The sequence below is a fragment of the Pleurodeles waltl genome, chromosome 3_1 (assembly GCF_031143425.1).
Source record: "Pleurodeles waltl isolate 20211129_DDA chromosome 3_1, aPleWal1.hap1.20221129, whole genome shotgun sequence".
Taxonomy (NCBI): domain Eukaryota; kingdom Metazoa; phylum Chordata; class Amphibia; order Caudata; family Salamandridae; genus Pleurodeles; species Pleurodeles waltl.
The window spans coordinates 1,050,376,933-1,050,521,111 of record NC_090440.1 but is presented as its reverse complement, the minus strand read 5'-3'; the positions used below and the strand labels follow the sequence as shown (position 1 = coordinate 1,050,521,111).

The following is a 144,179-nucleotide window of genomic DNA, read 5'->3' as shown; positions in this document are numbered from 1 at the left end:
GACACAGGGAAGGGGGGAGGGAAAAAACAGGGACATACACACGCAATACGCAACACCCCCACCCCCTACAACTCACACACACTAATGCGTATTAATACATCACAGTTACACCCCCCCAACCCCCCTGGAAGAATGCAAAGACAATAGAAAATGAGTGTAACCATTGTAATATATTAAAATCAAGTAGGCAAAAATATATATATACACCATTTACAAAATATATACCAAGCATAGTAGTCCAGGTAGTGCTCCAATTAAGTCAGTGGAACACTGGGCCCACACGGTATGGGCGAGGCCCACACAAGATCCCCGACCATGACGGAGAGAACACTGCAGGGGCATCAGACAGCAACTAAACAGGCACCTCAGGGGGAGGGAAAGGGGAGGCACCTCAGCCGGTTGAGTGCACGACGCCAAATCCACGAGGGGGCCACATGCCCACTGTTACATCCTGGGGAGTGCAAAGCCACAGTCTCTCAAGTCTCTACAGTGGGTGGCTTGCCCACTGTTCCATCTTGGGGAGTGCAAAGCCACAGTCTCTCAAGTCTATACAGTGGGTGGGTTGCCCACTGTTCCATCCTAGGGAGTGCAAAGCCACAGTCTCTCAAGTCTATACAGTGGGTGGGTTGCCCACTGCTTTATCCAGGGGAGTGCAAAGCCACAGTCTCTCAAGTCTCTACAGTGGGTGGCTTGCCCACTGTTCCATCTTGGGGAGTGCAAAGCCACAGTCTCTCAAGTGGATAACAGTCTCCACTGGTTCTGGAGGAGGCCTTGTGCCCAGAGTGCTTCATCCTGCTAAGGACAGAGGCAGTGGATTGATCTCTCAACTGGTTCTGGAGGGGGCCTTGTGCCCAGAGTGCTTCATCCTGCTAAGGACAGAGGTAGTGGATGGATCTCTCCACTGGTTCTGGAGGGGGCCTTGTGCCCAGAGTGCTTCATCCTGCTAAGGACAGAGGTAGTGGATTGATCTCTCCACTGGTTCTGGAGAGGGCCTTGTGCCCAGAGTGCTTCATCCTGCTAAGGACAGAGGTAGTGGATGTATCTCTCCACTGGTTCTGGAGGGGGCCTTGTGCCCAGAGTGCTTTATCCTGCTAAGCACAGAGGTAGTGGATGGATCTCTCTACTGGTTCTGGAGGGGGCATGGTGCCCAGAGTGCTTCATCCTGCTAAGGACAGAGGTAGTGGATGGATCTCTCCACTGGTTCTGGAGGGGGCATGGTGCCCAGAGTGCTTCATCCTGCTAAGGACAGAGGTAGTGGATGGATCTCTCCACTGGTTCTGGAGGGGGCCTTGTGCCCAGAGTGCTTCATTCTGCCCGTGACGGACTCAGTAGCATCCGTGCCCTTGGCGCTCATGGGCCTGCGGTGCTTGAGGCGGCGGTGCCCTGTTCAACGGTGCTTGAGACGGTGGTGCCTTGTTCAGCGGTGCTTGAGGCGGCGGTGCCCTGTTCAGCGGCGCTTGAGACGGCGGTGCCCTGTTCAGCGGCGCTTGAGGCAGCGGTGCCCTGTTCAGTGGTGCTTGAGACGGCGGTGCCCTCTTTAGCGGTGCCCTGTTCAGGGGTGCTTGAGACGGCAGTCTCCATTGCAGGGACTCAGCTGCTGGCGGTCCTTCATGGCCCAGCGGGGCTTGTGCTGGCGGTCCTTCATGGCCCAGCGGGGCTTTTGCTGGCGGTCTTTCATGGCCCAGCGGGGCTTGTGCTGGCGGTCCTTCATGGCCCAGCGGGACTTGTGCTGGCGGTCGCCTCCTGGGCAGCTGGGCTTGTGCTGGCGGTGGTTTCCTGGGCAGCTGGGCTGGTGCTGGCGGTGGCCTCCTGGGCAGCTGGGCTGGTGCTGGCGGTGGCCTCCTGGGCAGCTGGGCTTGTGCTGGCAGTGGCCTCCTGGGCAGCTGGGCTGGTGCTGGCGGTGGCCTCCTGGGCAGCTGGGCTTGTGCTGGCGGTGGCCTCCTGTGCAGCTGGGCTTGTGCTGGCGGTGGCCTCCTGGGCAGCTGGGCTGGTGCTGGCCTCCTGTGCAGCTGGGCTGGTGCTGGCGGTGGCCTCCTGGGCAGCTGGGCTGGTGCTGACGGTGGCCTTCTGGGCAGCGGGGATGATGGCGGTCTTCTCCGCCGTGCTGCTCTTCCCAGACTTGCCGGGTGTCTTGTGGCCCTTCCCGACCTTGGTAGGTGTCACAGCTGACTCCACACTCCCACCGGGACCCCTGGGAGCGGCTTTGGTGGCTGGAGTCTTCCCCCTCTCCCGCCGGGCACTGGCCAACTGCTGATGCTTCACAGGTGGGGGACTGTCTGTGATGTGGCTCCGTGCCACACTGGCTGCCCTGGTGGCCGGTGCTCTCCAGATTCCGTTGACTACAGGCACTACTGGTCCCGGAGATGTTGTGGCTGAGGTGCTAGTTCGGGACCTATGAGACAGATGGTGTGGGGGAGGTGTGGGAAAGAGGTCAAGGTTGGACAGGAAAAGTTTTTTTGACACACTGGGATGGGTAGCTGGAGGGGGTTTGGGAGTGGAGGAAGAGGTTGTGGTTGTAGGAGGTGTTTGTTTGCTGACTTTGGGTGAAGGTGCATGCGCTGGAGGCTGTCGTAAGGTGGATGGCTGTTGGGTGGGTGTGTGACTGCGTTTGTGTATCTTCGGAGGGGGCGTCACAGACACACTGGGAGAGGACACAGGGGACGTGTGAATGGTAGTGGGGGTGGTGACTGCATGTGAGCGGGGTGTGGTGGTGGGCGTGCTGGAGAGGGACGTAGTGGCTGTAGAGGTAGTGCATGCAGGTGTGAGTGTAGACGAGACAGGGAGGGAGAAGGGAGATGAGGAGGAGGGGGATGTTGGTGTGTCTGCATGTGTGTGATGCTTGCGTGAGTGCCTGTGGGATGTGTGGTGCTTATGTTTGCCTGAGCTTCCCTTGTGTGTTGAGGTGTGTGCATGCTGGTCTGTAGGTGTGCTTGGGATAGGCTGAGGTACAGGGGATTGGGTCGGGGTGGAGGAAGTTGGGGGGGGAGGCTAGACACAGGGACAATGGCTGCCATCAGTGCTGAGGCCAGAGTCTGAAAAGCTTGCTGAAGGGACGCCTGACCAGAATGAATGCCCTCCAGGAATGCATTTGTTTGTTGCAACTGCCTTTCTACACCCTGGATGGCATTCAAAACGGTAGACTGCCCAACAGTGAGGGACCTCAGGAGGTCAATGGCCTCCTCACTGAAGGCAGCAGGGGTGACTGGGGCAGGGCCTGAGGTGCCTGGGGCGAAGGTGATGTCCACCCTCCCGGGTGAGCGGGCACGGGACGAAGGCTGAGGGGCTGCTGGGAGGGTGGTGCTGGAAGGGGAGGGTGGCCGCTGTACTTGTAGATGGGGGGGGCAAAGATGTTACCGCCACCACAATTGAGCTCCCATCGGAGGACGAGTCTGTGTCACTGGTCTCAGCTCTTGTCCCCGCAGTGCAGCTCCCCTCGCCCTCCGTCCCACTGGTGAACTCCAAGTCCGTAGTGTGGCCCTCCATGGCCATGTGGGATGCAGCTCCCTCCTGCTCCGGTGCCACTGCTCCTCTGCCTGGTGATGCTAATGCACACAAGAACAGGGAGATCACAAAAAGGGGGGGACGACAGAAGAAAGACATGTTGAGTGCATTCATTACCGCTACTATTGGCGGACACAACAGACACAGAAGCCCCCTGCATTACGCCGCGCTCTTGGGCTCCACTGTTCAATTCCTGGGAGATGGCCTACAAGGCTATGGATGACATCTGCACACATAGATGACACAGGGGCATATATAGGTGTAGTTGTCACTCTACAGAGGTGGGGTGGGGTGCCACATGGCCTGCCTTACAGAGGGACCTTGCCTACGAAAATTTGCCCTGGCCTAGGGAAACCCACAGCCCACCTCCCCCACCCAGACCCCTCCACTGCACGCAAAGTCAGAAGAATGCGAGTGTACTCAGCCCCTTGTGGCTGCTGTGATGCCCTCAAGCACCCATCCAACTCCGGGTACGCCACCGCCAGGATCCTGAACATCAGGGGGGTCATGGTGCGACAGGCACCCCTCCCACGTTGGGAGGCTATCCCCACCTGATCCTCCGCCGTCTTCTTGCTCCAGCGGCGAATGTCCTCCCATCTTTTCCGGCAGGGGGTGCTCCGTCTGTGGTAGACCCCCAGGGTCCGGACGTCCTTGGTGATGGCACGCCAAATATGTTTTTTCTGGTGGGCGCTGACCTACATGATTTGTACAGGGGGAAGAGAAAGTTATTACCAACTGCACCGTCAAAGTGATTGTGGCACATGTACTCACTGTTGTTTCATGCACGCCGCACTCTCCCCCCTTCCTTCTTACATCCACCCCTCTCCACACAGGCATAGCCCATACATCATGCTCCCAGTGTACTTACCTGTTTGTCTAGAGGACCGTAGAGTAGCGTGTACTGGGGGAGGACCCCATCCACGAGTTTCTCCAACTCCTCCGATGTGAAGGCAGGGGCCCTTTCCCAGGACACTCGAGCCATTGTCTCTTCCAGACCGAGGTCCAGCAGCACTTGCAGTGTAGGTCCTCTCCTGTCGAAGGTCAGGTATCGAGTGATTCAACAGATAGAAAATGGTGGTCACATCCGCGGCGGTGCGTACCGTCACCACCAGCGTACATCGTCACTGGCTCCTGGGACCCATAGGGTCCAATGTTAACCAATGCAGCATTGCCCCGCGGTCTTAGACCGCCTACCGCGTCGGTGTACAACGCCAGCGCAGTTACTTCACATCCCATTGTCCCACTTTAGAGGTCAGGCAGCCGCCATTTCAGGGGCCCACATGGCTTTATTTTCAACTGCGTCACACATACCTAGGCCTAGACTCAACACACATACAGGCCACTTTTTGAGTATGAATGGTGTTCTGTGTAAGCTGTGGGTACGTACCTCTGAGTTGTTTGACTCAGTGCTCGCTGTTGTCCTTCATAGGCACCGTCCGCTGGGACATGTGAGGAGATGGCGGCATCCTCCGGTGTACAGACCGCTGGTGGACCTGTCGACAATGGTAGAAAGACATCCATGAACCGTGTACCGTGAACCGTGTACCCAGTTGGAGCCAGACTTGATGTTAGACATCCGCCATCCCACAGGAATCCGCCCTCTAGTGCAGGTGCTGTCAGTACTCCATTTCCTTGCAAGTGGGTAATTTCAAACAACAGTGGCCATAACATCAGGGATGTCCCAGCCTATGTTTCCAACGTGTTGTCCAGAGTGTTGTCTGCCCTGCTGGAACACATGCAGAGTTACATCGTTTTCCCTCAGGTGGAGTATTTGCCTACAGTGAAAGGTGATTTCTATGCCCTGGGACATATCCCCAACATCATAGGGGCCATTGATGGGACACATGTGGCTTTGGTACCCCCCCACAGGAGTGAACAGGTGTACAGAAACCGGAAGAGTTATCATTCGATGAATGTACAGATGGTATGTTTGGCAGACCAGTACATCTCCCATGTGAATGCCATGTTCCCTGGCTCAGTGCATGACGCTTACATCCTGCAGAATAGCAGCATCCCTTATGTGATGGGGCAACTCCAGAGGCACTGTGTGTGGCTATTAGGTGAGCACCTGGAAGCTAGTCAGTCGGAATGGTTGTCTCAGTCTGGGGATATCCCTACAGGTTTGTGTGTGTCTAACAGTTGTCCCTCGCCATGTGCAGGTGACTCTGGCCACCCCAACCTGTCATGGCTACTGACCCCAGTTAGGAATCCCAGGACAAGGGCAGAGGAACGCTACAATGAGGCACATGGGCGAACTAGGAGGGTGATCGAAAGCACCTTCGGCCTCCTGAAGGCGAGGTTCAGGTGCCTCCATATGACAGGTGGATCTCTATTCTACTCACCAAAGAAGGTGTGCCAGATCATCGTGGCCTGGTGTATGCTTCACAACTTGGCTTTGCGACAACAGGTGCCCTTTCTGCAGGAGGATGGTCCAGATGGCGGTGTTGTTGCAGCTGTGGAGCCTGTGGACAGTGAAGACGAGGAAGCAGAGGAAGAAGACATGGACAACAGGGACTCAGTGATCCAGCAATATTTCCAGGGAAACACAGGTAAGAATACAAACCTGCCTATTACTTGTACTTATACACTACTCCCTCTCTACTGTCTGTCTTTTTCACCCAGTGTATGGTCACTGAGTTGTCACTTTCCCTTACGATTTCACAGATCTGGGTCCCACAGTGTGACATCTGCTTTGATTCCTCATGGACTAGAGCTGTGTGACATAGGTATGTTGACATTACAAATGAAAGAGTTTTTTGCCACAGTTATTGCTAATACAGTATTCCGAAATCACAGACAGACTCTAGATTGTTTTGTGCTTTAAGGGTGCTTATTTTAGTGCTCAAAATTGGAGGGGGTAGCAAAATGGTAAGGGGTGATGGCGGAGGAATGTCCATGGCAGAGTCCGGTCTATTAGTCTCACAGGTGCATTGCCCAAATGGGCATAGGAAGTGGAGCCGGGGCAGTTTAAGGATGGACAGGGTGACAAAGTGGGACAGTAGGATGACAATCAGGTTAGTCTCATTTCTTGGCGGGGGTCTTGGCATCGTTCTCTGTCTTGTTCCTGGATCTCAGGGACCGTTTGCGAGGTGGTTCTCCCTCTGCTGGGGGTGGGGTGCTGGTGTGGTGGTCCTGTGGCGGTGCCTCCTGTCCACTAGCGCTGGCGGAGGTGGTGGGCAGTTCATCGTCCAGGCTAGTGTCAGGGGCCCCTTGTAGTGCCACAGTGTCCCTCCTGGTGTTGATTACTTCCTTCAGCACCCCTACGATGGTGCCGAGGGTGGAATTGATGGTTCTGAGTTCCTCCCTGAAGCCCATATACTGTTCCTCCTGCAGGCGCTGGGTCTCCTGAAACTTGGCCAGTACTGTTGCCATTGTCTCCTGGGAGTGGTGGTAGGCTCCCATGATGGAGGAGAGGGCCTCGTGGAGAGTGTGTTCCCTGGGCCTGTCCGCCCCCTGTCGCACAGCAGCCCTCCCAGTTCCCCTGTATTCCTGGGCCTCCGTCCCCTGGACTGTGTGCCCACTACCACTGCCCTCAGGTCCCTGTTGTTGTTGGGGTGGTGGGTTAGCCTGGGTTCTTTGTAGTGGTGGACACACTGCTGATTGACGTGTCCTGGGGACAGAGGTATTGGCCCGCTGGGTGGGTGCTGTGCTGGTGTTTCCAGAGGGGGGAAGCTCTGTAGTGGCCTGTGACTGGGTGTGGGGAACCGACTGTCCCGAGGTCGCCGATGGGCCGGGCTGGTCATCTAGATCCAGTTGGACAGAGGTGCTGTCATCACTGTGGGCCTCTTCTGTTGGTGGTGTGGACATGTGTGGACCCTCCTGTCCGGTGACGTTGGGTGGGGGTCCTGCAGGGGTATAAAGGCATGATTATTGCATCTGTGTGTGTCAAAGAGTGCAATGGGTGGGTGACTGTGTACCCCAGTGCTAGCATTCTTGTGTGGGACCTTGTGTGATGATGGTTTAGGGTGGTGTATGGGTATGTGCAGTGGGCATGCTTTAGTGATGGGTGTCCATGCTTTGGTGTTGCATGCAGGGCTTGGTGTTGGGATGTGTGGTTTGTGATAGTGGGACATTTGTGAGAAGTAGGAGTGATGGGGGTGAGGGTGGGGGTATGTGCTCGCATGCAGGTAGGGTGGGGGATGTAATAGTAAAGCTTTGACTTACCAGAGTCCATTCCTCCACCTAATCCTGCGCGGCCATCAGGATGCAGAATCGCCAAGACCTGCTCCTCCCATGTTGTTAGTTATGGGGGAGGAGGTGGGGGTCCGCCGCCAGTCCGCTGAACCGCCAGGTGGTGTCTGGAGACCACGGAACGCACCTTCCCCTGTAGGTCGTTCCACCTCTTCCTGATGTCATCCAGATTTCTTGGGTGTTGTCCGACTGCGTTTACCCTGTCCACTATCCTTCGCCATAGCTCCATCTTCCTTGCAATGGAGGTGTGCTGCACCTGTGGTCCGAAAAGCTGTGGTTCTACCCAGACGATTTCCTCCACCATGACCCTGAGCTCCTCCTCCGAGAACCTGGGGTGTCTTTGCCGTGCCATGGGGTGGTGTAGGTGATGTGTGGGGTGGTGTGTGGGGTGATAAGTGTGCTGATATGTAGTGGGGTGTTGTGTGAGGTGCGTGGAAGTTATGTGGGTGATGGTGTTGTGTGCCTGTGGATGCTAGTGTTGTTGATGGTGGTGTCTCTCTCTGGCTTTCGTTCGTGATTTGTAGTCGTAAGGGTTTGTGGGTGATGTGGGTGTGTGTTTTATAGTGTATTGAGTGTGTGGAAGTGGTGTGTGTATGTGTATCAGGTGTGTGTATTTGGAATTTGTCCAATGTGGCTGTGTTTTGTAAGAGTGTGTGTATTTTGAGCACGGCGGTGTGTACCGCCAATCGAATACCGCGTCTATCACTATCTAGCTCGGTGTGGATAGCACTGTGCTGATCAAATGCTTAAAATCTTTGCTAGATAAACAGACATTTGAGGTGAGCAAATCTAGAGTGTCGCTGGTGTTGCAGAGTGCTCCTTACTAGAGCTGCTTTCCACCTAAACTTGGGAATTACCCAGAGTTCTCTATTCTTTTTTTGCATATATATATATATATATATATATATTTATATAAAATTCATTGCAAAAACCAAAAAGTTACAGAGACGTTAAAGTTAGGTTCTGAATTTACACATACAAAACCACAGAAATTCAGCTGCTATAATTAGAGTAATAGAAGATGTCATGAATTATGTCATATGTGAAGTAATTAGCTGTGAATGGCAAGGGCGCGAGTTATAATTACCTTAGGGCACAAGTTATATTTACTTGAAATAACTCTAACTATAATAGTGGAATTTCTATGGTAATGTGCATGTAAATTCAGAACCTAGCTGTAACATCCCTGTAACCTTTATTTTTTTCAGTTAATTTCTATGTTTTTAAATGCTGATTCCTAACCATAATGTCCCTGTGACCTTTGTTTTTTTCAGTGAATTTCTATTTTTTAAAAATTAGCTGTGGGTTAGCCAGCAGCCAGGCCCTGCGCCCAACCCCCTATGTGCTGCTACACCCTGCTTGCATCCAGCCCCATGCCAAGCGCAGCCTATGGCTGTGCGCAGAAGGGGTTGCCTGCAGAGCCTGGCCATAGGCCAAGCCCTGTGGCCAGTTCCCCGTAGGCATCCAACCCTGTGTCATACAAGGCCTTTAGCCAAACATAAGGGACTTCTAGGTCATTTCACACATTTGCATACTCATAGTAGTTAAAAGGGAGACTGACATACTCTGTTCTCAACAGGAGATGACAAGAAGAAACCCACTCATGAGTGCCAGGGGTTGGCCAAAGGTCCTGGCCTGTTGCCAGACCCTGCAGCCAGCCCCCCAAAAGCATCCAACCCTGCTCCACGCAGGGCCTTTGGCCAAACAGACAAGGCTTTAAGGTCATTTTGCACATTTGCCTACTCGTAGTAGTTAAAAAGGAGTCCAACGTTCTCTATTCTCAATAGGAGAAGACAAGAAAAAACCCACTCGTCACAGGCACTACAGAAGATATTGTGCTCTGAAAGAGCAACAATGCATTCACCTCGATCAAGGATTTCAGATAATTTTTCAAGGTGGAAGAAGGCACACTTGCTTGCTTTGTCCAAGAGCAAGAAGTTAGGATGATTTCTACTTTATGGAAGGGAGCTTCAACCAGGGCACCTGCTTTGGTTTTTTTTATAAGTGCTTTCCGTTGTAAATTAATTTCTGTGGCATGAGCATCGGTGCCAAACTGCACCCTTATTTATGCAAGAAGAGGGCACTGTTTTGCGCAAAATATACACTCAACTGGAGTACTTTCTACTGGCTAATTAGTAAGTGCTACCTCGTTGGGTAAATGTATAGTGCATATTCCACACTACAGCTGGTAATGGACCCCAAGGTAGTGTCTCCAGTGACCTAGTGTGTCTGTAATTTTGACAATTTGATTGTTCCTCAAGCCTTTTCATACAGAAGTCTGCAATAATGAATCCTTGTGTGGAGAAGACTAATAGTAGACCACAAAAAGTTGGGTCTCCACCAAACAACGGTACTTCCACTTAATTATATGTAGCAAGTACTTTGTTGTTTGGTGGAGATGTGCTTAAATTGCCTGTTCTCCTGGGGACTGTAAGAGGAGCCTTTGTACCCGGCAGTCCCTGCCTGCTCCCGCCTCCAGCAGGACCCAGCATAGCTCCTACATGTGGGGAGCAGCTACAAATGCTGCTCCCTGCTTGCAGGAGCAATCCTTTCATCTGTTTTCAGGCCACTTGACAGCGGACAAGAGAACAGATTAAAAGTCTACTCCCAGCAAGTGGCAGCAGTTTTCCTGCTCTCACCTGCTGGGAATTGACCTACAGCTTGCTCCTGCTTCATGGGAACTGTCACAACTTTGGGCAAGGGAAAGGAAACTGCTATCTCCTAAGGGTGGGTACTTGGGGAGATAAGAATCCAGCCCTGGGGGATACCGTCTCCAGGGCAATTAATGGCTCCAGGAGGGGTGCCATGTGCCCCCCTTCTTTCTGTTTGCACGGACTGGTCTGGAGAAGGTGGTGGTCTTCAGGGCCAAAAACTGCCCAGGTGGGGGGCTAAAAACAGACCCGGAGGGGTGCACTTTTGATGTGGCCATGGCCCTGGGAGGTGGTGTCCCTGGGGTGAATATGGCCAGGGAGGAGAGACACATGGCCCGCCACCTTTTTTGCAATCCCATGCCATGGGGAGGTGTTGTCTCATCAGCAATTTAACATACAGGAAGGTGGTCAGCGCGACTCCCTATGCAAGATATAGTTACTTTAGGGCACCAATTATAAGGCAAGCTGTAGGAAGCTTAGTGTTTGTGATTACCAAATTGTACATTTTTGCAATTCGCTATTTGATAATCACAAACACTAATGTACGAGAGTATGTTTCATACTTTCTGCAATTGCCAGCAGGTAGCAGATAGACCTTCCTCTTCAATATTAGCAAGGTAGGCCTCAGTTTGCGACCAATTGGGAATCGCAAAAATCACAGGGATGGTGATCTGCTGGGGTCATGATTGCTTTTAAATAAAGTAATCCTTTTTTTAATGCAGCCCATTTTCCTTAAAGGAAAACGAGATGTGTTTAGAAAAAAAAAAAAAAGTTTTCTGTTTTCTTTTGTGAAGGGCTTACCACCAATTTCAAGGAGATAAAATGTGAAGGTTTGCGCCCCAAACCATTTGTATATAGCAATACAAATCGGTATTTGGAAAGCATGCCATAAACACGCCCTTTCCAAATACCAATTCGCAATCCCAAATTGCGATTGGTAACAGGTTACCAAATTGCAATTTGGGCTTTGTACATTTGAAAATGCCTTTTTGCCTTCAAAAACGGCCTGATTCCACAAATACCTGGCCCAAAGTTACTTGGGATAACTATATCTAGTAAATGTCAGTAGTTTTGTTAGCTTAAAACTGTATATTTTAACTGATATTTTCACTATCTATAACATCCCTTTAACCTTTGGGTTTTTCCAGTGAATTCCTAAGTTTTTTTTAATGAGTATCAAGATATTTTTACACTTTCTAACTATAACAATACTTTAACCTTTTGTTTTTTCAGTGAATCTCTATGTTTTTTTAATGTAAACTAACGTGTTGATTGCAGTGCACGACTTGTGGGTCGGTGTCCAACCCTGATGTAACAATATAAATGGTCTCATTTTAGGTAAGGCAGACCTACTGGCTTTGTGAAAGGGTCAAAACATCAAAGTATCAAAAGAAGGGAGACAATTGGCTTTATCAAGGGCTCAGCAGATCAACATATATAAAGCAGAACTATTGGCTTCGTCAAAAAGTCACCAATAACCATAATCAAATGTATATTTTATAAATTCACTCACTGCAGTTGTTAATGACTCGAGCACTAAGGGTGAAGGTCTCCTACTTAGCACCCTTCTGCTGAGGACAAGACCATCTCATACTTAGCACTTAAGTGGTTAATACTAAAGACTGTCATAACATCTTTGCAATAAAGCATTATTAAAGAGAATCTTTAAAAATGTATTTGAGTCTTTTTTAACATATTTCAGCAATAAAGTGCAGCCACAGAATAACCCACAACGTATCCCTGTACCCCAGCTGAAGAGCACACAGCTCCAGCTTTGAGTCCTTTAAAAAATATTGTAAGCTGTCTTGGGGAAATAGCTTTAATGACCAAGGCAACTTAGTGTGTTTTTAATGCTGCTGGGGGCCTATCAGGAGCACTCCAAAACATTAAGAAAATGCTTGGTTGTACCACCCCCCTTCTAGGGGCACCACCAGGGTCAGACAATATCAGAAAAAAAGCACTTGCAGGGCAATATGGTGTGCTCCCTGCCAGAACAGTGATTAATAAATGAGCACTGGTATGCACCTAGAAAGAGTGGCCTGGATGAGGCTTCCAGAAATGTAGGCGCCCATTATGAACACGGCAGGATAGCCCGTTGCAGACCATGCTGATGGTCGATGGAAGACCGCCAGTGGTGGCGGCAGGCATCCCACCATATTCTGACGCATGGAGCCTCACACCATGTGCCATGCTGGCGGTCGGTGGTGGAGGTGGATGCTGCTCCACCCTCACCGCCATGTCAGTCCAGACACTGCCACGTCTATAATGATGCATTCATAGGCGTGGCGGTGTATGGAAGTGTGGCGATGCCGGCGGAGCAGCATCCAAGGAGCCGGTTCCCTCCCGGAGCAGTGCCACAGAACAGGTAAGTGCTGTCCGAGAGGGAAGTGGGACAGGGGTGTGTGTGTGTGAATGCATGGGGGTGTGTGTGTGATTGTGAAGGGGGATGTGTGTCTGCATGTATGAATGCCTGTGTGCATGTAGGAATATGGGTGCATGTTGATGTAGGGGGTTGGGGTTTGGGGGATCTGTATGGAGGGGGGTGTGTGGGATTAGTAGCGGGGGCAATGTGTCACATACAGGCGACAGGAAAGAGAATTCCTGTCACCTGTGTGCTTTCCGCCAGGGATTATCTGGCGGGGTACCCCGCCAGGAAATCCCTGGTGGAAATGGGATTATTATCCCACCACCGGTCTGGCCTCCACTGCCAGGTCGAAACAGCCTACCGTCAGCGCGGCGGTCGATTCTGGCCTGGCGGCAGGTAGTAGTGAACTGGCTGCTTTGCAGCCAGTTCACTATAGTGTTCAGAATATGTCTGTCTGAACCGCCATGCTGTTTGCGGTAATGACCGCCACCACCGGCGTGGCGGTCATTACCACCATGCTCATAATGAGGGCCTTAGATTTATCTTCAGTTGCTGAGATGACTGCTCTGATAAGACGTCTATGCTCTTGACTTGACAATAGCTGTGCTTCTGAAGACTTAGGGCCCGATTACGAGTTAGGCGGCCCGAGGACTGCCAAACTCTCTGTGGTGGTCGGATCACCACACTCCTGGCGGTCCGACTGCCAGATTATGATCCTCGTTGTCAGACTGTCAGGAGACCGTTGCCTCCGACGGGATCAGGGACCTGACGGGTTGGCGGCAGTCAAAGTTGTGGTCAGTCACGGCAATGTCAAGTTCAGCACCACCTTGCTGATCATGACTTGCCTTTCTGCCAGCCTTTCCATGGCGGTTGCACCATTGGCGTAAAGGCCTTGCTCGAGGCCGCAGAGTAGCCCCTGTCAGCACCCTCGGAATGCGCACTGTCTGCTATGCAGATGGCATTGGCCTTGGCTTGACAATACTTGACAACAGCTGTGCCCGATTACGAGTTTAGTGGTCCGAGGACTACCAAACTTGCAGTTGAGGTCGGACCGCCGCACTCCTGGCAGTCCAACCGCCAGATTATGATCCTGGCAGTTGGACTGCCAGGAGACCGCTGCTCTGCCGCGATCAGGTATCCAGACAAGCTGGTGGTGGTCAAAGTCTTGGTCAGCCACTGCGGTGTCGAGTTTGACACCGCTGTGCTGATCAGAACTTCCCTTTCCTCCAGCCTTTCCATGATGGTTGCACCGCAATGGAAAAGCTGGTGGGAAGGCAATGCTGGAGGCCAGGCGGGGCCCCTGTACTGCCCACAACCATGTTGTGGGCAGTGCAGGGTTCCTCCAGCCAGCATCCCTAGAATGCGCACTGTCTGCTATGCAGACAGTGCGCATTCCGAGGGTGCTGTGTGCAATGGCATTGGCCTCGGCTCCCAACTATACAGACAGTGCGCATTCTGAGGGTGCTGTGTGCAATGACATTGGCCTCGGATCCCAGCTATGCAGATAGTGCACATTCCGAGGGTGCTGTGTGCAATGGCATTGGCCTCGGCCGCTTTCACTGGGTGAACGGAAGAAACATCATAATATGATGGTTTCTGACAGTCAGCTCTTGGGAAACATCGTAATACAATGATATTGAGGCCGCTGGATTGACACTTGCCTCACCACTGCCGTATTGGAGTTCTGGAGGTCCGACCACCTAACTCCTATTCGGCTCATTACGCTTCTGTGCCAAGGAAGGATGGATGGTGCTGAACACCTCCCTCCTTTACTCTAGGATTTTAAAGCTACACCCTTTGGGACAAGGTGGTGCAAGCACTGGCTCTATGAAATAGTATAAGTCTGATAGTTTTTTATGGTGATGCTGAAGACATGGATCTGTTAGATGGTTTATCAGTGCACGGCTTGTGGGAGAGTGGACAAGCATACTCTGTATGCATTCTTACCACAGTGTGATTATGCCATATTGAAGGTAAAGGGTTCTCAGTTTATATTGCTACATGCAGCTTGAAAGTGTGTTCATGCAGAAAAGATGCCAGTGCAGTTCTTTGCCACTGAAAAGCAGGTATTCTGAGTCAATGAGCTCCCTGATGTGGTGCGGGTTGGTAGGCCAAAGAGCAAAGCCTCAGAGGTTCCCATTAGAATGTGGCCATCTTTGGCCCAAGCTGGCCCCTTTCAGTATTTAACCACTAGAGCTTCCTTACATGTTTGTGCCTTTCAGAATCTTTAGGGAAAGTGCATTTTCAGGGTTCTTGCTGAAGTGTTGTTAAGCAGGGAGACTAAAATAAAGGGTTATTACCAGGCAAGCACACATTGGTGCTAAATGACTGGTTGCTTCCACATACAGAATATCATCTAGAGAATCTGTGGCTAAGAACTATGCACTTATGCTAGCGCAGGTGTTCTAATAAAAATTATTAACGAGTGTTTATGTATTCTGAATAATGGGTTTGTGTAGAAAATATAATAACTTAGAAAAATAATGCACACATTTGAAAATGTGATTACGATGACTGGACGCCAATGTTCACAACGTGTACTTATTAATATTCTAGTACTGTGAAATGATGAATATATGTTTGACTAATGTAGTAATATGACATATTAAAGGTTATGCATTATGTATTAACTTTATTAATTGTAGGCCTTAACTTAGTGAAGGTCTTGGCCTAGTTGCCAGGCCTCATGTCAAAGCTGTATTTCTTAACGTTTGATAAATGGCTGTCGTAGAGAGTTAAGCTGTGATTTTCCATTTGCATTGTATAAAAGTGCTCATAACTGAAAGTTTCTCATGCAAAACGAATGCTAGAAGATGCTGTTCTTGCTAATGTAACATTTTGGGTGTAAACTGTGAGACTGACTTTCTCAGGAGGAGAGCAATGGAGATAGTGACTAGAGTAGAAGCTGCAACAATATTGTTACCTGTTGAGCCGAATGATGAAGACATTGCAGGACAACCAATCAACAACATGTGAACGGAGTAATAGTAGAATTCATAGATTTGGAGTTTTAGTTTTATTGGACAAAGTGTGAACATGAGATGAATTGACCAATAGGGATTTGGGAAATAGTTTTACTGGTTTTGATTTAACGAAACTGTACTGAGAGATGACACCGTCTTTGTCCATTTTCTTACTGGTCGAAAGGTCAATATTTTCTTGTGCGTCTTGACAAAAGACATGTTTAACTTTAATGCTTAAAAACTTAGGCCCGTATTTATACTCCGTTTGCGCCGAATTAGGGTCGTTTTTTTCGACGCAAATTCAGCGCAAAACTAACGCCATATTTATACTTTGGCGTTAGACGCGTCTAGCGCCAAAGTATGGGCAAATAGCGTCATTTTTTGGCGTGAACGCCTTCCTTACGTTAATGAGATGCAAGGAAGGCGTTCCCGTCTAAAAAAATTACGGCGACGCAAATGCGTCGTATTTATACTCCCGGGCAAAAATCACGCCCGGGAGTGGTCGGGTCAAAAAACCCCGCATTTGCGCCACTTTTTAACGCCTGGGTCAGGGTAGGCGTTAAGGGGCCTGTGGGCTCAAAATGAGCCCACAGGTGCCCTCCCCTGCCCCCAGGGACCCCCCCTGCCACCCTTGCCCACCCCAGGAGGACACCCAAGGATGGAGGGACCCATCCCAGGGACATTCAGGTAAGTATAATTTTTTATATTTTTTATTTTTTTGGGTGGCATAGGGGGGCCTTATTTGTGCCCCCCTACATGCCACTATGCCCAATGACCATGCCCAGGGGACATAAGTCCCCTGGGCATGGCCATTGGGCAAGGGGGCATGACTCCTGTCTTTACTAAGACAGGAGTCATTTAAATGGCGTCTGGGCGTCGAAAAAAATGGCGCAAATCGGGTTGAGGCGATTTTTTTGCCTCAACCTGACTTGCCCCATTTTAAGACGCCCTAACGCCATTTTCCCCCTACGCCGGCGCTGCCTGGTCTACGTGTTTTTTTTCCACGCACACCAGGCAGCGCCGGTCTGCTAGCGCCGGCTAACGCCATTCCATAAATACGGCGCCCGCATGGCGCTTCAGAATGGCGTTAGACGGCGCTACATTTTTTGACGCTAAACTGCGTTAGCGCAGTTTAGCGTCAAAAAGTATAAATATGGGCCTTAGCGTTTTCTGAACTTTGATGCTGAATCCTGATGCCTTGCTGATCGACTGATGTCCTTAAGACGAAGACTGACTCTGCTTGCTGATCCACACTGAGGATAGGTATTATGAATTAGACTATTGATTTTCATGCATAGTTGCTTTTCCTTTCTTGGTACCAACTGCACTGTTTTGATAGAGCCGTAGATAGATGTTTTTCCAAATTCGTGTTACTAAATTGTTTTGCATGAAGCCCAACATGCTGATGCTAATCTGATGTTAGTTAAAGATCCTCACTAATGAAATTGTGCCAATAAGGAAAAATGCTTGATGAACTTCTCTGCTGAACTCGAATGTATGTAATCACTTTGTCGCAGTTGACTTTGTTATTAATTTGCACCATAACCTTAAAATGTGTCGTAGTTCAAGCTTTGATTAGATTACGTTTCTTCCACCACTTTGGACATCCAGTATTGTTTCTGTATGTGTTTCATTTGATATTGAGATTAAGCTACATGACTTTAGTATTGTTAATATAGGGAACTAAATATTCTAGCTTTTACTAAAAGGTGTGGATATTCAAGAATGAAAGTTCATGTTGCGGCACAATTACTGACTCTGTTGATTATTACTGTTATTGATTGTTGTTGATTATTTATATGTTGTATTGATTATTGATCTGCATGTACTGGAGGTATGGTAGGAACATCTTGTGAGTCAAAAGATTCATCAACCTATTCACGTCCCCTTGTAAGTTTACTTATTAAGGTCAGAGGCGCTAACACTTATAGCCTACCAAACTAGTAGAGTCCCTCTTGATGCCACAAGCTCAGCAGTGCCCACTTTTCTGCTTGCTGTTGCTGTAGCAGCGCAGCCCGATGCCGATAAAGCTGGCATCCACCAACAGTTTTGTTTTCAGACTAAGGTCAAAGTATCTCATTCCCTTGTTTCACAAAATAGGGCTATGGGACATTTGGAGACCAGCAGAGGTTACTTCCCCCAACAATCAATCACTATTTATCACTATAAAACCCCCAGTTCTATAGCAAGGACAATCTAAGGCAAAGAGAGAAAAGAAACCGAAAAGAAGGAAGAAAATAAAAGGGCAGAACAAGTGACGCGGTCTAGCTACAGTAAAAGCAACCTTTTTAAAGGATAAATTCCCTCACCCACCCAAAGGTGGCATGCTTCATCATAGGGAACCCCCTCGTACCGTGATAACTAATCACAGTGTGGGCGACAACCCTCTCCTCTGAGAGGGGGGAGATCTTGTGGATGTTTTTTAGAGGTAGAGTCATTCTACAGTGATAAGCATAGTGTGGTGAGAGGGCAGAGTGTAAATTAATGTAAAAATGAGAAAAATGTAATGTGAGTTAAAACTAACTTCAGAGTATGCTTCTAGTTTTATTGGTGCAAGTCTGTGTTAGTATTAAAAACCAAGAGAGAACAGATGTAATCTAGGCCTGTCAGTTCACATTTCAAAAGAAGGTAGACATGTTTCTGCCTATAACCCTCAACAGAGATGTTGCGGCTTTCTTCAGGACCTAACGTGAAACTTCTACCTTCATCAGTGATCAAAACCCAAATGAGTAAAAAGAGAAGTGCAAAATATATACAACACCATCCAGTGGTTTTCAACAGGCAGCAAATAGGTTGGAGCGATATAAGCGGTCCACTGGCAGACCTGTAAAAGACAATGTAGGAAGCTTTTAATAGCGTAGCATAGCTCAGCCACATCATGCATGAATAAAAAAACATCCAGCTCTGGGGTACTTTGATACCAGCCCCTGGTCAATGGTGTACTCACCTTGGATATTTAATGTTATAAAACTATGATAATGCCAAATAGCTAAAAATGATCAATTGAAACAAACTCAAAGTCGCTTACCCACAGCAAGTTGAGTTAAACGCCTCACCTCAGGCCCTTTCTAGAAGTTCAGGGATATGTTGCGCAGAATGAGATGTTGTCCACCCCCTCTGTCCTGACCTCTCCACTGCCAGCCTCGTTGTTGTGAGAGAGCCTACCCATATACAAGGGACAACTATGCAAATTCCGTATTCAACCAAAAGGGCAGACCGTATGGCTCCAACTATTCTACATCTGAGGAAGAACAGGAATCTGACTGTGATTCTGGAATTAATGGATCACAACAGCAAGGCCTACACTGGAGAGGTTAAGACAGAGGGCGTGTACAACTTCCCAGACTGCTGCAACAGCAGTGGTGGCCTCCATCACCTTAGGGTTACCAGATGGCAAACTTTCAGCCACATTTCCAGCCACCCATTCCACCTTTTCATCCCCCCTGCCTCCATTCTATAACCCAACTTTTTTAGAGCAAGGCCGTGGGAGATTCAGGGGCAGAAGAAGAAACCAACGGTCCCAAGTACATTGAAACCTGCCTCCATCACCACTTCACACGAGGAGCATGTCAAAGACACCCTCTCAACCCAGCATGAGCAAAGCAGCGACCTTGTTGTTTACCTCAGTAGATGGAGCTTGAATGCTGTAGAAAGGAAGGTATTAAACAAAGGATTTGGTTTGGTCCCCCACCTACAAGGGTGGTGCATGTCAGATACAGAAAGAACTAGCCAAGTTCTTTTGCAAGATGAGATTGCATGTCTTTTTTTGCTGAGAACACTGATGCTGAAGGAAGACATCCCCAGCTATCACTAAATTTGTGTAAGAAGTCAACTTTCAATCCCACACTGCACATTGTTCCACCAAAGCTATTGGCTTTTCAGAAAGCGGTCCTCGAGTACCTAGAAACCAAAAGAAGCAGGTCAAAGGAGCCCTTCTTTGATCTCTCGAAGGAGGAAAAGCTAGCCCTTAGTAACCTCTGCAAGGATACTTCCATCACTATCAAACCGGCTGACAAGGGTGGGGCAGCGGCCATACTGGACACAGTCCCATATAGAGCTACATTTCTGAGACAACAAGAAGTCAGGAGTGCCTATCACCCAATGAAGTATGATCCTACCAAGAAGCTAATGTCTGCAATAAAAGAAATGGTAGAGGAAGCTAAAGATAATGATTGGATAACAGCCAAAGAAGGTCTGTAGAGTCTCTCCTTCTTAGCAGAAACATGGATGCCTATACTTTGGTCTCATTCATTTTGAAATGTGCACAGCTAGCCATGACAGAAAATGTGTTTGAGTTTGAGTATTGTCTGTATCTCCAGAGGTTCAGAACATCGATGGGCAGTACCTTCGCCCCCAGTCTAGCGAACCTCTATATACACACCTCTGGGACAGAGAGTGTGTTTGTGCCTACTAATCCATATCACTCCAACATAATTAAGTGGAAGCATTATATAGATGGCATTTTGGTCATCTGGAGGGGTGACACAGCATCCATCACTGTTTTTCACCTTTGGCACAACTGTTCTCAAGTACAATAGTACAAAACACATGCAAGAGCCTTGTCTTCTAAACTACAAGAGAGACATTATCCAGTTTTGATCATGCAGAAATCAGGTTGTGACTGTGAGGGGGGAGTTCATAGCTCTACAATGCTTCATCCTATTGATTCTTGATGATGCTAAATGTGTAAGCTGAGCATTTGTTTAATGAAAAAATATATATATATATATATTTTCTCCTGTCTCCTCCTCCTTCTCTGCCTCACTGCCAAAATACTAATCCGCCTTGCTAGAACGTACAATGCTGCCATTGTGAAAAAGCCAGATGCATTTTGGGTGCCATCTTGTAGTTTGCACCTGGTTACCACCAGAGCTGAATCAATGGTAACTGTATTTCCTAAATGCCCATTTTGCGACTGGTCACAATTAGGGAATCCTTTGTACATGCGGTTAGCGACTCGCAATTAGGAAATCTCTTGTTGTGATTTCATATTTTGCCTTTTCCAAAATGCGCTTTCTACTAGATAGAAATCTTATTTTGCACAACCGCAAATGCCTTTCGTGCGTACCAAAATGCCATTTTGCATTTCCAAGCAACACAAAATAGCAATTTGCACTGTTAAGAAATGCAAAATGACTTAGTACATAAGGGCCTTAGATTCGGTCCACTTAAAGCCCTGACCCTGGGCTACTTTGTGAGTAGGGTTGCCACCATTCCAATAGAAAAATACTGGCCATTTGCTGTTGTTTTAGGAGTCTGTAAAGGCCTGGACATGAATCTAAATAGAACTTTAAACAAAATGCTATGTATGCAGTTGTAATATTACTTTTCTGCCATTGTTTTTTTTAATTACTGGTCAAGGATCATGAATGCTGCCGTAGAACACATTTAAATGTGTTTTCGATTTATATTTGGTGAAGTATGTACCGATAAGGGCTAAAAGAACGGGCTTTAGGTGGTTTTGCTTAATTTGGTAGCGGCCAGGATATTAAATTACCGGTGGTGCCAGTAGTAAACCAGTGTTGGAGTGTGACCTTTAAAATTAATATTAACACGAAGAGCTTGCAATATAATGTGTAGTGAAACTGCATAGAAAAATGTTAACATAGAAAATAATATACGCGTTTGAAATGTGCCCATGGGAAGTGGCCACCAATGTATACGATGATTAATGAAACTGATTAATGATGAATTAATAGTGTACTAATGTATGACTTTGTATTAGCATTAAGAGTTATGTATTCGGTTTTTGCTAAATTAATTACTAGGCCTTAGTTAGCGAGGGTCTGGGCCTAGCTGCCTGGTCTCATATTAACTGTGGTTTTCTAACGTGCAATGTGCTGTTTTCCTGAAGGACACTAAGCTGTACTTTTCCAGTAGCTGGGATGTGTGTGTAGCCGTAGTAAATTCTTTCTCATGGGACCCGACTTGCTCAAGGAGACATTCTTGCCAAATGCAACAGTGTAATTCGCAACAGGAGCAAGGCCGCCTGGACTAGGAGAAGACAATGGAACTACTGACTGGAGCATAAAGTGTAACTTTTCTTACCTGACATTCTACCCGATGAAGACGTCAGTCACGGGAGCCAATCTACTGCATGAGAACTGTGTTTTGTGGAAAATTCTAGTAAGGTGCGAGGAGAATTATTGGACAGAGATAAAGATGCACCAAAATTGAGACAATGGGAAATTAAGGACTAGTCCGACTGTTTTGATATAATCGCTTGACCGGAGGAGAAATTAGGCATTCTTCAACATTTTTTCTTCACCATTCCTTGCCATTCAACCGAGAAACTATTAGCTGCACTTTGAGACTTTGCTGGCCTAATACTTAAAACCATCCTCTGTTCGTTCTTGCCTGATACTTACTTCTCCTCTTTATGAGGGAAGAGCCTTATTCTTAGCTATGCCATACTGAGACTTTGCCCTATCCTATACTTGCTGATGGTAAATCGACTGATGTCCTGAGGACGAAGACTGACGCTGTTTGCTGATTCATTTGGATGGGTAACTAGCTAATGAAATTGTAATTGTCTGTGTGCCTTTTCTTTCTAGGTGACAACTACTCTTTTGATAGAGGCCATAGTTAGATGTTTTTCCAAATTTGTGTTTGCCAAATTGTTTTGCATGAAGCCAAACATGCTGATGCTAATTCGAAGTTAGTTAAGGAATTCACTAATATTGGATGCAAATAGACAAATGACTAAATTCTTGCTTTGTTGAATAATGTACTAAGGATACTCTGCTAAAGTTGATTCATATTAACGTCGTGCTTCGTTCTAAATGCTCATGATCTATGCATTGATAATGTTTTGCGCTGATTGCCAAGTTATAGTGGTTTTGACGTGCTTGTTGATGTTGAAACTAATAAATATAATATTAGATTGTAACTAATAGGGAATAAATATCCTAACACATAACTAGGTTTGTGTGGTTATTCATGGCTGAAAGGTCATGGTGCGTTCGCTTTATTGATCTACATTAAATGTTATTGATTAGCTTAAACGATATGTTATTGTGAATATTGAAGGAGTTATTGATATATTGATTGTGATGCTAAAAGGATAGCTCGTTCTGGGAAGTCTCCAAACGTGGTCAAAAGGTTCATTGGCCTAGACGTGTCTCCTTGTAAGTTTACTTATCAAGGTTCTGACGTGTTATCACCAGGCAGGTGGCAAACCTATTTGAGAGTCAAAACTGTGACTAGCCAAAACAGCTGCCTCCAGCAAGTGCATTAACAACAGTGCTTAATTTGTGCTTGTTGTTTGCGATGCTGAGCACCGGCACTTATTTCTGAGGGCCGGTGCTTAGTTTTCTGTCTCAAGCATTTACTGGGAGGAAAAGACACGTGGGAAAGACGGAGGAAAAGAAAAACGAAAAAGCGTCAGAAAGGGTAAAAGCAGGAAGCTACAAGAGTGAGCTGAAGGGGCAGGGAGTGACTATGAATGGACTGAAGAGGCCAGAGGTGGCTTCAGGATTACACCGCCTCAGTATTATGTGCTCGCACTTTTAATTGCAGCTGCCGCGTGTTTAAGAGGAGAGCTTTGAGCACCGGCACCTTTTTATTTACAAATTAAGCACTGATTAACAACCAGAATTATCATACCATTATTATTATTCCCTTAAAGTTGCTGGAAATACAAAGATCTCTGCACCAGATGCCATTACCCTGTGAGATATTTTAAAATGCAATGTATGCGTGTCCAAATAAGTAAGCCAGAACAAAAGAGTTATTGACACGTTCGCCCTTGTTATCAATTAATTTGTAATAAGTAGATTTAAAAAATAAAATAAACGTATAGGTTTAAACCCAGGCTCCTCTATTCATCAATCCTCCCGAGTTACTTCCCCTATTCCAGCGCTTTAAATGTGCATGTACTGTCCGGTACTCAGCACATGCACTTCTTAAATTTGAAAGAGAGAGTATCTGCCCTTTTCAGCACTACTGCAGCGAGTACCTGCACTTTTATATTTCCATTTAAAGCACCGCCGTAATCGTCCTGCTTTCACCAGTTTACGGATTTCTAAAGTTCTGTATTTTCAGTTTCAGTACTTCTAAACAACTATGGCAGTGTGCGAGATCAATGACGGTTCGTTCTGATGATGTTCTCGGGTATCTAGACTTTAGATATCTGGAGCTCGTCTCCTCTAGCATCCTCTCTGGCGCCATCTGTTGCCAAGAGCCACCCGGGTTGTACTTGTGTCACTAGAACGTCACCTCCTGTGCCTCCGCTGCCCACCTAAGCCCCTCCTTGTTTGCTGATCATTATTTACTCTCCGGGCCTAGGGACCATCCCGTGCGGCTGGTGACCGGTGTACCGGGTGAATTCCACCGCAGGGACCCCCTCTTGTTGATCCAGTAACTACGCCGCCGCTTGGGGGGTCTCTGTTCAGTGTTCGTGGTAGGTACAACTTACGTGACTTACCTGCCCAGAGGTGTTGCCTACTGCGCTGCTTTAACAAGCACCCATCTGGCTCCAGGGTTCGGACTCTACCCTACACACACATCCTCCTAAATCCACCATCCTTGCTTCGCCCCCAACCATTAGAATACGTAATAACGTGTTATTTCTACCCGCACACGCATTGTCAAATCCACCTGTTTACGTTCTTTCTTTTTGTGTGCTATTTCTATACGTTTTATATTTTACTCTAAAAGAAGAACCTTGCCTGTTCTTTATTATATAGGGTGTGTCTTTGTGTAAATGGTGTGGTCACTGCATTGTCACGTCATCGGTTTTGTTCGCTTCATATTGTCTAGTGCTGTTTAGCAGCTGCTGCTCTTCTGCCTTTTCTATATAGTTTTCGCATAACTAGATTTGCAACTTGTGTTGATTATTCAGTGTTTGAATGTTTGTGGTTTTCATCGCAAACTATCTAAAGTAGAGAGTCGCCTCGTTGCTATGTTTTGGGTACCTTTGATATGAAACTGGTTTCATTCTTCTGTAAAGCACACGTGGCTTTGCTTGCAGATACTGTCTTCCCCAGGTTTCCCCATGTCTAGTTTAGGTGCGGGGTCGTCACACTGCTTTATTTCACCCTGATTCATGAAGAGTGCTTACAGGTGCTTGGCGTGGCCCTAAAAGCCAAGGCCCCAGCCTTGCCTTACCAAGATTTGCACGTAAATCACGCAAGTAGGGTCAAGATAAAATGTTGATTTAAAAAAATAAAATACATATAGTACGCAAAATATATATTTCTTAGACATATGTGGGTGTTTCAGATTAATGCATTAGATTGTATCGGATCTTTGAGTTACATTTATTGGAAATACTAGTTTTGAGGAGATGTATTGTGGCTACATTTCCATCATCACTTTCCAGAACACATTGGGCTCGCTTCAGAAAATGTTTGTTGGTGAGCGGAGTACTCGTTTTAGGATTTCATTCGATCACTCCCTCTCTAAATCAGGCCAACTTAAATGCTAAGGAGCTTATCGGGTGTCGTTACTATGTCATACCTTGCTGGATTCCAGTCTTCTTACCGTTTCCTGGACAAAGCATTGGCAGCTCGCTCTCATCATTTTGAAGTGGCAAGTTTGCAAAATGAATACCTCTGTTACACGAGTGGAATTAAATAGTATTTAGTGCAGAAACATTTGCATAAATATCAGCAAACCACCAGAGATATTGCCCAGCAAGCAGCGCCTTCCACATGACACAAAGAAAACGTCTCACAATCTAGTTAGGATGTTTTTCTGTTACATTAATGTGAGCGGTCACGACCGGATTCAGTACAGGAAGCAAATAAGTCTAGGCAAACCTGGCGCACGAAGGGCATCAGCTGCAATATATAGCATATAGCTGGGTCCAGACTGAGGTGCCATGTTGTACAAAGCAATAATGGATTTGGATGCAGCTCAAGTGGATACTAGTGGCTGAGATTAATTCAAGTGTTCCATCAAACACTGGATACTTATTGTGTCACCCTAAAGGGGACAGGTATGCCTAGATTTGGGTCCCATGCACACTGTGTCAATAGAACCAAGCTGTACCCAGCTGATGAGCCCATAAGTACAGTGAAACTGGTCCTGTGTTGCTTGTGTTCTGGTTCAGGGAGGATTTGGCTTGGCAGTTGAGACTGGACTGTTCCTATTGTAGCATGGTCAAGACTGATTTGCATATAGCTAGGTCCAAACCGAGGTGGCATGATGGGCAAAATAAAGACGGATTGGGATGTGGCCAGAGTGATTACCAGTGGCTGAGATTGATTCAAGCATTCCTTCCATCACTGGATTGTATACTTGTTATACTGTATGTAAATCAACATTATTGCCTAATAAGCCATACTGCAGTGGTGTTTTTGTATTGTGAACTGAACTACTTCATAGTATTTTCAGATTGCTTGATCAAAGAAAATGAGGCTCTGTGAAGTAAGGGATATGCCCAGGGTCATGTAATTTGATCAAGTGAAGAAGCAGGATTTTGAGCTGAGGTTTCTTGGTTACAGCATGTGCAGATCAACCTGGATGGAATTCTCTTTCAACCTCCTATTTAACAACAAAGTGCACAGTCCTTTCATGATGTAAATGAGTACATTATGTTCAGTAGACTCAAATATCTTGTTAAATCAGTCTGACAGAATGTTAGCCTTTTTAGGAAAAAGTACAAAGCTCAGCAAAAAGAAAGACAATGTACGTTTGTTTTTGCATCAGTTTTACTGGCGGCCTCTTTCTTAAGAAAACAAGCATTGGGAAAGCCAGTAGGTCTCGCCTATGAAAAATCTTTTGGCTATGTCTATTATGTTTTTTAAACTCAACTAAGGAGGGTTAGCTTACATCTGTGATTATTTCCTATCCTCTGGTGTGGATTAAAATTGCCTTCTGGGTCCCAACTCTGTTTTGAAATTAGGTTCTTTTGGCAAAGTTAAAAACAAAAAGATGTGATGGGGTGTAATCCCTCCTTCTTAGAGTAAGAGCTCCGCTTACAAACTGCATCGATGATGAAGCATATCACAGGTGGCTCTTGTGGGTGACGATCATACTAATATGTTTAAAGATATGTCAGGCTCCCACTAATTTACCTGTGTGTGTGTGTAGACCCTACATTAATCTGACAGTTAGAAATTGGATCTCTACTTAGTAGAGGTTTGCTCTTTGTCCAAGTAGGGACCACAATCCTGGTCAGGGTAAGTAAGATACACACTATAAGTTTACCTGTGCTCACCCTCTGGTAGCTTGGCACAGAGCAGTCATGCAATGTGTAAAGTATCTGTGCACACACACACAGTAATACAGAGTAGACACCACAGAAGGACTCCACACCAGTTTAGAAAAATATCCAATATTTATTTGAGACAAACAAGGCCAAAACAAATCCAACATACACAAGGCAAGTTATGAATTTTCAAAGATTAAATCGAGATACAGTGCTTAGAATACAATAGTTCTAACTGGAACTATCTGGTCGCACTGGAGTGGGGCAAATTCAAAAGTGCAGTCCGACCGTGTTAGAGCGCATACCCGGGTACAGGAATCATGCAGACCCACTGACAGTACTTTTGATGCTCAGTGACGATGCGCTGATCCAGAGAAGGGGATGAGTTGCGCTTGCAGGCGATGCTTTGTTTTTTGATCGGGCAACACCAGTGATGCTTCAATGTCTAGAAGCAATAAGTACTGGTTCAAATGCGTCAGCCAAGCAGGGGCTGCGTTGTAAGTTGGGAGTAATTACATTGCGCAGTAGGCGAGCGGTGTCTGCGGCTTCAGTGCAGGCAGCTGCACAGTGGTGTTTCAACAGCCGTATGCGTCGGTTCCAAGTGACATGCCTGTGTTGTTGCATCAGTTCTTGTTTTGTAGCACCACCTCCACAGGCCCAGGACTGGATTTGGCTCCACTTGGTGGAGTAGGACTTACAGCAGAAGCGCGCAAGTGCTGGTATCAAGATGGAGGTTAAGTCTTTGATGTCCGTGAGACTTCAGAAACAGGAGGCAAGCTTAGTCAGCACCTTGGAAAAACTTTAGATTGCAGGATGTAGAGCGCTGTATCCAGTCCTCTCATTCCAGGCAAGAAATAGCAGGCAGCAAGACAACACAGCAGAACAGACAGCAAAATTGTAGTCCCTCCTGACAGCCAGCAGTCCTTCTTCCTAATAGAATGTCCTCAATCCAGATGTTTTCTGAGTATATGATGTCAGAGGCCCATTACCTATACTCAAATGTGCCTTTGAAGTGGGGAAGACTTCAAAGAGTGGTTTTGAAGTGTCGTAGTTCCCTTTCTCCCCAGTCCTGTCTGCTAGGAGGTTTGTGGAGGGTTATCAGTCCTTTCGGTGGGGTCAGCCCAATAACCTTTGAAGTGTGAGAGCCCCTCCACTCTTCCTGCCCAGGAAGACCCATCAGTATGCAGCTGGAATGCAGGGGCAGTTGAGTGCCCTGTATTTATGACTGTCTGGATGGAATGCACAAAGGTAGCTGTCACCTAACCTTACACAGACCATATGTGGATTGGAGGCAGGCTGATGTCCAGGATGGTTAAAGTAAGAAAGTGCAAACTTTCTAAAAGTGGCATTTTCAGACCAGCATTTTGAAATTTTTTTTACCACAAGATGTGCTTTTACATTGTGAGTCCAGAGACACAAAAATCATTTTTTTCTATCTTTTCCCAATCTGAATTTACAAAAGATGTTTTAAGGCAACCCTCACACTAACTTATTGGAGAGAGAGTCCTTACAATAATGAAAAACTAATTTATGAGTTTTTCACTGCCTGGGCATGTTAGACTTAAAAGTACATGTCCACCTTTTTAAATACATTTCACACTGTCCTTGGGGCTGTGCAGGGCCTACTTTAGGGGTGTCTTACAGGTAATAAAATAGGTTTGTGGGTATACTTGCCAGTTCGAATTGGCAGTTTAAATTGCACACACACGCTCTGCAATACCAGGTTGGAGGCATGTTTGAAAGGCTACCGTAACGGGTGGCACACCAGTGTAGTGACTCGGGCCCACTAGTAGCCTTTGACTTTACTAGGGACTTAATAGTAAATCAAATATGCCCATCATGGAGAAGCCAATGTTACCATGTTTTAGATACAGAGCACATGCACTTTAGCACCGGAGTGCAGCGATGAAGTGCTCAGAGTCCTAAAGCCAACAAAAACAGAGTGAGAAAAAGAGGAGGAGGAAGACAAAACGTCTGGGGATGACTCTGCAGAGTGGGCCATTTCCAACACTGACAATATGTTAGGACTCCACAAAATGATCTTTCTGAGGATAGGAATTGTTACGGTGTGGGCTAACCTTTCTTAGTTGAGTTTAATTATTTTAGTTGGGAGGCTGAGGGTTCCCCTTTCTAGGCTTCCCTCTCCCTCTTAATTGAGATATTATTTTTGTTGCTATGTCGCACAGGCAACCGTCAAAAGGAAGCAGGCTCAAGAGGTTTATGTGGAACATGCCTGCCAAGTAGCCATAGAAAAATGGTGTATCAGGGCAATCCCTGCCGTTCTTATTCAAAAACAAATATTGGCAAAAATAAAAAGCTCTTGTGTATGCAAGAACTATTTGGATATGTCAATATTTTTTATTTTTTTGGTGCAGGCGAGAGGGTCAAGCAACGTGGGATGGGGCTGGAGATGACATTGAGCATGGCTACAACATTGACAGTGTTGTGAGACAACACAATGCAGTGAGCATCTGAACCATGGCTCCACAAAACACCACGTGCATCTGTGCACCATTGGCAGTGTGTGCCGTTACATTCACAAAGCACCACAGCATTGAGGGTATGCAACCACAAGTACACAGATTCAGTACATCAGTGTCTTGGTCCACACCATGGCATGACAACCACATGCATCACTTAGCTCGCAGACATGGATTCATACCCGTACACAGCACACAATTTGCATGCAAAGCATTGGTTTGGCATGATCCCAAATGTACAATGCAGCTGAGGGGAACATGCATGTGGACCCAAGTGCGTGCCTTGACAAACACAGACACAGGGGTGGTGTTATGGCCATAGCTGCTGACTTTGGAACTGAGGAACCAGGTTTGATTTTCAGTGTCTGCTCAACTTCGAGTGATTCAGGGCAAATAACTTAATCTCCCCATGCTTTGTGACCTTGTGTAATGTAACTGGTGCTCATGTGAAGTGCTTCTAATATTGTCCGGTTGAGCTAGCGCTTTTTAACACTACAAAAAGAAATAAAAGTTGGATACTGCATTGACCTAAATGTCTCAAGTGAGCACATGTGGTTCTGCTTCCCACGGACACTGCACTCCTCAGTTCATAATCTGTTGACTAGAGTTGTTGCAGATCACTTACATCACTTCCCATGAGTTACAACACAGTTTACACTGACTAGGTGGGTGGCAGGCCACACCTTGTGACCTCTGTCGTCATGAGCATTGTGTTGCTCTTGTGGAGTTACACCACTTTGGGCACCTGCATCTGCTTACTTTGGGAAATTAAGACTGACTCAAGATGCAGTCACTTTTACAGGGCTGGCACTGTAATGGCTTTCTGACAGAACAACAAATTGTTGTGACTAACACGTTTTAGCCCATCACAACTCACAGAGGACAACATTGACTTTAAAAGGACTTAATGTTTTTTTTTTGAGAATGTTTTTTATCCCTGGCACTTTAGTGTGTACCCCACATGTAATTAATGTCTGTACTTCTGTTATGATTTTTGTCACAACTGGAGGCCCACCTCGACATCATGTTAAGCCTTCAGAATGGTGTACGTTTTGGAAATGTTGTGGCTACTCTTTTCCAATTTATGGGTGTTTCTGGCATTAAGGCGGGAATCTTAAGTGTTAGGAGGGTACATTGACACAGAAAGCAAAATCTGCTCATCTGTTCAATTATCTCGTTGTGTACTCGATGTAAAAAAAAAAAAAAGAAAAACAGTTGATGTTTGAGGACAGAATGCATATTTGCTAAAACTTAATTATTTCGAGAAGTGTATAGTGTTTGTTTTTTTAACAAGAAGGCCGTTTGTTTTGGAAACATAATTTATTAAAGACATCTTGCATTTGGTGGCACAGCTTGTATATTTTAAAAAATTGATACAATTATTACTTTGCCAAAATGTGTTTGAGCCTGATATTTTTGTTCAGGAGACTTATTGGTAGTGTCATTTATTTGGTGCAGAGGTCACTTGCTGTCAGTTAAGGGGTTATGGACAAAGTTCATCGTTCAACACTGTTAAGTTTTTTTTTTTTTTTAAATCACCCCACTGCTGCTGTCTGAGAATACCGCATGGAAGATTAGTGTAAAGGATCTGCAACCATCAGGGTGCTCTCACATTCTTCTATTGATGCCTTCGTCCAGTTTATCCACCCATCCAGTTTATCCACCCATGCAGTCACCCAGCAAAGTATGGCTTGTTCTGACATCTACACGTTCACCCGTCCACACAGTCATGCAAACACATACACAAATCAATGAAGAATCACATTAACCTAAAAACGGAACACTTGTCAATGATAGTTTTACAGGTGAGAGCGAGCATACGTCTAACGTCGTATTCTTCTTTTACAGGTGCTCCACTTTCAAAATAAAGAGAAACAAACCCAGCAGGCGTTTATGTGTTTCTAGTGTTAGTCTACATCAAGCTCACTTTAAGGACCCGTTTCACAATGGAAGAGGAGGATGCATCTTCCGTGCCAAGGAGGTATAGGCAAAGCATTTCACACCTAATCAGATGGAAGATGAATCTGGTGGTTCGAGGATGTGTACTTTTTTTGGTTGGCGTTTTCCTGGCATTAGTATTGAACTTACTCCAAATTCAAAGGAACGTAACACTTTTTCCTCCGGACGTTATATCGAGTATCTTTTCGTCTGCGTGGTGGGTACCCCTCTGCTGTGGAACAGCTTCAGGTGCGTGCAAATGTAAGCTATTTCAATGAAAACAAAAGGGCTGAGTTGAGTGATTCTATGCACTATGCCAAATTTCAGTAATAATTGTCAAGCTCTTTGATCAGAAATCAAGTGCATACAATTATTTTAGTTCATTTTATACCATTGATGATAATTATGAACAGTTAATGACAGCCAAGTTAATGGGTGGCCAGTGATAAACGTTCTCCACAACCCCTGCAATAGTATACATTGGTAGATCTTTGGGGTGAAATCAAGCTGCTTTGTCTATCATCAGACAGTGACACAATTGATCACGAAACACAGTTGCATCTCCTTGAGATTTTGGCTAGTTTCTTGCTTCTCAGTAGGCTGGTATTATTAAGATTTGTGTTACTCCAACAGTGCCCAAATGGGTAATTGTCCTGGTCAACGTCGCTCTCTTGAATACCACACAGTTGCCTTCTGATCATATACTTTCATTTAACTTCTTCATACAGTGATTGCATGGTGTATTGCAGAATCACCGAAGGTGAAAGGAAGAGGTTCCCACATATATGCTGATTGAGTCCCAGTTGTCGTTTTCCTTAAATAGTAATTTCCACCTAAATCAGGAGAAGCAATTCAGTTCTCGAATATTCAGTCCTGACTGTGGTAGGACATTTTAGTTTTTTTTGTTTCATAGAAAGGGAGGCTCGATTTTGCAGATACCAGTTACATTGTAGAACACAGTAGTTGTCTAGGCAGTGAACGTTGAGGGTGGTTATTTTGCTGTCAAAGTGGAATCGGGCATTTTGCGTACATACATAGTGACAAGAATCTGGAGGAAATGAGAGGTTGGATGTGGTGTCCTTAAAAAATTTAACATCAACAAAAGTAAATTAGCTCAGTTTTGTATTGGTTGAGTAAGAATTGGCAGCGTGTGATTACACAACTCTCGAGGATGAGAACAGCTGATATGTGGTAGGTGGCCAAGCAGAAGTATTGAAAAGGGCTATAGTTCCAAGTAGTAGCGTTTAATAATTTATTAGATTGGTTGTAGAGATTTAGTGAAAGGGGGGGGGGGGGGGTAATGTCTGTTAATGACCAGCCTTTCAAGGTTTTTAAAAGGAATAGGGCCTGGGCAGTAGAGGGAGAGGAGGAGTGATTGGAAAACCGTTGATAAACATTGCAATTTCTGATGACGTGTCTGTGTCGCAGTTACCACTACAAATGTTGCTGCTTTATAGTGTTGCAAATAATCAATGATACTATCACCCAGCTCCATGGTTATCATGTTATTGACCCAGGAATGAGGAAGGCTTGAACGGTGCTACTAGAAGTTAAACATGTGTGCTGAAGCTTAGAAACCCTTTTAGCTGAGGGCCCGTTAACCACTTGAGCCGTTTTACTGACTATTTATGTCACGTTTTCCCTTGTGGAGTGGTGACGTGATGTCATCACTTGTCGGAAGAACTTATGTGGCTGATTTTACCCAGTGCTATAACACACCTGTCTGTCCCAGCTTTATCCTTGATCCTCACTTTTGTGTAGTTTGAACCTGTCAAAAGTGTAATATTGTATTCACTCACATGCTGCTGGAATTGCGCATGAAAGATAATTTTTCATTAATAGAAAAGGTCTTCAAGAAACAAGTGTTTTTTTTCCATTGGATAATTGACAGTATTCTACGGAATGTACACGGGTTCATAACCGATTTGGATATTGTGCTTAATGATTATTTTACCAAAGTGAGGGATTAAGATCCCTTGGTGGTTTAACCTCCGTGTTGATTTAAACTGTTAGTAGAATAGATTTCCTAAGCACTGCGAACTGCCCCAAGATTAGATTAGGGAAACGTTGATGGGTTTCAGAAAAACTAGTGCTATAACTATGTTTTGCAGACATTTGTTCATAAGTCCTAATGTTTTAAGTGTTCCCCCGGATATATTTTAGTCTTTAGGTGCCTTAGCCATCCCTTTCCTTGAAAACACTCAATAATGTAAAGCAAGCATTTGCACACAATTGTTTAGGTTTTAGCTTCTTCGTGTTATTGAAATGAAAAGCCATGAAGGACAAGGTTATTATTTCCCTTAAATATCCACGCAGGCTTTGGTAAATATATCGATTCACATTGCAATTTGCCAAGGACAGATTCATAACTCTCTTAGGTAAGGTTTTCTGTTGACTTAAATCTTCAGGATTACACAGTACCTCGTATACACACAGTCACAGTAACTATTAGCTCTACATCTCATGGTCCTGATGGCTCTTACGAGCACCTTATTTTTGTAACATAGTGCAAGAGATAACCCAAGCAAGTGCTTCGGTGTTAAGTTTCAGACCTGCTTCGTGTTCATCTAAATGCGAGAAGGAGTTGCTCTGTATCTGTTTCCTAACGTTGCCATTGAAACTGAATGCACGAAAATAACCTCTGACTTCTGCTTAGGAACCGACAACTACCACCTGGAAGCAACTCCAATACCAACCAAGTCATTGAAAGATACCACCGAGCCAATTTCCATGATGCCAGCTTCTTCCTGAATAGGAGTGTTTTTCAAATGTTCTTGCTATGCAGTCGTAGCAAGTTCTGGCGACCTCCTTGAAAAGTAATTGCAGTTATTAGCAGCTAAATAAAAGACTCGTTCGTTGAAGCCACAAAATAGCGAGGAACAATTTTATATTATATGTTAAATTGCTTTAGTATTTTAGTAATTTCATTTTTATGGGCGTAAAATCGTCAGTTAGGTTTTATGGTTTACTGTATCTCATTTATTTGGCTCTGAGTTACTAGTTATTGTTGCATTGCATGTTTTACCAAACTTTAATCCAGTCCATGAAGGGAGTTCCGATGTATAGCAGTTTGCGTTGCAGTTGGGCGGAATATTTCTGCTTTGTGGTTGAAGCCTTCCGAGGTGCTTTTTAAATTATATTTGAAGATTCCATTGTAAAATTCTGTGGTGGATGGCGAAAAGAAAATATACCAATGAGGCTTGGTACCTGCGTTTAGGCGAGATCTTCTATAATTCTTGATTTGGAAAATGCAGGTAACCTTGAAATATTCAGTGATTAAAACAATATTGTGTGTAATGATGGGTTAAATAAAGACCGAAATGGTAAATGTGCACAAGAGGAATTACGTTATATTAGAACTCTTACAAATAGATTATTTGAGTCGCCCTTTCAGGAAGACAGACACCTTACCGAAACCCTAAGCTTGCCTTAAAAAATACATACATTCATATTGGATCCCCTGAAGAAGTAGGTTAGGTCTGTTTTTTTAAAAATAATTGGGAGTAGTACTGCAAGTTAATAAAAAACACGTTACTTTTTGTGTACTTGATTTTGAGCATATAATGTGCTGGGTTTGGGCAGAGTAGATCATAAGCTGGGTGGAATGTTTTGTGGAACAGTCTCCATGTCTGCATGGAATTCATCAACCGCACAGGACATTAACTTATGAATGCACCATTTGAAATACCGGCACAGGGATACTACCAGGTAAAAGTGAAGGATTTCATTTTGAGGCAGTGAGCAGATTTACATTGTAAATTATGATTCATTGCTCTCCCTGGAGTTAAGGTAAGAAATGCTGCCCTACTGGTCTACTAGATAGTGGCAACAACCATTTGCTTATACGTTGGTGCACTTTGGGTGTACCTCCAATCCAGCATGGAACACCTGTTATGGTTTCCAGGTTGTCAATGTCAGTGGGGGGAAGAGACCTAGGCCACAAAATCAACAAGCATTAGCAAAGCCTATAAGTCTTGCCCATGCAAGATCGATTTTGTTTGCCAATGTTTTTCAGCCGTGTTGCAGATGGCTCAAAGTAAAAATAAAAAGCTTTGACACAGCCAGCGTTGACTGCGTTATAGCATTTATTTTTTTATGGGTGAGCGCAAAGCGCTCCGTCCCATGCTTTAATCTCTCTTTGGGCTTCTAACCACACCTATGTCACGTCAGTCACTTTCATTGGTTCGTAGGCTTGCCTTTTGAAATCCGCTTGCTTTCATTTGTGAAAGGCATACATACGTCATGCCATTTCTGGTGTTTAGCCCACCTATGCAGCACCGGTAAACTACTGAAACCATTCGAGGATTGATGTTTTCAGCATGATTTCCGGACTACTTAATTTTTTTAATTTTCAACGCAGCACGATTGTGCTCGGGTTTACATAGCGCAATCATGCTCGGTTTTTCTGTTTTTAATTTCAGTGCGATCGCACTGTTTTTTTTTTTCTCCCTTGTAATTTGTGTGGGAAGAAAAGTCTTCTTAGGAGTTTACAACGCTAATAGCTCTAACTCGAGCAAATGCGAGACCCGTTGCATTGCAAATGCTTGTTTTTCTCGCAGCTCTACTGCTCTGAAACCAGCTTCTGTATAATCTGAACGATACCCTCCCTGCAGATCTATAGTCTGGGGGCCCCAAGCTCACTCCTGACTCAATGTTCAAAACGGGCAAACATTTATTTACAAGTTAATCGACGTGAAAGAATGCAAGTAACAAGGGTGCCCTTCACACTTAACTTTCGGGCCACCTTCATTTGTAAAGCCATTTTGCAAAACATGTTAAAGAGAAAAAAGTCTCTGAAGAAAATGTAATTTTTTAAATTTCATTTACATGCAGAACTGTTTCATCTTAGTAGTACTGATACATCAGACTAAATCTCTGCAAGTTTTTTTGTAAATTCTAGTTTTCAAACAATTTTAGAAACATTAATTCTTCCATCCACCCTTAGAAGGCCAATAGTGAACTTTTATAGTGAAAGACTAGCATATGCGATCGAAGTAATCCTTTGTGAAGGAATATTTAAAAAGGAATCCTCAACTGAAATACATTTTATCAATACTGTTGTGAGGAATAAAGTAACAAGGTGATCGAAAACTTTGAAAAATGACTTTGTGGTACCATATTTATACCTTGCTAAAGCTGAAGATGTGGGTCGGGAATTGCGTGTTGCAATTAGTTTTGATGTAACTAAACCTTTCTGTGGACCAATTAAAAAAGATATAGGAATTCATTCTGATTAATGTTTTTGAGATGGATTTGAAGCAATGTAATAATTCATAATAAACCAACATCATTATTGAACATTGAGTGCCTACTATAGTTATTTATTTGGGTTTGTTTTCTGGCAATTGGGAGGATGGTGAAGCTGTCACCATCCTCCATGTTGTCACTTGTGCTCTGACCCATGTCAATAGATCCCGCTAATAATATTGCACAATATATCCTTGGGCAAATTGTTTAAAATCAATAGTTACGCAACAGACTTCAGAAAGTGTAACAATCCATAATATATATCGTAGGCTCTCAGAAATCAAACAAGTGTAATTCTAATTTACTAGGATAGAAAGAATGATTTTTGGACCTGGCCATTCCATTCCATTTTAATTCAGCCTGTAACTATTGAAGAGGGCTAGCAGGCAATGTTATTAAAGCAGGCTTGAACCCCTTCGCTGCCAGGCCTTTTCCCCCTTAGGTGCCAGGCCTTTTTTTGGCTATTTGGAGCAGTTCGCGCTTAGTCCCTCATAACTTTTTGTCCACGTAAGATACCCACGTCAAATTTGTGTCCTTTTTTCCCAACATCCTAGGGATTCTAGAGGTACCCAGAGTTTGTGCGTTCCCCTGAAGGAGACCAATAAACTAGCCAAAATAGAGCACAAATTTCATTTTTTTTAAAAAGAATTGGAGAAAAGGGCTGCAGAAGAAGGCTTGTGTTTTTTATCCTGAAAATGGGATCTACGAAGGGTTTACAGTGCTAAAATCACCAGCCTCCCAGCTTTCAGGAACAGGTAGACCTGAATCAGAAAACCACATTTTCCAACACAATTTTGGCGTTTTACTGGGATATACCCTATTTTTACCATTTTTGTGTGCTTTTAGCCTCCTTCCAGGTAGTGACAGGAATGGGTGTGAAACCAATGCTGGATCCTGAAAAGCAAAACATTTCTGAAAAGTAGACAAAATTCCGAACTCAGCAAGGAGTCATTTGTGTAGATCCTAGAAGGTTTTACTACAGAAAATAACAGCTGAAATAAAAAAATATTGAAATTGAGGTGAAAAAAACTGCCATTTTCCTCCACGTTTTACTCTGTAACTTTTACCTGCGATGTCAGATTTTTGAAAGCAATATACCGTTACGTCTGCTGGACTCTTCTAGTTGCGGGGATATATAGGGCTTGTAGGTTCATCAAGAACCCTAGGTACCCAGAACCAATAAATGAGCTGCACCTTGTAATGGGTTTTCATTCTAATCAGGGTATACAGCAATTCTTTTGCTGAAATATAAAGAGTGAAAAATAGGTATCAAGAAAACCTTTGTATTTCCAAAATGGGCACAAGATAAGGTGTTAAGAAGCAGTGGTTATTTGCACATCTCTGAATTCCGGGTTGCCCATACTAGCATGTGAATTACAGGGCATTTCTCAAATAGATGTCTTTTTTACACACTGTCTTATATTTGGAAGGAAAACATGTAGAGAAAGACAATGGGCAATAACACTTATTCTGCTATTCCGTGTTCCCCCCACGTCTCCCTATAAAAATGGCACCTCAGTTGCTTGGGTAGGCCTAATGCTCGCGACCGGAAACTCAACATGGACACATCACATTTTTACATTGAAATTTGATGTGTTTTTTTTGCAAAGTGCCTAGCTGTAGATTTTGGCCTCTAGCTCAGCCAGCACCTAGTGAAACCTACTAAACCTGTGTATTTTTGAAAACTAGAGACCTAGGCGAATCCAGAATGGGCTGACTTGTGGGGCTTTCACCAGGTACTGTTACCCAGAATCCTTTGCAAACCTCAAAATTCGGCCAGAAAAACACTTTTTCCTCAGAGTTTGGTGAATCTGAGAGGAGCCACAAGTCTCCCAATAAAAATGATACCTTACATGGGCGGGTAGGCCTAGTGCTTGCGACAGGAAATGCCCTAAAACACAACATGGACACATCACATTTTCCCGAAGAAAACAGAGCTGTTTTTTGCAAGGTGCCAAGCTGTGGATTTTGGCTGGCACCTAGGAAAACCTACCAAACCTGTGCATTTTTAAAAACTGGACACCTAGGGGAATCCAGGATGGGGTGACTTGTGGGGCTCTCACCAAGTTCTGTTCCCAGAATCCTTTGCAAACCTCAAAATATGGCCAAAATATCACTTTTTCCTCACATTTTGGTGACAAAGTTCTGGAACGTGAAAGGAGCCACAAATTATTCTTCCACCCAGCATTCCCCCAAGTCTCCAGATTAAAAAATTGTATCTCACTTGTGTGGGTAGGCCTAGTGCCCTTTTAAAGGAAATGCCCCAAAACACTTTTTGGACACATCCAAATGATCAAATACAAAACTACCTGTTTTTTGCAGGGGGCACTGGCATTTTTGGTCCTGGGCTCAGCAGCCATCTAGGGAAACCTACCAAACCCAGACATTTCAGAAAACTAGACACCAGAGGGAGTCCAGGGAGGGTGTGACTTGAGTGGATCCCTCAATGTTTTCTTACCCAGAATCTGCAGCAAACCTCAAATTTAGCAAAAAGAAACACATTTTCCCACATTTCTGTGTGGGATCACCACACCAGGACAAATTTCCTACCACCCAACGTTCCTCGCAGTCTCCCGGTAAAAATGATTTACCAAAGTGGGTCCAAAAGAGCAGTTGAAAAAAAACATTTTTAGGCTGACAATTGCAGCTGAATTTTCATTGGTATAGATGAGACAATGCTGGGTGGTAGGAATTTTGTGGATTCCTGCAGGTTCCGGAAGGTTCCATCACAAAAATGTGAGAGAAATGTGTGATTTCCAGCAAAGTTGGAGGTTTGCAGGGCATTTTGGGTAAGAAAATGGTGCGGGTGCATGTGTAGCACACCACCCTGGGTTATGTGCAGGTTTGGGGTATATTATATGGTGGGCTGGATAACCCTACTATGCAGTACTCTCACAAATACTATGTTGGGTGCAGTTAGGTTAGTTTAAGCTCAGTCCTGGGTAGCTGTGGGTACGAGCAATAGGGCTTAGCAAAGCAACAATGTGTAAAGCATTTAACACCACCAAACAGTGGAATAAGGAAGTCACACGAAAGAAACAAGACACTACGTTAGGAAAATAGATTAGATTGTTATGTATCTTTAGAAACCATGATCATCAAAATCCACCAGGGGGTTCCACAGATTTAGATTTTAAAAGCACTAAATAACTTTAGCATCAGCCACAAACAAGCGTTGGTCAGCAAAAACTTTGGAAACTTTTGAAAAGTTTAGAAAAGCTAGTTTGGCAACTCCTGGCCTGAGGTGGGTGACCACGTCCGGCAGGACAGAGGTTTAGGGAACCAGAGAGGATACTTTGGACAGTTACCTGGCCACCAGAGTGCTTTTAGAGCAAGATCCACACTGTACAGAATAAACGCCATAGATGATACTTGAGAGGTCCTGATACGGACGGATGCAGGGTCAAAGATGTTCAAGATGCTGTGTGGTCCACAGGAGTGAAGTCTGGTAGAGTCCTTGGTCCACAAGTGAGTGGGGTGACTCTGGCCACGGAGTTCGGGGTCACACAAAGTCCTCTTTGCAGGGTTCCAAGGGCTGCTGATGCAGACCATGTGCTTTTGCAACACAGCGGTCATAGTGCAAATCTTTGGTGGAGACTTGTGTCCCTCTTGGGTGACAAATCCTGTCACAACCAACACTCATGAATCAAGCAAACATGGGTGCACCTTTTAGCTATCTCTATATTGTCCTTGGGGGTGCTCGGCATCTGGTAGCGGCAAGACTTCTGCAGTGGCTGCCAGAAAGGCAAGTTGGACTACTGCAGCTTTAATGTCCCCAGTGCTGTTATTGGTGAGGGTTGGGGAGTTGCGGGGGGGGGGTCTGGGGGTGGAGGGGGCTGCAGCAGCCAGCAACTGACCCTTGGAGTCCCTGCTTCAGTCTGGGGCCGGGGATCAGCATTTGTCAGAGCTAGGTATGCGGAACAGGGTCCAAATTCCACTAGACAAAAGTGCATCAGGTGCAGTGGCTCCCGCTTTGCAGCCTCTCTTTTGCACTTCTAACAGGTGCAGAGTGGTCTTCTTATCATCCTCTTTCAAGATCCAGTGAGTAATGAGTCAGTGTATCAGTCGTCCATACTTATTTCAGGAAAGTGACCTGAGAGGACCACATGGTCATGAGCCGGTGGGCTACTGGGTTCCCTCCTACCTAGTGACAAAGTTCCTGTGATGTGTGGCATCTGGCTATCTCAGAATTCCACATTCTTGCCCCTTCCAAAACGGCATGACCCTTACTTGGCTGCGAGGAGAAAGGTAGTCTGCCCCAGAGGTGTGGCTGCCTGGGGACAACACGCCCACTGTTAAACCAGTTTTGGGGTGAAGTTCCTTCTTCTGGCCTTGTCTCCATACTGTCTGCAAGGACAAAAGGCATCCTTCTCAGAGGTGTTTGGGCATGCGAAGGCTGCTTCCCCTTAGAAGCATGCCTCTGGGCTAATCACCCTGAGTGGTCATCCTGGCAGAGGAGGTGACACCTTGCTGCTCTGGCACTGTCTTTGTCCTTGAGCCTTCGAGTTGTTGACACATCTCCCCAGGTGGTCAGAAAGCTGCGGGTGCGTGTGTGCCTTTGTGAGGCAGCTGGACAAGCAGAGCACAGAGTGGTCACGTTTCTGAAAGCGTCCAACTATTAATAGTGACAGTAATTTTGACCTGGGCATTAGATTGCATTTAATGTAACTATTAATTTGATATCCCACATGACCCAGTTTGGATGTCTCAGTCAAAGGTTAGCTGGATGGGGATACTTCCAACATCACAATTGGTCTACCCAGTGGAAAAGGTATTCCCTTATGTACTTTAGGTAATGTATAAAGACAAAGATATCTAGGATGATCTACCTCCAAATAGAGATATTCGTCCCTACTGAGTAATCCCTGTTGCTGCCAATCAAATAACCTCTTGTTGATCGTGTGCATGAGGTTGGGAATGGGATTACCAATGATATTTTCATAGCATGTCTTATCATTCACTTGCGACAAAATCTCGTTGTCGTAGTCTGTTTTATTCATGATAACCACATTCCCTCCTTTATCTGCTTGCCTAATAATGATATCCTTTTCATGTCTGAGTACTTCCAGTGCGGCTAATTCTTCTGAACTAATGTTTTTTAAAAAATGTCGATATTTGTTCTTAGCCAAGTAATTGTCATAATCCTGACAAACCAGATCGAATAATTTATCGAAAGGATTCATACCTAATGATCTCGGAGTCCAACACGATTTTCTCTTCAAACCACTAGAAATGCTTCTACTAGATACTACATTCAAATCCTGTAGTACTCTTGAAAGAATATCAGGATCTTCATCTCGTTCAGCTATAGATAATAAAAGTGCGGTATCGTGTACTTCTTCAATAGATAATGTGCTCAAAGAAGATTTAAATGAAGATGCATCTAGAGTTGAGCTGTCATTTGGATTCAGTTGAAAATGTTTCTTTAGTTTGAGTTTACAAACAAACTTAAATAGATACATTTTAGATCTACAGGGATCACCAAAAGAGTTAGGAAAAAAGTTAAGTCCTTTAGCCAGAAGACTATTGACCCCTGATGTCAGCTCAACCTTAGAAAGATTAATCACATTGTGTCCTAGCACTCTCAGCTTTGAAAAACCAGCGCCATCAGTCCAAAAATATGGTGGTGCACATGGAAGAAGAGGCATTTCCTTCCTTATCATTTTCCTGTGGAAGTCCCAGGATGCACATCCAAGGGTATTAAGATATCACCCAATTTTTCCCTGAATATATCCATTGATACTGTATGTTTGATGATAGTGTACGGTGAACCGGAGTCATCAACAGTATCCATACAAACGTCCCAGATTATCATAGTATAGGCAGTCTTTTATTTTTTACCACAATCCAGCCCCAGAACATCATATGCAATACATAAAATACACTGTACATCTCCCTGTTCTTATTCTGAGGAACCTGAATCCCCAGAACACTTAACAGAAGATGATGTACTTTTCCTGCGGCACACTTTTGCAAAGTGGTACACTATTACACAGTATGAGCACTGCTGCTTTTTCGCAGGACACTATCTGTTATAGGCCCAATGGTCTTCACATCTGCATCTATAGCATTCTTTATTGTTGTTTTTCCCATTCTTCACCTGTTTCGCAAGCTTTTATTACTTTTATGTTTTCTGCCCTCTATTCTCTTCTCATTAAACTTACTTGATTCTTCGGAGTTGGACCTTGCAGGTTTCACTGTGCTAAAAGTATATTTTGCTTCCACCTTATTAAAGGCTTGTTTTGCACGTCGTTTTGAAAAGTTCTGCCTTTTTTACAGTTGCAATGGCTTCCTTCCATGTCGAATCTCCATTGGCCCATAACTGTTCCTGGACATGAGGATCATTTGAGTGCATAACAATTTGATCCCTAATCAGATCATCACGTTAGTTCCCAAATTTACAAGGGATAGCCAGTTTTCAAAAAACAAATCTGCCATAATATCGTCAGTAGATTCTTGACTATTGAGATGCCATTGAAAAAAGTTACATCGATCCATGGATTTGCATACAGAACGTGAAACATAACTGTTGAGGTCTTCTAAAGCATGAGCCAATACATCCGTATCATCCCCAGCTCTTGCTTTCTTGACAATTTGTTTTTACAGCCTTAACCCTTCTGGAACCAAAGTACGCAACAATATTTTCTTTTTCCTTTCAGATGAAAAGTTCTCCCCATTAACCTCCTCTAATGTAAAAATATAATTAAGGAAATACACTTTCCATAGTGGCCAATTTATTAATGGTTCTCCAGGAGCTCTTAAAAATAGTTGAGGATGGTGAAGTGTAAAGGTTTGTGCACACATTCTACAGTTAAACAGGCCAACAATCTAGCCTGAAATACAGTTGCCTAAGTGTAGATACGTTTACAATAACTCACCAATAACAGAGCTGCAGAGATGCACTCCTAAAATGATAGTGCTCTCAAATAAAAATGAGTCATGAACATTGTAAAAACTACTACCTGGGAGCTCTTGCTCCTGCAAGCACCGTAGGAGCATACTTAAAACTGCACCACTGATTGTGCCGATAAGATTTACAGTGCGGGCATGGCCATGCAGTACCTTCGTACCCCTCCGTGAGGCAGCATTCAAGATGCCGTTACATTGGAGGACGTTGTCTGGGTAGTTACGTTCCCACAATGAACTCCAGTTCTCTGATGGCAGCAGTGACGTGCGCAGAGTTCACATAACTAGAGAATCCTCCTGTTGTGAGCAAGCTATCGTGAGCTGATTGCCATCACAACTTAAAATAATGCCCCTCAGTAATTTATGGCTAAAATGTGCAGCTCTCTGTTGACAATGATTCCGCAGCCGTAGACCTCCTGTGTGATCCGTTGAAGGATTTTTCCACTACTCTGGAATCCGTAAACTGCACAGCTACAGCTCACACGTCGTGTAGTTCGGGGTCTCTCCTCAACGCAACGTGTAAAGATGACACATGGAAGCATGTGAATTAGAAATAACTTTATTTTACTAACTCCCACCAGAGAAGTGTTGAAAAAACATCTTCTTCCTTTCTTGCTTCAGCCCTCTCTGGCTTCTGGAATGTTAAGATAAGATTCCTGGAGGCAATGGCGAGGACAAGCAACACAACAATGATATTTTAAAGTGTACACAATTCTCTCCTAAAACTAGACTTCCTGTCACCAGCAGGTTTCCGCAACGTTCCATTTTCACACATTGTTCCTTTAATATTTACATAGAGCTCTGCTGACCACTTTAAACTTCACAATCTGTCTGTATTCTGACAAAAATGTTAATACCCTCTTGGTGACTTTAACATGAAACATTCACCCTGTCAGGGCATAGTATGTCCAATCCTGGATTTTTGAGACACACTTCTGATTAAACCCTCCACAGAAATAACATTTGTTTTGTTTTTTCATGACTGGCGACCAGATGCAATCTCGCCAATCTAACATGAACTTAGTGTTTTGCCTCTGCCATGACACATTGTGTATACTCTACCTGGTCTACTTTCACTATGACCTTACATGACCAAGAATAAAGACACTGCATCGTGCTAACTGAATCGCCTTGGAAAATAAAACCGTTACTGCCCAGTCAAGTGTTTCATCTGTGCTCCAGGTTCCTATATGTGCAACTACAACGCCATATTGAATATTTTACCAGATGCCACACTTTATAAATGCTCCCCACCTTTCTGCTGCCCGTCTATCCCTCAGCCACAGATAGGATGTCCACATTATCCCCACCTACCCTCATGGGCACTGGCTCCTTCTGACAGCTATATGAAATTGCAAAAATTACCCTTGTCTCCATATAGTTCAGCACCAACACATTGATCGCTAACAAGTTTGGTATCTTAAGTAGTCTAAGACCAACCCAAAGTCCTAGTCTTGCATTTCTGGAAAGAGAAGCTCACCACAGATTTTAAACAGACATTTTGCCTTAAATACACTCCACTCAGTATGTACTTGCCATATATCGACTGCTAGGACTATCCCTACTCCACCTAACATACTTTTTTCAGCAATGTCCTCTCCTTCTACAAACTTATGAAAGTTCCTTTTTGTTGAAGTATATTTATGAAATGTACAATACCAATGCCTTCTGGTCGATCTGTCAATGATCAACTCTCATTAGTCTGCCATGAACACTGATAACGTACAGTAAATTAATTATGTTTCAAATATTTTACATTTTTTTTTCATGGTTGCAGGATTTTTATTCAAGTTGTCATTTGTAAATTCATCAACCGCAGCATAATCATTGGAGTTGTAAACATTTTGAGTAGTCCATGGTTACCTCATTTATTGTCTGCCCCTTTGTCATGTAAATAGCTGGACTACCCTTTGGGCCCTGGTTCACACTAAACAATTGCCCTAAATAAAATGTAGCTTTGAATGCTAGCCAGCACTAAAAGCTTGACCAATTAACAGTGGGTTCTTACCTACTAACATTTAAACCTTACAAGCCTTTTGTATCAATTATCCTGCAGGGATGTGGAATTTAATAAAATATCTACTTGTCTATGGGACAGATTCCTTCTTAAATCTGCTTGTCCTGTAGAAACAAATCTACTTTTCCCTTTGGTGCCATGTAATGTGGCAACAAATTATAGCAGCAATCTCATTATGTAAGAGCTCTAATAGTAGCCTCTCTGATTATGCCAGGGCTACTTCTATAGTAGGGCTTGAATACTTGCAATTTAAATCCCTACTATAGCAATTTGCTTATTTTGCCACCTTTCCGCAGATCTACATACTGGGGCTGGAGGAAGCAGTAAGCAATAGTTCCAGGGCTGGAATGCCTTTGAGTCTGCAAACTTACTAACTTGAATGTTTTAAGGCTTTTCACCAGCTCTTTTCTAATCTTTTCCCATAATGAGAAAGGTTGGAAATGTACTCCTGACAATGGCAGAAGCAGAAGTTCTTCCAGGGTTGGAAAAAGGTGGATGGAGGGAAAGTGAACTTGTAAACGCTCAGAAGATTTCCACATGAGCAAATCTACACATGCATATTTGCTCGTGGTAAAATAAAGTTCACAAATATTTTCTAGGAGTACGATTTCCTGGTCTACTTCTGTAAGTTCTTGTGAATTCATGAAAGCCACCAATTCAAAGACCTATACCATGGGTGCACTTTTGTGACTTTCTTTAAGAATTGGGTCTCTAATTAGGTCTGACGTAAACAAAGGCATTTTGTATTTATTAACCCCTTCGCTGCCAGGCCTTTTCCCCCTCAGGTGCCAGGCCTTTTTTTTGCTATTTGGGGCAGTTCGCGCTTAGGCCCTCATCTTTTTGTTTACACAAGCTACCCATGCCAAATTTGCGTCCTTTTTTTCAACATCCTAGGGATTCTAGAGGTACCCAGAGTTTGTTGGTTCCCCTGGTGGAGACCAAGAAATTAGCCACAATACAGCTAAAATGTAGTTTTTTTTTCTTCTCCAAAATATGTGAAAAAAGGGCTGCAGAAGAAGGCTTGTGGTTTTTTTCCACCATCTTTCCAGCTTTCAGGAACAGGCAGACTTGATACAGAAAACCACTTTTTTCAACACAATTTTGGCATTTTACAGGGACATACACCATTTTTTCTATTTTTGTGTGCTTTTAGCCTCCTTCCAGTTAGTGACAGAAATGGGTGTAAACCAATGCTGGATCCTGGACAGCTAAACATTTCTAAAAAGTAGACGAAGTTCTGAATTCAGCAAGGGGTCAATTGTGTAGGTCCTACACGGTTTTCCTACAGAAAATAATAGCTTAAATAAAGAGATATTGAAATTGAGATGAAAAAAACAGCCTTTAGTCTCCCGATAAAAATGGTACCTCACTTGTGTGGGTAGTCCTAGTGCCCGTGACAGGAAACACAACATTGACACATCACATTTTTACATTGAAATCTGATTTGTTTTTTGGAATGTGCCTAGCTTTCGATTTTGGCCTCTAGCTCAGCCGGTACCTAGGGAAACCTAACATACCTGCGCATTTTTTAAAACTAGTCGCCTAGGGGAAACCAGGATGGGGTGAGTTGTGGGGCTCTAAGAGGGGTCTGTTAACCAGAATCCTTTGCAAACCTAACAATTTGGCAAAAATATATACTTTTCCGTCACATTTCGGTGATAGAAAGTTCTGGAATCTAAAAAGAACCACAAATTTCCTTCCACCCATCATTCCCCAAAGTCTCCCGATAAAAATGGTACCTCACTTGTGTGGGTAGGCCTACTGCCCGTGACAGGAAATGCCCCAAAACACAACGTGGACGCATCACATTTTCCTAAAGAAAACTGACCTGTTTTTTGCAAAGTACCTAGCTGTGGATTTTGGCCTGTAGCTCAACTGGCACCTAGGGAACCCTACCAAACCTATACATTTCTGAAAATTAGACACCTAGGGGAATTCAGAATGGGGTGACGTGGGACTCTCACCAGGTTCTGTTACCCAGGCTCCTTTGCAAATCTAAAAATCTGGCAAAAAATACTTTTTCCTCACATTTCGGTGAGAGAAAGTTCTGGAATCTGAGAAGGAGCCTCAAACTTCCTTCCACCCAGTGTTCCCCCAAGTCTCCCGATAAAAATGATACCTCACTTGTGTGGGTAGGCCTAGTACCCACAAGAGGGAATGCCCCAAGACACAACCTGGACACATTACATTTTCCCAAAGAAAACAGAGCTGTTTATTGCAAAGTGCCTAGCTGTGGATTTTGGCCTCTAGCTCATCCGGCACCTAGGAAAACCTAGCAAACCTGAGCATTTCTGAAAACTAGACAACCTAGTGGAATCCAGGATGGGGTAACTTGTGGTGCTCTCACCAGGTTCTGTTGCCCTGAATCCTTAGCAAACCTCAAAATTTGGCAAAAAAACCAAACACTTTTTCCTCACATTTCGGTGCTACAAAGTTCTGGAATCTGACGGGACCCACAAACCTCCTTCCACCCAGCGTTCCCCTGAGTCTCCCAATAAACATGGTACGTCACTTGTGTGGGTAGGACTAGTGCCCGCAACAGGAAATACCCCAAAACACTATGTGGACACATCAAAATGATCAAATACAAAACTACCTGTTTTTGCAGAGGGGAGGGCACCTGCATTTTTGGTCCTGGGCTCAACAGCCGTCTAGGGAAAACTACCAAACCCAGACATTTCCGAAAACTAGACACCCGAGGGAGTCCAGGGATGTGCGACTTGCGTGGACCCCCCTGTGTTTTTGTTTTTACCCAGAATCCTCAGCAGCAAACCTCAAATTTAGCTAAAAAAAAAAAAAATCATGTGTTTCCCCACTTTTCTCTGTGGAATCACAGCACCGGGACAACTTTCCTACCACCCAGCGTTCCCTCAGTCTCCCGGTAAAAATGATACCTCACTTATGTAGGTGGGACAAGTGCCTGTGACAGGGAAGAGGCATAAACATGTTGAAATTCAGCGGGAGCCAAAGTGGGTCCAAAAGGGCAGTTTGGGAAGAAACGTTTTTAGGCTGACAAATGGGGCAGAATGTTTATCGGTATGGATGCGAAAATGCTTGGTGGTAGGAATTTTGTGGATACCTGCAGATTCCGGAAGGTTCCATCACAAAAATGTGGGGAAAATGTGTGATTTCAAGCAAACCTGGAGGTTTGCAGAGCATTGTGGGTAGGAAAATGGTGCGGGTGCATGTGAAGCACACCACCCTGGACTCCCCCAGATGTTTAGTTTTCAGATGTGTCTAGGTCTCGTAGATTTTTTGACATGGCAGCGTCCCAAAGTCCAAAAAGTGCAACCCTCACCATTCCAAGTGGGACGATTTTGAGAGTTCGACAAGCTCTCATGGCCCAAATGTATAATCAAAACCCCAAATAATCAAATGTCCTCTTGCTTGCTGTGGGAGGAGATGTTTTAGTGTGCATGGGGTGAGCTGAAAGACTATTACCCCTTCAGTTGGGGTGGGGGCATACCCATACCGGTTGGTAGCCACCACCTACTATTTTTTTTTTTTTTTTTTTATTCCTTGGCATCTAGTAGGCTTTCTGCCACCCCAGGGAGTGTATCGGGGGTAATTGTCTCATCTGCCCACCAGTGGGTAGAACAACTTTGTCCCCACTTATTTGGGGTGTGGGTATGGCCATGTCTCCCCCCCCCCCCCCCCTTTTCTGAAAAAAAAACTAAATCTTCCCTGGTCTCTGGTGGGCTTTCTGCCCCCTTGGGGGTAGATGGGCCTTACAGAAATAGGCTGATCGGTCCCAAGGGGGGCAGAAATGGCCAACAGTAATCTGCCCCCATACAGAGCGTCCCAAGGAGCTGCTCCCCACAAACAAAACACACACCAATCCCTGGTGCCTAAGTGGTTTCTGCCCCCCACTAGAGGCAGATTGGTCTAATAAAGATAGTCTGATTTGCCCCCTAGGGGGGCAGAAATGGCCCAAATTAAATTTGTCCCCCAGTGGAGCGACCCTTGCCTAAGGGGTCGTTCCCCATTAGTAAAAAAAAAAAAATCCCTGGTGCCTAGTGGTTTCTGCCATCCTTGGGGGCAGATCAGCCTAATTAAAATGGGCTGATCTGCCTAAGGGATCGCTCACATTGCGTGAAACTGATGTAAAAAAATAAAAAGAATCCCTGGTGTCTTGTGGTTTCTGCCCTTCATGGGGACAGATTGGCCTAATTAAAATAGGCCAATCTGCCCCCGGCGGGGCAGAAATAGCCAAACAAAAAATTGACCCCCAGGGGCGCGACCCTTGCTCAAGGGGTCGCTCTCCTTCATTCTTAACATTAACAAAAAATAACTCCCTCATGTCTAGTGGCTTTTGCCCCTCTGGGGACAGATTGGACTAATTAAAATAGGCTGATCTGCCCCCGGGGGAGCTGAAAAGGCCTAATAATAAATTGCCCCCATGGGAGTGACCCTTGATCAAGGGGGTCACTGCTCTTCATTCATAACATAAAAAAAAAAAACTCTGGTGTCTAGTAGCTTCTGCCCCTCATCCCACCTCCTCCCCCCCGGGGCAGATCAGCCTAATTAAAGTAGGCTGATCTGCCCCCGGGGGGCATAAAAGGCCTAGTAATATATTGCCCCCCTGGGGAGCGGCCCTTGCCAAATGGGCTGCTCCTCTCATATAAATAGTCAATTTTTTAAAAAAAAAAGTGAAGAAAAAAAAAAAAGATCCCTGGTGCCTAGTGGGCATTTCTGCAGCCCAGTCGCTTCACGATCGGGCTGCAGAAATGCTTACAGAGGCATGAAAGGAAAGGCCTATCCTTTCCTTTCATGCCTTTGCTTGCCTCCACCTCCCAGTCAGAAGAGAAATGCTTGGCATTTCTCTTCCGATCACACTGGAAGTTGAGCTTCCAGCACCATGGGAGGCGACCTCTGACATTGTCAGCAGATGTCACTGCGGGGATGGGTGGGGGTCGGGGATGGAAGGGAAAGCGATTCCCGATCCATCCCTGACGTGGGGTGTGGGTGGGAGGCCCACGGGGGAGTGCAGTGGGCTGGGTGCAGGATGAGCTGGTCTTGTCCTCAGCACATGGGAACCGTGGCCGAGACCAGTTCGTACCAGGCACCCAGGGGGTTAAACTTCTATTTCTCTATCTGTCGTCTGGCTTTACTGTGAGTGATCGCATTCTTCTCTACCACAAGGAGCATATTGGCGCACTAAGTAGTTTTGTTCAGTACCAGGAACTACTGTGGCAATCACTGGCGTAACTAAACTGGAGGGGGCTCCCCTGAAAAGAAAATGGAGATCCCCCCCCCCCCCCCACTCCCCTGTCAAACCCTCCCCTCCAGACTCACTAAGGGCAGGTGCTGTCCTGAGGGGGGCTGCGGGACGGAGGAAACACATCTTCCATTCACTATGACTTTGAACAGGATTAGGAAGCAGTGGAGTTAATATATTATCAAATAAAGAATTACTAAACTCAATAATTCAGCATTGCCATATTGCAAAGACCTATGTAATGGCAGGGTCATTTATTCAGTAGACACATATCAAGGATACTGTTTGGAATGCAGCACTCCAAGAATTCGAAATTAAAAATTGATAGACGTTAAGACATACTTGCTGTATATTCTGGTGACTGAATACATCTGTACTTTAAAGTTTTAATTTTTGTTGTGAAAAAACACTAAACATTACATAAATCAATGTAACTAAATTGGTCGCCCTGCGTTCATTATGCAGATCCAACGTACAGTGATAAACCTCATGTCAGATAGACTAAGCTCCTATAAACTTTATTGCTTCTCTTTAAAGTTTGATTTATTAGTTATTGAGCAGCCCTTAATTTTTTATTTAAGGAAGATGATACCAGTGTTTGCACTCCAGTTATTATTTTGAAAATTACCCTGGTCCCCTTGTGAACAAAACTGATGACAACCGTGTACTTGTTTTTCGTCAAGAGTACCATGTCTGCAGTTCGCACATTATATTGACCATATGCTTTTCCCCCCACATTTATCTACAGCTGCGATTGGCCTCTTGTATCCTTGCATTGACCGACATCTTGGAGAGCCGCATAAATTCAAGAGAGAGTGGTCCAGTGTAATGCGATGTGTAGCAGTCTTTGTGGGTATAAATCACGCCAGCGCTGTATCCTTTTCCTGCAAGTTGTTTGTGGTCAGTAATAGAGTTCATGTACTTGTCTGTTTTTGTTGGTCAGTAATAATTAGCATAAACTAAAAAAACAGCAATTTCAAATGGGCTTCTGGTAGATGGTAGTAATATAAATGAACATGTTCACTTTTGCTCAAGAACGCGGTACGCCTTTATCTAGTCCTCCGTGCTGCCAACATTAAAAATTCAGAATTGTTTTTCTGTTTTTTTTGTTTTTGTTTCTTTGTCGTGACATTTGAAGTAGACTATGTAAGCTAGATTTTGGTGATAGTGCATTTTTTGGGAATATTTTCCTTTCTTTGTTATTCGGAGAAAATTATATACAAGTAGAAAAATATAATTCCAGAATGAACAATAGATCATTCATACATTAATAAAACGGGCAGTATCTACGTGCTACTGGCATGTCGTCTTTATTTACACCTCTATTTTAACATTAACCCTACAACACTTGCCCTGCCCTTGATGTACTCCCACGTACACCACAACACTAGTGCCCAAGGTGGTAGTATTTTTTCCCACTTATTTTTACTTTAAATGCTTTTGTTTTTCAGTTCTTGGTTGTGGCCAAGAGATTAGGTTACATTTTCTGAATGGTATTGAACACAATGTTAAAGGCAGCATGTTATAAACCAATTGTATTCTATAGAATTCTCGATAGCCAAGTCACAATCCAATTTAAAACATTTTAAAAACAATTTTTAAAGTGAATACACCCGTGTCCCCACATGTCCTATCGACGAGGGCAACTCTTTCCGAAAGTAGTACTGAACAATTTACAGAAGTGATTTGCAGCAGTTCTGTTATTCGTTAGCAGGTAGACCATAACATAATTGGTGTAATAAGGTATGTCTCCTTTACTCATAGTGGATTTTCTTTTAGTAATCTCGATGAAAGAATTATTCCCTGTCTTTGGGTTTTCTACAGCTTATGCAAAAAGGAGGAACACGATAGGACCCCTTTGTAACAGGAGGCGATTTTTGTATGCATTTATCAGCAGACTTCTTGTAACATTTCTAGACCCGCCGCATCTCCAGCCTTTGCTCCTGTTAGCGTTAACGTAAAATCAAAAGTATTTCTGGTGTTTCATTTTGTGGGATAAATCCGATTTCTGTATTGTAGAGAATACATTTCCTTTTTTCGTCTACGACTTTCTTTTCCTTAATGGTGATCACAGAAAGTGGACTTCGCAAATAACATGCAGCTCTCCCTTACGTTGGCAGCACTTTCTATTGGGCTTTGGTGGACGTTTGATAGATCAAGAAGTGGATTTGGTCTTGGGATTGCTATTGCATTCCTTGCAACCTTGGTGTCTCAAGTTTTAGTCTACAATGGTGTTTATCAGTAAGTATAAAACTTTAAATGTAAACTTTATTTAGTAGTTCCAAACATAGTGCAGATTCTCCAGCCTATCGCATACTACATTTGCATTCAGCTATTGGTTGGTCATTTTGTCTCAGGAGTGACAGAACTATTCCCTTCCCATTTTTTTGAATGATAAACATCACTGTTACCAGTCATTTGGGTGAAATGGTTTGTAATACATTTTTGAGTATGAACGTAATTCCTGCCATGTTAATGTCTTGTATTTGTCACCTGAGTTTTATGGCTTTACTTTCTCTTCAACTTTTTTATTGCTACTTATACATCGTTAGGTGGGAGGAGATGGAGTTAAGTTCCCTCTATATAAATATCAGTTTATTTTAAAAGGGCAGAGTACGAGTCTGAGGCCTGGCTACGTTTGCAGAAAGTGTGGTTTGTGGCGAGGCTTTATGGATGAAGAAGAATTCTACCTGAACCCATTTATTGACACAAATGAATAGTGTGTGTTACGACTGCGTTAAAAACTAATGAGGCGCTGACGAGAATTAGAAGGCTGTTGTGGGGATCGTACGGTGAACCCATTTAAGTGATTTAGTTACTTTATTGCTTTTACCTGAACAGGTATAGTGTAAAACAATCCAATAGGTGTGGCTGTAATATGATGTTGGTATGGAAAAACTCTCCTCATGGTAGGGGACGTGTATCCCTCCCCTGGGTGCCCAACTGTACTGGTGTCTGGATCCCTAATACTGTTGTGTTTTTTTTTGTTTTTTTTTGTCATTGGAGAATACAGATCATACATGTGCCCCATGACATAGGTCTGTCTCACGACTTGCAGTCTTGTTGGATCAGAAGGAATGCTTAATGTGCTACCTTTATTGTGGTGGTAGGCTACTCCCTTCACCAGGTGTTAAGCAGAATGAGCGTGGTGGTGGCAACATACTGTGTAGGGATCAGCAGTAATGAACAGGACCTTTTTAGGTCTCGGTTCGACAGTGCATGCGCTGTTTTGAAGTGACGTGTTGTGTTCTGTCTGTGGGCGTAAAGCTGCCCATAACCCAGCATCAAACTCCTTTGCTTTGATATAATTTGTCATGGCATACAGGCATCATCCCCTCTTCTCATGTTTGGCCCTCCCATAGAGCATGGACAGCTGCTCCAGGTTTTCAGAGCTATTTTTTATTTGTCTTCAAGCATTCCATAGGAGTACTTGTGTTTTCAGGCCATCTCCCTTATACCTGTGGCTTCTTTTCTATTTCACCTTTCTGCCCCTGTCTATTTCGTCTCTACCCTCCCTTCCCCTCGCTGCCTTCAATTGTCTTTGGCTTTTCTCCACCCGTCTGCCTTCTATTACACTAAATGATGTGTGAATTATAAATACATCAACTGGCACTGGCATTGGCACATAGCATGTTAGAAATCCTGGGTATGCGAACTTAAAGGCATCTCACCCACACTGCCACCCTACTGACACCCTATCCTGTCCCTCCAACCATTGTGGCAAATTCAGGACACAGGAGCAGATTCACTGTTTTTGTAAACAAGCCTCTGAACGTTTTCAGAAACCTGATTTGTTTCCTAAAAATAGCATAATGTGGCTGTTTAGAAAAGGTAATTTTACTATCACTATCTTCTACATTAAGTAGCGCCTTTATGTAAAACACTTTGGATAGGATGCATTCTGTACAACTGTTTTTCAACATGTCCTAAAATAACCAAATTCCAGTTCTTTGGAAGCATACGTGCTTCCAATGATAATTAATATCGTTATTTTGTACTTTATAAATTACACACCTCCATAAAGCAATAAAATAGGATACATCCATTGTGCATAATATCATAATATAGAGATTACTACAAACTGAGTACAAGAGCGCCATTTTGTGGCTGCAGTGAGAAAAGCAATGAAAACATGCTAAAGGATACTGTGTGGCTAACAACAACCACAGTGGCTGGCACCCAGGATTTCCCAGTAAGAGCACACAAATAACACGAAAGTTGGAGGTGTTTTTGTTTTGACTTGGAAAGCAATGGATTCAAAGCGCTAACCTTTTACTGATGTAAAGCTTGATTATGCAAATACTCTGCACTCTATTCCTTGACAAACAAAAAACAAGAATTGGCTAATCCAGTAGGTTTTGCCTTTGAGGGCTATTTTTTGTTTGTTTTGTAGCCATGCTGTACAGCATTGGAACTGCTGTGCAGCTTGGCTTTACAGCATGGCTAGAAGTAATAAAAAAAAAGTGCAACAACGTAGCCAGCGCTAGCTGCATTATTAAGGTTTTTCCCGTGCCTTTCAGCCATGCTGAACAGCAGCACTGATGCTATTTAATGTGGCTTAAAGACATTGACATTGACAGCGCTAATAGCTTTTGGATTGCCGATACCTATAGGCTTTGCTAATGCTTGTTTACCTTGTGTCACTAGAGTGAGGCCTACAGACTCACTGACCTTTTTAAGAGTTCTATGCTGTGTGTTTAACTCACCCTTGGCTAACATCAGGTAGCTGTGAAGTGCTGCGCAGTTCAGGAGTAGTGAGACTGAGCTGGTTGTATGTGTCCCTAGGATAGGGTGCAGTAAAGGTATTATGCAGTACTCTGGAGTGGATGTGTGGGTAGTGCATGCACTAGGTGTATGTATGTCAGGGAGTAATACATTGCATGAGAGAAGTAGTGCTGTGCAGCACATGCACAATGAAAGCATGTGCTGGTTGTATGTGTGCTTGCATGAAGTACCATACATGAAGGATAGAAAGTGTTGTACTGCGCACACATGGTGAATGTGTGTGCTGGCAGTATGTGTGTTTGTAAATAGAACACCCTGGTTAAACATAGAACAGCGTCAGTGCTGAACAGTGAGCACAGACTGAGTGTGTGCTAAATACATGTTTACATGTAAGCGTGCAGTGAATGGCGGAACAGTGCTGGACAGAAAGTGTGCTGAACAAAATGTGTCTGCAGTGGTGCATTATGTAAAGGACCCTGGGTTCCATTTTGAGAAGCACAAGGCTGCCTGGTGAAGACATGAGTAGCAGAGGAAACCCACCAGACAGATTTATATATTTCTGCATTCCTGTGAAGTGAGGGGGAACACACCGGAGGAAAAACAAAGGGACGCCCTTTACACTTCAAAAGGTTGTTCTTTGATTCAGTGATAGATCACAAGGAAGTGGACGGGACACACATCTCTGTAAGAGGGATGGGGCTGATGAGGGAATCATAAAGAGTAGAGCTTGGGGTCTGGGATTAGCCTTGTGATGCATATTTCACTGTGGCTGACAATCAAGAGTGAACTCTAGACACTCCCATTGATTGTGTTGTGGGATAATCAGCTTAGGAGTCTTCCCTGCTGCGACACATATCCTTCTTGAGGAAAGAAGTAAAAGAGGTGTCCATTTCAACATGAGCAGAACTGCAACATAAAACTTAAGATTCAAAGTCTAAATTTCATTTTGGTGTCTGGAAATAAACTGAAAGAAAGGGCAGTTGAGACCTCAAACTTTGACTTCTACCAAACAAATGGGATGTGTGAGAAGTAGAAGCTCTGCAAGACTTCTGCCTGTGACCAGGTCTGGTCTCTTTCTGCTTTAAAAGCAGACATCCCCAGGACCCCAAGATCACCATTGCCTGCCTGTCTGCCATGACCAGTGTGTGTAGAGCATTGGAGGGAGTGAGGACTAGTGGGAAGCGCTATGTGAGGATTCCCTGAGTGAGGTGTGAGGCGGTGCGCCGTATCGGCTCTATGATACCTGTTTGCCAGGAAGGGGCCGTTGTGTTCTTAGCTGTATTGACAGCGATGTGCGGGAAGCACCAGGCTGCCCCTCTGCACGGCGGTGACCTCATACGCCATAGGGTTCATTGATGACTTGATTTTGGGCCAAGAGCGCGGAGCTCGAGACTGCTGAAATAGGCAACCTCATATGCCAGGAGTGGCTTCCAAAACCATGTTAGTCAAGGGTTTAGGCCACTGTGACCTGCACCTGTTGGAGTCCCTGAGGATTACTAAGATGCCACTGACAACTTCGTACTCTCGTAAGAGCTCTGGCCACGAGCTGAAGTATCACACAGCAAACTAGGACATCAGGAGTGAAAGTCCTCAACCACCATGTAGCCCCTGCATGCGCTATGGCCCTTTGTAAAGGGTTTTGACAGTAACACACATCCAAACACAGGTCAAACACAGGTATGATTAAATGCTGATGCATGTGTTAACACATGCCAGCAAGACCTATTGACAAATCCAGCAGATCTGGCCATTCTATTTGAAATCTTTTTTTACCGACTGGCAAGCTTGTGTGAGTGCGGCTGGGTGCATAGGCGAATGTAAATGGATGGCTGAGTAAGTGAGTGAGTTGATTGGATGAGCTGAGGGTGATGAGAGAATGCGTTATGAATCCTATTTTGAGGTCCACAACTTCAGCTCCTTTCCCTGCTCACAAACATTATGCTGACTTCTTTCAGTTTCCGGGTCTTTTGGTAGCTACCGTGGTCAAAAAGGATACCTTTAATCAAAGGTTATGGAGCATGCAAATTAGTTTTATTTGTGCTGGTTACAGTTGTATCAAAGAAGTGTACCACTAATTATATTGTATGCAAGTAAATGTGGACTGGAATCAATCATGCAGTTCAACATATACATAAAACTTTATTCGACTTTCCAACAAGTCATAAAAGCAGCACATAAAAAAAACATCTTAAGTATAAAAGCACAATAAATACAGTGACCTGGATAAATACCAAAAATACATTGTCATATTAATGAATCCAATCGCGAGTATTTAAATAGCCTGATTAGCTTGGTACCAGTACACCCATGGACTTTCTTACTGTTATTACAGAACATAGGACATTTGCTAAAATTCCACATATTTCAGTGGAATATAAGGTCTGTAAATTAATGTACGCAGTGCAACACTGTCGCAAATTAATGGATCTTAAAAAAAGTATTAGCAAGCACTTTCTCTGTTTTTCATAGAATTTACAAAAAAGGACCACATGTATCGTAGTTTGTACAGCCTTTGCATCACAAGGACATGCCCCTAGAGTTACACTCCAATCATTCATACTCGGAAAAGTTACTAAACGATGGAACGTGTCTAGCCTTAATCTTGTAAGGACAAAACGATGCTGAGGTTTTGCCGCATGCCCTCTGTGGACAGGATTAGTTGGTTAGACATGACACTATGCTTTTTTGACTCTGCTTCCCATCGCTGATCTTCTAGATACTTCAGGGTCAAAACCCTCAGTTCCTTCCTAGACAGTCTTTCCAGTAATTCTGGGTTTGTATAGTATTCTTTATGACCCATATTTCCAAAGGTCATGATATACCTCAGCCCTGGGACTCTTAAGGAGCGTACTGATGCCATACAATTTCGTAGAACTCCCTTGTTTGGTACAGTGTGTTCTGAAGTCCAAACTTTCTGCCATAGTAATAATAGCTGTATCTTTATTAGGTTGGCTAGGAAAGGAACCCCTAATTCAGCATTGCTGATGTATGATGAGGTGCCATTTGGTACCATTAGCAAGTATCTAAATAAATAATTTTCCACCGTTTGGATCAGGTTACAGTTGGTATATCCCCAGATGCCTGATCCATACATGGCATCCGGAATGCATTTGGCTCTATAAACTTTTACCATATTATGTGGGGTAATTACCCCTAGTCTTTTTTAAAAGATCTTCAGGGCCGCCATTGTTTTTATAATCCTGTACTTTTTTAGCTTTCACACAGGGTACCCAGGAACCTTGTTTATCAAACCTTATATCCAGGTATGAAAATGCTCGGGTTGTATCGATTTTTCCATCTTGTGTAGTAATATTATAGATCTTACTCGTTTTCCTACCGCAGTTCATTGTAAAAGTTTTAGAACGATTAACAGTGAGACCCCAGTCTGTCGTGAAAGTTATACAAGTAGTTAGAAGTTTTTGGAGGGCTAATGGAGTCCGGGCCATGAGTACAGCGTCGGCTGCGTAGAGTAGGGCCGGGATAGGGCGATGGCCTATTTGAGGGAGATCTCTACATTTACTTACTAATTCACGTTCTAAATTGTTTATATATAATGAAAACAGGAGTGGAGCTAATACACAGCCTTGACGTACTCCTCTCTATATACCAAAAGGCCTGGAACATTCTCCTCTTATCCCATATCTCACCCTTGCTCTACATCCTGAGTACAGGTCCCGTATGAATTGTATTATTGTCGGTTCTACCCCTATGCTACTTAGGATGTCCCATAGTTTTCCATGTATTACGCAGTCAAATGCTGAAGATAGATCTATAAAGGCCAAGTACAAATTACCCTCCCTGATCTTTGTATATTTCCCGATTATGATATTTAAATTCAGTCCTTGTTCCACCATACCTATTCTGGTGAGGAAGCCATACTGGAATTCAGTTAAAATATCATTTTTCTCAGCCCAGGATTGCAGTCTATTCAGAATAATTCTCCCCGCTAATTTAGCTGATGTATCAAGTAAGGAAATTGGTCTATAGCAAGCTGGGTTGAGGCGTTCACCTTTTTTATATATAGGGACAATAATAGAATCTAACCACGATGGTAGTGGTCCTTGCATGCAGGAAGCCCTCAATACCTGCGTCAGTAGGGGGCCCCATACTTGTATATTTGCCTTATATAAATCTACTGGGACACCATCAGGGCCCGGGGCTTTCCCCACTTTACTTGAATTTATGGCTTCTACTCCCTCCTCTAGAGTGAACTGGGGTGTTATAATCATGCATGAATTTTCCTGTATGGCAAGGCTCGTTAAGGACTCTATTGATTCTGTATCGCTAGCCTGACTATATATCTCAGAAAAATAATCAATCCAATCCTCTTCTGTTATTGCAATTTCCATTCTGGGGACATATCTATCCCCTAACACGGGAGTATCATGCAATTAGTTAGGTGAAAGCTGCACACCCTGTTCAAGATACGTCCCTGGTATGCTTAATTTGGAGTAGCAGGGAATTAAACACCTGGGCATACCTTTACTGCATTAGGGATAACTCAGAGAAATGTCAAATGTTTTCTTTTGTAAAAAGATGGGTAATAAATTTCCAGGGAGATGTTCTGACACCAAATCCAGGAGCATGTAAGTCTGTGAGCCACAATGAATTCTTTAGTGTGCTAAAAACTCAACATGTATGTGTTTTTCCTGCATGTTATTTGAAATCTAAGGTTGTTGCTTGGGATTGATATACATTAAGAATGGAAGGATTAACATATTTTTAAATAATTTGTATGTTTTCATGCTTTTTTGAGCAGTTGGAGACAGAAAGTGGTGACAGCTTTTTGGTATCCAAGTGCTGAGCATGCCGAAATGAATAAATATCTTGGACCTTCCTACCAGCCGGCATTTGTGTGTTGGTCGGGCAGAACTGAAATGCAGTGTTAAGAATCTGTTGTAGATTCACACACCATAGATATTCACATGCAAGCTGAAATCAAGTCCTTGTTTCCACGATTGTAAGATGCTGAGAGAACAAGGACATGAAATGTATAAACCAGTGGCAGTTCAGAAACATTTTCTTTTCAAAGCTACTGTAATTCAAACCAAACATATGTTGTATGATTGACGTGCTCTGCCATTATTGTCGACCCACCTGAGTATCATTATTGAATGTGCAGATTATACATTTTACTAGGAGTTCGATAACTGTTTACTCTGTATCGACAAACAGTATATGTAACACAGGATCACAGATGCCTCTAGATACTGAGCAACAGAATTACCTAAAGAACCAATGACGTTTCATTTCAAATTCTGCTAGGGGGTCGTGAAGGATGTTGCGGGTGGAACAATAAAACGAGAGACGAGGATTAAAAAGACATGTTTGAATTGCATGAAAAAAAAAAAAAATCTGTTGTAGAAAAATACACGAAACACAGGACTGAAAGATGCTACATCGATGCTACTGGCCAAAGTACGCACTGAAAAAAAGTCAGCTCGGAGCCAAGGAAACAGATACTGCCCTGGGCATTTATATCACAATGAAAACTTTAACCCCGAAACGAAAGCAACTATACATTTTGAGAACAGCCAAAACGTAGTAATGATTAAATGGAATTCCTTTCCTCTATCTTATGATCTCAAGTCCTTTGTGGTGATCATCATAAAAAGCTGTTTTCCTCCTGACTCCAGGCATGAGGATCCTTTTTATTAATTAGCTTTTATTTATTCCTATTAACTTCATCAGACAGCCCGAGCCATATATTGTGAAGAGGGCAAAAGCTTCTACTCTATTAAACATAAATGCAGGTACCAGCAGTGATTTACGATTATATGTTATTGATCTATTGTTGCTCAGGTTGCAGGAGTGTTAAAAAGTACAATGTATCAAAGAAGTGGATTTTCGTGTATTTGGCTGGCAGGTCTTCGCTGATAGGCCTGTTTTCTTAGTCAGATAAGTGGAACCTCATAACAATTATTGAGATATAACATTATCAGGATTTTTTTTTTTAACTGAGGCTGTGTCTTTTCAGTTGAAGCAATGCAAAAAAGTGATCACTTACCAAACCCTATCTTTTGATGATATTAGCGACTGATCAGTTTCAACCTACATTATCTACTTCTGCTGCCACATAGGTAAATTCCTGAAAATTTGAGGTCCTAAATCTAGAGTGCGATTATGAATGTGATTGAAAAAGAGTAGGGACGAGGAATGTAACCCTCCACTCTGAATAGAAGTTATAGAGACTTAATTATTAGATCTATCTAAAAAAGTGTAGTCTAAGAATGGTCTTTCAAATTGCAAAAATTATTTTCTAAATTCCCATGGTTTTACTCGAAGTGTTGATAATGCTTCCTGCCTAAGATATTCAGATGTGAAAAGAAAAGCACTCAGCTGTGAACAGCTTCTCTTTGTTAATTTTGAATGGAATCAAGTCTTGCAAACTCGCACCTAAGGGTTCTGTAATTTATTAAAAGAAGTTACGAGTTCAAAAAGAGTTGGGAGAAAATCTAACAATAATTAAAAAAAAAATGCTGTTCGCTCATTAAAAAGGGTCATTTTGCGGTTGAAGCATGGAACATTTGCTTCTTTGTGACAGCAATACTTGGCCTTTTGCGTTTGATTCGTCTCAAACCCAGCGGACACTACAGCTATGTAGTTCTATGCTTTATAGACAGTCCTCTAATATTGTTCATGCCTGATTATTGAACAGAACAGTAACCAGTGGGATCCTCTGGCTAAGTACTTGATAGGAGAGCATGTTCTTAGCATGTACAATTTCCCAGTTTTGGAAGAGCTGCCCTATTATTATTACAAAAGGGATCCTCCTTGTGCTCAAGTGTCAAAAGAGCTTTCTTCCTCCTCAACTGCGGGGCCCAGTCAGATAGATTTAGGTAGAAGACTGCTTTAGGTCAAAGAGGATTACCCACCCTTAGTTAAGCTTCATCAAATCTTCTGCCAAGCCATTCAAGGGGGATTAGAAACCCGGATGAACTTAGAATTTTCAGTTTGTAACTCTTTAAAAAAGGATAGTTCAACATACAAAGGAAGGGTCTGAAAAAGAAAAACAAACTTTGGATGAACTGCTACCTTCAAAGTGGTGTTCCACCTAATTATGGTCAAATACAGACTGTCTCATTTTGTAAATAAAGTTCTGCTCTTTGTCAATACTAGATCAGAATTGCCTTTCTTCTTCTCCTTCTTTGATTTAACAATTCTCACTCCCAAATATTTGACTTTTAATATTTCAAGTTTAGCCTAGCAGGATGAGTTCCATTGCACATATTTACAATTTGAGTGGTTAACCTTGTATCCAGAAAGTGTTCCAGATTCTCCATGCACACGGGGAGTAGCTTGCAATATAATCTCAACATGGCCTGTATGTTTCAGAACCCCTTTCAGAAGACCACAGAACAAGCGGGAGCTACTAGGCCCAACTGTGGGGATTGATGTCTTTAACTCCTGAGGTACCGGAGCCCGACTTATACTGGGTTCTGAGCAACTGTGCCAAGTACACCTACAGTGCTTAACTTTCAGTGGAAGAGTAGATTGAGCAGTCTAAGTCTTCTTGGGGGAGGTGGATACAGGGGGTGAACACTGACTCACAACTCAAAGTACGAGTAACAGCAGCAATAAATTATTTTTTCATCAAATACTTTATTTAACATGGCATACGCAAACAGTACACTCAGTCCCTTGAGGTCATGGGTCTAGTGTTCGGTATGCAGGTCCCTGAATCCCATTTCCTTCTCACTAGCTGTAGTGGTTGTTCCCTATTCACAGTAGGTGACATTCAGGTTAAGCTCCACTTGTAGTCAGAGTTTCAGGAGTCCCACTCCTACTCTGATAAAAGTCAAAAGTTTTCCAGCACCCAAAGCACTGTGTAGCAGAACAAGTTCCCCTGGTGCTTTCTGGCCCTGAGATCAGTCCTTCCTGCTCCTGCAGGAATGGTGTGACTGGAGTCTCCAGAGGGAGCGGTAGTGATAGTTGTTGGTGAGTAGAACTCTGTGTTTAGCCAGGTCAGCTCTGGGTGCCCACAACACTTCCTTTGATGAGACAGTAAGTTCCTCTTATCCTTTTCAGATGTGGGGGGTAGATTGCTCCTGTTCAGATTGTCAGTAGAGGCTTGGGTCTGCACGGGTCACTACAGCGGTCCCTCCTTATGACAACAGCTTGAACTTGGTAATGGTCCTTGTCCTTTCCAGTGGCCGCACCTGGCATATAGAGCCACCAACCTTACTCTGCACACAAGCGAAAGCCTGATCGGCATAGCAGTAACCTCCCTGGTGGCCCCACCGGTATATGCATTTGCCAGCTTCACTCCCCACATGGTGTATGTCCCGATCAGCACATCACTGATGCTGACCACAGCTAAGTTTGGTGAGACCCCTCTGGCTTAAAGGGTTGCCGAATTGATCTTGCACACGAGTGGCAGCCTAATCTGTGCAGCAGCTGTCTCCTCACACTTCGCTTAAGGGATCCACTCACCAGGATTCCCAGTTGGACCTCGCTCCCTCTAGTGCTCTCCTCTTTCTTATAGGGCCCACTGGTCTTGGCAAGCAGGCAGGCATTGGTGTTCCAGGGACATGTGGTCTTGGATGTCCCTGGGTGATGAGCCCTCACCCAGCTTGAAGACTGCCAGGCCTTAGTCTCCAGCCCTGGTCATAGGCAGAAGTCTAGCAGAACTTCTCCTCCTCATTCAACCCTGCTGGTTGCTTTACAGTTGACCATTTCGGGGACCTCAAACTCCCCTTCTTATAGTCCATTTCCAGTTCCCAAATGTGATTTATGGTCTGAATCTTTGACGTTTGTGTTGGGGGTGTACTTCCTTTTGAAGTGTGCACTCCTCCACCCTGCCCTTTCTCCAGAAAGCAGTCTATCACAGGAGTATCTACTCCAAATCCGATAGCCTGACAACACAGGCCATGGGAGTGACTAGAGGTTCATATCTGGATGTCAGCCTCAGTGATATATGTAACAAAAGATTACAACAGGACCCCAGGCCTACTTTTTATGATTCACTTATCCGCTCCATCTCTTTCCTCAGATTTGCCCAGACCTCTCTCTGAATCAAAGAACACCATTTGAAGTGTACTGAAGAGCCTGGCTCTTCTTCCTCCAGTGTGTGTCTCCTAAAATGGAACAGAGAAACGTTCATGTGTTGTACCATTCACAGGCACACATACACCATGCACATGCATACAGCACACACACATTCTGCACAGCACTACATACTAACCCAATGTAGGCCAAGGATTAGTTAAGCACACAGCATGGGACCTTTACATAAGTGAGAATGTAGTCCTCACTCCAGTGACACAGGTAAAAAGCATGTTCACATCTGATCACTACATGGTATGCTGCCACCACCAATGCACTCATGCTGCTTAACTCCTGTTGAAGGCAGTGGCCTTTCATCACTATGAGGATAGAGTTTTGGGCATCCCTCCTGGTCCAACTAGACCATAATCTGTGAAACAGGCATAGGTCATGGAACACACACATGATCTGTCCATGACCACTAAAATCTGCACCAGGGATCCAGACATCTTTGTTGCTGGAGCAAACAGGGCAGGGGTGCGTGTCTGTCACCATGCTGGGGACTTTGCTGTCCCAACAGTAAGAATGATTGCATAGTTGTCATACAATTTAATTTTTAACTTAACCCAATTCAATTGATCGCTGCCATACTTCACCTAACTTCAATTTTTGGGTGAGCAGTTTTTCTTGCTGGGTGAGCAGTTCTGTTACTGAAACAAAAAAGGGAGGACATGAGGATGCATCCCTTCCTGGTCTTCTTTTCGGTATCGAGTTGGGTGCATTAACCTTTATTCTCATAATTTGCCCACACTCTATTCACAAAAGGCAGCTGGAGTTAAAAATGTATCCATGTTGCCCTCAGGGCACCACAGTCCATGTGGTTGAATGCTTTTCCACATCAGTCTGATATTCCTAGTACCATATTTTCTATAATTGCAAATTGACTCTGTAACCTAGATTAGAGTAAGGATAGTTAGACGCACAATAATCTCTAATGATCCTGATTAATCAGCTCCCTAACCAACTTCCCCAACCTGTTCGCTGTTTGGCATCACAGTTGAGAGGGGGCAGTAGGAGGATTATAATTATGGATCATTTCCCCATTTAAAAAAAACAAAAAAAAGTATTTTATTTATTTTACTGATACAGACAGAACATAATACAGCCATACTACTCACCCTCCCCGACCCAGCCCTTCCCTTCCCTAAGTTGCCATGCTCAACTCTCCTAAATGCTCATTCATCCTGACCATGCTTTATTAAGTTTCTTGGGATATCCTCTGCCTTCATATATCTTCTTGCATGCAACATATGCCTATTTCCCGTTCCCAATATGTTATCTTAAGGGGACCAACAGCTCCTCATCTGTGTGCTAGATATCTTTTCGCCAATAGAAGCCTTAGCTTTATCTATATTAATCTAATGAATTGGCATCTATTTCTGGCCATACTCCCAACAGCACTCTTCTCGCTGACCTCTTCAATCTGATGCCAGGAGTCTCTACTGAGCCCTGGTGAATTTTCTCCCACTACCTGGTCAGTTTTGGGCAGTACCACAGTGTGTGATATAGTGTTCCGTCTTGTCCACACTGTCATAGACAAAGCGAATCTGTAATCCTTCCTATAGATTTTAATTGTGTTCTTGTGCAATATACTGTGTAAAATATTAAGCTGTATGGGCTTATTCCTGGCTTTGATTGCTACCTATTTAAGGAATTGTAGCATCTGCCCACTCATCGTCCTTTAGTTCACCCACATCAGTCTGCCATTTATGCCTCAACGCTTCTAATTCTTTTGATGTGTTCCTCATAACTGTCTGGTATGTTTGTGATGTCATTTTGATTGTGGGGGAAAGGGGGGGGGGGTGCGGTCTAGCAACCTATTTTTCAGCAAGGTTGACTCCATTGTATCTTCCTCCAATTCAAGGTGTGCTTTCAGTGCATGACTTAATTGGAGGGGTCCGTATTGTTGTGATGGGTGCATGCTATATTCCATTTGAAAATGTGTGAGTGAGGCCATGCCGTTGGCACCTCAAACATCTACCAGTGTGCTGATCCCTATGAGACCCACTGTCTGAAGCCCTCCAATGTTGCCACTCATGGCAGTGTGTATCCCACCCATAGAGGGGTGTTTGCTCTCAGTGTTCTTTTCCATCCCATTGTCCTATGAGGTTGATGCCACTGCTCTGCCATCAGACTGATACCTGGGAGGACGTCTTTCCTCCGCTTCCCTTCCGTATAGGATATGCAAATATCCTTTAGCCCCCATCATCACCCTGTCCATTCAGATTTCTGGATTTGTCAACGGTGCAAAAACTCATTCCTTAATTATGGAACATTGTGCTGCCTCATAATATCTACACATGTTGCGTTGAGCTATCCCTCCTTCATATACAGATGTTTGGAGGTGGGAGCGCTATCCTCGGCGCTCCATCCTGCCAGAGAAGCATTCTAAGTAGCGCATCTATTGCCTTAAAGAAGCTATTAGGTAGCCTGTATGACATGTTCTTCATTATATAGAAGAACCTCGGTAGTGTCGCAATTTTAAAGACTGGCGCTTTGCTCAGTAGCGACAGGCGTAGGTTCTCCCAGTTTCTCATGCCTTCCCTCAAACTCCAAACTAACGGTGTGTAGTATTATCCACAAAGTGCATGGCTGGAGACATGCAGAGATCCAAAGGCAGAAGCATTTGAAATGGGGTTATTCCACCTTGAGGGGCAAAAAGAGAGACATCTCTGCTGTCCAATTCCCCACCAGGAAAATCAAGGACTTGCCAGTTAATATTTCTCTGATACGGTCAAGGTACTTATAAGGGTCTTCCAGGTATAACAGTATGTCATCAACGTACAGTGATTTATCTCTCCTCCCATGCTGTACGCCACCGCCAACCTTCTATCAGTGGATCTCCGCGTATCCATTCAGACAGCAGCTCTGTGACCAGAACAAAGAGCAGCTGTGACACAGTACAACCCTGATGCATTGTCCTCTCTTACGGGAAAACCACAGAAAGGACCCCGTTCACTCTCACCCTTGCCCACGGTTTCATGTATAATAGTCAGACCCATTTCAAGAATTTGGGACCAAATCCCATCTTTGCCAGGATCGGTAATGTATAAGGCCACTCTGTGGAATCAAATGCTTTATGAGCATCCAGGGAGGCCACTGCTAACGGGACCTGCAGCCCTGACACCAGCACCAGATTGTTGTACAGTCCCCCAAGGTTAAATCAAGTAGATCAGTGTGACATAAAGGCATTTTAGTCTGGGTGTATTCACTCTGTTATCACATCCCCAACGGCGGATCATTAGGACTTTAGCCAAGATCTTCGCGTCCACATTTAACATTGATAATGGCCTATAGGAGTCCCATTTATGTACCTGTTTCCAGGGCTTCAACACTGGGATTACTATTGCAGTCATTTAGTCCGTAGGCAACTCCAATAGGGCCAGGTTGCAGTTGAGCTAGGGCCATACCAATTTCCCCTTCCATCACCTCCTATTCTAGTGCTTTAGCTGCTGATTTGTCCAGTCTCCTACAGAGGGGCAGTCATTTACAAAGTCCTGGCATGCCTAATTGAAGATCTCACCCCCCGACAGAGGTCTCTAATGTAACTCACTTCTGTCTCTGCTATGCCAAAACTAGTGCATAGCTTAACTCCTTGGGGATCAGTCACTGCTATAATATGCCACATCGCTGCCTCTCAATGTACCAGCATCTTCCCAGCTTTAGCTCCACTCCTATATACAGCGTTGTTGGGCCTAGTATATCATTTTTACCTTGTTTGTGGCCGTTACTCTATATTCCTCCCTAGCCTTCCCTAGCTGCCATTTCACCTCAGCTTCTGACTGCTGCGCATATTCAGCCGCTAAGGTACAAATTTGCTGTTCTAGTTTGTTACATTTGTATTCCTTTTTTTTTTTATCCTCTACTTCACCCGCTATGATCTCTCCCCTTAATGTCACCTTCTAGGCTTCCCACAAGACCATCTCATTTATGTCCTTGCCCTCATTCTCCTTAAACTAATAATCTATGACTTGGGACAGTCTTTCTACTTCTTGAGGTGAGGTAAGCCTCTATTTAGCCATTCGCCAACTGTATTTTAATCTTTGGGGAATTATCCGATACTCCATGTGCTCGAAGCGGTGCGTCTGTGTAGTAGGAGCGCAGGAGTGAATACGTAATCTATACGGGACTGTAAATTGTGTGTCCCTGGATAGTGAGAAAATGCCACAGTAGTAGGGTGAAGTGTTCTCCACACGTCAACCATTCCCAGTGCCCTGGCAGAGCCACTAAGTTTCCCCTTGTGTGATAATCTGACTTGTTTCATGTAGGTCCTGTCTCTGTCTGGATCCATAAGCATGTAAAAATCCCCTCCTATTATCGTTAGTGCTTATGGAATCTCTGTTACTAGTCTGCTTAAGGCCTGTAGCGTATCAAGCTGGAGGCGTATAGATCAGGGATGTGGAATTCCTATCGCCCGACACCCAGGACATCTTGTTTGGGGTCAAGGGCAACAAGTTTTTTATGTTTACTTTGTCCTTGGGACAAGCAGGCCCAACCCTCTGCAGCACAAACCCTTTGGCTGCCTGTTTACAGAGAGTGGTAATGTGTAATGTGTTTCCACAAGATAATGCTGTTGAACTTGTATTTATGGTTCATTATTTGAAAGCCTTCATTATTAGGGTGAGTGCTGTAAATAAATGTTTTAAGGTCACACTTCACTACTGACGTTGGTTCCAGTACAAAAAAAAAAGTGTATACACATGTTTGAAAAGTTGAGGCTATGAGGCTAAGTATAATGCTCCCAGAATGCTCTCTGATTAGATGCAAATGAAGTGTCATTTAGTAAAATGTTTTGATGCATGCTAGTATTTCCCAAAAATATTTCTAATGGGAAATCAGTGTAACCATTTTCAACACGATTATGGGAAGCATGAAAATAAACAAACACTGACAAAGCCAACTGATCTGACATATTTTTATAAGTCTTTTAGTTTCATCAATGCGTGTCTTGTTTTGACATGGCTTTTGTAACACTTTATTGTTGTGGGAGCTACCAGGCCCTCAACATTGTAACAAACACTGGCAAAAAAAAACCAAAACGTTTTTGAACTCTAAAAGCACACCTTGCCACCAGTGGCATAACAAAGGCCCGCAGCCCCCCTCCAGGGGGCCCCTTCAGCACAGCACCTGCCCTGAGTGAGTCTGGAGAGGGGGCTCCTCCATGTTCTTTGCAAAGGGGCACCCTTCAGTTTCGGTATGTCACTGATTGCCACTGTAGTTCCTGACACTGAGCAAAACTACTTTGTGTGCCAATATGCTCCTCGTGGAAGAGCAGAATGCGATCACTCACAGTAAAGCCAGCCAAAAGAGAGAGAGATAGAAGTTTAATAAAAACAAAATGTCTTTGTTAACACCAGACCTAATTAGGGATCAAGACCCACATGCAGGTAGCTTTTTGCATGTCGCAAACCGCGACTTTCGCTGTTTGCAACGTGCAAAAAGCACATTGTGATGCACAAACCCAGTTTTGCGATTCGGGAACCTGGTTACCGAATCGCAAAACGGGTTTGCGACTTGCAATTAGGAAGGAGCGTTCCCTTCCTAATTGCGACTCGCAGTGCAATGTAGGATTGTTTTGCGAACGCGGGCGCAAACCAATTGCAGTTTTCACCCATTTCAAATGGGTGCTAACACTTTCGCAAAAGGGAAGGGGTCCCCATGGGACCCCTTCCCCATTGTGAATGTCACTGTAAACATTTTTTCAGAGCAGGCAGTGGTCCTGCAGACCACTGCCTGCTCTGGAAAAAATGAAACGAAAACGTTTAATTTTTTGTTTTTGTAATGCATCTTGTTTTCCTTTAAGGAAAACGGGCTGCATTACAAAAAAAAACTGCTTTATTGAAAAGCAGTCACAGACATGGTGGTCTGCTGTCTCCAGCAGGCCACCCGCCCTGTGAGGGCCGCCATTCGCAAGGGGGTCACAAATTGCGACCCACCTCATGATTATTCATGAGGTGGGCATTTGCGAAGCCCTTGCGAATCACAGATGGTGTCAGGGACACCATCCTACATTCTGATTTGCGACTCGTAATTTGCGGGTCGCAAATCTGAACCTACCTACATGTGGCCCTAAATTCTTAAAGAAAGTCATAAAAGTGCACCCATGGTATATGTCGTACCCCTATAAAATATTTGTGAACTGTATTTTAGCATGGGTAAATACGCATGTGTAGATTTGCTCATGTGAAAATCTATTGAGCATTTGCAAGTTCATTTTCCCTCCAGCCACTTTCTTCCCAACCCTGGAAGAAGTTCTAATTCTGCCATTGTCAGTAGTAAATGTCCAACATTTCTTATTATGGGAAAATATTAGAGAGAAGCTGGTGAAAACCTTTAAAACATGCAGGTTAGTAGGTTTGCAGACTCAAAGGCATTCCAGCCCTGGAACTATTGCTTACTGCTTCCCCCAGCCCCAGTATACAGATCTGCAGAAAGGTGGCAAAATAAGGAAATTGCTACAGTAGGGATTGAAACTGCAAGTATTCAAGCCCTACTATGGTAGTAGCCCTGGCATAATCAGAGAGGCTATTATCAGAGCTCTTACATAATGAGATTGCTGCCATAATTTGGCGCCACACTACATGGCACCAAAGGGACAAGTAGATCTTTTTACAGGACAAGTAGATTTGAGAAGCAACCTGTCCCCTGAACAAGTAGATATTTTAATAAATTCCACACCCCTGATAGATGCTAATGAGTGCCAGCATTTCCCCCTCCCATCTACTCACTACAGCTATATAGCATCCCAGTGTGTCGTCCCATATTTTGGTGACTTCTAAGGGGAAGGATTTTCGTGCCATTATGGCCACTACTCTAAAGCCTTTGGTATAGCCAACGTGGCCCAACAGTTTATATTTGCCTCTTGTGAGCACCGGGCGTTTGTCCCGCACATGTGTCTCTTGCAGAAACACAAGGTCGGTTGCGTAGCGCACCCAGGCCTTATTCACCAGTCCCCTCTTAATTCTGTGTCTCAGTCCATTGACATTCCATGTTAATACTTTTATGTTGTTCATTAGGCAATGTATATGTGTTTCTGCCAACGTCCCCCTTGGCTGATATCTTCTGCATGGCAACTTTTTACCCCTTCCCTCAAATTATATCATGGAAACCAATGAACAAAACCTTCCCCCAAGACCCATTGAAGATATCCTCCCTATCTTACTATGCTGTGGCCCTTGAACTCACCTCTTCCCCATTTCACAGTATGCCATTCGCCCCAAGTCCATTCAACCGATGCAAAACAGGAACTTAAACTACAACCATTAGTGATAAGGGGTACTGCTATGTATCTTAACTCGGCCGCTGCTGCAAGAGTCTTCATCAGTGTTGATTCTCTCCTTACAGAGGCATTTTCGCAATACCTGTATGCTTTTAGATAATGTTTTCCAAGGTCATTGGAGTTACCACTGGTGGCGGTCAACTTGTGTCCGAAGCAGTAGACTCTGAGACATGTTCTAGTGACTCTTGTAGCACTTACCATCTTGTTCCACCCAATGCTTCCCTTTGTATCTCTACTGCCCCACGACCTCTGCTTGTTCAGGTTCAGCTTGCTCACAGCTGGGTTTTTGTGTGGGCCAAAGAGGCAGTCTTTGTGGTTTATACTACAGTTTTTGCGTCCTCCAGCCATCTTCTGTGTGCATCCTCTTTTGGGTTGGTGGCGCTGGAAATCCTTGTCATTCCAGCCAGTCCCAAACCTCCATCGTGTTGGCAAAGAAGTAGGTCTCGCCCTCTGTTACTGTACAAAGTCTCGCCAGGAAGAACAGTGAATATTGAATGTTCAGAGTTCTGAGGTGACTCTATACTGAGAGGTAGGTGGCTCTTTGTTGCTGCACAGTTCTTGTGAAATCCGAATATATTGCCACTGTGCCACCCTCTACCTACCAAGGGCTGTGTTCTCTTGCTGCCCTCAACACTGCACCTCTATGTCTGTAGTTCAGGAGCCTTACTATTGTTATCTGATGGGAGGATCCAGGGAGCAGTTCTCTCATAGGCACTCTGTGTGCCCTTTCCATTGCGAACCATTTGGAGGGTTTCCCCTCCAGCACCATAGTTGTCAACTACTCCTACATATGCAACACCATACACTGCCCTTCTGCTTTTTCCGGTAGGCCCACCACTCACATCTTAATATCTGTGAGAGTGGCCTTCCACGTAGTCAGCTTTCGCATGTAGTATTTTAACCTCATTTTCCAGGCGTGTTAGCTTCTCGTTTCTGTGAGAGTATCTGTTAGAAATGGGGTTTTTGGTTGGCAGTCAGGTTACCCTCTGTCCAACCAAAAGCCCTCACTCTAGTCAGGGTAAGTCACACACTATCCAAGATTATCCTGTGCCCACCCTCTGGTAGCTTGGCATGAGCAGTCAGGCTTAACCTAGAAGGCAATGTGTAAAGTATTTGTGCAATAAATCATACAATACCACTATATAGCACCACAAAAATACACCACACAGTGTTTAGAAAAATATATAATATTTATCAGGATAATTGTAGGTCAAAAAGAATAAAGTTGCAATGGAAAATTGTAGAAATATCACAGGGAAGTGATATAAAGTGTCTTAAGTCTTTAGAATATAAACAAAGTCTCTTTCAAGCACAAGTACCTGGTTGGGAGTGGAAAAATCTCCTCAGAGGGCCACAAGAGAAGAGGTGCGTGGAAAAAGGGTGTGTGCGTCAATTTCTCCCCAGCACACACGGACTTGCGTCGTTATTTTTCACGCGGGGAAGTCGGGCGTCGTTTTCCGGCGCGCGGACAGTCTCTTTCTGTGGATCGCGGGGATTACTAGATGTCCTGGGTCTGTGCGTGGATTTTCCTGCTTGTTCTCCGGCTGCGCGTCGGTCTGCGGGGCTGCGCGTCGAAATTACGATCTCACGGCAGGCATCGCGTCGATTTCTCCTCTAGAGGTCGGGCGGCGTTGTCCTTGCGAGGCCGTGCGTCGGATCTTCGATCTTCCCAAGAGCGTTGCGTCGATCAGCGTTGGAGTGCGGCGTTTTTCTCGCCGCAAAACAAGCTGTGCGTCGAAATTTTCGGCGCACGGAGCGTCCAAGTAAAAGAGAGAAGTCTTTTTGGTCCTGAGTCTTCAAGGAACAGGAGGCAAGCTCTATCCAAGCCCTTGGAGAGCACTTTCACAGCCAGACAAGAGTTCAGCAAGGCAGCAGGGCAACAGCAAGGCAGCAGTCCTTTGTAGAAAGCAGACATGTGAGACCTTTGAGCAGCCAGGCAGTTCTTCTTGGCAGGATGTAGTTTCTGGTTCAGGTTTCTTCTCCAGCAAGTGTCTGATGAGGTAGGGCAGAGGCCCTGTTTTATACCCAAATGTGCCTTTGAAGTGGGGGAGACTACAAAGAGTGGCTAAGAAGTGCCCCAGGTCCCCTTTCAGTTCAATCCTGTCTGCCAGGGTCCCAGTAGGGGGTGTGGCAGTCCTTTGTGTGAGAGCAGACCCTCCACCCTCCCAGCCCAGGAAGACCCATTCAAAATGCAGATGTATGCAAGTGAGGCTGAGTACCCTGTGTTTGGGGTGTGTCTGAGTGAATGCACAAGGAGCTGTCAACCAAGCCCAGCCAGACGTGGATTGTAAGGCACAGAAGGATTTAAGTGCAAAGAAATGCACATTTTCTAAAAGTGGCATTTCTAGAATAGTAATATTAAATCCGACTTCACCAGTCAGTAGGATTTTGTATTACCATTCTGGCCATACTAAATATGACCTTCCTGCTCCTTTCAGATCAGCAGCTGCCACTTCAACAGTGTATGAGGGCAGCCCCAATGTTAGCCTATGAAGGGAGCAGGCCTCACAGTAGTGTGAAAACGAATTTAGGAGTTTTACACTACCAGGACATATAACTACCCAGGTACATGTCCTGCCTTTTACCTACACAGCACCCTGCCCTAGGGGTTACCTAGGGCACATATTAAGGGTGGCTTATATGTAGAAAAAGGGGAGTTCTAGGCTTGGCAAGAACTTTTAAATGCCAAGTCGATGTGGCAGTGAAACTGCACACACAGGCCTTGCAATGGCAGGCCTGAGACCAGGAGAAGGGGCTACTTAAGTGGGTGGCACAACCAGTGCTGCTGGCCCACTAGTAGCATTTAATTTACCAGCCCTATGCACATAGAGTGCACCTTACTAGGGACTTATAAGTAAATTAATAGTCCAATCAGGTATGATTCCAGGTTACCATGTTTTAGGGGAGAGAGCATATGCACTTTAGCCCTGGTTAGCAGGGGTAAAGTGCGCAGAGTCTATAAACCAGCAAAAACAGTGTCCAAAAAGTGGAGGGGGGCAGGCAAAAAGTTAGGGGTGACTACCCTTAAGCTGTCAGGTCTAACGTGTCCCCCCCAGCTGAAAGTGGGGAGAGCCACCCGACCTCCTGGGAGCTCTCATCGCTAAGGCGGAAGTACCTGGAGAGACCATCAGCATTGGCTTGGTCAACCCCTGGGCGATGTTCCACCGTAAAGTCCATCCCCTGTAGGGAAATGGACCACCTCAAGAGTTTTGGATTCTCACCCCTCATCTGCATGAGCCATCTGAGGGGCCTGTGGTCTGTCTGAACCCGAAAGTGAGTCCCAAACAGGTAGGGTCTTAGCTTCTTCAGTGCCCAGACCACAGCAAAAGCTTCTCTCTCAATAGCACTCCACCTCTGTTGCCGTGGTAATAGCCTTCTGCTAATAAAGGCTACCGGTTGATCTCTTCCCTCCTCATTCAGCTGTGCTATGACTGCCCCTATGCCATGCTCTGAAGCGTCTGTCTGCACGATAAATTCCTGGGAGTAGTCAGGGGCCATGAGCATGGGGGCCGTGCACATGGCTTCCTTCAGGGCGTCAAAGGCTTTCTGACAAGCCTCTGTCCAATTCACCAACCTAGGTTGTTTCTTGGAAGTGAGTTCTGTCAAGGGTGTTACAATGGTGCCATAGCCCTTGACAAATCTGCGGTAGTATCCTGTGAGGCCTAGAAAGGCTCTCACCTCAGTCTGCGTTCACGGTGGTTGCCAGGCCTTGATAGTTTCAATCTTGGCCTGGAGTGGCTGCACCTTGCCACCACCCACTAGGTGTCCCAAGTACACCACGGAACCCTGCCCAATCTGGCACTTACTAGCCTTGATGGTCAGGCCTGCCTGTTGCAGGGCCTGAAGCACCTCCTCGAGGTGAAGCGGGTGTTCCTCCCAGCTGGAACTGTAGACAGCTATGTCATCCAGGTAGGCTGCACAGAAGGCATCCTTGCCAGCTAGGACCCCGTTAACCAACCGTTGGAAGGTAGCGGGGGCATTTTTCAACCCGAACGGCATCACCCGGAACTGGTAATGGCCATCAGGGGTTGAAAATGCGGATCTTTCCTTGGCCCCCTCAGTCAGGGCGATCTGCCAGTACCCTGAAGTAAGATCAAACGTACTCAGGAACTTGGCAGCGCCTAGCCTGTCCACGAGCTCATCAGCTCGGGGGATGGGGTGAGCATCAGTCCGTGTGACTGAGTTGAGACCCCGGTAGTCCACACAGAACCGGAGTTCTGGCTTCGCACCTGGGGCAGTAGCCTTAGGTACCAACACCACTGGGCTGGCCCAGGGACTACTGAATTTCTCGACAACCCCTAGAGTCAACATCTTGGAGACGTCCTCCTTGATGCTGGCCTTCACCTTATCCGACAACCTGTAAATTTTGTTCTTCACAGGCAGACTGTCACCACTGTCAATATCATGAACACAGAGGTGGGTCAGTCCAGGAGTAAGGGAGAACAGGGGGGAGAACTGCTCCAACAGCTCATAGCAGTCTCCTTTCTGGTTTAGAGTCAGGGAGTCAGACAGAATGACCCCGCTTACTGACCCATCACCTTCTTGGGCAGAGAGGAGGTCGGGGAGAGGTTCACTCTCCTCTTCCGTTCCTTCATCTGTGACCAGAAGCATGTTGATCTCCGACCTCTCAAAATGAGCTTTTAGTCGGTTCACATGGAGCACCCTTAGGGGATTCCTAGGGGTTTGGAGGTCCACTAGGTAAGTGGCCTCCCCTTTCCGCTCCTTTATTTCAAATGGGCCAGACCAGCGGTCCTGGAGAGCTCTGGGCTCTACTGGCTCCATTACCCACACTTTGTCTCCAGGTTGAAACTCTACCAGGGTGGCCTTCTGGTCATACCAGTGTTTCATCACCTCTTGACTGGCCTCAAGGTTACTTTGGGCCCCTTTCCAGAAGCGGGTCATCTGGTTGCGGAGGGCCAACATATAGCTGAACACATCCTGAGGGGGTGTCTTTGGAGCTTTCTCCAATCCCTCCTGGACAATGCTTAAGGGTCCCCTGACAGGGTACCCGTAGAGAAGCTCAAAGGGACTGAACCCTACCCCCCTCTGGGGGACCTCTCTGTAAGCAAAGAGAAGGCATGGTAAGAGGACGTCCCACTTACGCCTCATGGCCTCAGGGAGGCCACCAATCATGCCTTTCAGGGTCTTGTTGAATCTCTCCACAAGACCATTAGACTGGGGGTGATAGGGTGTGGTGAACTTGTAAGTTACACCACACACATCCCACAGAGACTTCATGTATGCAGACATGAAGTTAGTGTCTCTGTCAGACACTATTTCCTTGGGGAATCCCACACGGGTAAATATCCCCATCAGGGTTCTGGCCACCACCTGTGCAGTTACGGTCCTCAGAGGGATTGCCTCTGGGTAACGGGTGGCATGGTCCACCAAAACCAGGATGAACCTGTTGCCTAAGGCAGTTTTGGGGTCCAAGGGACCAACAATGTCGATGCCCACCCTTTCAAAGGGGGTGCCAACGACAGGAAGGGGAATCAGGGGGGTTTTAACCCTTTTTACTGCTTTACCACTGGCCTGGCAGGTAGGACAAGATCTGCAGAACTTATCTGAGTGTGTCCTCATTTTGGGCCAATAAAAGTGGGTGACAAGCCTGTTAAAGGTCTTGCCCTGCCCCAAATGTCCTGCCAGGGGAATGTCGTGAGCCAGACCCAGTAGGAAGGTTCGGTAACATTGGGGGACCATAAGCATACGTGCTGCCCCAAAGGCAGGAACCTTAGGCTCACTGTAGAGGAGATCATTCTCCCAATATAGGTGGTAATTGCCAGAGGCGTCGCCTGCTGCCTGGTTTGAGGCTTGCTTCCTCAAACCTTCCAGAGTGGGACATTCTTTCTGCGCCTTGCAGAATTCCTCCCTGGTGGGTCCACCCTCAACTTGCCAGCCAGCAAGCTCAGGTAAGTCACCTAGGGCGGCAATGTCTTCCCCAGTTGGCTCGGGAGCCTCCTCCTCAGGAGCCCCGTCAGCCACTGTGGGAACTTCTGGGGCCGGTTTCCCGCGCCCCTGGTCCCTCCTCCCGGCAGCTCTCTGGACCATCGTTCCAGGCTCCAGATGCCCTTGACTTCCCTCTCGGTCAGCCATGGACCGTGTGGTCATGCAGACCCACTCAGGTAACCCTAACATCTCCAGGTGAGACCTGAGCTCCACTTCTTTCCAAGCAGTGTGCTCAAGATCATTGCCTAACAGACAATCTACAGGCATGGCAGGACTCACAGCTACTTTCAGAGTACCAGAGACCCCCCCCCCACTCAAAGGGAACCAGAGCCACCGGTAGGTGACTCTCGCGATTGTCAGCGACTCTGACCTGATGGAATGTATTAGGTACTATCTGCTCTGTTGACACCAGCTGACTCTTGATAGTAGTCATACTGGCTCCTGTGTCACGCAGAGCATCCACCTTCTGCCCATTAATGGTGACCCACTGCGGTGCTTGGAAGTATTTCTGGGCATGTGGGCCTTGGGCACCATTTCTCCTTCTCCCAGGGACACTAGGGAAATCTCTACCTGCTCCCCAAAGCTATTTGGGTCCATCTCCCCCCCGAGCGCTACACTAGTCAACCCAGGTGCCTGTCCGGTAGTGGACGGTGCCCTCTTGGGGCACTGTGGATCGCCTTTGTAGTGACCATACTGGTAACACTCCATGCACTTGGGGCTAGATTTCCCTGACTTGTCATATGCCCCTGGCTTTTTCCCAAATTTGGAAAAGGAAGGGTTGCCACCCCCTCCCTGGGAATTCTTTTGGGGGCCTTTGGAGAGTTCCTTATCTGCAAGTTTATCTCCCCCCCTCTTTCTTCTGTTGGGAATCCTGACCACCTTTGTGGGAGTCCCCCCCAGGTACCTTCTTGGTCACTCTGGTGCTAACCCAGAGGTCCGCCTCCTCAGCAAGCTTCCTGGGATCAGTCAGCTTACTATCCACTAGGTGCTGGCGCAAATCTGTATAAGTAGTATTAAGCATATGCTCTCTCAGAATCAAGTTATATAAACCTTTATAATCTGCTACTTTGTTGCCCCGCACCCATCCATTCAGTGCCTTACTGGAGAAATCAAAGAAATCTACCCATGTTTGTGTGGTTTGTTTGGTGCTGTCCCTGAACCTCTGACGGTATCCCTCAGGGGTCAGCCCAAACTTGGCAAGTAAAGTGGCTTTCTGAAGTGGGTATGTGTTTTGATCATGTTGATCCAATGTGAGAAGTGTGTCCCTCCCCAATGGCGGCACATAACCCCACATAGCTACCCCCCATTGCCCTTCAGGAACCTCATGAGCCCTTAGTGCAACTTCATAAGCAGCTAACCATTTATCTATGTCATCTCCCACCACAAAACTGGGCACCACATTTTTGGGTATACAAACCTTTTTTTCTCCAGCAGGTCCTGTCTGTATGCTGCCACCATTATTGCTGGATTCAGACTGTCTCGCCTTGATCTCCAGTTCTTTGAGACTCAGTTCATGAGCCAACAATAGTTTCTTTTCAGCCAAAGCTCTTTCAGCTTCCACCTGTTTGGCTGCTCTTTCAGCTTCCTCTTGAATCTGTTTGGCTGTTCTTTCAGCCTCAGCTTGTTTGGCTTCTCTTTCTGCCCTCCTCTCCTCCTGTTGAGCCTCAATTTTCAGTTTTGCCATTTGCAATTGGAACTCCCTTTCCTCTCTCCTTTCCTCTGCGGTCAGGCTTTGCATAGAGACACTGCTCCCTGGTCTGGAAGGGGGCACAATTGCAGTGGTAACATCATCTACAGATAGTGAAAATTCCTCTGAGGGGCCATGTTCTGGCTCCTCTTCCTCATCATCCTCTAAATGGGCTTCTGCCCAGGCCCTCAGCGCCACTTGAAAGTCCTCCTTTCTGGAGGCCCCTTGGGTGGGTACCCTCAATGCCCTGCAGAATCCTCTTAGTTGTTTGACCGTATATGTATCCAACTGGACTAGGTCAAAGTCCCCTGTCTGAGACCCAGTCAGAGACATGTTGAGTGAGGATTTAGTTTTTGAAAATTGTCAGGAAAAAAAAATCAGATTTTCAAAAAAGAGATAAAAACCAAGTTGACCTTCAACTGTGGGTAGGTAGTGAAATACTTAGCTACTGTATGTCACTGCACAAATACAAGTCCTATCCTCACCGCTGATCACCAATGTAGAAATGGGGTTTTAGGTTGGCAGTCAGGTTACCCTCTGTCCAAGCAAAAGCCCTCACTCTAGTCAGGGTAAGTCACACACTATCCAAGATTATCCTGTGCCCACCCTCTGGTAGCTTGGCACGAGCAGTCAGGCTTAACTTAGAAGGCAATGTGTAAAGTATTTGTGCAATAAATCATACAATACCACTATATAGAACCACAAAAATACACCACACAGTGTTTAGAAAAATATATAATATTTATCAGTGTAATTGTAGGTCAAAAAGAATAAAGTTGCCATGGAAAATTGTAGAAATATCACAGGGAAGTGATATAAAGTGTCTTAAGTCTTTAGAATATAAACAAAGTCTCTTTCAAGCACAAGTACCTGGTTGGGAGTGGAAAAATCTCCTCAGAGGGCCACAAGAGAAGAGGTGCGTGGAAAAAGGTGTGTGCGTCAATTTCTCCCCAGCACACACAGACTTGCGTCGTTATTTTTCACGCTGGGAAGTCGGGCGTCGTTTTCCGGCGCGCGGACAGTCTCATTCTGTGGATCGCGGGGATTACCAGATGTCCCGGGTCTGTGCGTGGATTTTCCTGCTTGTTCTCCGGCTGCGCGTCGGTCTGCGGGGCTGCGCGTCGAAATTACGATCTCACGGCAGGCGTCGTGTCGATTTCTCCTCTAGACTTCGATCTGCAGAGCTGCGCGTTGAAATTACGATCTCACGGCAGGCGTTGCGTCGATTTCTCCTCTAGAGGTCGGGCGGCGTTGTCCTTGCGAGGCCGTGCGTCGGATCTTCGATCGTCCCAAGAGCGTTGCGTCGATCAGCGTCGGAGTGCGGCGTTTTTCTCGCCGCGAAACAAGCTGTGCGTCAAAATTTTCGGCGCACGGAGCGTCCAAGTAAAAGAGAGAAGTCTTTTTGGTCCTGAGACTTCAAGGAACAGGAGGCAAGCTCTATCCAAGCCCTTGGAGAGCACTTTCACAGCCAGACAAGAGTTCAGCAAGGCAGCAGGGCAACAGCAAGGCAGCAGTCCTTTGTAGAAAGCAGACAGGTGAGTCCTTTGAGCAGCCAGGCAGTTCTTCTTGGCAGGATGTAGTTTCTGGTTCAGGTTTCTTCTCCAGCAAGTGTCTGATGAGGTAGTGCAGAGGCCCTGTTTTATACCCAAATGTGCCTTTGAAGTGGGGGAGACTACAAAGAGTGGCTAAGAAGTGCCCCAGGTCCCCTTTCAGTTCAATCCTGTCTGCCAGGGTCCCAGTAGGGGGTGTGGCAGTCCTTTGTGGGAGAGCAGGCCCTCCACCCTCCCAGCCCAGGAAGACCCATTCAAAATGCAGATGTATGCAAGTGAGGCTGAGTACCCTGTGTTTGGGGTGTGTGCACAAGGAGCTGTCAACCAAGCCCAGCCAGACGTGGATTGTAAGGCACAGAAGGATTTAAGTGCAAAGAAATGCACATTTTCTAAAAGTGGCATTTCTAGAATAGTAATATTAAATCCGACTTCACCAGTCAGTAGGATTTTGTATTACCATTCTGGCCATACTAAATATGACCTTCCTGCTCCTTTCAGATCAGCAGCTGCCACTTCAACAGTGTATGAGGGCAGCCCCAATGTTAGCCTATGAAGAGAGCAGGCCTCACAGTAGTGTGAAAACGAATTTAGGAGTTTTACACTACCAGGACATATAACTACCCAGGTACATGTCCTGCCTTTTACCTACACAGCACCCTGCCCTAGGGGTTACCTAGGGCACATATTAAGGGTGGCTTATATGTAGAAAAAGGGGAGTTCTAGGCTTGGCAAGAACTTTTAAATGCCAAGTCGATGTGGCAGTGAAACTGCACACACAGGCCTTGCAATGGCAGGCCTGAGACCAGGAGAAGGGGCTACTTAAGTGGGTGGCACAACCAGTGCTGCTGGCCCACTAGTAGCATTTAATTTACCAGCCCTATGCACATAGAGTGCACCTTACTAGGGACTTATAAGTAAATTAATAGTCCAATCAGGTATGATTCCAGGTTACCATGTTTTAGGGGAGAGAGCATATGCACTTTAGCCCTGGTTAGCAGGGGTAAAGTGCGCAGAGTCTATAAACCAGCAAAAACAGTGTCCAAAAAGTGGAGGGAGGCAGGCAAAAAGTTAGGGGTGACTACCCTAAAGCTGTCAGGTCTAACAGTATCGTAGGTCTGGCTTGGGCTAGAATGGATTCAGTGTCTCCCACTCTATCCGCCAACTTTTTGTGGTCTTCCCGTAATAGGTTGACATCCACCATCACCATTTCTATCTTTTTCTCCTGTGATTCCTAGGTATCCTTGATGGCTGCCAAGATTGTCGCTGAGTGGGAGTCCAACGCAGCGTCATCTCTGCGTTGTCGGGGGTCTTGTGCATCATACTCGCTCTTAGACAAGTTCCTTTTGGTGTGTTTGGAGGACTTAAGGCACCCTATGGCATGGGTGTCATGAGAGGTTCTTGAGTTGAGGCTCAGCAGCAGGTCATATCAGCAGCGGTGTCTTCCTGGTCCATCTCCCCCAGACAGTATTTCTGTGCCTGGGTCACATCCGTCAGGGATTCGATCTGTTCCTCTTGACTCCTTATGTTCTCCAGACCGGTGACTCTGGGCACAAGCACCCCAGTTGTATCTAGTTTATATCTATTCAATGAAGTTTGTCAAGAAGGGCTTAGACCAGTATCGGTATAAGATCCGTAGAGGCCCAGTTTCCGTAGAAGCCCAGTGATGTGACTTTAATGTTCCCCAATGGGAGCCAGCCTTCATTATGTATGCTTCCCAGTTACAGGTGTCAGTTTGTGGGTTCCGCCATGTTTGTGTTAGCAACAGGGTCAGAGCGGGACCATCTCTTATCTGTCACACACTTCTGTCAATTGTCTAGGCCATTTCTGCTGCTTGCAGTCCTATGATGCCACTCTCAATATTTTAAAATGTTTGCTGCTGGGTCGACTTGCTATCCGTTCCCAGGCGCTGCTGCTTAAGTCCGTTTGCTATTTCCAGCAGATCCGTATGGGGTGAGGTTTATCAAGGTAGGCCTAGTGCCTTAGTAGTCTAAGGTCATCACTGTTCTGTAAAGAGTCAGTGGTGTAGCTTCAGTTTTTCAGTGCCAGGATCCGGCCTTCAGAGGATATATGTCCCAGTCCCAGTCGTCAGTGACAATTTTTAGGGTTTCGTCAAGTTCGTGTTAACACCGGGCCCTGGGCGGGGCTACCTCCTATTGATCGTGCAGCACTCAGTTATCCTGAACACTTCTGCTGGCTATACTCTGGTTCAGTTACTGAGTTCAGTAACCTTGCTCTATATTTGCATTGCGTAGTAATTACTTTGCCTTTCTTGCAGCAAGGCACCAGATCACTGGATAGCACCGGATTACCCCACCTGTTTGGTTTATGGTGCGCTGGCCCCCCACGGGGAAGAAGACCACGACCCCAAGTGCGACGTCTGGGCCTGCCCCCTAGGTCCTCCACCATTATTGCAAGGCCAACCTACTGCCCACTCAGCCACGTCGCTTCGCCACCAAGATCCTTCAATGGCCCAGATCACTGTCTCAGGGCTGCCTCAGTTTCACTGATCAGGAGGCCTTCTTTTCTCCTTCGTTCCCACTGGGCTGCCTATTCTAACTCTGGATCACAGCTGTCGCTCGTATCGGGCGCAGGTACCCTTCGCACCAACTCACAGGTCTTCTTGGTCCACGGTGTTTTGCAGCATCTCATTCTACTGCCCATGTGTACATCAAGGGCCAGGTGCTGATGTGGCGCAAGTGTACACCGCCATCTTGGATGTCAGTCCTTGATATCTCTGCCGTGCTCCGCTTAGTGTTTTTGTTGCCCTGACGGGGGCGTTCAGGTGCACATCAGCCCGTGGGAGGGTTGCCGGTCTTCCCCTTCTGCTTCAGGTCTGCTTCTGCATTTTTGGTCAGGACAACTATACTTGCAGCTGCAGCCTCCATGGAGCTTTACAGCTTTGTAACTGCTCCCATACCCCGAAGGCCCCCTTCCCTGTTTCTTGAGTGCAGCAGTTAAGGCTGTCCACTGAGGAATTGGACCATTCTCAAACATTAAAACAGTAATATCAAAATAAATTGAAGGAATGACCAGACTTTATATATCTAACAATTATCTGCAGAAATGTTCAAATGCAGACAAAACTTCTTAAGCCTTTTTCTCAAATCTTTCATTCTACTGCTTCTTTGTGCAGATTAAGCTGACAAGCCAGTGGTTGACTTGTTCTAAGACTCTTACCATGGGGGTAAGACTGTTTGGTTTTGGGTGGCAGCACCACCGCATGTGGGTGACTGAGTTAGTCCCACAATGACCCGAAGCTGTTGGCCTGACCTCAGCTTGCTAGCAGCCCCTCACCCAAACCTAGAAAGTAAAGGTGATTTGTGGCAGCCTAAAAACATGACACTCTGACTTCTGAGGGAAGTCGTGGTGGAACAAATCGAACCCCTTTCTCTCATTTGCACAAGTCCCATGCATGCGAGGGAAAACAAAGAAATGCAGGATAGGTTTAACTGCATTTATTGACGCAACTGCATTCTATGATAAAGGGCATAACCTGCGATTTATTAGGAAGATGAAAACTAACACAGTGATTAGTGAGACCATTAGAGTAAAACATATAAACAATCCCAACATCGTGATACAATAATGAGTGTAAGAATGACAACCTACACTCTAGCATCTAACATGAGAGCATAGCAGTGTTAGCCTTTCTGCTCGTTCTAATCCTTGGAAGGAGCTCCCGACCCCATGCCTCGAAAGGCAAGGGTCTGCCTGTTGTTCTGCTGGCAGTCCTCCTGGTTGCTAGAAAGACCAGGCCAATGTCCATGCAGCTGTTGACGAAGTGACACACTGTGTAAAGTGGCTGGCTGGAATGTCCCCTCTACCCTTCTTTGTCTTGTCTGGTGTTTATATAACAAAATGTGTTGTGTCCGTAGAACAGGCCTGACATGATAACATGTCTGTGGTGAGAAGGTTGACTCCGTAACTCTTGGACTGGCAATACCAAGTAAACTGTGATGTGCAATGACAGCCTTAAGCAGGGCACTAGATGACATTTTGTGCAAAGAAACTGACAATGCTTTCGTAGAAAGGCAGCTGATTAGAATATAAAAATAACCCTGCTGAAAAACAAGCTGAGCTGAAATGTAATAAAATGAATAAACAAATAAAATGCGTATATAGGTAAAAGTAAAGTGGCTGCAGGCCTGGAGCTAAAATAAAGATGCCCAATCTAGGCGCTAAACGGAACCCACATCACTCTCCCAATTGTCAGTACAAGAGTGCAGGGTTCAAGCACCAACGTGAACTACGGTAGTGCTAATTAAAAGCAGGCTGAAAATGTACATAAATGAGAGAAAAAAAATATGTCCAAGTTGACATGCAGACCAGGCCAAGATGTGTGGCCAAATTCAAAACAGGACAATTTAAGATTTTTAGAACATTTTTCAAATGCCAAATTAACAATAGTCATGATCTTGCAGGAGGTCTCCATGCATGTCGATAGGAAGGAAATCCAGGATGAACCCCACTTCGGCAGGCGATAAATCCACCAGCTCATCAGACAAAAGGTGAAAGGAGCACACATGTACTGTTGCCTCAGCCAAAGGTCCAGCAGAGGAAGCAGCATTTCACCCAGTGCCAGATGGTGAAGCACCAGGAGCCAGCAAATCCATGAAGGGCGGCTTATAGCAGGAAACACGCAACAACTGTATTATAATTGGACAGTTCCAGCAATGAACCCTCATCAAGGTTATCATCAGATTTATGTCCATAAGATGCTAAATGTTGTAAGGCAAGACACACCTCTAGTGCACTTTCGAAAAGGCACCACAAGCAGCGAAAAAGGGCTGCATACAATTGAGAGCAGATCGAAATTACATTGACCAGTTCCTGTCTGGCTCTTCCAAGAGTGATGCTCCAATGTACTACATCATACGTTTATGACTGAGTGGCAGGTGGGAGCACCATCATGTCTCATTGAGATTAAGCAGCCATTTCAAATCACACATAGCAGCAGCAGCAGCAGTATAACGCCAATTAGTGCTAATGTAATCGGAAATCCTCGAAAAACACTTGAAAAAAGTGAGTGGATGGCTGAAGGTATTATTCCAAAGATGTCTGGAAAATGCTGAAAAAACTATAACCTGCAGCCTTTAAGTGCACAATACCATTGGTGTTAGACACAGTAAAGATGCAATTTATTAATTCACCAAAATAGTTTGGAAAGTTGGTATTTAAAAGGGACTCTATCTCTGCGGATGACCTTGCCACTTGGACATCATAGGTTTTAGGGGCTGATGTGAGAGCCACAAGTTTTTTAAACCAAAGATTCTTCAGTCTGCTTAGCTTGTCAAAATTTACATTATAAGTAGTAGTGAGGCCACATGTCCCCTGCTGTTGTACCTTTCCTCAACAAGTTACAATTTTAGAGACCAAAATTACATAAGGAACACCTGGTCACATCTCTGAGCCTTGATCGCCCACATTAAGTAACTCCCATTCCAAAGCAACTGGATCACTGGGCGAACCAAAAGGAAAGGGAATACCCTTCAGATAACAAATCAAATTTGCAATAGAAGCATTACATGATTCTTGCAAGAACATCTGGTTAAAAATCATAGAATAACTTACAAAAGTCTTGCATTTGTTACAGCTAAGAAAGACCTCTTTCTCGCCGTTAAAGAATTTGTAATCAAAAGGCAACTCGCACATCTCATTAATGTAACTGTCTCCTAGCTGTTCAACTCTGCCAACCGGAAAATGTTTTAAACACAAAGTGAATTGGAAGGTGGAAATGGGCAAATTAATCATTCCATGTATTAACTACACTGACAATGCTATTTCCGCCACAGTGAAAGGCAGCTTTTCTTACTTTTCGACATTGAGCATGATGCAACTAGCTTCTTTCTCAGCCATTATCCGTTGTTTCACTGTCAAATTAAAAGAAGGAAGTAACTACTTGGAGTTAACATGCTTCCAAGGCATGCAGCCGTTTTAAGGAATTTGTAGCACCTCAACTGCATAAACTGGACCTAAGCTGACTCTTCATGGTGTAAAAGTGACATATCAATTGAATGATGTCAATTGTAAAAGATACAATGTTGTTTAATTTGTAAATATGGTTGGACTGCGTGTTCATACCATTATCGAGAACAGCTAGAGCTTTCTCTAAATTTTCCTTAGGTATTTGACTTAATCGAGCTGCAGCTTTCATTTGTGAAAGCTTTCAAATTTCATTATTTAGTACATTTAAGAAAAGTTTTGAGCATGGGTTTCTGGGACCTAACGAGAAATATGCTTCTTATGATAGGAGACTAACATATTCGCTTACAGCTGTTAATGTGACAGATTTTAACCATTTACAAAATTTTCCCACGCTGTATGTTGTCAAAGTACCACAGTGTGTGTGATGACATAACAAGTGTCCAGTCTGCTCGTTGTAAAACCCTGTGTGGACTTAACAAAACATGCATGACAACCATTTGTGTCCACTGGCCAAAATAACCATCTGTTTAAACCTGAAATTGTTGAATTATAGGTACTGTTCTGAATCCAACCATTGAGCTGTTCTTCAGTGAGATTTAAAATCTTTAGCAAATTGTCAAATTTAGCTGGCGAGGGAATGCTGGGCGCATTCATTTCCTTTATTTTCACAAAGCCTAAACAAGTTATTTGTTGATTGTTGTCAATGAGAAATATAGTTTGTAAAGGAATAAGGCATGCTTTAAATAAAGCCTCCCTATTCTGTACTTCCTGTCTCTGGTTTCCCACACACTTTTTAAGTCACTCAACTTCATCCAATACGCATTGCCCTCTATAGCCAACTGGGAAGCAAAGGAATCTAAATAAAAACATTTTGTGACTGTTAGCAGTACGTTCCTTGCTTCTGAATGTGGTAATTTAAAGTATTACGACATAATGCTCAGTAAAATAAGAAGACTTTTCTACATATGTTTTTGGACTCCCGACTGGTGGAGTTGGACAGTGTTCACATTGTGTATAATTCTAAACTACCTTTGGGATACCAGCTCGGTGTAGAAAACGATGTACGTAATAGCAAAACATTTCCGCACAATTTTCTGTATTCGTGTAAATAACCTCACTTTCAAATACATTGTCATAATCAAGCTTGGGAAGTATATAATCAACTGTTTACATCCCAGTCAGTCATCAGAAACAACACTGATGTAATCATATAATTAATTGATACTATAAAGACATAAGGAATTTGAACAGCTTCTGTAGGGACGAAGATATCAAACGGTACTTTATCTCAAACAATTCCTTCAGGAACTGAAACAGCTGAAATGTCAAGTCTTTTTGGACCTTATTTGAGGATAGATAAGGTTTTAAAACCTCATTTGCCAGTTCAGCAGCAGAGAGTTCAGGACGATAATGACCATGTATCAGCAGAAAGAAAACTATGGCAAAACCAATCCAAAGCTAAAAGGCAAGCAACATCAGAGGTATCAACAGATAATACAATGGATGAACCAAATAACTATGTTTAAGCCACATGTAGAGCTTACATTCTTTTGATACTGGTACTGTGGATGATACTGAAGAATTTGAGGAAAAGTCATCGATGTCCTCAAAATAACCAGAAGCAGTCTGTGCAAAAACTGGAGCCTCGTAGGTGAAAGGGAACTGGTGGATGTATCCATTTGTGGTCCATAATAAATTTTTTGATAGTTTGTGATGCATTTGAGGAGTGAAGATTTACATTTTGGATGTTTCTTGTCAATGATATGGTGACAGGAACCAACAAAAGTTCATTTTCCACCCTCCCCATGCTCTGGGAAATAATTTTAGCATTGTTGAGTGCTTGTAGAGGTACATCTGGAATGGTAGTGAGAGGGGTGCGGGAACTAACCAGGAGTCCTCATGGTCTATTGTGCAATATTGGGCAAATTGTGCTATTTGATGTTGTCAATTGAGACACAGCGGTTTTCTTTAGAACCAGGCAGCGGTAGTAGGATGACGGATCTGGTACCTTGGATTTCTAAAATTGGAACCGGTGCTCTGTAAGATGGGCCAAACTCCTTCTTCATTGGTATCTTTTCACAAGCTGTGGTTGGTGACAAATCCCTAATTCCCTGGGGGGCAGCATGTGCAGATGATTTTTCATCACAGAACTGTTGTAATTCCTGCAAGACAGTGACACATTACTTTATGTCAGAAGGTATTCCTGCCGCTACCGTGCCAGGACCATCAAGATCTGGGACATACATATGTATAACAAACAGGACTTCATAGGGGGGTACGTCTTCCCAAAGACCTTCTGGGCAGATTGCTTAGTGCTTTCTGTTTTCCAGACAGGTGATGAAGCCAGCCACGTACTGAACCTAATACTCTAGCTGTTAAGGATTGCGTTAAGTTTTTGTTTTTCCGCTCCACAATTACGTTTCCCTCTGGATGATATAGAGACGACAAATGAATTCAAAACCCATTGTAGCCATGATGTCCTGAATTCCCTGGAGGGAAAGACAGGACCCTGGGTTGAGTGGAATGCTGTAACTGCATATGTCCTGATGAAGACTTGCAAATCTTTAAGAGTTCAAGCGTCAGCCGATCGTTGTGGCCACACCCAAAGAAATTTGTAGCATGAATCAACAGCAACAAGAATGTATTTGTATGCATCATCTGGTTGTAAGGGATCACAATGGTCCAGGTACGCACATTGTAATGGTTTGTTGTAAACCAAGAGGGATGTCTGCAGTGGACGTTTGCTGGTGGATCCTTTAATTTGTTGGCAAATTTTGCCACAGGTCATACCGCTTGGTCTGTTTATATAGACCCTGCCATGAACAGCATTTGTACAATAGGGAGATGAGCGCTGCTATACTAGCACGGGCAGAAGCAACTCCTTCATGTGCTGCTTTGATAAGATCTAATCTTTGGTCTTGGTTAGGGATCACTCGATCCCGACCCCTGCTATTGTTGCAAAGGCAATGCTTTGAGCTCTGAAGTGGTAGTATTTTGCAGGATATCTTTTCAGTAAAGGCTTACCATCAGCCAAAGCTTTCAGGGCAGCCAATGTTTCATCATCCAGCCTCTTATGGAAATGAGTAACGTGTATTACAAGACACTAGTGACACAATTTATGTGCTGCATGAGCCTGTGGCAGCTTGTCTTTGAGATCTGCTACCCTCCCTCACAAGAAATTGTGTTTTATGTTGTTTCCTTTGGAGGCTCTGAACTGATTATGCACCAGTAGTTGTGCTGTGCTGTCCCCTATGGTCTGTGTGTAGATTTGTTGGGGCAGGAATTGACCATCCCTCATTACTCCTCAATCGATAGAGTATTGGTGTTTAGTTTCTACAGTTGGTTGAGCTGAACCATCCGTGATGATTCAATATTGTTCAGGAGGCAATATGTTGGTGGACATGGGGTATGCAGGTTCGTATTGAAGGAATTCTCTGGTATTTCGTTTTGGATCAAAAAACTAATCAACATCAGTGGCAGTCAGTTTTGCGTACGGAACACTTGCATTGGTAACCGCCTCAACGACTGGTATTGGGGTAATGACAGTAATGCATTTTCCTTTGTAGTCTCTCCTTTATGACAGCCATGGACAGCAGCCATGATTTTTTCTGTGGGTGCAAAACGGTGTTCAGCGTTTGAGTACAAAAGAGATTTCTATGCTATTGGTACAGTGTCCCCTTCATTGAATGTGACATATGCAAGCGAGATGACACCAGGAAGGACCCGGATTACCAAGTTTGTTTTATTTTCACGTGTGCAAGTATTTTACTTCAAGCATGTCTATCTGTAATGCTCTGACTATGCATGTGTGTTTGGGTGTCCAATGTTTGCTTGGGAAATCTGGACGAATTAAGTAATAAAGTGTTTTTTTACATTGTGCATATTCTGGCATGTATGTTCTGCCAAAGCCAAAGAAACCCAGCAATGACTACAGTTTCTTGATGGTATTTGGCGGTTGTAATTGTGCACATTTCTCTACGAATTGTGGTGCCAGGCTCTTTCCCTCACTTGATAATTTGTATCCCAAGAATAGGACACTTAGAAAAGCAATATTTGTTTTCTTGAAATTGAATTTGTAGCCTTGTGCAGTGAATCCGAAAACAATGTGATCCACCCTGGCTAACTATGTGTTGAGATTGTCGCCTGTCAAATAGATGTCATTGACATAAGACAACGCCTCAGGATCAATGTCATTCAATATTGATGTTACAGTGTCAGGGAACAATCCAGGACTGTTCTTATACCCATGTGGAAGCTTACAAAAATGTCTGAGTGCCGAGCACCAGGAAGGCAGTTAAATCCCTCCTTGTAGGCGCTAGGTTTTGGCAGAAAAAAACATTAGAAATATACAAGGTGTTTTTGTATTTTTTGCACACTATATTGTTACGTGCTTTTCTGTGTGAATTTTGTATTGAAGATGTGCATGTATGACTGTTTAGGTCTCTGTAATCTAAGACTATTCTATATGAATGGGCCGGCCTAGCTATGGCAAACAAAGGGTTATTCATTGGAGATACGCAGGGTTTAGGTACTCCCTGGTACTCAAGTTATGAGAGAACTTCCCTCACTGGTGCTTTAGCCTCATGTTTAATGGGGTATTGTGGTTGTATTTGTGGAATGGACCTTCTAGGTATAATGTGGTAAGGGGAATCCCTATCCCACCCCACAGGGTTGTGGTACAGCACTGGTACTTGTGCCAAAGCCCAATCTGTGGCATAAACTTATTTTTACTGTGTCTGGAACGAGGACTGAGAAAGAAGGCAAAATTACATCATCTCCTCCTGAGGGAACATACAGACAAATTCAGGTGGCCAGTCTTTTTCTGCCAATAGTATGTCGTAACTTAATTTTAATCTTCCCCAGAAGATCACTTTGATGGTGCGCTGAATGTCCCCCTCAATTTGAATTCCTAATTTGCAAACCCTGTCGAGTGGGGAGGACCCACCTTTCCGCTGTTTTGACTTCAAGTAAATTGTTAGTGTCACATCCATAAGTTCTAGAAGATTCTGGCAAACTATTGTGATCTCTGCTGTGCTGTCTAGCAGTGTTACAGTCCACGTCCTGTTCTTCAGTATGGTTCTCAATATGTGTGGCATGTTTAGCCGAAACTGCTGCAAGCTTTTTTGTTTTGAGTTGGGGTTTTTGTTGTAGAAGCTTCTTTTCCTTTTTGATCGAAATTTCAGATGAGCATTGCACTCCTTTCTCTGTTTCACATACTTGTTTCGGGGATCTAAGCACCCTACTCTCTCGCTGCGTTGAGTGAATCTTGAAAGGAACAAGATGGACGAGTGTTAGTATATTGGTTTTTGTCAGGAGTTTTTAAAGTTTCTCTATTTCTAAGATTGTAACCCTTTTATCAGGGGTCTGAGCCCGGAGATTCTCCTCTTTACTTTTGATTCTTTATTTTTCTGTTTATCCCAGCATGTTTTAGAACCCTCTTGTGCTTGTTTGTTATTATCCTTACTGGATTTACCTTGTAATTGTGGTTTACCTGTCTGACTCCCAGACTCTCTTGACCTATACTGGTATAAGTCTTGATGATAATCTTAGGCAACTCGTGTTCCTGTTACTGTTGAGGAACGTCCTGGAGCCGCTGGTGTACTGCCAATGCTACTGCTTCCCCTTTAAGATTACTTAATATAATTGAGGACACTGTGGCAAAACTATTCTTTAATTGCATACCCAAATTCAGGGCTGAGTCATCCCTGTATTGTTTGTTTTAAAACTTGTGTAAGATTTGCGAGTGTTGGTCCATATGTGTGTAGTAGTGTAGATTGCAGCAGAAATCTGCACCCCAAGTGGCACAGTTTTCTAAAGAGGGAACCATCCCAAAGTGCAAGCACATTGTGAGAATGCTGCATTTGTCTTGGAGTCCCGTATGGAGAAACACTAATTCCAGCATGTTTATTTTTTGTGCGAACTAAAAAAATTTTTTTCACCTTTGGTAGGTACTTTAACCATTACTAAATGCAGAGTCGCAGGACTTATTTTCCGGTTATAGCCAAATGTGGTGCTGCTGGTGCAGCCCTTGTTAGGGCGGTGTTTAAAGTCTTCATTGCAGATTGTATTAAGCATCTATATATAGCTACTATATTATTATATAAGCGGTGTAAATCCTCTAATGGCATGTTTGCTACATTGGGGTGTGGTGTATATGTGGCTAGGTCTGGCCATGTAGGTCCTTCGTAACTCAAGGGACCTAATCTGACACGTGTGGGAGGGCACCTTCAAAACAATTTTGGTGTTCCTGATAACAAAGTGGTATTTCTAATTATGCATATGCTCTGTATTGTTCAGGTGCGTTTGCTACTGTGTATTTTGTGGTAAAGGTGCATGCTTTTATCTTCTGCCAGAAAAGTGACCCCCAGAAATATAACATTTCTGTTCAGTACGCATTGTGTGCCTTTATCATGAACATAACTTCCCCACCCTCACCAGAGAGTCCATGAGCTAATAGATGTGTGTGAGAGGTTGTCTCCTATTTACTGGAATTGCTATCCATTGAGGCTCCGCCATAATTTATATTGGTAAGTTCAGAGATAGAAACAGCAATTTGGGAAAATCCGTTTAAGGTTCAAACTTGAACAGTACAGAGTCTAAGATAGGTACTACCTATTTAGTTGAGGAGGATATTTCTACAACACTACGAACGTCTCCATATGAGGTAATTAGGATGCCTTTAGGATGTGAGAGCTAGAGCTACTTTGGATATCTGCTAAGTGAGTGCCTGACCAATGTTGGTGGCGCTATGTCGTAGGACTCTTACCATGAGGATAAGACTGCTTGGTATTGGACGGCAGCACCACCGCATGTGGGTGACTGAGTCTCTCCCACACCGACTGGAAGGTGTCAGCCTGACCTTGTCGGCTAGCTAGCAGCACTTCTATCCCAAAGAGCAAAGGTCATTTGTGGCAGCCTAAAAACATGACCCACTGAAGGGAAATCAAGGTGGAACAGATCTTGCCCTTTTCTCTCATTTCCACAAATCTCGTACATGCAAGCACAGACAAAGAAATGCAGGATAGGTTTCAATACATTTATTAAAGCAACTGCTTTCTATGATAAAAGGCATGAGCTTTGATTGAGGTAGATGAAACATAACACAGTGATGGTTGTGACTATTAGAGTAAAAAATATATAAACAGTTCCAACATCCTGATTTAATCATGAGTCTAAGAATGCCAAACTACACTCTAGAATCTATCATGAGAGTTTAGCAGTGTTAGCCTTTCTGTCAGTTCTAGTCCATGGGAGGAGCCCCCAACCTGAGTAGGCAAGGGTCTGCCCTGTTATTCTGCTGACAGTCCTACCGGTTGGCTGGTAAAACAAGGCCAATGTCCATGCAGCTTGTCAATGAAGTGGCATACAGTTTAAGAAGGCTGGCTTGAATGCCCCCTTTACCCTTTTTCGGTCTGTGTGTGTTTACATAACTAAATGTATCGTGTTCTCAGAACAGGCCTGACGTCATAATATGTCTGATGAGAAGGTTGACTCCGTAACTCTTGAACTGCAATACCAAGTAAACTATTGTGTGCAGTGACATTCTTGAGCAGGGCACAGAATGACATGTTGTGCAAAGGAACTGACAGCCGATCAGATTATAAAAACAACCCTTTTGAAAAGCAAGCTGAGCTAAAATATAATAAAATGAATAAACAAAATGTGTATTTAGGTAAGAGGATGTAGGCCTGGACCTAAAAAATCGATGCCCAATCTAGGCGCTAAAAGGAACCCACGACAGACTCCTTTTCTTACCATTGTTAAAAATGTTAATAACTCAGCCTGATAGATTTCCTGAAGCGACTGGCTATGCTCTCCCATTTAAACATAGCAGGGGCTTCAGTCTCCCACTTAATCCCAGTATAAATAAAATATCTGTGACCACGGTAGACTATATTATTAATGGCCAGTCTGATCAGGTAGAGTATTTAAGAAAGTACAAATCACAACAAAGAAGAGGAGGGCTTGGAACCATTAAAGGTCCAGTACCTCGGTTCCCAGCACATCAGATCACTACAAAAGAAAGTACTGTTTCTAATAGGAGAGCTAAGACGGGGAAGAAAGCTCAGTTCAATCCCACAACAGGGGGAGTCCTACGCATATTCTAGTGGTCCCGTCACACACCCCATAGGGATGTTATGCTTCATCATCGGGCCATTCCTCGTAGGGCTGGCACTCCAATATCCTACCGGCCCCTTGATAGGTCACTTTAACGGAGATCTTCTGTTTTTATGCTGTATAATGGTCTGTATGAGGGTGTCTTAACAGTGCAGGGTCAGGTGTGATAAGTTTAGAACATAGTGTTTGGTCTGTTTGTACTAGAGACTTACTAGTAAATCAAATATGCCAATCATGGACAACCAATCATAATCACAATTTTCACGGGGAGCACTTGCACTTTAGCACTGATCAAAAGTGGTAAAGTACCCAGAGTACCAAAACAAGCAAAAACTAAATCCAGCACACAGTCAAAAATGCCAGAGGCAGAGGCAAAAGTACAGGAGAAACCACGCCAAGGATACCAGGTCTAACATGTGATTTACAACTTACTTTAACAATCTATATCTCTAGAATCCTCTAGTTCATTTTGTTTGCTTTGGTGTCTAAAAACACATAAAAATAAGATCTTTTTTTATGAAATGGTGATTTCTTTTGTGTTACGTGAGTTTCTTATTTCATTGCTTTAGTGCTTCTAAATGCTTTACATTTGGTACTTTGTTTACACCTGACTGCTCAAAGCCACAGTGAACAAGGGTTGAGCTAAGGTTTAACAAGAGAGTTTGACCTGAACCAAGTCGGCATCATGAGGGGTATTACACATTGAGGTCGTACAACCACACCATAAAATAGACTACTTTCCTCACAGGTTGTCAGTAAAACTTTTATGAAAGCCTCCAGTGAAACCATCTGTGCCAGGTAGGTTGTATATCATGATGGATTTTAAGGCTGCCAAAAATTCAACATTTGTGATACGGACCTCACAGTCATCCCATAGGAAGGAGTTAAGAGCAGGAGAGAGACACATGATAAGTATGTGAATTGCCACTCCTCATAAAATGGCCAGTATAAGGTAGAGTAGAAGCCTTGAAAAGCTGCTAACTTATCCTCCTCTAGAGTGAGGACCAATCGTTTGAGAGTTTTAATTTGCTTAGGTAACCATTCTCTTTGGTAACTGCCTCGAGGGCTGACACTGGGGTAACAACAATAATGCGTTTCTCTTGGGCAAGTGATCTCTCCTTAATGACTGCTATCTGTACAGCAGTCAGTATTTTTCTGTTGGTACAAAACGTTGTTCTGCATTGGAGTACAAATGTGATTTGTATGCTTTGGGTACCGTGTCACCCTCATTGAATGCGACATAGGTGAACCCAATGGCACCAGGAATGATACTGATCACTATGTTTGTTTTGTTGTCACGTGTGTAAGTGTTGTGTTTCTAGCATGTCTTGTTGCTAATCTCTAAGTATGCGTATAACGTGCTTGCTTGAAAAATCTGTAGGAATTAATTTATAGAGTGGTTTTATGCGTTGTGCATAATCCGGAATGTATGTTTTGCCACAATTAAACCCAGTAAGGACTGCTTTTCTTGATGGTATTTGGAGGTTAAAGTTGAGCACACTTTTCTAAAAAAGTGTGGGGCTAGGCATTTGCCTTCATCAGATAATTTGTGTCCTAGAAATAGGACACTTAGGAATGCAATTTTGATTTTCTTAAAGTTAAATTTGTAGCCTGGGGCAGCAAATCCTAAAACAATGTGATCCACCCAGGCCAAATGTGCATTGAGGGTGTCATCTGTTAGGTAAATGCCATCAAGATAGGACAGCACCTTGGAATCCATATCATGTAGTCTTGATGTTACAAGGGCATAAAATAGCCCTAAGCTGTTTTTATACCCTTGGGGCAGGAGACGAAAGTGCAGGTCAGAGCCTAACATGCTGAATGCGCTTAGATCACTGCTTTCAGGTGCTAGTTTATGGCAGAAAAAAACATTGGAGATGTCCAAGGTTGTTTTGTGTTTTTTTAAAATTGTAGATAAGTGCTGTGCTGTGAGCATTTTGGGTTGCAAATGTGCGTGTATGACTGCTTAGATGGCTTAATCTAAGACTATTCTATATGAATGGTCGATTTTGCTGCGGGGAATAACTGGTTATTCATTGCAGAGGCGCTGGGTTCAATTACTCCCTGGTATTCAAGTTGTGTGAGGATCTCTGTACATGGTAGGGGGAATCCCTATCCCACCCTTCGTGGTTGCTAAACAGCGCAGGAGCCTGTACCAAAGCCCAATCAGCTTTGTAGGCTTCCTTTACTACGTCTGGAACTAGGACTGAGAAAGAAGGCAAAATGGCATCTTCTTTTTGTGAAAGCATACGGATAAATTGAGGTGGTCAATCTTTTTCTGACAATAAAATATCATAGTTTAGTGTTAGTCTTCTCCAAAAGATTACTTTAATTGTGCTCTTAATGTCTCCCTCAATCGGAGTGTCAAATCTGTAGACCCTATCGGGTGGGGAGACCACTCCTGTCTGCTGTCTTGACTGCAATGAAGTTGTTAGTCAATGTCGCATGCAGAAGATCTAAAAGACTCCGGCAACATACTGTGCCCTCTGCAGTGCTGCCTAGCAGAGTCATTGCCCACTTCATGTTCTTCAACAATGTTCTCAGTACGAGTGTCCTCCTTAATTGAAATTGCTGCCATTTTTTCTTTTGAAAGTGGGGCTTTTACTGCTGAAGTTTCTCTTCCTTTTTTGTGAAAGTAATTGTGGAGCGTTGTGAGTCCTTTGCCAGCTTCATGTAGTCACTTCGGTTTTCTGACCATTCTCCTCTGTCACTCTATATAGCTATCTATCTTGTTTTTTTAAAGTATCCCTATTTCTAAGGTTGTATCTTTTTTCTGAGGTCTCCGGTGGTGGAGATTCTCCCCTTTGTGGTCTTCTATCTTTATTTTGATTTTTTTATGTCCCAGCGCTCTTGTATGTCCCAGCGCTCTAATGTGCTAGCTTAGTTATCTTCCTTATTGGTGGCATGTTGAATTTTAGTTGGTCTGGCCCTCAGACTATCCCGACCTATACTAGTATAAGTTTTGGAAATAATCTTTGGCAGCTCAGGCTCCTGGTCCCACTGATAGACCTCCCGGAGCTGCTGGGAAATTGCCAGTGCTGCTGCTTCCCCTATAATATTTCTTAAAATTATTGACACTGTCGAAACTGCACATCAGTTTCGTCCCCAAATCCAGGGCTGGGGCTGCCCAATACATTTATTGAAAAACCTGCAGTCTACAATAAAATATATGAGCTGCAATTATTAGTGCAATGAGGCATAACAATATTAGAATGGTTCTGACCAGCGAGGAGAGGAAAAAGTCCCTACATTTTGGAATAACATGCATAGATGAATTCTAGTGAGAGCATCGCGGTTATAGCCCAGTCTGTCCGTACTTAGTCAGTCAGTCAAAATTCTTTATTAGGCAAAATGCCATAAAAGTACAAACCATTTTATACAGATCAAAAGTTGAAGTACATTTAAAAATATACAAAGCATTGTTTACAAAACATTTCAGCAGCATAACCAACATCCAGATCTAATTACACTATCATATCAGCAAATTCATGTCAATTCCTGGTAGCAGTAGCAAATCTGGTAAGATTTAAAACAGAATAATACATTTGGTACCCTTCGATTTTATGCAGAGTCATAGCAGCCTTATAATGTGAAGCACTTAACTAAATTATGAAAACAGTAGAGCGTTAAAAGTATGCAGAATAAAGTGACAGGTGCGAATTTATTTTAAAATCATATCCGTTTCCAAATTAAAACTAGTGTACAGCTGTATCAACAAATTCATATAATTTCCTGATAGCAATAGCAGATCTAATATAATTTAATACAGGATAACAGATTTGAATTTCTGGCAGTTTTTGAACATGAGTCATAGCATCCTTGTAATGTATAAAGTTCAATTTACGTAAAAGGGGCATTATAAAAGCATATCTAGGGATAGTATAAAGTGTACAAAATAGGAAAAGGTGACATGTGCTCTGCTTAGATCTGGCATCACAGGGACAAGGTGGAAGCTCTTTTTGCCGTGTACATTGTTTATCGAAGGCCACTCTATAGTGAATTAAATTTAACCTGAATAGAAAGGATCATATTAATGGACTCAAGAACCAAGTTAAATAGGGTTCCATAGTAGCCACAGTTGAAATCTGGACATAAGGTTCAAACGTTTTCAATTTCAGGGCACTATGAAATCAAAGGCTCAGGGTGTGTTCAACATGCCATTGTTTCACCACCTCCTTGGCATTTATTGGCAAAGACTCTGGGTCTGTAAACATGTTCTCGAGCCCCAAATTTTGAAAAGATGTTTGCAAATATGAGAACCAAGGGATTCTGTTTGATTTGGACAGTTGTATACAGTCAGTCATACAGTCTTGAACCAAGCTAGCTGCAGGGTTTCTCCAGCATGTAAGCCACAACAGAATTGGGGCGACAGCAAACATATCCTTTATTCCTCTATATGTCGTAAACCCAGTTCCTCACTGCTGATGATATTTGCTGCATTCTTGGGTACCAACAATAGTCTGTGGGCAAATTTGTTATCAACATGTTGAAGCAAGTCTACTTTAATGTAACCCCATAAGCCCGCCCCATATGCAGCTGCTGATACACACTTGGATTTATAGAGCGTAACAATCTGAGATATTGGTCTGTGTCCCAATTTACGGGCGAAGCGAAATATCGCTTCTATATTTCTCACCAGTTGCTGGGTCTTAAATTTGAGATGGGAGTTCTATGACATAGAGGAACTCACATGCATATCTAAATAACAAAAGTCTTTCACCTTATTAATAATATTACCTCCCATAGTGAATTGTTTAGACCTTGTATTTCGGGGGGTCACACGTCCTTACGTACGTCTTTGAGAAGACCGTTAGCTGTGTGCACAATTAATACAGCATCGTCTGCATATGGTAGAACTGGGAGCTGTCTCTGTCCCATTTTAGGGGAATCCTTCCCATATTTCATTAACAAGTCATAGAGCCCATTGATATATCAAAAATAAAAATGGGGCTAAAATTCAACCTTGCCTTACTCCTCTTCTTGATAGAATAGGGATGGGGTTCTCTCACCATGCAATCCAAACTGAACTGAGACCTTTAAATCTGTATGTAAACGCTTTATTAATTCCAACAGGTTCAAATCAATCCCCAAGGTTTCCATAATTTGCCAACATTTCCCTCTATTTACCAGATCAAAAGCACTTGAAAGGTCAATAAATGCCATATGAATGTGTTCTTTTTTAGCAATTACTTATTTGCCAAGAACGAGATGCAAATTTAGTGCTTGTTCTACTGTGCCTAGGCCAGGCCTAAAGCCATAGTCCATGAGAGGAGCACTCATCCCCATTACCTGAAGGAAAGGAGTCTGCCCACCATCCCATGGCTTGGCTGTAGAGACCGGGCCGAGGTCAGCAATGAAATATCATGCATCGTAGACTGAATCATGGCTGGAATTACCTCCCTTTTGTCCCTTGGCCTTCACAGCGTGTTTAATAAGAAAACATATTTTCGTTCTGTGAAAAGGTCTGACGTGGGCAAGTGCATCAGACTGTTTCCAAAATATTGTGTCAGTAATTGCTATCTGGATTACCATGTATTCGGACTCTTCAACCTTGGACAGGTGTACCTGGTGAAATGTCATGCACAGAATAATAATAACAATGCTTTCTAGGAATCACAGAGTTACAGCTGATTAGAAAATAGAAACATCCCAGCTGAAAGCAGGCTAACTAAAAATTTATAAAGCGGAATTATTTAAATCAGAGCACATATGTTGGTAAAAGTTCACAAGCCTAAGCTAAGTTAAAAATGTTTGCCCAAGTGTAAAATGAACCCACGACAATTGTTTATTGAATCTGCAAACTCCACACTTAGGCATTGGCATTGGTTTATTAAGTGAAAAGGTAAATACGAAAAAATGTGATCTGTTCTCTCAAGTGAACAGAGAGCGTGTTCTTGCTCCATATGCATTAACGATTTTTCCAGGCCTGCCTTAAATCATCCTACATTAGAACACATTTATGCTGCTAATTATGCAGGTAATCAGTTTTTTTTATTTCACTACTATTGGCTTTCAATGCTCCTTTGATTTGCTGGCACCATACACAGTGGAAATGGTGACGATGAGTTAGGACAAGAGCCACATCATCGTTTGGTACATTATGAGGGCTACTTTTATCCTTGCAGCAGTGACTTCTGTTATGAAGGGTTCACTTGGGCAAGGTTACAGCCCCATGTTTGATGGATGTAGCCTCATGTTTGACCGCAAAATATATTTTTTGCCTATTGTGTCAAATGCCTCTAGTTATGCCTTATAAAAGTTAAGAGGGTACTGCTAAACCCTTAAACAGGAGTATGGTTAGCCAGAATTTCACTGTTTGACACGATTGTCCCATTTATGTTGATATATCTGATAATCAACTGCATTGGGGAACAGATTGGAAAGACTTTGTAGGTCTAAGGCAGTTGACTATATTGGAAGCAATCAAATTGGAGTTACTTTTAACATCCAGCAGGACACTTCCTCTTCAGGCAGTTTTACTTGTATATCTTTTTGTTATTCCTCTGCCTGTGACCATAGGAAACCTGATTTAAACAGACTTGTATAAATGTGGTAACAGTTCTTACTCAGCATGTAGGCCCTTCTGTTGCTCCTTGTTAAGAGCACTTGGCATTGTACACTATTAATATGCCCCTTTAATTTTTCCTAATGTATTCTATCAGGAATATGATAATCAGTTGTTTATTTATTGGGTATATAATCAAAGATGCTACTTACGGAAAAGTGTAACATTCGCTCCCTCTCATTTCCCCTTTATTTGGTGCAAAACCAAAGATGTCCTATTCAACATGCTAGGTGAGGTTTGATGTAAAAGACAGTATTGTAACGTGGGTGTTCATGCAGATTAGAATGGGCCTTGTTTTGATGCTCAGTGATATCGATGAATCGCGTAATGCTCCATTTACTTGGCTTTTTTACTAATTCACTTCAAGAACGTCATGGAAATACTTGCCTTATTGTATGGATTTAGTTTCTCTGGACGATTTTGAAATTATTAATGCAGTTATAGATTTGAACAGCCTAATTAACCAAACTTCTAGATTTTTTTAAATACTATTAATCTTGTTATTAACAACCAATCATGCCACAAATAGTAGGTATGTTAGAAATATAAATGCATTATTTTTTTAAATCACTGATACATTCTTGGTTATCATTTATTGGTTAGCTGTGATTGCTTTTCAGGAAAGGGTTCCTTTTGTTAGATAAACACACTGTTTTTCTGCAAGGGGTGTTGTTGCATTCTCTAACAGTCTACTTTGTGGGTTGCAGAATACTGTAAACTGTTTTTCTTCAAAGCCTTTATTTAGTTTAAAATGTGAATCATTTTACTTTCAAGTTGTGACGGCAGCCCCTGAAACCCCCAATGCACCGGAACACAGGCTCCAACTTGGAATGTTTTTTAATTATATTGTTGGGTTCAGACCTCTCTACTAACAAAATGCAGCGGCAGAGGTGAGTGGACTTGATGTTGGGATCAAAAGGAATTGAAGGAAGATTAAGCATACTTGGGTTAACCATAGAACTGAAGGACCCCAGACATTAAATATGCAACCTGACCAGATCAGGGTGAATGAGAATGACCTACAGGGAGTGGAAGAGTGGAAAATAGAAAATACATAATTTAAATTCTTATGTTCGGGCACCACCTATGTACAGCAATTAAACATTGATGGGTAGAGGCATTGGACCCCTGGCTCTGAACACTCAAATGGAACACAAGGACTTTACCTGACCTCCCCCCCCCCCCCCCCCCCCATGCATATGAAGAGGAATACAGTGAATGCATTGAAAAGGGAAAGCATCAAACTGTCTATAGTAAGTGGATCTGATCCTAGAGACTAAGAGACTAGAACTCCGGTGGATCCCTGCAGTGTAAAGGCTAACAAGGTGTTTAGATCACAGACATTAAAATGCACAGCAAAGGCTTGAAACACCCACTGTGAAACAGTTTCGTACCTTCCTTGGTAAAAGTTATCCAGAAGAGCAATTAATCTGATAAGGAATATGGGGTCCTTGAAGATGAGTGTCCTTTAAGAAAGTATATGCTTGGCTCTGAAAGTGTAAATGTTTCTACATTAGAGACTCCTTAATCAGACATATGAGAAGGATCAGCCATAGCGGATTTGAGATAGGGCAGGAATCACATTTACCTGGAAACTCATCACATTGTTGTGCCGTCATTTTCACTACCATAATCTCCTCCTCCACAGGGGTTTCAAAGTCATTGGCCCTTCAGTAATGCGGTAGCTGATGTTGAACATGTCATGTGATGTTCTAAGTGATATCATAAGCAGTCCATGGCAGAGGCACAGGTTATAGTTAACTCTGCTAACTATAACAGCTGAATTCCTGTTTTTTTAATTTTTTTTAGTTTGAAACGTTAATGTTGTCACTGACATATTCACCTAAGTATAACGTTACTTTAATGTTTGTTATTTTTAAGTGAATTTCAGTTTTTTAGTGTTTTTTTGTTTTCTGCATGGACTTTCATCACAGAGTGTGTGAGGTTGATCACAGGGCCTGTCTTGCAGCCGAGCCATGCTTCCAACTCCTCGCAGACCGACCAACCCAAGATGCACACAGCCTTTGGCCTTGTGCACTGTAGGGGTGGCCTTTGGGCCCTAGTGCCCTAATCTGTTGCGGCCAACACATGTATATCAAGGGGGGCATGCAGCTTGCCTCCCACAGTGAGACTATATCCCCGGGACAAATAAAATAAAAAGTGAGAGCGAGAATGTAGCCACTCTCCCCGAGCCTCCTATGACCCTGGGAAAACAGGACCCCTGGGGCCAAAATCTAAGGGCAGCGCGGCATGCAGCTCCCTGTCTGAACCTTATTAGGCCATAGGGATCCCATCCTCCCGTGGGCCAAACTAAAAATAAAATAAAAATTGAGGGGGGCTGTATGGACTCTCCTCCCGAACCTTCATAGGCACCAGGGACCCCATCCGCTGGGGTCTTCTTTTGTTTAAATGGGGAGGGGACTGCATGGCCCCCATCTTTAAGTCTTATCAGGCCCCAGAGACCCCATCTCCTGGGGCCATATTCAATTAAAAAGAAGGGGCATGTGACACCTCCCTCTCAGTAAGCCTTCTTGGGGCCCGGGGGCCCCATTCCCAGGAGCCAAAATGTGAATAAAAGGGGGCTGAGCCTTCAGAGGCCACAGGGGTCCCATCTCCCTGGGTCGTACCTTTTAAAAAAATAAATTAAAAAAAAAAAAAAAATGGTGAGTGTCATTTTAGGAAATGAGCCAAAAGGGTCCCACTGATCATTAAAGGCTTTGGGAGGAGCCCCCCTCCCCTTAGAAAATACCATCGGCACGGGGGTGGATGGGGTCCTATAGGCCACATACAGCTTGAGGATTGGATTGTATGCCCCCTCCCCTAAATAATTAAATTTAGCCCTTGGGTATGGGGAGAGGAAGTCAGTAGGGCACCCTCCCCAGCACATATAGAGCCCCAGGGCTGGGTATATTTAAGGGGAGGGGCTTATAGACCCCCCCTTCCCAAGCTGTTTTTGGCCCCGGGGCCACCATCCCACAGGGCCCAATTTACTGATTTAAGGAGAGGGGGGCATGTTGCCCCTCACTTAGAGCCATTATAGGCCCTGGGGAGCCCATTCCAGCACTGGAATGTGCACAAAAGAGTGGCTCACCTCCCTCAGCCTTCTCAGGGCCTGAGGACCCCATCCCCTGGAACCTGCAACATTTGAAGGTGGGTGGCCCATGTGCTGTCCAGGGGCACCCACCAACCACAATATTGGGGGGCATGGGGGAAACCTCAGGGCCCTGGAAGCCCCACCAAACTTCTCACATGCTACGGGAGCAAGCATTGCTCCTGCCTGGAGCGAACAGCTAGTTCTGGTACTCCCTACTGATGGGAGCAGACTGGTGTTATGGTACCCTGCTCACATCAGTGCAGGCAGGAAATCAGCTCTCAAGTCCGGCAGAAGTATGTTAGCTCCCGTTTGGTGGAAAATTTGACAATGCTCCTGCCAGACAGACGCAAACATGTTTAAAGCCCTGTGTTCCTGGGGTGGGCTCCCTGAGAAACAGTAACTGAACCGACAGGGTCCCACTGGTCATTAAAGGCTTTGGGAGGAGCCCCCCTCCCCTTAGAAAATACTATGGGCACGGGGGTGGATGGGGTCCTGTAGGCCAAATACAGCTTGGGGATTGGATTGTATGCCCCCTCCCCTAAATAATTAAATTTAGCCCTTGGGTATGGGGTCCCTAGGGCTGCAAACAGCTTGGGGGAGGGGTGGCGGCAAGGGGCCCCTCCCATTATTAAATGCCTTATGCCCAAGGCTTGGACACTGGGGCCGAATTCAGCTTGGAGAGGAAGGCTGTGTGATCCGTCCGTTGAATAACTAAATTGAGCCACAGGGGATGGGGTCTCTGGGACAACTTGGGGAGGCCAACCTTGTCCCCTTAATTTATGAATGCTGTCTCATTTTTTGTGGGTTTTTTTTCTCCCCAAAGATCCACTCCCCCCCCCCCCCCCCCACTGGCCAGATTTGCTGATTATTTTTTTTATTTGTTTAGTTTAGTTCTATCCCCCAGTGGGTTCCTCTAGGTTCGCACCCAGGGGCAAGGATTTATAATTTGGACCTAGTTTCTATAGAAATTTGTCTTTTTTACTTGCTTATATCTTTAGCGCCGCTTGAAGAATCTTCACTTAACTTTCTAAAAAATTTGCCAGTGATGTCAGCTGCTGTCTGGAAAGTTTCTGGGGGGGGGTCGAGGAAAAAAAGGGGGCGAGGGAATCCCAAAACACTTTTTCCCCATTCATTTTCTTTCTTAATGATTTTGACCTGTGATGGTACCAAAACTACTGGATGGAATTACTTCAAATTTGGCAGAAAGGGATGTCCTGGTCCAGAAAGCGAACATTATTTTGGTTCGGTGTAAATTTGTTCAGTAGTTTTTGTAACAATTAAGGGGAAAACTAATTTGTATATTTAGGGACGTGAAGAATTTGTGACCCTCCTGATCTTGTGCTGGAATCTGATTGCCTGTGAACACTTCAACCAGGAAGTGTTGGCAGCTATCTTGGGACTTAGCAGTTGAGTCCCAGAAAAAAAAGAAAAAGAAAAAAAAGAAAAGGAGCCAGGGTACAGACACCTTTTGGTCATGTGCTGCGGTGCTTGACCACAGGGACTGGCCCTGAGGCCAACCCCCTATAAGCACCCAAACTTGCACTGTGCACACCCGTGCTCAGGAGAGGTTGCCCGCAAGATGTGGCCTACAGCCACACCCTACGGCCAACAACCCGTAACCACCCAAACCCATGCTGTGCACAGCCCTTTGGCGGGAGTTGACAGCGGCTTCTCTGGTTGTGAGAATGGATGTGAGAGGGTTATCTGTGGGTGAGAGTGGCTGGCAGATTGTCTAGGTGTGAGTGTTTTAGTGGGTGTGTCAGTGTGTGTGCAGGTCTGTGAGTAGGTGCATGGGGTTGCCAGTGGGCCCATGAGTGGGTGCGTAAGTGTCTGAGTAGGTGTGTGAGTGGGAGAAATTGATTGGAAGAGAGACTGAAATAGAGGAAGAAAGTGAGAGGGAAAGAGATTGTGTTTTTTTTGGCTGTAATATCTGATATACTTAGAATTAAATATGTGTGTTCTATTTAAAATAAAAATGTATTATGTAAAAAAAAAAAAACGAATGTTTTTTTTTATTAAAAAAAGAGAGAAATGAAAGTCACACTAATCTATGGTTAAAAAAAAAATATGTATATTGTTTTCAGACCTTTCTGGGCTATCTGGGACTGCAAAGGAGTCCCTTGCGGTCCCTATATGTTTATTTAGTTTTTTATGTATTTATTTATTTTATAGATATATCTTCTTTTAATAAAAAGACCTTAAGGGTTACTTGGCACTGCAGAGAAAGCCTTAAGGCTTCCCTCACAGTACCATTGCTTCAGCAACCACAGAGCTGCTTTGACAGCAGGTCCGTACCTACTGAAGCATTTCAGCTCTGTCCCCTGCACACTTGCAGGGAATAGAGATGAGAAAGCTTTGGATTTTGATAGCTGGATCCGCTTTACAGATCCCGCTGTCCAAGCCCAAAGTGTTTGCTGTGACTTGGCTTCAGCTGAGAGCCAAGCCACAGCAAACAGCTGTGTCCCGGTGGGGGGGCACCCCGGGGCATAGCAGGAGCAAGCCCTGGGGAGGGGGAGGAGCTTGGTCGCCGGAGTCATCTGTGGCTTCAAGAGGGGGGCAGCACACGCCACCCACCTCACGCATATTTAAGTTTTGTGCTGGGGAGGTGGTGGTCCTCAGGGCAGCAAGGAGGCACATGGCCCCCTCGCATACAACTCATAAGCTCCGAGGAGTTGCCGGTCGCCAGGGCAGTCAGAGGGGACCAGAAGGCCCAGTGACTTTTGATACAAAAGCCTCTGGGACTTGGCCCACCCGGGGCAATATAGTAACACAGCGGGGGAGCCTATGCTTTTTTTAAATTTATTTTTTTATGGCAGATCTGTGGATCCACCGCCGCTCCATCCATAAAATAAAAAATTAAAAAATTGTCCTGGAAGGTCCCTTTGGTACCTCTCCACCAGAGCCAAGGGGTCAGGGTGTTCGTACCCTGGCCCCTTTTCTTTATTTTTTACCTTTTTTGTTTTGGGACTTGGCTTCAGCCGAGTTCCAAGATGGCTGACAACACTTCAAAGACTACTTTTGATGAAGTGTTATCAGCTAATCAGATCTCTACACGAGATTGGGAGGGGACGCATCCCTAGATATACCAATTCGGATTTTCTTTACTTTCTCTAAATCTACTGAAGGAATTGCATCAAAACAAAAAAGCACTGTTTCTGGACAAGGACCTAGCTTCCTGCCATATTTGGTGTAATTCCGTCCAGTAGTTTATGTGCTATGGCTGTTCAAAATTCCTATAGAAAAATGAATGGGGAAATCACCCTGAATGTTTCCAGGCAGCAGCTGACAGAACTGGCAGATTTTGTTGTTTTGTGAAGATTGGTCATGTGGCCCCAAAGATACAGGCAAGTATAAAACGCTTTTTATATAGAAACGTGGTCCAAACTACAACTACCTAGTGGTGACCACCACAAAGTAATATATATGTATACAAAGTTATCTTTTTATATCTATCATATAAATTATTTTTTCAATTCAGGACCGTGAATTAAGTCTGCGAGTCTTTTAATGGCTGCCAGCAACATTTTTCTCATTGTGCTGGCAGCAAGTTGGAGTCCTCACTCATTCCAGTGGGAGTTTGACTCCTGCAGGAGCTAGATGGCCCAAAGTGGACATAAACTACCACGGCCAATTAGAATGATCTGTTTTTAAATTTGCTGTTATATGAGACTGGAGACTCTTGGGAACCTGACCGTCTAGATATTAAAATATTTTTAAACCTTCATTTCTCATAAACTATTGAACGGATTCACACCAACAAAAAAGCACAATCTGCTGATCAAGATGTAGCTTCTGGCCAAATTTGGCATATTTCTGTTCAGCAGTTTTTACGGTAGCGCTTCCTAAGAAAGTCAATGGAAAAAGCATGATAACTTACCGTTTTGAGACCGCCCCCCATTTATTCTCAGCCCTTGCTTGACCTATCACCGGAAATCCATCCACGCACAAACTGTAACACTTCTGTAAACTTTGTTTTTTCTTAGTGAATTACTATGTTTTTTTTTTTAATGTAAAGTTATATATAATTACCGTATATTAATACAACCACTGCACAAACGGCCTTCAGCCATGTGCAGCGAGGGTTGGCCAGGCCCTGCATTCAACCCCTCCACATGCACCCAACCCCACATTGACAGGGGGTTTCATGTGTGAATGATTGAATTTTTTTCTGCTTTGGATCCGCAGATCCTTTGCGATCCACAGCGTTGCGGTGGATATGCAAATTGGACCAAAAAGGAACTGGGCAAGTTTTTGCCCATGGAGATTCTCCAAAGGACTCCTCCATGTGTCATTTGGAGTCAGAGTACCTCTATCCTGACTCATTATGTTTTTCCCCTTTTTTCTTCCTTCCTATAGCCCAAGTGAGAAAGTAAGTGGCAGCTGAAAACTTTTCTTTCAGGTTGTGGACAGCCATTCTGGTCCTTGCTTTTGATTCCGTTATCCGCGGATGCCCCGCGAGTGAATCACGTCCCTAGATATTTTTTTTTTATTTCCTATAATTATTCTGAAACTACTTAACAGATTTACGCCAAATAACACAAATTAATCTTTCTGGAGCAAGACCTATTCTTCTACAAATTTGGTGTAAATCCGTTCAGCGGTTCTGGCTGTAGTCATGTTCAAAAATTTGAAAATCCCCATAGACATGCACATGCTTGACAGTTCTCCCCAATACTTTCTAGACAGCAGCTGAACAAATTAGTTAACTGGTTTTCAAAATTGCATGAATGTTTGTGAAACGGCACCAAGGTTATTAGTAAAACAAAAACACTTTGTCTCTGGGAAAGGTCGGTGCTACCTATAACTACCTATTGGCTATTGCTGGAAGGAAGGAAGAAAGAGATGAAGGGAGGGAGGGAGGGAGAGATGAAGCGAAGAAAATACATATCGGAATCCAAGGAATGATTGAGCACAGTGACAAGCTGTTTGCCTGTGAGAAACCCGCTAACAAGGGCAGTGACAAAGTGATTCGTCATCAATCACCAAGCTCCTTTACTTGATCCTTTATGGGTGCCCCTGTAAAACTGCACCAAATTATTGGATCTCAGACGGCACAGTCAGACAACTAGCACCCTTGTAACAAGTTCAGCCCCACAATAGTGGACACAGTGTGGGATTTCCTTAGCCCCATTAGTTCTAACCTTTTGGCTTTCAGGGAACACTACTGCATTACTGAGTAACTTGTTGGCCTCACCTACTTGCCATTCCATAACCCAGTCACTTAATAATTTATGGGCTTTGCCATGGGCATAGCAGTTCACAGCCAAGTGCCACTTATTTCCGGGACATCCTACCCCATAGTGCCATTACTAGCGATCTGCCTCACTAGTAATGGCACTATGTGCAGGTTAAACCGTTCAGAGGATGACTGGGCAATTTAATGGTGACTGTATTGGTACGAGGATCTGGTTTGGCAGAAGATAAGACCAAGGAATGTGAGTATGTGAAGATTGGAGCAGTCACTCAAAGAACTGCAGAACAGACAAAAAGAAGGGAAAATGGTAATTTAAGGGGCAAGTTGAGAATCAAATAACAGGGAGAGTGAAGTTAGGGTAGTTCATCCTTGTAAACAAAAGAAAAGACCTGGGTGGGTGAAATTGTATTCACTTTTTCTTGGAGTGAAATGAAAGGGGATGGAAACAGAGGGCAGCAAAGTGTCTATCAAAGATTACATCGCAAAAGATTAAAATAATTTCTTTAATTGGTTGTTTGATTTTTAATTAGATCACATGGTGGTGTTGGAAAACAAGCCAGAATTTACCGTAGAACTTGTTTTATTATGGAAGAAGATCTCAACGGTCTGTTATGACTATGGGTGCGGAGCACTGCTCGATTAGGATTGTTACTGTATGAGTGGAGTTTGATGACCTGCATGTCAGATGAGACCAGACTGAAGTCCCAGTTTAGCTTGACTCCGTGTCTAGGAGGTATGTCTCTTGCGAGCAGCAGTTCTTTTGGCTCTACCAGTCAACAGGGACAGAAAAAGCATGTTAGCCATTTTACAGCACAGGATTCTCTAGATCCCTATGTGCATGCATGTTGAAGCACTACCGTTCTATCTGTAGCATTTCATCCCACTCAGAATCTAATGTTTCCTAGAAATCAAAGCATAATGTCAGGGAGTGCACTAAATTGGGCAGTGCGTATGGGTGGGCCCTGTGTTTAATCCATTATCTCTCATCCCCTAAAAGGCACATACACAAATAATACCACCTAACCGAACACTTATCATGGTCAGGTCGTATAAGAATTATGCTTGAGGGAAAAGTCATGTCTTACGCAAAACTTGTTCCAGGTTTGTTTTTTAACACTGCTGACTTTTTTTCTCTTTCTGTAAGATATAGGAGTTTATAAAATACCATTCAGAGGCAGCTGCATTTCTGACCAACTTCCTGGATAAACTGTGAAATCTAAATGTCCTGCCATTGGCAGAGTTAGTTACTGCTTCTTTAGCACCCAAAGCATGCAACACTTAGGAGAAGAGACTTCTAGACGTATAGGCCTTTTTATGTGAGATCGGGTGGAAAGGTGTCTTTTCACTAGAGTTAGTGGTTTAATTGATAGAGTTCCTTGATGTGCAAGGCTGAGCAGTTAGCAATGCTAGGGCACAGTTATCTGCGTTGGGGTTCTTTGCTAATCTCTCATGGGCAATAAACAACTCTCCTGTGTTCTCAATGAGAATTGCTGGGTTGGCAGGGAAGAAGAATTATCCCATGTGACTACATGACACTTAGAAGTTACATAACATTATCTTCCTTTTTTGTTGAAATCCCTATAAACAAAACATGTTTGTAGAAGCATATGTGCCAGCTTTTTATGAGGTATTCCGTGTAGAGAAGTGACTGGGACAGTCTATGGGAGATCTTAGTGACTGGATTCAGATTTCTGCCTTCCACAGAGACAGTGCACACACACTTGTCGGGTCATGCACTCAAACAGACCAGGTGGGAAAAGGAGAACCCATTCATCATTAGCAGGTAGCTTTTATGTTTGTTTGTCATGTCAGGCCTTTAAAACAACATTTATTACTATGTTCACTTGCATTATTGCCTGACTTACTGGTATGAGGCTGCTTTATCATGTTACTTGTTCTGAGTATTCTTTGTCACAATTTGGCGGATGCTAGCATTTTTGCCAAATTCTAACTAAATCAGTGCTGTACCTGTGGTGGGCGGAGTTTTCACTTCCGGTCCAGTGAAAATATCGGGTCATTGATCTTTACAATGTTAGAAACGTTTTGTGCATCGTGATAAATTTGCATAGGTTGTAGCCCAGCATTGAAGATTTGCGTTTGTTAGAGGTTCAAGAGACTGTGTCCAAAGCAAGAAGTCCTGATGGTTGCCAGACCTGAGATATAGTCTTCCTCCACCTTGGTGTCATCGATTTGGCGAAATTAGGCTGGAGACAACAATATGAACATAACTTGGCAAGGTATTTGCTTTAGGCAAACACTTTACAAACTCGAGCATACCTTGATCACACATGAGCCTCAGTAAAAATTGGTGAACTTATTTCTTCTTCGAGTGCCCTTAGACCCTTATAAACATGCTACATTGAGGTATTTATCCATGTTTGCAAACCACATTATGGAAACCTTTAGATTTTGAGCCTACAACAGTAGCTAAACAGGGAAAAATAACTTGAGGTAACAGCTAACTACCTGACTATACTTGTGAGCTGTTACATGTCTAACATCATACCTGCTTTCCCATAAGGGTTTACCCTGTATACCTCTGTAGATCACAATTTCAGTTAGCCAATATTAAGAAATGAAATCTTGCAAAACCACCTAAGAAATGTATATTTCTGTTTAGTGGAATGAGCAAATTTGTGGGTCGTTGTTTTATAAATGTTTCCTATTTTTAGGTATACCTCACCAGATTTCCTTTATGTTCGGTCCTGGTTACCTTGTATATTTTTTGCTGGTGGAATAACAGTGGGGAATATCGGTCGACAACTAGCTATGGTAAGACTGCTATTATTTGCTTTCTGCTATGTTTACTTTTGTGTGTTAGTACCACAAGTTGGTTGCCTGCAGGTTTATGAAACATTTTGAGACAGCTGTAAACTAAATGTCCTCTTTGTAACTAGAACTAAACACCAGATAAGTGATATATTAAATCTGTGTACTTTTTTGGCTGGGCTATAATTAGCAAGTTAATAGTTAACCTATTGCATTAAATGGGCACACATTTGCTGTACCTGAACTGAATGTGAGGGTCCGTGACCTTGACCAATAAGCCACAGGGAACCTGTTGGAAATGTCCTTTCTGCAGGGTCACACCCAAACATTTTGCCTTTCTCCTTCCCTTTTTCTGACCTAATTTTTGCTGGCTTTAGGACTCTGTGCACTTTACCACTGCTAATCAGCGCTAAAGTACATATGCTTTCTCCTTAAAACATGGTGACATTGACTCATACCCATAATTTACTTGTAAGTTCCTAGTCAAGTACACTACATGCGCCCAGGGCCTGTAAGTTAAATGCTGCTAGTGGGCTGCAGCACTGGTTGTGCCACCCACATAAGTAGCTCCCTAACCATGTCTCAGGCCTGCCCTTGCAGTGCCTGTGTGTGCAGTTTCACTGCCACTGGGACTTGGCATTTAAAAGTACTTGCCAAGCCTTAAACTCCCCTTTTTTCTACATATGTCATTCCTAAGGTTAGGCCCTAGGTAGCCCATAGGGCAGGGTGCTATGTAGCTAAAAAGGCAGGACATGAACATGTGTGTTCTATATGTCCTGGTAGTGTAAAACTCCTAAATTCGTTTTTACACTGCTGCGAGGTCTGCTCCTTTCATTGGATAGCATGAGGACTACCCTCCTATACTGTTTGAGTGGGAGATCCTGATCTGAAAGAAGTATCGAGGATATATTTAGTATGGCCAGAATGGTTATACAAAATCCTGCTTAATGGTGAAGTTGGATTTAATATTACTATTTTAGAAATGCTACTTTTAGAAAGTGAGCATTTCTCTACACTTAAATCCTTCTGTGCCTTACAATCCCCGTCTGGCTTGGTTTAGTTGACAGCTCCCTTGTGCATTCACTCAGACAAACACAGGATGCTCAGTCACACTTGCATACAACTACATATTGAATGGGTCTTCCTGGGCTGTGAGGGTGGAGGGTCTAACACTTACATGTCAAAGCACAGTAGCCTGCCCTCACACAAAGGACTGACACACCCCCTACTGGGACCCTGGCAGACAGAATGGAACTGAAAGGGGACCTTGTGTACTTCTAAGCCAGTCTTTGAAGTCTCCCCCACTTCAAAGGCACATTTGGGTATTTAAGGAGGGTCTCTGACCCTACCAACTCAGACACTTTTGAGGTAGACACTCTACTTCATCAGACACATTTTGACAAGACACTCTTGTCACAGACACATCCTGGAGAAGAATCTGAACCTGCAAACTGCCAAGAAGAACTGCCTGGCTGCCCAAAGGACTCACCGACTGCTTTTCTGAGAAGGGCTGCTGCCTTGCTGTTGCCCTGCTGCTTTGCTGCTCTCTGGCTGTGCTGTGAAGTGTTCTCCAAGGGCTTGTATAGAGCTTCCCTCCTGTTCCCTGAAGTCTCAGGACCAAAAAGACTTCATTCCTGCAAGAAGAAATCACAGTGCAGAGAAAATCTACGCACCGCCTGCCAGAAATGATGCACAGCCTGCACTGCAGTGAGAAAATCATCGCACACTGAATCAGAACGACGCAGACCTACTTTTTAAGGAGAAGATCGACGCAGCGCCAACATAGCGACCGGCCATTCGACGCACGGCCCACTCGATCGATGCACAGCCAAGTCGGGACGATGCAGCCCAACTTCCCGAGAGGAATCAACGGATCGCCTGCCATGTGGTCGAATTTTCCACTGAACGCCTACCGGATCAACGCAGCCTCTGTGACTTCGTCCTGCCAGTGCTGGATTTCAACACATCGTTCCCGGGGCGTCGAAAAACCCTGCAACCCGAAGAGGACCCAAGTCTGAGTGCTGGAGATCGATGCAAAGCCTTCCCTGCGTGAAAAACAAACAACACATCGCCATGTGCGGCCAGAGAAATCGACGCACACCTCCCTGTTTTCCACGCCCCTCCTCCTCTGCGGTTCCTTGCGGAGATTTTGAATGCAAACCAGGTACTTTGCGCTTGCAAGAGACATTTGTTGTTTTTAAGAGACTTAAAACCCTTTTTATCATTTTTATAGTGATATTTCAATATATACTTATTGCACCTTAATCGTTTTGACCTGCATCTTATCAGATAAATATGATATATTTTTCTAAACACTGTGAGGTGTATTTTTGTGGTGTTCTACTGTTGTATTGCATGATTTATTGCACAAATACTTTACACATTGCCTTCTAAGTTAAACCTGTCTGCTCAGTGACAAGCTACCAAAGGGTGGGCACTGGATAGTTTGGATTGTGTGTGACTTACCCTGACCAGATTGAGGGTCCTTGCTTGGACAGAGGGTTAACCTGACTGCAAACCAAAGGCCACTATTTCTAACAGAACCTAAAGTCAGAAGGTGTAGCTCAGAGGCTTGGCCATTAGCCTTTGGTGTCATTAGCCCTTCCAAGGCAGGGGTTTGAATCCACCCTTAAAGCAAGGGGTGTTAAGTCTGATAATTTACCTCAACAACATCCTCTTTATGGCTCAATGTCCCTGTCTAGTTTTCACTCATTTGGAGTGGTCCATCTCCTTGCAGGGTCTGGGCTTCATTATCAATGCTCAGAAGCCAGTGTTGATGCAGTCTCCCCATATTTGAGATTACTTTTGAGCAGTCTCTCCCCCTCAAAAAAAGGTGTGATTTATGGAATCAAAGCAGTCTCCCCAATAATGAGAAAATCCAAAGGTCACCAGCCTAGGCATAAAAGGCGGCTAAAAGAATAGATATTACACAAACTCTGTAACTGTCAGCTGCTGCAGGCACCAGTTGGGGACAAAGCAAGATAAAACTGTGTTGCAGGCAGTGTTTTGTTTATTGCTGCTTTACATACTCCTTCCCACAGTACTTTGCATTAGGGCCCGAGTGTCAGATTCATCCAGGGCATTTTTTGAGTAATGCCTGTAGACATCTTAAAAAGCCTCAAAGCCAAGCCACCACTGAGTCAGATTCTAGATGCAGTCGTCTTGCTGTAATTAAGCATTTTAAAAGTATGTGCATTTAGGCTGAATTATGCATGAACGAAAGTGTGTTAAAAACGACTTGTCGGGAACCAATTACTACCCGCTGCAAGGCTATAAAATATCTTAGGAAAAACTTTTTGAAGTTCAGAAGTTGTAGCGCACAGTTATTTAGGACAAAATGAACAGTCCCATCTGTCGAACATTTGAATAATATGACCACTCATATTTTGCCATCATATTTGCTGGTGTATATCAAAATAAAACAGTTTATTAATAAACTATAATACTTGGCACCAGAAACTTTATTGTCCACTTAAATGTGTAGTACTTTCTTCACTACAGATCTAGAACATATTAATGATTAGAGCTGTGGGTTTTTTTTTTTGCATCATTTTTGGGAACATTTGGTTAAGGATCACGTTGCTAGTGTAAGTAAAAGTCTTAATCTGCTGATCCTATATCAGGTAGGCGATTGGTTGAACATACAAAACGTATGACAGACCTATTTTGAAGTTGAAAAAAGCCACAGGATCTGCTCTATAAGCCTCTAATAGAGCATGGATCTAAAGACTTAAAAGTCCACAGTGTTCACATGAAATGTGTAGGTCAACAATAAAGATTAGTAAACTTAACGGTTTCTAATAAATAAATAAGACCCAAGAGCAGTCAAAGTGGGGAATAACAATTGATGTAGAAGAAAAATAATGAAGAAGCCACGTAAACTGTAATCAGATTACTTCATTTCCATCGAGTATTAATAGTAAACAGACAAGTAGGAAGGAGCTTGGTGCAAAAATCAGTGTCACAGTACAAGCGATACATGCATATTACTCAAATATGATTAAAAAAGAGTAACAGCAATAGACTTGGTTAATAAGTTGTAGGGTACTGGGTGTTACGATGTCCATTAACCTACCCCTGTATGCTCTCCAGCATTGTAGTGATTGACTAAGTCTGACTGCTGCATTCATGTTCATATATCACCCTGTGGTGAAAAGTGCTATTAGTCTAGTGGAGTTGAACACAATGTTCGGGGTGATCTTTTGGCAAAAAGTGTTCTAAAAAAGTGAACACTAGCTTGATGTGGCAATTCAAACCTATTTGACAGAGGAAGCAATTTGCAGAATGATTCAACTCATATACAAGAATGATTCTCAAGTTGACTAAAATAAGGCAGTGAATCTATTGTTTTGCCTAGAGAGTAGTTGCATGACTTCAGTGTAAGTCCTGCTGCACTCTGGGCAGATGCTTAACCAGTCCTGAACCCGGAAGACTGAGAAAATGTGCCAAAGAGTATGAAGAAAACCCCTATTTTCTTTAAGAACCTGTTGATGAACCTGAGGGCCTAGATGTGCCTCAGACCTCCCCTCTATGTTGACACTAAAAAGTGTGACCAGTAGCTTTCCTGCTCTCTCTTGAAGAGGGAGACCAACTATATAACACCTGGTTAAGGCAGGGATTGGAAGTTCAGAGAAAGGTTAATATTTTCACTAGTAATATTGGTACTGGATACTAATCCTTCTGCTTTTGATGTTGGTACGTTAAATGCCACCATTTTTTAAACCTAACTTGGGCACATCTTATTGACTTCATACTTGCTGCGCTATACTAAATCACATCTTTATTGCCTGAGTAGTTTTAGCTGGCTGTGACAGTTCATCTCCTGATGTGGCAGACTATGGACCATCTACTTCTGTAAAAAAAAAAAAAAAGGGTTTTGCTTCTACCCCACTGTGTTCAATGATTACAAATGGACTTTCATTGTGTTGGTTTACTGATATGTGCTGCACTTACATGTGCAGTATGAGTTGATTAACTTTGCACACAACATTGGATAGAACTTAATTCAGTTTTGAATCTGCTATTAGCATGGCATGCTAGCTAGTATTTGTATTTTGTTAATTTATGTTGCACTATCCCACATTCACCCAAAGGCAAGCCTGATTTTGACATTACTATTTAACATCAGCTGTACTTTCTACCATTATATCTCATACAAAACCAACAATTTTCTATAATTTTCACTGCTATAGTTTGACATAAAATGATCCCGAGATCACTGACCTGATGAAGACCCTTCCCCAAAACATTGCAGAATGGGTTTGAAACATAACCATCATGTTTCAAACTGAATATATTATGTGGACAGTACTACTGTGAAGAACAAATCTTGCTGTTAATACGTAATTGACTATTATTTCAGTTGAAATTTGTACATAGGTGGGCAAAGCCCTCTTAATGTCTGTAAGGCCCTGGGCCTAAACAGGGTACCAGGGGAGCAGGTTTGAAAAAAACTGAACTCTGTGGTGGTGATCCGTTTCCTAAACCTGTTACTAGCTGTGGGCAAGCTGTTGGAGGATCTCGTTTCCTAAACCTGTTACTAGCTGTGGGCAAGCTGTTGGAGGATCTCGTGAAGGTTACCATTGCCTTCATCCACGAGGAGGAGTTTGAACCAAAGTTAAAAGGTTCCTCCTATCAACCAATATCCCTACTCATTTCACAGTTGAAAGTCTTGGTTAAGATTCTGGCAAACAGGTTACTCAAAGTCATATTAACCCTGGTACTTCTGGAGCAAGCAAATTCATGCTGGGCAGATCACCAGACTACACCAAAGAAAGTTGTAAAATTGGCTAGAAATCATGCAAGAAAGGGGCAGACCTTGACTATCCTACATCTTGATACTCAAAATGCATTTCATTGAGTTCAGTGGGGACACTGGCATGTGGTACTGGAAATGTTTTGGTCATAGATCAAAGTGCTTCACAAAGAGGTCATCGCAGAGGTGAAATTTAATGAGGAACCATCCCTGCGCTTTTGAATGGCATGGGAAACCAGTCGGAGGTGCCGCCTGTCCCACCTTCCTCTTTGCCCTGGTGGTGGAATCTTTGGCTTGCTGGATTAGGGAGTATTTTGAGATGTAGGGATTCAGGTGTACGGAAGGAAGACTGGCATAAAAGACAGTCTCACAATATTCAGGTGGCATCCTGCTATAAAGTAGGTAATCCAGAGTGCTAAATGCCTGGGATACTGGCTCTGTTGCAAGAGTTTGGGGCCTGCTCTAGTTACAAAATAAACTGACAAAATTCCTAATTTCTTCAGATAAATGTGTTACAGGAAGTGAGAACACATATACTGGTGAAGAATCAGTGCTGACTGGTTCAGATACCCAAGTATTGAGGTGAGTCTCGAGAGTCATTTTTTTTTAAACAAAACCTGACCCCAGCGTTAACAGATTTTAAAGAAGGTGTGAGATATTGACATCAGTAGCCCCATCCATTTTAAATAGGTCTGCTCACGCCAACATTATCTCATGACCTACACTCCTACATAATCCTGAACACTTGATACTTAATAGCAGAAGCTTTCTTCTTCAATTAAAGAGGCACTTGGTGGCTTCCATTGCAAAAGGAATTCAAATGTCCCCTGCCCTCAAGTCTGTCTAAATCAGTGCATGAGGGGTGGTATAGCTGAACCAAACATTAGATACTACTTTACTGCTGGGCCTCAAAAATGGTAGTGATTGACTGGTCATTTGGGCCAGAAATGAACCAACAAGTAAGACAAGCAATGTGTGCAAAAAGAAAATGACTGTTCAATTGTCTTATTTCCTTCATTACATCACAGTTGCGTAATGTAATGCTGGATTGCGCCACCTTGTGCCTGTGACAAGTCATTGCTTTACCATTTCTTGATCTAGTTTAATACCTATGGAAAGGGTTAATTTAAGGATTCTTTGGAAGCAGATATTCTTTTGTGTTTTGGCTTCCTCAACATGGGATATTCCTTGCCTCTATTGTGGACTCCAGCTTGAACCTTATTGTTCTCTCAAACACCTTGCTGGAAGATGATAGTGCACCTATCTTTGCTGAAGTTGTGTATGGATAGTGTACGATTCATGTGCAAATCCATATATCAGAGAAGACCTGAGAAGAAGTGATCATGTCCTCGAAGAACACAGTCCTTACATGCTTCCTCAGGTTCATTATTGTTTAGTGAGTCGCTGTTAGTCAGCTGCACACAGTTGAACACACAGCAGTATTTATTAAAAAGCTGATATAGAGACTATTTTCTGCCAATTTGTTTGCGGACAGATTCTTAGGCTCAATACCGACTTGATTAAAAGAAAGAAAAAAACAGAGCTTCTGCATATTAGGAATACTTCAGCACCTAATTTGACAAACGTGAATGGCATCTGACAAAATCACTTACTTCTATTGTACCTAAAAACATTGACTCTCTGCAACTGTTTGTCACCAGACCCATCCGTTCTTGATGTCATCTTGACCACATGCCAGGCAACAGTCACAGTTAACCAATAAAACCTCCTGCAATGACCCCTGTGTCATTACCTTCTTTGTTGTTTCCTTTTATAACCAAACCTTTTACTAATACAAACTCTAAAATACTTAAGATCATGGGATAACCTTCACATTATGTGTTTGAGGGCCTTCCTGAGAGGAACTGTACTGAATTGCTATCCCTTTGCTGCTGCACAGTAGACCAGTAAGGGCATATACTGTCATTGTTTCCAGTATGTACCATGCTTCCTGTCCTCAAGTGTGCCTCGGTTTCTCATTAGAGGTAGGAAGAGGTGTATCCACTTCACTTGAGCTGAAGTTTCAGCTCAACTTGTATTTAGCCGGTCAGTGGCATGTAGCACCATCTGTGTTGTCACTCTTCTGCACAGACTAAAAGGACTTGGAAACCACTGGCATTGAACTGATTTACTAGCAGTGAAAAATTAAACCGCCTGCAGTTACTGTAAACTCAAAGCATTGAAAACTTAAATCTTAGCTTGAAAACTGGACCACGGTTCAGACATATATTCTGAGCCCCAGTGAACTTGAACCACCACTAATGTATACCGATCAACAAGATAATGGGTTTTTGAGTCTCATTTGCACATTTGATAAACCAGTGTCAATTTAATTCAATTCATGTTTATTTTGGTTACAAAGATTCATACCCATAAAAACATGCACATATGTACACGTAAATAGTGAAAATACATTCTGACTACTCATTATAAAACATTCAGTTCCTCAATTTAAAATTCCTCTTTACCTACTGTGGTCACCAGTAGGTAGTTATTGTTAGGGCTTAGTTTCTATAGGAAAAGTGTTTTTTGACTTGGCTATGTCTGTGGAATCGTTTGATGGATCATGAAATTTTCTGCAAAATAGTGTCTTGTGGTCTTGTTCTGCATGGAAGGTTTCGGGGTGAACCGTCAAGCAGGGGTCAGGAAAAGGGGTTATCAAAAAAAGCTTTTTCCATGTTCATTCCGATTGAGATTTTAGGCATGACTGCAGCCTGGACCGCTGAACGGAATTAGACAGAATTTTGGCATAAAGGTAGCTCTTGGTCCAGAAAGCTCCCTTTTGTAATTAATGTAAATCTGTTAAGTAGGTTTTGAGATATTAAAGGAAAAATACATTTGTATATCTGGGTGGAGCCTGAGCACAGATCTCATGGTGAGATCTGATTGGTTTTCAGCACGTCAACCAGAAAGTGATGGCAGCCACCTTGGGACCAATATAAAGGATAGCACCCCATTGAAATGCATTATAGTGAGTAGCAGGTTTTGAGGATCACAAAAAGAACGTATAGAGGGTGATAACAGATTTTAGTTACAATATAAATAATTTGTTGCTAAGTTGATTTTACCATGTGAAAAAGCCTACTGGGATTTCATGAATCATGTTTGAGAGAAAACTATTTTTTCATGATTTTCCCATTAAGGTTATGGAAGGTGCTCCAGAAGCTAAAATGAGAGCATACTTTCTTTAAATTCACATTATCTTTCACAGCAGTATGAGAAATAAGACTGACATTCTCAGCAAAGCATTTCAAACAGGAGCAGCCTGTCAGTTGATTCCCTTGTGTTCAACTGCAGCCTCCCAGAGTGTTCTAAAGAACAACTAGAAAAGGTTTGGCACCCCTGAAGCCATCTTGATTGAATCAAACTGGTAAAACTTAAAACATTTAATTTAGAAAGGAACAAAATGAGAGGGTTTAGTTTGACACAGAAATTATAGTTAGTGCTGTAGAAAGAATAAGTAGGACACTTTTTAAGTGAGTTCCAAAATGTCTTCCTCTTCTATTCCATTAAAACATTCTGACATGTAGACTTAAAAATGCACTTTCAACACCAACAGCAGACTGCCAATTATCTCCATGATATTGTCAGTTTACTACAGTATTCTAATAAGCAACTAGAGTGCTAACATTCTGAATTTATGACCAAAGTGTGGCACATCTGACCACCATCATAATTAAATCGAAGTAGAAAACTGAAAGCATTTCTTTCACTGAGGATACTGCAGGGAATGCAGGAATAAAAGTGCTTCATATCAAATTAGTCTCGCAAGATGGCCACTAGAGGAAAATAAAGAGTCCAAATTTAGCTCAAATAGCCCTCAAAATTAGCCGAGGTATAGCCCAAAGACAGAACGATGCAAACCACTTTTTTTTGTTTTGTTTGTTTTTTGCAGTTTTATGTAGCGCAGACTTCACCCGAAGGTATTGGAGTGCTTTACATGAGCATCAGTTACATTACACAAGAACGCATTCCTTTCGGGTTTTAGGTATGGGGAGATGAAGTGATTTTCCCAGAATCACAGGATGTCGAGCTGACCCCAAAACTCGAACCTGGTTTTCCAGTTGCAAGGTCTGCAACTCTGGCTGTAAAGCGACTATTTCTTCTCTAAATGTAACATATAATCAAATGATCAACTGGATGAAAAAAGTGAAGATGGCAAATAATTTAAGTGCTTTGTCCCTATATGAGAACTCAGAAAATATGTCCTCAATTTTGTTTTGTTTTTAGAGCACTACCAATACTTTTGATGGGAATAAGACCCTCTCATTTTTGTATAATTTCTAAAAGAAATGCTGTAAATAATTTTGATTACATCAAGACGACATCAGGCCTGCCACACTTTTGTAATAAATATGGAATGTTAGCAATCTAGTTGTTTGTTAGATTACTGTGGGGAGTCAGATGTCAGGGGCATGGACTCGGATAATTGAGGGCAGGGAAGAGAGTGCAAAGGAAACAAGTTGACCATGCTGGGCAGGCGGGAGGGGTAGACGCAGAACGGACAATGGAGGGCAGGGGAAAAGGGGCATGAGCAACAAACTAACCATGCAAGACATGCAAGAGAGACTGTGGCAGTATAACAGGCCATTGTGAGAAGAAGAGAGAGGCAGTGGCAGTACAGCCATACATGCCAAAGACCTATTTCAGACAGGAGACTTGTGATGTTTTCAAGGCAAAAGGGCTTTATTTTTTCTATCTCCTGACTAAAATCTCCTTTTTTCAATGTAAGTCAGTGGGGAAAACTGATTACCATGTTTTGTTTTCAAATCTCTCTCTTACCAAGTTCAAAATATTGGCAAATATTGTATATTTGATCACTGAGGGCAGGAGGTATGGGGTAGGGACATAGACTGGATAACAGAGGGCAGAAGGGATATAGGCAGGGGCAGGCACCAGGGATTGCAGCAGCCCAATACACCACACAGGGCAAGCCGGGTGGCAGTGCTGCACAACGGACCATGTAAAACAATAGGGAGGGGACAGGGCCATGCACTTGGACGAGAGAGTAGAGGGGAAAGAGGCAAGGGTAGCAAGCTGACCATACTAGACAGACAGAAGGGACTGTTGCAGCATAATGGACCACGAAGGGCAGGAGGGAGGGTGCAGGGGCATGACAACAGACCTGGAAGGCAGGGGGAGGGGCTAAGGGCCTGCACATGGAAAACAAAGGTAAGGGGTTAAAGGGGCAAGTTTGGAGCAGCAAGCTGACCATGGAGGACAGGTGGGATGGGTGATGGAAACATAACACACCATGGAGGGGGACAGTGAGACTATAATGGCAATCACAGACAACCGAGGGAAGGTGGGAGAGGGTCAAGGGCACGAAGCTGACCACACATGACAGGTGGAAGGGGCTGTGGCAGCACAAAAGGCAGTGCATGGCAAGTGGGAGGGTTCGTGGCACCACAATGGCCATGGTGAGCAAGAGGGTGGGGGCAGGGACGTGCACAAACGACAGTGGAGGTTAGAAGGGATGGGTAGGGGCTGGACACAAACAAGAGACTGCAGGGAAAGGGCCTTCACATACAGGGTAGGCAGGATGAGGAGTTGCAGTACAACAGAGCATGGAGGGCAGAAGGGAATGGCAGCAGAATGAACCGTAGAGGACAGGAGGGAGGGAATAGGGTCATAGAACTTGGACTGGCATGGGGGAGGTAGCAGGGACAGCCGGTAGCCATCTGTCCATGTTAGGCAGGTGGGAGGAGCAGTGCCAGCTCAACAGAACACTCAGAATCGATAGAAGTGACAGTTCCATGGACCATGTTGGGCAAAAAAGAAGGCAGCCAGGGCAAGTACACAGACATCGGAGGGCAGGAGGAGGGAGGGTAGGAGGAGCAAGCTAAGCACAGAGGCCAAGCAGGAGGGCAATGATGGGGCGTAGACTTGAGCAACAGTGGGCAGGGACGTCAAGCAAATGGAGGGTCGTGGCACCACATCGGACCACGCAAGGAAGGAGGGAAGGGGCTGATGCATGGATTCAAACAACAGACTGTAGGAAGGAGGGGGATGGGGGCAGAAAGCTATCTGTTCAGGGCAGACAGGAAGGACAGTGGCAGAACACGGCCAAACAGAGCTGCAGCGAGGGAGCAGGGGCATGGTTTGGACAATGGATGGCAAGGAGGAGGGGGAGAAGGAGCAGCAAGCTTGGGTGGGAGCAGCACAATGCCAGGCCAAGCCCTGCATCCCCACCGCCCGCCTGTGCATTGCCATGGGCATCTTACTTCACGTTAAAAAAATACCAGAAATTCACACACACAAACACAAAGGTTACGGGGTTGTTATAGTTAGGTTCTGATTTTACACACACAAAACCATAGAAATGAAGCTGTTATAGTTAGTTATGTCAAGTAACCATAACGCGTGCCCTAAGGTTACTATAACTCAGGCCCTCGCCATGCACTGCTAATTACCCCAGTATTACATCACTAATGACATTTTGTATGACATCATTGATAATTTCACTTTAACATTTGCAGTAAAATTATTAATGAGAAAACTGCATGGCACGAGTTATAGTTATTTTAGGGAATGAGTTATGGTTACTTGAAATACTCTTAACTATAGCAGCTGTACTTCTATGGTTTTGTGTGTGTAAAATCTTAACCAAACTATTACGTCCCTGTAACGTTTGGCTTTTTAATGAATAAGAAATATAGATTGACATAATCATTTACTAATGATTTCAGTTTAACAACATTAGTTGGGGAAAAAAGACCTATAAAAAAAACCCTGTGAAGGAAGTTGATTTTTGGATAAATAAAAATGCTTATCTATATCTCAGAAGCTTCTCTTATTTTTTCATACATGAAAATCTAACAAAAAAAAATAACAGAAAAGCATGAAGCGCATCCTAGGTTGTAATGAGCTACTATCACAAAGCTCATTACAACCTGGTCAGCTCATGATCACCCAGTTGGAAAAGACAGCATATGATGCCCACTCTGCACCTTGTCAGTAAATTACACTCACATACATTGCAATTCTTTGCCTGTAGTAGTTCTAAGACTAATAAAAAAAAAACGTAACTATTGATTTCATTACTTCAGTAAACACCCTCATGCTTTCAATGTAAAAAGTGTTTTAGCTATGATCTTAGCTGAATTTACTATATTCCAGGAGATCTCATACATCTCTTGTTTCCCCTACTCAAAGCTACTCTTTGGTATATTTTAACTACTTAAAATTATGTATGGCCAGCAGGCTCTTACAATAAAAAAAACTTGTCAGTTTAGAGGTATTGTAGGGTCGACACATTATGAAATTCATAACAAAAGGGTGGTCAGTTTAATTTATTCAAAGAAGAAAAACCACGGCACATCCGTGGTTTTTCTTTTTTCTTCTTTGCATATCATAACTGCAACCCTCTTTTGGGGCAACAGTTTCCGCACTCTGTGGCTGGGTGCATACCACTTCGAGCACTCCCCCCATCGTTCTACGTCATCATGGACTTTGTAAACAAACAATAGCTTATATTTGGAAAGTGCGCTCTCTCCTTTACACAGCCACCTTTTTTCTTATATGAGTTTAATTTATTCTTCCATGTTACTCAAATGCAGTTCCTCACGGAATACAAAATGTGGATTGCTTTCGAGCAAGCCCAGTAAATAACGTCAAAATCTGTCTTACTTTACTTGTGTGGATGCATTATCAGTAAAGCTTTATACATCTGCACCATATATTATAGTGGTTGCATACTTAAAATTATAGATGAACAGCATACCTTTTTATTGGTTTGTTACCTAAGAGAGTAGCAAAATGAACCACCGATCCCAATGCCTGAATAATTGTGAATCTCATAGTTCTTAGCAAATGAGTCCATTTAATAGAGTTGTCAAGGGTCAGATTTCTCCAGAACGCAATTCTAGATAGAAAATGTTTTAAATCTGGAGAGCACATGCTCGTAGTGAGGATAAGGGTTTTTTAAAGATCACTTATGAACCTCACATAAGTATTATTTTTTTGAGCCCTTGGCTGTTCTAAACATTAAGACTGCAACATCCACAAATTAAAAAACAGGTAGTGTTCTGATTAAATAGTAAGGGATGCCAACATGTATTCCTGGTGGCTTATAATTGGCAGATGTCTCTTCAAAACTCTCCAAACACCACCGCCTGGACCATACCTTACACTGACCAAGAGGGTCTTACATATACACATCTATAGCATGTTCCGCTCCTATCGTACTTAAGTGATCAGTGCATTCAAATGCCAAGCTAAATAAAGGCTAAAAGCGAAGACCCTCTGCAAGACACACTGCATAGATTCAAAAGATTGTATCTAAATTTAGCAAGTGGTTCCTCTGTCCCTAAACAAGCTGTAAAGTGAGTAAGTGTCAGCTAGCATACCCTTTGCCTAGGTCCAAGTTTGAATTATTTTTAATACATTTCTCCCAGTCACCTTTACTGTAGATTCTGTTCATCACAGCAAGCAGTAGTACTTATAATATCCATTGTCACCTTTTTAGGTCAAGCACGTAAGTGCTTTGACCTGTTGTAAGTATTGTGGGCTTTTAACCACAGCCATCACTTTCAATCGTTCTTGGGCTTGCCTTTCAAAAATCCTTTATCATTGGTAAATTCTTTACGTTTGTTCCGCCTTGTATCGGTTTGTTACCGCATTGCAGACTGACCTTGTTACATGGATAATTGCACCATTGTTTGTACCTTTGACTGCAAGCAAACTTCTTTTTCTTTTTGTGTGTCTCCTTCGCAATCATGCTCATGGCAGCCATGGCGCTTTGAATCGGCTTGCTTATGTCAACTGTTTTATTTTTATTTTTAAATTTAGGTGGCATGAAAAGTCCAGTTAGGAATTTATAATGCTAATAGCTCTAACTCAAGCAAACACTACTTTTTACATGTCTTTATTAAGTAAAGAAATAAAAACACAAAACCAAAGGGCATTAGGAGAGCTCATACAGTCTACTTGCCTTGTAACTATTGGTACAATAAAAATAGCGTAATATCAGCACATTACAATCTTCACCTCCTTCGGTGACCAGTTCAGAGGAGGCCCTCAAGTCAGTACATCCACGTTGCGGAATGTATGCAGGTAGTATGCAGTCTCTGGATACTATTCAGGGCAGTACATATAACATGTTACAGGTCACTCACTTGCTCCTCTCAGTGAGTGTCTCTCAATTCACCACTGATGTCTGGTCATCTTGAGTACTTGTGCTATGCATATCTTGTTCCTTGGATTATATGTCTCTGGTCTTGTATCATCTTTCGCCTCCTGCACCCTTTTTGCATGTATATGTAACGTATTGTGAGCCCTTGTTCTGTCCCACCCCTGCGAGGGCCTCTGTGAGAGTTGCTGACTCAGCCTTCACCCATCTCAGCTTGATGTGAAGTCAGGACGTTGTGTCTAGCACACTGATGATTTCCATACCATTGCGATCTGGTGCTTGCATAGTACAAATGAGAGATCCACAAATCTGTGAAGGTATTTTCTCCTCCTTGGCTGTAGATGAGATACCCAACAAGCAGATCTCTGTGGTAGGTGGGATTGCAGTGTCAACTAGGGTTGATGTGATCCACGCTACTTCTTTCCAGGCGTGTTGTACACCCGGGCACTCCCTCACCAGGTGGAAAAATCCTACATCAATGGCCCTGCATCTTTGGCAACCCGGATTGGTCGTGGGGGAACACGCATGATATGCGGTGGGGTGTAAGGTATGTTTTGTGTAGGTAATTGAATTGGGTGAAATGGGAGAGTGAGTTCCGAGAGATAACGTGTCGCAGGGCTTGAGCTCATTGTTTACCTGTCAATGTAAAGGAAAGGTCTGCTCTCCAGCGTTCTCTAACCTTAGTTATTGTCTCCTTTCCCAGTTCCAGGAGAGCTGCTTACAGGGCTGTGATAATCTTGCGTGTGCCCTTATATGTCAACATTGTATGAAGCAAAAGTGGGGCCTTAGACTCCACTTGCTCTCGTCCCCATGCAAAGCCAGCATGTGACGGGTAGCCCCATAAATCAGGACCTCCTCAGCCGGTATGTGAGACATTCCTCTGCATTCTGGGAAGGGGCATAACATCCTGTCCGTACAGAGGACCCATGTCTGTGTCCCTCCCGCCCCCCTCCAGCTAGTGGTGTTGTGGAGTTGGAGAGAGTCTTGAAGAGGTGGCATCTGCCACAGTGGTATTAGTGGTGAGAGCGGGGAAGGATCACCACAACCCTGAACATATTTCTACCAGCAACATCTGGCCTCTGTCATTTGTAGTGAGTCTACTGGTAAGCCAGGACTGAGGGATGAGAGCTGGGTATATATGTGGGTCCCTGAAAAGAGGTGCATTAACTCCGGTCTTTGAACACATAGGTTCAACCCCAGCCACAGCAGGGGCCACTGTAGATGGACAACTGTGAAGTAGAATTCAAAGTTAGGGGCACCAGTCCCTCCCTCATGTAAGGGGCTATACATTCTCTCAAGAGTAACTGTACGCCAACTGTTGCTCCATATAATTTCTACTGATACTGATCTAAGTTTAGAGAAAAAGTGCATAGGAGGCACGAACGGGAGAGCCAATAAATAATACAGAAGTCACAGCAATATCAGCATCTTTAGTATGTCTCGCAGCCCGTCAGTAATAAAGGGAGAATCATCGAAAAGGCAATGACCTGTGCACAGTTAAGGGCTTTATTGAAGTTGCCCTCCAGCAGATCTGCTTCCAAGTGATCTACCTGTATGCCTTAATATTTGAAGGTGTCACACTGCCTTTGGAAAGCGTCCTAGGAAGAGTGCATCTTTCTGTCCCTGGAATGGGGCAGAGGGGAAATAGGATTTTGTCCAGTTCACTCGTAGACACGACATCTCCCCAAAATCTTCCAGTAGTGCCATCACCCCTGGTAATGCAGACTTCAGGTCCCTCAAGTATATTAACACGTCGTCTGCGTACAGCGAAATGACGTGATGAATACCCTGAGCCTCTATCCCCCAGTCCTCAGCTCACGTGTACAACCAACAAGCCAGGGGCTCCATAGCCAACGCAGAGAGCAGAGGAACTCCTGATCAGCCCTGCTGGATGCCTTGACAAATGTCGGATTTGTCAGAGATGTACTGACCAGTCTTGACTCTTGTGCAAGGATACTCATAGAAAATTTTAAGCCACTTGAGATAGCCTGGTCCCTCACACATTACCTCAAGAGTTTTAAGCAGGTAATCCCACTCCAGTCTATGTGTTGAGTGACATCGCCGCTGAAACACTAGTGTAATGAAAATCATCTTTCAGTAAATGGCGGACATTGAGGAAGGTGCTCTGACCCATTATAAAACCCATTTGATTGTTGTGAACTAAGGTGCAGAGTAGAGGGAGTAATCTGTTCGCTAGAGCTTCCCCCAGATTTTACAATCTAGGTTCAGCATCGAGTGGTCTGTAAAATCGCACATCTAAGAGGTCATGGCCTGGTTTTGGGAGGACTACTGTAAGAGCCTCACGGTGCATATTGGGGAGCTGTCCAGTGTCCTGCTGTAGGAGGCTGGCCTGGCTTATAGTGGGTACATGATGGTACTTACACCTTGTGCCAGGTCCAGTTATCCCTTTTTAGTAGTGTTCTAGCAGCTTAGGCTGATAGAGCTAGCTATAGCAGAGCAGCTTAGGCTGAACTAGGAGACATGCAAAGCTCCTACTATACCACTTATATCATATAGCACTATATCATAAGAATCACAATAATCAGAGTTACCAAAAATAAAGGTACTTTATTTTAGTGACAATGTGCCAGAAATATCTCAGAGGATATACTCCCTTAGGAGGTAAGTAAAATACCCAAAATATACACACAAACCAAAATCAGGTAAGTAAACAGTTAGAAAAGTAGTGCACACACTGTAGAATACAATAGGATGCAATAGGCCTAGGGGCAACACAAACCATATACTAAGAAAGTGGATTTCGAAACACTTAGGGGCCCCTGGCCTAGTGTAGTGTGTAGAGGGTCGCTGGGAGTGTAGGAAAACACTAAGGGTGTCCAAGATACTCCACCCCAAGACCCTGAAAAGTAGGAGTAAAGTGACCCTACTTCCCCAGAAAGACACTAAAGTCATGATAGGAGATTCTGCAAAGACCACAACAGACTGCAAAGCACTGAAGACGGATTCCTGGACCTGAGGACCTGTAAAGGAAGGGGACCATGTCCAAGAGTCACAAATGTGTCTGGGGGGCTGGAGCCCATTATACCCCAGATGAAGGTGCAAAATGGCTGCCTCCGGGTGGAAGAAGCTGAAGATTCTGCAACAAAGGAAGTTGCCAGTAACTTCTCCTTTGCACAGATGATGTCCCATGGAGTGCTGGAGGATGCAGAGTTGTTTCTGTGGAGAAAGACCGCAAACAAGCCTTGCTAGCTGCAAAGGTCGCAGTTGAAGAAAAAGGGTGCTGCCCGGGCCCAGGAAGGACCAGGAGGTCGCCACTTGGAAGAGGAGACAGAGGGGGCCCCCAGAAACACAGAAAGCCTACGCAGAAGAAGGCAGCACCCGCAGAAGTACTTGAACACGGGTTCAAGAAAACTGAGCACGGCGGTCGTCTCAACACTACAAAGGAAGGTCCCACGAAGCCGGTGGTCAACTCAGCGAGTTGAGCAATGCAGGATGGAGTGCTGGGGACCTGGGCTAGGCTGTGCATGAAGGATTCCTTGCAAAAGTGCACAGAAGCCCTAGCAGCTGCAGTTCACACAGTTGACAGGATTACTGTCCGGCGAGGAGAGGCAAGGACTTACCTCCACCAAATTTGGACAGATGGACCACTGGACTGTCGGGGTCACTTGGATCCAGCACCTGTGTTCCAGGGACCACGCTTGTCATGATGACGGGGGACCTAGAGGACCAGTGAAGCTGAAGTTTGGTGCCTGCGTTAGCAGGGGGAAGATTCCGTCGACCCACTGGAGATTTCTTCTTGGCTTCCAGTGCAGGGTGAAGGCAGACAGCCCCCAGAGCATGCACCACCAGGAAACAGTCAAGAAAGCTGGCAGGATTAGGCTCTACAATGTTGCTGGTAGTCTTTTTGCTACTTTGTTGCAGTTTTGCAGGCGTCCTGGAGCAGTCAGCGGTCGATCCTTGGCAGAAGATCGAAGAGGGAGATGCAGAGGAACTCTGGTGAGCTCTTGCAAATCGTTATCTGAGGAAAAGCCCACAGGAAAGACCCTAAATAGCCCTCAGAGGAGGATTGGCCACCTAGAGAGGTAAGCACCTATCAGGGGGGGTCTCTCACGTCATCTGCTGGCACTGGCCACTCAGAGGCCTCCATTGTGCCCTCATACCTCTGGATTTAAGAAGCAGAGGTCTGGGACACACTGGAGGAGCTCTAGGCACCACCCTTTGGGTGGTGATGGACAGGGGAGTGGTCACTCCTCTTTCCTTTGTCCAGTTTTGCGCCAGAGCAGGGACTGGGGGTTGCCTGAACCGGTGTGGACTGGTTTATGCAAGGAGATCACCATCTGTGCCCATCAAAGCATTACCAGAGGTCTGGAGAGGCTACTCCTCTCAAGCCCTTAACACCTGTTTCGAAAGGGAGAGGGTGTAACACTCTCGCTCAGAGAAAATCCTTTGTTTTGCCTTCCTGGGACTGGGCTGCTCAGATCCCATGAGAGCAGAAGCCTGTCTGTGGGTTGGCAGCAACTGTAGCTGCAGTGAAAAACCCCAAGAGCTGGTTTGGCAGTACCCAGAGTCCATGCTGGTGCCCTGGGGATACATGGGATTGGCACCCCAATACCAGATATGGCATGGGGGGGACAATTCCATGATCTTAGACATGTTACATGGCCATATTCGGAATTACCATTGCGAAGCTACATATAGGTATTGACCTATATGTAGTGCACACGTGTAATGGTATCCCCGCACTCACAAAGTCCGGGGAAATTGCCCTGAACTATGTGGGAAATGCAAAAACAACCGAAGATGGACGGAATGCATAACAAATCAAACATTCACCCCCAGTCACAGATCTGTGTTTAATCCATCAGTTTTTTTGCTTGCCATGCCATTCCAGCTCAGATCCAGCCACATGCAAATCAGTCTTGACCCTGTTCCCCATGGGAACAGTCCAGCCCGAACTGCCAGGCCAGGTCCTCCCTGGACCAGAAATAAGTATCCTGGGACCGGTTTCACGGTATCACTCTTCATCAGCCAGGCTAGCTTGAATCTGGTGGAATGGCAAGCACGGGACCCACGTCTGGGCATACCCTTCCCACTTGGGGCGACAAATGCAAAAATAACAGAAGATGATGATGGTGATACCCTGAAACCGATCCTAGGATGCTTGTTTCCGGTCCAGGGAGGACCTGGCTTGGCAGTTCGGGCTGGACTGTTCCCATGAGGAACAGGGTCAAGACTGATTTGCATATGGCTGGGTCCAACCCGGGGTGGCGTGGTGAGCAAACAAACAATGGATTAAACCCAGATCTTTGTGACTGGGGGTGAAAGTTTGATTTGCTCTGCATTCCGTCCATCACCTGTTCTTTTTTGCATTTGTTGCCCCAAGTGGGAAGGGTATGCCAAGATGTGGGTCCTGTACTCACTGCGCCACTGTCTTCAAGCTAGCCTAGCTGATGAAGGGTGATACCCTAAAACAGGTCCTAGGATGCTTGTTTCCGGTCCAGGGAAGACCTGGCTTGGCACTTCGGGATGGACTGTTCCCATGAGGAACAGGGTCAAGACTGATTTGCATATGTCTGGGTCCAACCTTGGGTGGTGTGGTGAGCAAAAAAAATGATGGATTAAACCCAGATCTTTGTGACTGGGGGTGAATGTTTTATTTGCTCTGCATTCCGTCCATCATCTGTTCTTTTTTTGCAACTGAACTATGTGGGGGCACCTTGGCTAGTGCCAGGGTGCCCTCACACTTAGTAACTTTGCACCTAACCTTCACCAAGTGAGGGTTAGACATATAGGTTGCTTATAAGTTACTTAAGTGCAGTGTAAAATGGCTGTGAAATAACGTGGACGTTATTTCACTCAGGCTGCAGTGGCAGTCCTGTGTAAGAATTTTCTGATCTCCCTATGGGTGGCAAAAGAAATGCTGCAGCCCATAGGGTTCTCCTGGAACCCCAGTACCCTGGGTACCTAGGTACCATATACTAGGGAATTATAAGGATGTCCCAGTGTGCCAATTAGAATTGGTGAAAATGGTCACTAGCCTATAGTGACAATTTTAAAGGCAGAGTAGGGGCATAAGCACTGAGGTTCTGGTTAGCGGCCCTGCGGTGCTTTATACCTGGTCCCTCCACTTCCTGCATAGTTTCAGGAGTTCTGCTTATGTGGGCTGCGTCTGTTAAAGGCATGTAATGTGCACATGTCGCCATTTGAGATAAGTGGGGACACAGTGGCGCTTGACTGGTGTGACTATACCGCGCATATTCCAGTTCATGAAAATGTATTCAGGGGAGATGTACATATGAGAGGTGGTTATGTAAGTAGTGGGGTAGGGGTGAGAATTGGCAAACTTGTATGTAGGGTGTCGAGAAACTCACGGTGAGATCTTCCCGTCCCCTCCAATGTCTGATTGTCTGTGTGGCAAATGGCAGATGTTTTGGCTAGTTATTGACAGGAGATCCAGTCCTTGAGAAAACAAAATTAACTATAACAAAAACTATCCCCCTTTTGCCACTCCCTCCACAAACCCCCACTCCTCCATCCCCCCAAGCAGGGAAAATACCCCATCCTCTGCCATACTTAAATTTAACAAACAAATCAAGAAACTAAACAGTAAAATCTGCCAGTCCATTGCGGCAAGCTGGGGCATGGGAAGTAGAAGAACAGGTAGCCCGGTAGACTGTGCCATCAATTAGTAGTCCTCCAGAGGTGTGACTGACCCCCCCCCCCCCCCCAATCTGCCAGCCATAGCTCACCCTTGCCATTGTGCATTCAGATTATCACCCTGAGGAAACTGCAGACCAGTGTCACAGGTCATCAGTGATGTGGGATGTCCGCAAAAGGCCCTGGGCGTCACTGATCACCGTACAATCAGAGTCCGATTTGAGGGTCTGTTCCACTCTCGGACCGTAAGACCTCAGACTAGTACCTCCTGGACAGCATGTGCCCATTTGTGGGCTGCATTTTACAGTGCAGGCGTAGAGTGGGGATTCGGGCTGGCAGTGTTGCCGCCGAGGTGTCAGCCATTCCTTTGATTCTGGAGGTGGCACTGGCCTCTCTGTTAGGCCCTCTGCGTGCAACCATGTACAAGAATCATCTGGGGTAGAGAAGAAATGAGTGTGGTCTTGGTCCAGGACATAGGGCTTTGCAGGGAACAGGAGAGCATAACTGAGTGTTAACACACGTAGTTGGATTTTCACAGCCATGTAGTCAGGAGGCGCGCCGACACTGAACCTCTGCAGTGTAATCCAGTTTTCATAGCGCCATGGGCCTTTTGCCTGAAAGAGTTGGCGCAGCAAGGCTCCGTCACAGTAGTTTAGGACTCGCAGTCACCAGGTGCGGGTGCGCTCCTAGATGTGGGGGGCGACCAGAGAAGTGGTAAAGGATTTCGGTATCCTGCTGGCCAGCACTGTTTTCTATAGCCACTGTTTGAGGAAGAGTTTGACGATAAAGCCTTTGGCACATTCTAGAAAACCAACATAAAGCACATTATGTTAAGAGCATCCCATAGCATCCTCCGCTTGTCGTTGCAGTGATAGGATATCAGCTCCTTCAACTGAGCTTGTAGATCTTGCACTGTGAGACGCTTAGTAGTTAGAGTGGATTCTGTGTCATCAACTCAGTCCACCATCTTGCTGGGGTCAGCACGGAGCAGTCCGACATCCAAGGATACTGAGTCGATCTTGGACTCCAGTGTTGTCTTGGTGTCAAGTATGGTCTGTAGGATGCGCTCAAATTGAGTGGAGTGACGTCCAGGGGGCAGAGAGATCTGTCTTCCTCCACCACATTGCCCAGGGCTGGCTTCTTCCCTCCATTGGGGTAGGATTCTTGCTTGCCTTAAGCTTTACCATAGTCAGTGGGGGCCAGAGGCTCAGGCTCCAGGTTGTCAAAATACCCCCTGTCACAGAGGGCAGCAACACACCCGCCCACTGGGTGACGGTTGGCAATGGGAGGGGCCATCAGGGCAGTCCGTCGCCGACCAAGGGAAGAGCACAAAAGTAGGTGGGGTCCGCTTATTGTTGGCTGCCTCCAAGTGTCACAGTTTGCTGGGGTGTAGGGCCCTTCTTCACACACTTGAGCAGCAGGACTTGGGGGGGGGGGGCATGTTTGTTCGGTCTGTTATCCTCTTGCCTATCAAGCTAACAACGATCAGGAGCCCAACAGGACTCCTCGGGGCTCCTTGCAAGGTGTATTGGGTTGACAGACTTGGATACAGTTCTGTCACAGGGGCCACAGGCATTGAGTAGGGTAGAAAAGGCTTCTGCTCCAGTCTTATGCAGGGGCTGCCTTGGAGGTAAAGCAACAACATGGAGCCCTGCAGGGGACACACCCACCCGGTAATTGGGCCTGAATCAGGCATCCCATTGGGAGAACGTTGTCTGTCCCTGGGGGCCAAGGGATGGCACTGATAGCTGCATACAGTACCTCTTCTAGAGCGCAAGGCTGCAGCCTTGCCCGGTTCGCCCCCACTTACGCTTGTCGGTCTACGTTCGGGCCTCTGTCGTGGTCGCTCTAGATGATGACCTACTCCAGCTTGTGGTGATTCCAGACAAATTGGGTGTTGTGTTCGGGCCTCCGCCCTTGCATCAAGGGCTACACATGCGCTGGGAGGCCCAGCTCCACTATCAAGAGGGGTGCAGTTAGGTGCCCGTGTAGGCTCAGAGTCTTACTTGGCGGCCACTCTACGTGGGTCCCTAATGTGACATGGGGTCCCAAAGTGCCGCCCCACGGCTTCTAGGCACTGCACAACTCTTCTCTACGTCGCTGTGGCCGTGAGCTGGATTCAGACCTTACGATTGCATGTGGAGATCGCCACAGGCAGGCAATCGCCCCATGCACGGCGCCAGTGGCTGCAGGGGTGTTACCAGTAACAGCAGGGGGACATCAGGTGGCCCAGATGACCCATATTTATGCTGGATGATGCCAGGCTTGAATAGAGCTCAGGCAGACACAGCCTCCTTGGCTACACCCTCTGAAGGACTACTGTTAATTGTATCAATCATCTCTGATTAATTAAAAATAACTTTTTCTCTGTGAAATTTACAAAACCTCTGGATGCCGATTTAATACCAGTTAAGAAATAAATTGGTTAACCTAGGATCAGGTGAAATATGTACCTGCTCTTTCTGAAGCAATAAACAAGTACTTTTCCAAAATGCAGACATATCTTGAGCAACAGCAGCTTCATTCAGGTTATCCCATGCTTTGTTCCTAATTTAAAAAAACCAAAATCTCTTCCTTTATAACGTTCTTATAAGTAGTTCTAAAGACGTCAAGCCCCTCGTGGTTGCACAGGGCACACTTCAAAGTGTAATAAATGTTTCAATTGGGCAGGTTGCATGTTCTGTCATGCCGTTTTTAAGGATTCTGAGCAGTCTGGCCATGCATAGGTATTATTTAAGTTTACTGGCAAGAACACCTAAAGTAGAGTTAAAATCCTCTGAGAATTTCAGTTATATCAGCGGAAGCCTCCAAACATAGATATTATGCAGAGGAATGAGCAGCCTGCTTCAGTAGCAATAAGGGATCTAACAATCCTAAAACGACCATCTTTTATGGAGTCTTTGTGAGGAATTGTGATGGTAGATAGTTGGGCTGTATTAGAAACGTGGAGCCATATCTAATGGGGATTTATATTGTAATCAACCCTTCCTATCAGGTGCCTAGAAAATGAAGTGTAGACAAATACTGGGATTCCCTTGGGCAGCAAATGTCAGCAAAGTGGATTGCTGTCCAAAAAATTGTACTTAACATTACATAATTTCAATTTTTGTGATTAAATCAAGAAGAAATCACCCGTTCTCTGATTGTGCCATGAGATAGATGGGTAACAGTGTAGCTATTTCACCATCAGCGTCTACGTTACCAGTTGATATATCTTCAGTTTTAATGTTGAGTGCCTCTTGAAATTTCAAGGTATACTCCTAAGGTGCCTTGGCCTAGGAGATATGAAATTGAGCAGTAAGCTAGACTGACCCTGGGGTTTTGAGACGCTGGAGGGCCATTCATTGAAATTTCAATTGAGTGATTGCAGTCCTTGTAAGGAGGTCTTATTTGGTCCTTCTTGAGGAGAAAGGTGTAAGAGGTACCTTGAAAGAAACATAGCCTTCTGGATAAAAACCCATAGTCGCCCATATATCTTGTAACAGAATAACAATTAACAAACTCACATCATACTTCTGTACCTATTTTAGAACAAAGACTAGCAGTATTCTATGACCTGATACTAACACTACAAATGTTTAAATCAGACTTCTCAAATAAAGATTGGTATATTGGGAATTAATGGATCATCATAATGTTGGATGTTCCTGGGGGACAACTGGTGGTAGTCAGTCGTTACCTTCAAAAGACTGACATTTTATAAATCAGTTAGACAAGGGACACAAGGAGTAGGAGTGAGCAATTAAGGTACGTCTGCTTCTGACTTAACCATATCAGATGGTGTCAACAAAGGTCTGTTATAAATAAAAGCACACATGACACGAGTCATTACACAGCATTCGAGAGGCAATATTTACCAGCTTTTCATGGCAAGAATGACGCCGGCACCATCCATCATCCCAAAAGGTATTTTTATTTCCTATTTCTTGTGAAGTACAAAGTGCAAGGTGCTATCCAGACAAATATGGCAACGTGTTTCGTCCTGAGCCTTCGACTGGCCATAGAGTAGGTTGTGAGATCAGTGTATTTAAGTCATGTGATCACCCAACATTCACCAACTAAGATCCCTGACACTTTTATATCACTTAAAAGGCATTTTTACTCAATTTATTTTACCTAAATTCAATTCATTTGTCTCAAATGGAAATCAAGTTTATACTAAACATTTTACTAAACATGATTTTTACTAATTCAGTTGATGTATAAACTTGATATAACTCAGATTACTACCCAATTATTCAATGTATCAACATATCATTATATTTTTACTTCCTAGGAAGTTTTTATATATATATAGACACATACACCCCGCCCCCAGGGTACCAAAATAAATCATTAAGTGGAATACAAGCCCTGATTAATGCAATCAAATACCTCATTTGGCCCTTACAAAATTGATTACCATACAGTCCCAAGCCAAAAATGTAAGCAGATTGTCCACACAGCCTACATAGCTCACCATAATAACATTGCAACCTCAGTTATTTTTCTGGCAATGGTTCAGAGGTGGAGCATATATCCGCTCCATAACATACTGTGTGACCTGCTGATAATGTTGTTAAGCTAAACTATTAGAGGTTTTGTTGGAAGTACATTGTTAATGGTACATTCATCTGTGTCCCTCCCCTTGAAGTACATTGGCCCTGGTTTTGCAAGATTTCCCCTTCTTTACCCTACTATTACTACCGTCAGACTGGGAAAAACAAGGATTCACAGTATGATCACAAAAAGCTCAGTGTTCATCTGTTTCACTGTAAATATGATCCCTAGAAGAGAAGCAAGTTCAAGTGATAATGATAAATTTCCATGGTAATTCTAAATAGTAGCCTTGCTATATTGCTTTCTCAAAGCTCATCTTGTGCAGTCTTCTCATTAATAATCCCCACTGCCTTTTCTAGAAAGCCTTTAATTGTTGCTTCTTACCTGTAGAGCCCTTTTCAAGAAGAGCACAAACCTTCTATTTGTCCATAGTTGTGAGTATCTGAAGATAAAACATATCCTATACATTAAAAGTGAGGGTCAAGAGACAGGTTTGCATGATGTCGTCCTTCCTCTGATAAGCCCACAGGCAAGGCTGCCTGTGGGAGTTCAGACTGGCTTAAATGGTCATAGAGGCACTAGTGAGCACACAGCTCCCAATTATGGAGGTCTTTGGAGCCAGTAGCAGCCAGCATGCCATTGTGCTGTCAACTCCCCCCTTTTCTCTTTTCACATAATCAGGATGCTGAGCTGCATCTTCCCATTCCTGGGGTTCCCACAGTGGATCTAAATGACAGTTGGATTTGTACTCTGAAAGCTAAATATTGTCAGTGGCTTATACGTTTATGCTCCTGCTGTCCTTTTAGACAGCCATGAATGGGTATTAAACCCTGCCGCCAAACTTCTCTTGTACTTGCGCTCACAGGTATATATCATTTTGATCCAGCAAGGGCTCAATATGTCCATTTCACTTCATACTATAGACCTGATCCTCGTGCTACAACAGTTTCAAACCTAGCAGCAAAGGAGGGATCGTAAGTCAAGGATGGCGCCTCTAAGATTTCCTTTGGGTGTAGTTTTGCACATGCAGTGCATAGTACAGGCTGCCAGTCTCAAAAACATCCTCCCTATGTGAATAAAAAAAGTAGACTGACCCCCTTTCATTCCTAAAAGCACTAAACACATGAATGCTTCTACTCCTGTATCATCCACAGTGCTTCATTATTCACCAAACAGGTAGTGGGATTAGAGAAGGTTCCACCTTTGTGTTGTACTTCAACATAATACGTTCCCTAGCTCCCCTACCCGAAAGGCTGACCTGGGGGAATTATATTAATGAAACGGAACTCTATCAGACTTAATGTCATTGGGCTGTTGGCATGGATGTGCAACTCCAAGCTCACAGATTAAAAAGAAACACCTCTTGCTCTCTAACATAGGTTACAAAGCAAACATGCCTCATGAACTATGTACGGTAGTTCCTGCAAAATGGACAAGAGATTCACACAGCTGTGGTACCACACTAATGGTAGGATCATCTGATACAAATGGCAAAAACAGTACAAGAATTTTCTAGTGGCATATTCATTTTAAAAGCAAATGTTTGAAAGAAATGTTGTGTAATATAAAGGCAATAATCACTGACCTAAGCTTTAATTGCCTTGACTTCCTGAATGTTGGCAAGTGCTGTTCATTGTCCCTAACTTGTGTGTATTTTGCTAATGGATGTCTCACCTCACACTCTTATTTTTTAAAGACACTAATGCACTGCTTTCTGTTTTTTCTTGTGCAATGGGCATCCCCCTCAACTTCTTGCACCCTTGTCTTTTTGACTCATTTTCTCACATGAGGCTGATTGCGATCGCCACATCTGCTTGCCAGCAATCTTGTAGTGTTAGGTTTTCTCAGGTTCATACTATGCGAATTCACCCAGCCCTGGTGCTACTCTCAAACCTCTTTTCAACCCTTTTAGGGCTCTTTTTGATTTCTACAACTGCTTAACCTTGCTTCAAAATATAGGAATTAATTACTGGGTGTCGAGGGTCCACTCAGACCTCTGAAGGCTGTGTTTTTTTTTTTTTTGCCATTGACATGCTGAAATGTGTTTCTGTAAAAAACGCAAATAGAAATAGAGAAAGAGGTGGGGGTGGTGGTGGTGTGGGAGGGTGGTGATGCTCAAGTGGGTCTTCTTCTGAGAATTTGAAAAAGGACAAGGCTGCAGCAGACTTCTGTTGTAGAAGTATTCTCAACTATTTCACTTCAGAAATAAGCTATTAAGGTTTGCATGGAGTTCAGTCAGTAACATCAAATAACCCACATTATGAAAATAAAAGCAATGTTAATTGACTGGTGATTTGTATACTCTATTTACTCTAGTTCATAATGAAGGCGGACAACTTACTCATTTTTTATGTTAACCCCATCAAGGTTTCATTTTATTCTGGGCTTTGCTATAAGTTATCGGATTGTAGAGTTGTGGGGAAAGTTTCTTTTACCAGTTATAACATGACGTTTTATGGCATTCTGCAAAGCTATTCCTAGACACTTAATCAGCCTCTTAAAATACTGGCTGTGGATTACCCTTTCTGCAGAGGGAGAATCCTTTACGAAAGAATTGTGATAGGCAAATTATGTTGTACCCTAGGATCCTGACATAACTTAAAACTCAATGCGTGTCTGAGAATTTATGATGCTGAAGTTATCATTCTAGTACAGTGGACGATCCTTTGTAGATACTTATATTTTGGACATATTAGTTTGAAAAATATTCTGACAGTTCAGAGTTCTTGGAGGGATAATATATAGCTTCATATCCATCAAACCCTCTGTGTGAACTCCTAAAAAATGTATTGTTAGATAAAGTATAGATCATCAAGTTTTTAAGTTTGTTTTTAAAGAGATCCGTGTTTGTAAACAAGCCATCTTTGCACCCAGAAAGAGGGACAGCTCTGATCTACCTGTCATTGCTGTAAGTGTCAGGCAATCATTGTACTTAATTCTGCAATTCCTAGCTGCAGGTAAACATATTTTATAACTTATGTTTGTACTTGTTTTTGCAGTATGAATACAAACTTCTTACAGACAAGTCACACCAAGAATGAAGATCTGTTAAATATGTCTTTCTCCGCACCCGTAAAGGAAGACGACTGTTTGGCAAACAAATCGATTCACAAAAATTAATAATTCTTGATGTTAAACTGTAAACCTGAAAATGTGCAATTTTCCCATAAGGGTAACTATAACTGCAATCTGTGATTGCTTCTTGAACAATTTCATTGTATTTTTGAGGTTTGGTGAATACAAGCCAACAAATGCTTAAAGTATATTAAAATGTGATTCATCCGCTAGAATGTGTACAAGTGATTTGTACAAAATAAATAATACAACCGAAGATTTTACACAATGCTGTGGTGCCAAAGTGATTTTCTTTGACAGTACTGACATTTGAAATATGCTCAGCATCTTGTAAGAATATGGAAATGGTTTGGACTACTGTTTTAAAAATGTTACTGACTAGGACTACTCAAACGTCTGACTAAATTCTGTACCAAATCTCAACAGTAAAGGCTGCTTTATTAAAGATTGTTGAACACTATGTGTTGAAGTGTAATGACAGTCTCCTATGGCAGGTATGAGAAGGAATGCAAACTGACTGTACTGGATCACATTCTTAATGACAGGAAAGGTCAACTGCTATGCTCATAGAACCTACTTGAAATGGTTGTACAGAGCCTATACAACACTTCATATTGCTAGGTATAAGTTATCTAGTATTCTCGACATAGACCCTTTGATTTGTCTGGTATAATCTTGTATTTCTAAGGGATGAATATGTCTTGAGCATCTAACTTCACTCTCCCATGTGCAATTTTAGAAAATAAAGGCCTTTTTAAGAATGTTTCATTTCTGTTTATTTTCTTATATTGATTATAGTCTGTTAAACTATAGTGTAGGTTTCTGACACTAATGCCTGCATCATATGTTAAATCCAAGATAGATGTCTATAAAACTCTGTTCTGTGAGAATTAGTTGAAGCATGTTAATTATGTAGTCCTTCACACCTTCCCCAGTTTTCAGACTCGTGGTATTCCCAACCCACAGGGTGCTAAACTGGAACCCAGCAGCCTCTGTAACCCAGTATCCTTCTCTCAGTTATGCAAGGCAGTACATTTTTGTACTCCATTCATAGCCCCTGCTTGCCTAAATATTTTTCATCAGACAACTCAGTGAGTTGTGTATTATTACAGCACTTACTCATGGGTCTCTACATAACTGTGACAACTACATCATAGGACACTACATAGTCTTTGGTAAGGGTACATTTGTACATTTTTATATAATGTTACACTAGTCATATTTTCTGTTTTCTAAATGTTGTCCTTATTTGTTATCCTTTGCCTTAACCTAATATTTACCTTTTAGTTTTATTTACCCTCAATTTTTAAAAGCTTTCACCTTAAATAATTTAATTTGACCACAATGCCTAACCTAATTCTAATATATGATTTAACTTGCTAAATAATTAATACGTTCTCCTTATGGTAAGTGATCCTAAATTATTTTACAACTTTTTATATGAAAACCAATTGCCTGAAATTACTAAAAGCAATGTAGAAGGTTGTAATAATATATCGTTCGGTGGCATGTGTAGCTGACGATACACATGCTGTGCATAGTCCGCCGTCTGGTGTTGGGTCGGAGTGATACAAGTTGTTTTTCTTCGTAGAAGTCTTTTCGAGTCACGAGACCGAGGGACTCCTCCTACTTTGGTTCCATTGCGCATGGGCGTCGACTCCATGTTAGATTGTTTTTTTTTCCGCCATCGGGTTCGGACGTGTTCCTTTTCGCTCCGTGTTTCGGGTCGGAAAGTTAGTCAGAATCAACGGAAAATTCATCGGTATTGTTTCGTTCGGTATCGGGTTAGATTAGAATCGACACCGAATCTTGAAGAGCTCCGGTAGCCCTTCGGGGTAATTTCGATCCCCCGTCGGGGCCTGGTCGGCCCGACCGCGTGCAACATCGAGACTGATGGAACGGACCCCGTTCCGATTCTGTCCTAAATGCCACAGTAAATATCCCTATACAGACCAACATTTGGTCTGTAACTTGTGCCTGTCACCCGAGCACAAAGAAGAAACGTGTGAGGCCTGTCGAGCGTTTCGGTCGAGAAAAATGCTCCGAGACCGAAGAGCCAGAAGGTTGCAGATGGCGTCCACGCCGACAGGACAACAACGGTTCGAGGAAGAGGGAGAAGAAGAAACATTCTCCATCCACGAATCGGATTCCGAAGAATTCGACATCGAAGAAACCGTGAGTAAGACGTCGAAACAAGCATCACACAGAAAAACAGACAAAGCCCATGGCTCAACCCATATAGTAGGTGACTGTCCATCGGCACCGAAAAACGGCGAGCTGGTGCCGAGATCGTCCGACTCAGGTCGAGACACAGGCACGCAGCAATCTCGGGACCGAGAAACTGCTGCAGAAAAGGGTCGACACAGAGACAGCGGCACCGAAGCTGCTCGGCACAGAGATAGCGGCACCGAAGCTGCTCGGCACAGAGATAGCGGCACCGAAGATGGTCGACGCCAAGAAGGTACGACACCGAAAAAGAGAAAAATCTCTTTGGAGCCGAAAACAACAAAAGACACGGTTTCGGTGCCAAAAC

The 144,179-nt window shown here is 44.1% G+C and overlaps 1 protein-coding gene across 2 annotated transcripts; it reads left to right on the top strand.

Annotated features, from left to right (window-relative positions):
• Positions 1-23,894: 23,894 nt before the first annotated feature.
• Positions 23,895-142,409, top strand: INSIG2 (insulin induced gene 2). Of its 2 annotated transcripts, none has more exons than XM_069224340.1 (6): positions 23,895-24,072; positions 31,155-31,493; positions 51,381-51,505; positions 52,707-52,873; positions 112,433-112,532; positions 141,571-142,409. In XM_069224340.1, the coding sequence occupies exons 2-6, from the start codon at positions 31,253-31,255 to the stop codon at positions 141,610-141,612; spliced, it is 675 nt and encodes a 224-aa protein (XP_069080441.1). In that variant the 5' UTR covers positions 23,895-24,072; positions 31,155-31,252; the 3' UTR covers positions 141,613-142,409. The 2 variants fall into 2 exon arrangements, with proteins under 2 accessions (XP_069080441.1, XP_069080440.1); XM_069224339.1 differs by having other exon boundaries at positions 31,155-31,505.
• Positions 142,410-144,179: the final 1,770 nt, after the last annotated feature.

What these genes read in the sequence shown, in the direction of transcription:
- INSIG2 (XM_069224339.1), top strand. Translation starts at nt 31,253, where the DNA reads ATGGAAGAGGAGGATGCATCTTCCGTGCCAAGGAGGTATAGGCAAAGC. An exon ending in AGCTTCAGGTGCGTGCAAAT is followed by an intron (nt 31,506 to 51,380) that starts GTAAGCTATTTC and finishes ATTTATCTACAG; the next exon opens with CTGCGATTGGCCTCTTGTAT. An exon ending in GTCTACAATGGTGTTTATCA is followed by an intron (nt 52,874 to 112,432) that starts GTAAGTATAAAA and finishes TCCTATTTTTAG; the next exon opens with GTATACCTCACCAGATTTCC.